The 144179-nt window shown below is 40.2% G+C and overlaps 3 protein-coding genes across 5 annotated transcripts; 2 read left to right on the forward strand and 1 right to left on the reverse strand.

The window, feature by feature from the left end:
- Positions 1 to 1572: 1572 nt before the first annotated feature.
- On the reverse strand, positions 1573 to 70778 carry LOC127571950 (protein mono-ADP-ribosyltransferase PARP14-like). Of its 2 annotated transcripts, XM_052018720.1 has the most exons (26): positions 70643 to 70778; positions 66907 to 67223; positions 60438 to 60646; positions 59558 to 59612; positions 59304 to 59456; positions 53098 to 53346; positions 52362 to 52598; positions 46192 to 47705; positions 43163 to 43214; positions 39828 to 39959; positions 38218 to 38280; positions 36680 to 36856; positions 36401 to 36585; positions 33907 to 33955; positions 33277 to 33411; positions 31903 to 31965; positions 30157 to 30333; positions 28325 to 28491; positions 26355 to 26478; positions 23533 to 23595; positions 18231 to 18407; positions 16395 to 16574; positions 14195 to 14815; positions 12880 to 13025; positions 8240 to 8414; positions 1573 to 5302 (listed from the first exon to the last, which is right to left on the reverse strand). In XM_052018720.1, exons 2-26 carry the CDS (start codon positions 67073 to 67075, stop codon positions 5001 to 5003), a joined length of 5574 nt encoding a protein of 1857 aa, XP_051874680.1. In that variant the 5' UTR covers positions 67076 to 67223; positions 70643 to 70778; the 3' UTR covers positions 1573 to 5000. The 2 variants fall into 2 exon arrangements, with proteins under 2 accessions (XP_051874680.1, XP_051874688.1); XM_052018728.1 differs by lacking the exon at positions 66907 to 67223 and having other exon boundaries at positions 70643 to 70770.
- Positions 70779 to 71029: 251 nt separating this feature from the next.
- nmi (N-myc (and STAT) interactor) lies at positions 71030 to 99134 on the forward strand. Its single transcript, XM_052018764.1, has 10 exons — positions 71030 to 71177; positions 71878 to 71936; positions 75197 to 75292; positions 80846 to 81004; positions 83060 to 83176; positions 86265 to 86439; positions 88748 to 88854; positions 89433 to 89619; positions 95419 to 95525; positions 97289 to 99134. Exons 2-10 carry the CDS (start codon positions 71880 to 71882, stop codon positions 97484 to 97486), a joined length of 1203 nt encoding a protein of 400 aa, XP_051874724.1. The 5' UTR covers positions 71030 to 71177; positions 71878 to 71879; the 3' UTR covers positions 97487 to 99134.
- Positions 99135 to 108525: 9391 nt separating this feature from the next.
- LOC127571962 (RNA-binding protein 43-like) lies at positions 108526 to 118495 on the forward strand. 2 transcript variants are annotated; one of them, XM_052018750.1, is made up of 4 exons: positions 108526 to 108703; positions 111647 to 111861; positions 114140 to 114234; positions 116063 to 118495. In XM_052018750.1, the coding sequence occupies exons 2-4, from the start codon at positions 111669 to 111671 to the stop codon at positions 117200 to 117202; spliced, it is 1428 nt and encodes a 475-aa protein (XP_051874710.1). In that variant the 5' UTR covers positions 108526 to 108703; positions 111647 to 111668; the 3' UTR covers positions 117203 to 118495. The 2 variants fall into 2 exon arrangements, with proteins under 2 accessions (XP_051874710.1, XP_051874703.1); XM_052018743.1 differs by lacking the exon at positions 108526 to 108703 and adding an exon at positions 108828 to 109047.
- Positions 118496 to 144179: the final 25684 nt, after the last annotated feature.

The following is a 144179-nucleotide window of genomic DNA, read 5'->3' on the forward strand; positions in this document are numbered from 1 at the left end:
CAGCAGGCCAGGCAGCATCTGTGTGATGCATCCACGGATGCTGCCTGGCCTGCTGAGTTCCTCCAGTGTCATAGTGCCAGAAAAGAAATTGTTAGCTAAAGTTGAAGCTCATGGGATTCAAGGCAATTTATTGACCTTACTAAGGAAACAGGAGTAAACAGGCAGATACTCAAAATGGATAGATGCAAACTTAAGCGATGTATCTTGGGCCCACAACCATTCACTATGTTTATAAATGATAAAGGAACTGGCACAAGATGATGGGCTGACTGCTTCTACTTGTACTTCAAGATTCCAGGATTTTTTTAATATGATATAGAACATAGAACAATACAGCACAGAACAGGCCCTTTGGCCCACAATGTTGTGCCACCATAGCTATTGCCTCCTACCTACAGAATGCCCATATCCCTCTATTTTCCTCTCATTCATGTGCCCATCCAAGCCCCTCTTAAAAGCCCCCAATGAATTTGCCTCCACCACCCTATCAAGCAACACATTCCAGGCATCGATCACTCTCTCAGTAAAAAACGTACCCCTCACTTCTGTTCTGAACCTACCCCCTCTCACCTTAAATGCATGCCCTCTGGTATTGGATCTCTCAATAATGGGAAAAAGATATTGCTTGTCCACCCTATCTATGCCCCTCATAATTTTATACACTTCCAACAGATTACCCCTCAGCCTCTACCGCTCCAGAGAAATGTTAAATAAAAGCTTGCCTGCTTGCTTGGGTGAATGTTAACTGTCTCATGGTACTACTTTGAAGAGAAGCAGGAGAGTTCTCCCCACTTTACTGGCCATGATTTGAAAAAATTTGTCACATTTCCTATCTTATTACTTTGTCCACTCTTCAAAAGCACATCAGTTGCTGTGAAGCACTTTGGGGACATTCTTCCATGCAGATACAAAAGTCATTGTTTAATTTCTCTGTCATCTCCTTATGTCCTATATTATTTCTCTTGTCAGCTATGGATGAATCACTCCTAGTAAAGCAATGTTGCTCATGTGAATCATTGTATTTCATAAGGGAAAGAACACCTTGTATGTTCATTTTAACATTTATAATTAACCCAAAAGTTAATGTTTTATCACTGCAATAAAAAAAATAATTGTTTCATGTCAGTTTTGGTGTTGCCTTGCATCTTTCACTGAGGCTGTGAAAAGTATCTTTAGTTCTGTAAAGAACCCAATCTCTCACATCACCTAAGAAACATCTTAAGATGCTTCTCTCAAATTGCTTTTTGGCATGTAGCTTGCTATATTGCTAAATGTGGCATTAAATTTACATGCACTGACTTCTCATTAACACGAAGTTAATCTTGAAAGAAGGTTGACCAAAACAATTACTTTTTTTGAAAACTAACACAGGATCTTTCTAGTATCCACTGGGTCCCATTGTTTACTCTCTTCACTCTGAGCCAGAAGGTTGTGGGTTTAATTGCAAATCCAGGTTGATGCTTTCATAACATTATTGAAACTGTACACCATTTTCAAATCAGATAGAAACCTAAGTCCTTGACACTCTGCATGGTAGACTGGTCCAGAAGGTTGAGGCATGTGATCCAAGGCAAGCTGGTGAATTGGATCCAAAATTGGCTTGGCATTAGGAGGCAGAGGCTGGTGATGCCGGGGTGCTTTTCTCATTAGAAGTTTGTGACCAGTGAAGTATCACAGGGATAGGTGCTGAGATCCTTGTTGGTGATGTACATTAACAACTTGGATGTGTGATTGTAGGAGGTATGATTAGTAGGTTTGTGGATGACACATAATTGGTGGTGTTGTGGATAGCAGGGAAGCTTGTCTAAAGCTTCAGCATGATAGAGATCAGATAGAAAGTTCAGTGGAGCATTTGCAGATGGAATTTAATCCTGACAAGTGAGAGGAGATGTATTTTGGGAAGCCAAATGGGGTAGACATATAGGAAAAATGGTAGGGTGCTGAGGGATGTTGATGAGCTGAGGGATGTTGATGAACAGAGGGACGTTGGAGTTCAAATTCACAAGTAGATAGGTTGGTGAAGGTGACATATGGCATGGTTGCCTTCATAGATTGAGGCATGGAATATAAAAGTTACAATATGTTGCAACCTTACAACAACTGGTTAGACCGCACTTGGAGTATGATGTGCACTTCTAGTTGCCACACAGTAGGGAGGATGTGGTTGGACTAGAGAATGCAGAGGCGATTCACCTGTCCTGATGCAGGGTCTCAACCCGAAACACTGATGTGTTTCCCACATCTCCCACAGATGCCACTTGACCTGCTGAGTTCCTCCAGCAGATAGTTTGTTTCACCTGGATTAGAGAACTTTAGATATGGGGAGAGATTGGATAGGCTGGGCTTGCTTTCCCTGGAGAGAACAAGGTTGAGGGCTGACTTGATAGAGGTATATAAAATTTTAAGAGGCATAGCTAGTGTAGATGGTCAGAATCTTTTTCCCATGCTAAGGGTATCAAAAACAAAAGGGCATAGCCTTAAGGTGAGAGGAAGGAACTTTAAAGGAGATTTGAGGGAAAAAATATTACACAGAGAGTGGTTGATATCTGGAAATCATTGCCAGAGGAGGCGGTGGAGTCAGATACAGTACACCCCCATATCATGGATTTGTATTCCTGGAAAAATGTCCTTATCACGATTTTCTGTAACACGAAGCCTTGACAAAAATTTACAAACTTTTACATTGAGTTCAGTTAGTTATCTTTTTCACATAAATTCTGTAAGAGCAATTTTTTATTGTTTATCTCAAATATTTTGGTAGTGAGTTGTGAATTCCATTAAGGCAAAAATACGTTACCCAAACTGCCCTAACACAAGGGTACACTGCATAGTCGCTGTATTTAAGAGGCATTCAGACAGGCACTTGAATAGACGAGGCATGGAATGATACACACTTATTGAAGGCAGGTGGAATTAGTGTAGATGGGTGAAAAAGTCAGCATAGAGATGTTAGACCAAAGGGCACACTTTTGTACCATACAAATCTATGACTTTTAAGTGGATGTAAACTATCCAAAATCAACAACTCCAAAAACAGTTTAACATCATTTATCCCATGCCACGTTGTAGAATTTCACTGTGGATATATTAGCTTCACTGTTTGCCTTCCAAACAATTACAATTACATTTCCAAAATAGGGCATTGGCTTTAAACCATATTGTGATGTCTTGAGGATAAACTAAGTACCCTTCCAAATTCATGCTTAACTGGCAGCTAGGGCTATATTTGAAAGTAAGCCAAAGGCCCCCTAAACTGCATTATATAATTAATTCTTATGTGAGCTTGATTCTAATTTCTTCTGATAGAGGCAGAACTGCAGTAATTCAGCCAAGTTTAATATACCAAATATATATTGATCCTCAGAACTACAAAAATATCCATGGAACATGATTTTCCAGATTGCTTGAAAATTAATGATCTCATTGGTAATTGCAAAGCTAAAGCCTCATTGCACAAAAAAATTGAAAACAATGTTATAGATATTCAGATATTGAATACTTCTACGTTTCTCACTCTTTTCAATAACCTTATTATGAAACGCAACACCAGAGGGTGATAAAGTACAAATCTTTGTGCCAGAATCTGTGCTGTCATTTGCAAGGAACGAAATTCTGTTCTTGCACATTGTAAATAATAGGCATGAAACAATTTGGCTTTGATAATGTCCGCCAAACTGACTTGCTGGTGGTCAGCAGATTGATGGTGAAAAGTTAATATCAAGTTCAATTCCCTACAGCATGGTTAGGCTGCTGTATTAAGGGAAGATACAAATATTAAATCAGTCCATCCCCAAAGGATGACAAAAGTTAAAGAGAACATCAGTGTACCTGTCATCTCCAAAACCATCTCCTTCAAAACCTTGGGGTGCAGGTGATCAGCTTCTAATTTTTTCAGTCCCATTAATTTCTTTATTACATTTTTTACTTGTGCTAACTTCCTTCAGCTCCTCAATCTCTCCAGACCTGTTTTTCTCCACTATTTCCAGGAGTTTTTTGTGTCTTCTTCCATGATGGCAAACACAAAATATTTGTGTAATTTTCCTGCCATTCCTTAGTCTCCAGTGTCATTTCTACTGTCTCAGTATGCAGGGGATCTGCAGTAATCTTTGCTAATTTTTTTGTGTAAATGTTACCAGAAGTACCAGTACAATATACAGATTTGTTTTATTTATGCTTTCAAAATGACTTAAAAATGTTCATAGTGGTGTATTCTTCATATTTCACAGCACCATAGCAAATTTCCAACACAGGAATCAGTCTGTGTTGGTTGAAAAACAGCTACCCAGCTTAATCTTGCATTCCAGCACTAGGATCATAGCCCAGCAAGTCACAGATCTTCAAGTACAGTATTGCTAAATATGTTGAGAGTTTCTGCCTCAAACGCCCTTTCAGAAAGTAAGTTTCAATCTCTATGACTCTCAGTAAAAATCTCAACTGCCCCTAATCAACTTATCTATTTCTTTAAATTTATACTCCACGTTATTTGACTCCTCTGCTATGGGACGTAGGATGAGTAGGAAGGATCTTTCTAGGTCACTCATAATTTTATTACATTCATTGCATTTTAGAATAACATGATTACTTGCAAATGATAGCCTTGGGTAGGAAATCAGTATTACAGAATGCTAGAAGTCAAAATTTCATACCTCAAAGGTTCAGGTAAATCCCCAATTGCTTTGTTTCTATCCCTGAGTTAGGATTGGGGCTTTAATTTAATTGGTAATAAATTTTCATTGCTTAATTTTATAATTAACATTTTAAAGATAATAGCATGTGATTATGAAAGGAAACAAGCTTTTTTCGTCTTCTGTGTTGATGTTAAAGACAGCTTAGTTTGGAAATAGTACATTGTACTTCATGAGGCTATACAGAACAAATCATTAATGGCGAGATTGCAATTTGTAGAATGCTGAAGAAACCTACAAGCAAAAAAACAAAGTTACAAGCAAAAAAATTACAACAGCTCTAATAAAGTGACAGTGAGGTAGGCTGTTTCTGTCTCATTCTGCCACTGTTTTAAAGGTTATCAAATATTCTGGATATGCCCCATCATCACAAAAAACAACAAAGATAGAAGGGTTATTTAAATCATTCACCGCACAGTCGCATAGGTCAGTTGGATCTCCATGTGCATTTACTGGTGTTGGCTCCAGCATATTTTGACATCCAGTACATTTATTCCCTGTGATCACACGTGCCTGATATATGAATTTACATTCATCATTGTCAGGGCTTGAGTACCTATTGTCACACGAATAAGAAGCATTCAAGGCGAAGTAAGTTCCTTTTCCATATGCAGTGGCTAGGAAATAATAAAAGGAAATTATTAGATTAAAGGTTACGTCATTGCTTGAATTGATAATCTAAGACACATGTGATTGAGAACAGGTAAAAATCAGAACAATTATGATAAATAGGAAATACAATATTATAATAGATTTATAACGTTTTTATCCCAGCCATGTTTTAATTTGGAATGCATTACATCAACATCCAACAACTAGCTCTCAGTGTTATATTACTGTTCCTTATCTCTTCAAGAGTTCAAGTATCTAGCTTTCCATGATTATGTTAATCTGTACCCTGAGATAATGGCCCTGATCGTGCTTCTCTCTATGTGGCAGTTTTGGAGAGAACTTTCGGCTGGTAGCATTGCATGAGTTAGCACATTCCTGACATCCATGCTTAGGCATTGCAGCATGGAAGTAACAAAGACATTGAAGATAGATGTTGGCGCATTTAAACTCCCACTCTTCCAAAGTCAGCACAGATTCCAGGGTCAGAGCTCTGTCAAGCTGAGCTGAGGGGATGGATACCAATGTCATATCATTAAGTAGAATGGGGTTACTGACCTGGGGGAAAAAGGTATGTGAAGGAAAGTGTTTATTTTTCATTATAGTTTTATATTTTTTATAGTTTATAGTTTTTTAATCAGTTATACATGCTTTTAAATACAGTTTTTTAAATTATTTTATAAAATAGTTCAAATCTATTTCAATAGTTTTCAAATGCCTCTTATCATTTGATCCCCAGCTCAATCGAACCCTCAAGGCTGCAAAAGTTTAGTGTATCTGCAGGGATTGTGTAGAATGCAAGCATACGGTACAGGCAACTGGCTAGGTTGAAAACAATCCAGCCCAATGGAACTGGATATAACAGCAGAATATGGAGAGATGGAAGATTAATATAAATCACCTTGAATCTAAACTGAAATGGAGTCAACCACAGTAACAACTTTGGAATGGCACAATGGTGCAGCTGCTGCTCAACAGCTCCAAAGATCTGAGTTTGACCCTGACCTTGGGTGCTGAAGAACGAATCAGCAGGAATGATAAGAAAATTGGTAACATTTGTAATATGATGAGCCTAAGTGCCATACAAACAGGAAAAGGATAATGGGAAATTAGGCCAATAGTGAAGATAGCTTAAAGGTCACGTTAGAAGAGGCAGTGCAGTGATTAGATTAGGCAAGTGCTGGAGCAAGGACAAAAATATGGAAGTTGGAATGCAGACCAAGTGCAGAGGAGCTGATCATAAGATAAACAGAGTCATATCAGGAAAGCAAAACCATAAATTAAAGCGCCCAATTACAGACAGCATGGGGGGAAGTGGCTGTTAGGCAGATATAGACAATTCCTGCAAAAATAACTAATGATCAAATACTACAAAGTAGGTTTCTGATAAATTATTGTGAAATTGTAAAATCCACATGTAACTATTGTAATGCGAATGCTTTAAATTGCTGGAAGTTTTTTGGGTCAGTGGAGTACCTTTGAGCTGTCACTCAAAGTGCTCCCCGGTGTACACTGTAACAGAACCCGACTAAATCACCTTGTTTGAGAAACTCACCACTGCTGTATGATATTTTTTCTCTGTGTTGTCCCAATCTGAGCCATAATTAAAAGTGTAACTGGGCCCTACAGGAAAGCCAGATTCAGGGTGCAGGCCAAACACACAAATCCCTCCGACAGGTGCTATCTGTGTTAAGTTTGCACATCTTCCCTATGACCTTTTGGGTGTCTCCCAGGTGCTGCAGTTTACTCACACATGCCAAAGACATGCTGGTGGGTGGATTGATTGGCTACTTTAATTGGCTAAATTGCCCTTACTGGAGATGAAGGGCAGGAGAACTAGACGTGGGGGGGAAGAGGATGGGGATGTGAGAGGAATACCGGGATTTGTGTACATGCGTGTTTGATGGTCAGTGCAGATGTGATTGGCTGAAGGACCTGTTCCTATGCTCTATGAACTTGTATTAATACAAAGCTCTTAATGTAATATAATGCCCCAAGTTACATCATGATTGTTATCAAACAAAATCTGACACTGAGCTGCCTGGATCTCTGGTAGCTGACGCTATCCGCCGATGTAAGAGTTGGGGATTACGCTAGCATACTCTAGAATATGGAGAGCCAACACTTGTTTACCTACCTTTTGATATAAGACAGAGAACAGTACAGCACAGGAACAGGCCCTTTGGCCCATGATGATATGCCAAACTAATTAAGCTAAAGACACCTAATTAAACTAATCCCTTCTGCCTGCACATGGTCCCTATTCCTCCATTCTCTGTATATTCATGTACCTATCTAAGAGCCTCTTAAACATCTCTATTGTATCTGCCACCCCTGCCAGTGCATTCAGGGCACCCACCACTCTCTGTGTAAACAAAAACTTGCCCCACACATCTCTTTTGAACTTTACCCCTCTCACCTTAAGTGCATGGCCTCTAGTATTATGAAAGCCCATAGGTTAAAAGAGTGACTGCTGTTGGGTCCTGGGAAGATTTGGTGCAATATTTGCTTTGGCTGAATGACTGTTGTGCTAATAGATACATTCTTTTTCTGATCTGGTGGTCTTGGTATATGTAAGAGATAACACAGGACAATTTGATGAAGGGTAGTGGACTTTCCTGATGCCATAGCCAAAATGCATCCCTAAACCACCATTAAAAACAGCAGACAAAACACTGGAAGAATTTAGTGGGTCAAGCAGCATCTGTAGGAGGCAAAAGGTGTTTCAGGTTGAGACCCTGCATTAGGACTGAGAGGGAACAGGAAAGATTGCCAGTATACAGCAGTATGGAGGGGGGTGGGATAGAGGCTGGGTCTCGATGGCAGAAGAAGCGCACCACCTCACAAACCACCCACATACCTGCTCCTTCTGGCATCTCCTACCCCATCTATGGAAGGTCTCACAGTGCATCTGAGTCACCACCCAAGAAGAAGTTGTATCTTACCATTTCTTCCACAAAAGCTCCTGTTGAAACCAGTCTTGTTCACTTTTTGGGTAATCTCCTTGGTAGTCCCATGATAAAGAATCTGCTCAACATTTGCCCCAGCAATCTTTCTTTCTACTGTCTGCTTTCTGACAGAATAACTTTGCCAAAGCTTGCGATTCTGGATCCTTTCAATCTAGATGAGGCATTTATACAGCATTAATTTCTAAAGTAGAAATAGATTAACTGTTGACACTAATAGTATTCAATCATTTCAAATAAATGCATCTTTATCAAGAATTCAAACATTGAAAAACAAAGCATTTTGAACCTGAAGTTCTAAATAGCAATTGAATTGATTCTTGAGATCAGAAGTGCACACTGGGTTAGAACCAAATTCTACTAGGATTCAACACTGTTAACAGAGTGGAACACAAGTGGAACACTTTTCAAGCAAATAAGAGATTTTCTCAGAGATTTGGTCTGGGACAGAAGTTTGATAAAATAGCATGTGAAAGCATATTAAGAAGGATCTGCTTTCACAGGACAGCATGCTATTCAGGAGGAGAGTATTGTTGAAATTTTTGGGAGATTGTGTTTGTAGCTGTAGGTTCATTCCATTCAACTTTACTTATTTAGTGACCCATCACTACCCTAGGGAAATGGTAAAAGGAAGGAAAGTCAAGCTAGAGGATTTGAAGAAAATGGCACCGGACAAAATGTAGTCTTAATGTGAAACACAATTAGTAAGTAGAGACCCAGAGAACTACTTCAGAGAAAATGTATTTCCACTGAGATATTAGGAGACTGTGCATCATAAATCTAGTCACCTTTGGGTGTTGAAAAGCACACCGAGTAGGGTAAAGCAAAAAAAAGAGAGGCTTATGCCCGATATTAATAGCTAAATAAGAAAACATACTGGAAGAGTAAATAAAATGCATAAGTGAGACTCAAAATGAAATTAGAACAGCAAAGGGACTGTGTGAAATAATACATCCTTTTCTAAAGACTATAGGCTAAAAAATCAGTAGCTGGTAAAAAGGTGCATTAAATTGGTGTTGAATGGTTGATTTTTATGCACACAGCATTTATTTGTGTCCTTTGGAGGCACTACAGCAATGTTTTTCCTTTTAGCATTTTGTAATGACTAAGTTCTTTGTGTAATGTGTGAGGATCTAAACAGATTCACAAACAAGAACACAGCACAGCATCTCTGTTTCTTTTCAAAGATGCTGCCTGCTGAGTAACTCCAGCACTTTCCATTTAATTTATTACAAAATAATATTACAAAATAAAATCAAATGGATATCCAGGTGAAGGTAAAAGCATATTAGAGACCAAAAAGCTAATCTGCATGTGGAGGTAGACAACGTGGGTATGCTTCTAAATGAATAGCAGTCTTCACAAATGATGGGAAAAGTATAGATATTGAAATTAAGAATAAAGTGTGAAAAATATTGGATATGGTGAAATAGAGAGAGGGGAAAATGTTTCCAGAAGAAAAACAAGGTATGAAATGCAGGAGCTCTGACCATCTTTTTCTTATCAAATCAGTCTGCAGGATAATTGAAAAGCTGCTAATGTAGTATTATTGTTTAAAAAGAAAGGCATAGACTGAATAATTATACACCTGTCAACCAGATCTTGGTGTTGGACAATTATTGTAAAAAATCTTGAAAGAAGGCATAAATCATCATTTAGAAAGGCATGAGCGATTCGGGGACAGTCATCATGGATTTGTTGAAGGGAAGATTGTGTCCAATTAAACATTGATTTTTTTTTGAGGGAATAACAAGGCCAATGAGGGTAATGTGTTTGACAGTCTACATGGATTTGATGAAGTCCAACAATGCAGACTGATCACAAAAGTAAAAACCCATGGGATCCAACGTGTTGCACCATGAAACCAGAGGAATTCAACTAGAAATGGCCACCTTCCATACTGTAAATGCCTATAATTCTGTGATTCTATGAAATTCAGCCTGTATTTAAAGTCCCACATTTTGTCCTTTTCATGTGTAATTTAGTTGTACACAACACTGAAAAGCCCAAAACTTGGAGTTGATGGGAGTACCGAGTTGAAAATACTGAATTTGAGATTACATAGGAATTCACGCTGAGAGATTTAAAACAAAATATATAGCTTAGAAATTGAATGGCTGTCATACCAAAATCAAGACAAAAAAAAACCTCTTCCAAAAATCTGAACTGCTATTTTCTTATTTCAAATCTCTAATATCCAATATAACAAACAAAAATGCTGGAAATACTCAGCAGATCAGGTAGCATGTATGTGGAAAGACTGGTTTCTGGTTGATGACCTTTCATCAGAACTAGAAAAGATTGTAGATAAACAGGTTTTAAGATGCAAAGAAAGGTGGGAGGGTAGGAGAAAATTTTAAAAGCACTCAGAAATTCATCCCAGTGACAGTGCTAAACATAGTATACAATAGCAACATTTCATTGTACTCTGCTTCCTAAATTTGGTATCATTGACTTTGAACAGCCCACATTTCAAAACCAGATTAGAATGAGAATTCCTACAGAAAGCATGGTAGAAAGAAGTATAATCAAGGTAGCTGTGGGAGTCAATAGATTTGTTGTGGATACTGATCACTGACCTATTCCAGAATTACAGATCAAGGGAAGGGGAGAGTTGGAGGTCTACATGTGAAGGTGAGATCAGTGTCCCAAATACTCTTTCCATTCTTGTAATGGACTGCCACATTGTAGACCTCATCTGAAACCTTGGGAGCTGAACTAATCACATCCTCTGGGGAGCTGACACATAATCTGCCCTTTTCCCTTGACCTAGCTATGGTCTGGCCATGCCTGATGATTTACCCTTTTGTATGCCATGCCGTGGTTTAAGCTGGTGGATATAAGTGATGAATGTGCTGACACAGAATCTACTTTTTCTGACTGACGGAGCTCTGCTAATGAAATCTGGCAAAGTAGTATTTTTTTATGGGTCTGAAATGGGAATGGGTATGGTCATGGTGAAATGAGTGGACTGCTAAAATGAGGATATTTGAACAATCTGGATCTTGTAAAGCAGAAGAGATTGGGATATGAGTGGGCACTGGAATATGAGACATTGGATTTGATTAGACAATAGTATTATCTTCAATGATCTGCAAAATACTGCTGGCCAATAGCTATGCGTTTACCTTCGCCATGACAGCAGCACTTCCCCCTTCAACTAAATGAGCCAATGGGTAGGATAGGGCCTTCTGCTCAGGCAGTCTGCAGTTGCAAATTACTTTGTTTGCACAAAGTATTAGTATTAGTAATGCTTATTCATGATATACTTGCCATGATTGAATGGCTGTCGGTATGTGTAGGGTTTAAGATGTGTGTGTAAGTGTTGGTGATATGATAAGTGTGTGCAGTAGATGAGATTTGATGTTGCTTTCACTGACCTTGATAGCAAGTCATTAAACTTCTTGCAACATTGGGACAAGTCCCTGGGGCAACATTTTTTGGAATTGATCTCTCTGGCCACCTCCCTCCCACTAGCAGCTCATTTCTGCTGTTGGAGCTTAAGTGTGTCAATTATCATTCTTGGTAACTATTCCAAACTTTGGTAGTAAAATGCCCTGTCTTCCTCAACTATACCTGTGCTGAGATTGTTAATGAGAGTGCTCCCTATGCTATCTTCAGACTTCCAATAATGCTTCAAGTCAGTGGTCACTGCTCCTTTAAGTGATATGATAAGGTAAGATAAGATACCTTTATTAGTCACATGTACATCGAAACACACAGTGAAATACATCTTTTGCGTAGAGTGTTCTGGGACCGTGTCGCTCCCAGATATGATGTTATCAGAAATGAAAGTAAGCTGTTAAAGGCTGGTATAATAGGGGAATGATGAGCTAATCCATGATTCCTAAAAATGGTTCAGTGGATATTTTTTGTAGATCATGAAGAAACTACAGAAAATATTGCACCAGAGGGTCCAAGTGAAATTCTGATCAATCGTGAAGAGAATGGCCGGTTGATATCCAAGGGAAGCACAAGTGAGACTCCAGAGGCACCAGCACCACTACAGAGCTCCAAGGGAGTGAGCAGACCTATGATAGCATTAAATCTATAATTGTATATAATGTTCTTTTAAAAAGGGGGGTAGTGTATTACAATTAGTTATGACTGTAAAATGGTGACTGTTGCTTTAAGGCTGCTATCTCATAAAACACACTGGCGTGTGATTGACTTTTCTCTTCATTTTAATAGTGGTAAAGGCACGCCAAACTAATTTGGAGAGGCCCTCAAAATAAACAGCCATGCTGGAAGCTAAGAGCAAACATTTGCATTTGCTGGAAATCTGAAATTAAATGGAAAGTGCTGGAGTTACTCAGCAGGCAGCATCTTTGAAAAGAGAAGCAGAGATGCTGTGCTCTGCTCTTGTTTGTGAATCTGTTTAGATCCTCACAAAGAACTTAGTCATTACAAAATTCTAATAGGAAACACATTGCTGTAGTGCCTCCAAAGGACACAAATAAATGGTGTGTGCTTAAAAATCAACCATTCAACACCAATTTAATGCACCTTTTTAATCAGTTACTGATTTTTTAGCCTGTAGTCTTTAGAAAACTATGTATTAGTTTATTTCTGAAGATAATACTTAGTAGAAAATATGAAATTAAAATTTATTGAAGTACCTTGATTATTTTCACCAACTGTTTTTGACAAAATTTCTTGAATCTTGCTGCCACCTCATTGTATTCCACTGTGCCATTTGGAAGATCCACCATTGCAAATTCTTGATTGTTCATGTCACTCCAAGTTGCTGGGAGTTCAAATATACCTGCAATATAAAACGTATCCAAGTTAATTAGGAATCCACATTCTAATTCGAGCTAAAATTTCAATTTTATGTTATAAATGTCTTTTCTTTGCCAGTCAGTTTTAGTTTAAATACCTGCTTCATTCTTATCATCAAAAAATAAAGCAACATAGGATGGTGAAGGCAGTTTAGTACTTCCTCTGTTCATCTTTTGGACATTGGCTATAACATGTAAGCTACCTTATAGTTCACACCAAGTGGTTATTTAACCCTGAGCAGTGTTACGATATTTGATCTTATCCTCACAGACAATTAATATCTGTGCTGGACATTTGATGTAGAACAGGGTGGACAAACAGAACTAGACCCTTGTATCTCTATGCAGCTAATTCTATGGTTTGTCACTTTGTCAGATCAATGGCCCCACTGCTCCTCTAACAGCTGAACCATAGAATTACATTTCACAATGAATTCCAGAACCTTATCAGTTTATCTTGTTGTTATGTTTTGTTTTTCTGGCTTTCAATTCTCAGTTGCAGATTTTCACAGAAGTCTATAACTTCCTGCATTTAATCAAGCAATAAGCGGTTTCCGTGTCTTCTATTTTTAGATAAGCTCAAAAGGGAAACCAAGGATCATTAAAAATGCAATCTAAATAAAAAATAGCAAGTGATATAAAATTAGTTTTATGGATGTTCACAACGTGCATATAGTAAAACACTATGATTCACTATCCAGTAATTTGCAAATCCTAATATTTTGGCATCTGGCTCACTGAGTGCTGATTCCCAAGTTCCCTTTTAACACCCTAGGGTCCCACTTTTCACACTCCTATTGACCTACTGGGGCTCCAGTTCCTGCATATCCTTTATCACACTAGGGCCTCAATTCCCACACTCCCTTTAACAGGTTCAGGCCCCCAGTTCTTGTGCTCCCTTAGAGTCACCAGAGCCCCATTCTTGTGCTCCTTTAAGACATTGTAAGATTTATTACACTACTGTGTAACATCTTAAAAGAAGTGAATTAAAAGTGTGTTGGAGTATTAATGGGGATAACATTTCAACAGTCTGGAAAATCTGCCAGTTCGGCACCACCAAACTCCTGAGCGTGCCAGATTAACAGAGTTTTACTGTACCAATTTCTCCATATTCTGCACATTATTATTGCAATAATCTTTTGTCTTAGCATACCTTCGAGAAGCCTCCTGCTAATGACAACCGCATTTCCTTTTGAATCTTCCACTTGCTTTTTCTTGAAGTTAATAGTGTATGCTTCCCCATTTTTCTTGTACTTCAAGGTTTCATTTTTCTCCTGGTAAGCTTTCTCTAGGTCACAGTTTAAAGACTGATCATAAGGTTGAAATTTTCCATTATCCATAAACTCCCACTGCACAAATGCCTTTATCTGAGCCTCTTCCTGCTTCCTGGTCATTTGTTCTTTGGCAGATTGAACCATAGAATTCAATTTCATAATGAATTCCAGAACTTCATCAATGTATCCATTTATTATTATGTTGTTTTGCTGGATTTCAACTCTCAGTTGTAACTTTTCACAGAAATCTGTAACTTCTTGCATTTGATTGAGAGAAAAACTGGACGTGCCATTATTGTCTACTATTTTGCATTTACAATGTTCCTTAATTAGATTTTCAATATCCTTTCGAACCTCATCAATATTTTTGTTTGATGTGCCATATATCTCAACTGTGCTGGTCAAATGCTTTTTTGCACTCAGAATGATAGGATAAACCCATTTGTCTGGTTTGACTTGTTCAGTTTGATGACCGAAATTCAATGGTGGAGTTTTTGGCTCTGAAAAAATAAAATTTATAATAACTAATATTATTTCTTTGCAGATTTCTTATCAATTTTTCCTGTTGTGAAGAAAATAATCTATAGTACAAATATAGACAACAAAGGCAGAAGGTCCTAGTCCAGTTATCTTCTCTCCAGTGATAGTGTTTCTTTCCCCAAAAGATCATACTTGGTCTGCTTTTCTAGGAAGAACACAAGAAAATGGGAGCAGGCTACACATCCCTCAAGCTTTATCCACCAGTCAACAGTAGGGAAATAAGATTTTCAAAAGATGCTTGAGAATGTGCCAAAACAAAGGAAGTTGTATTGTCCCTTTTCTAAAACACTAGTTTGTTTGGAACTAGAGTACAGCATCCACTTTTGGTCTATATTATAGATGTGAAGGATCTTGAGTGGGTGCTCAAAAGAAGTGATTCCAGTTTTTTTTTGCCAGTCGCTTTAAATCTATATCCTTTGGTTCTCAACCCTTCCAACAATGAAAACCATTCTTGTCTTTTGTTCACTCTGTATAAACCCTTCATTCGTAGAATGGTCTGGGGGACAAGGGACTTCATCAACACGGATACATGAATAGAATGGATAAACTGAGGTTGCTTTCCTAAAAGCAGAAAGGGCTGGGAAGTGATTTGAAGGTCTAAAAGAGTTAGGCAAAAGAACTAGGAGAAACACAATGAATATGTTTTTCAGGCAGTAAGCAGTCAATCTGGAGTGCACTCCTTGAAGTGGAAGCAAATTTAATTATCACTTTCAAAAGGAAACTGGATCGATACTTGAGGATAAAAAAACTTGCAGGGCTATGGAGAAAGTGAAGTGGACTAAATTACTTTTTCAGAGAGCCAACACAGATTCTTCAGTGCTGTAATAATTCTATGATTCTACAATGTGACTGTGATCTTTGGAAGCTGACAATGCTGAAGTAAGTAAACGGAACTGTGGTTCTAAGTAGCTTGAGAAACTTAACCAGTAGCTCTTCGAAGATCTCTTCAAATCAGTTTAATTATATATTGTCTACAATTCAACATGTACAGAAAAATAAAAATGCCTGCAAAGGAATTCACTTTTGAGCATTATAAATTTTAAAAGATACCCCATTCAGAATATATGAGAAATCATTTTAACCAAGAATATTAATGATCTTTAGTGAAAAAACTATAAATTTTTCAAACATCTTTATTTTAAAAGGAAATGTATGGCAAAATTGAGTTCAGACATGGTTTTGGCTTTTAAGTTAAACCTAGATGAGAATAATGAAGTAATATTCTATCTCTCTAGCACCAGTGGAAGTTTTGATTGCAATGTGTTTGGGCAGTCTCAATTCGAGATGAGTACAACCAATCAACAAAATTGACTACCACCTAGCAGTATATTGGCTGCTTCATTCCATGTGATGACAAGATTGCTTATTTAATAAAGCAATTGGGAATGTCACACTGGTCCTAAATGGTTATGAAACACAGTGGGGCTAGGTTGGATGAAACTGGCTTTCAGCAGCTTAAAGTTAACAATGCAAAATTGGAATAATTACTAAAATTCTTGCAGGATTATAACAGTGATTTCAACTAAAACAGTTCCTCACCATCATGCTGCCAAATCTTGAAACGTTGTTCTATACACTTGCGAAACAGATTTGCTGTTACTGGAGTGAACAATACTATTCTTATCATGGAGAGTGCAGGTGGAACATTGTCTGTCACATATTCACTTATTGCATCCAGAAGTGCATTTGCAATGACAGTGGGATTTAGTTTCCCAGCCCCTAAACAAAAAAATATTTAATGGTTAAGTGCAGTGCAATGAAGAGAATAAGCAAAGATAGTAAACTAATTAAATCAATAACATTCTTGACCACATTGCTTTGCTCTTTAGAGGCCTGGATCATTAATCCAGAAACATGAGTTTGCATCCCAGCTTGACGGTGAGGGAATTCAACTTCAAGTAATTAGTTAAATCTGGAATGAAACTCTTGCATCAGTAATAGTGATTGTGACACGATTGGATTGTTGTAAAAACCCTTCTGGCTCACAAATGTCCTCTAGGGAAGGAAATTTTTCACTTTTATCTGGTACTGCGTATACTTGACACCAACACACAGTTGACTGCTAAATGTTTAATTTAAAATGTTAATTTAAAAACAGCAAAAATAAAAATTGTTAGAAGAGTTTTAGTAGATAACATGTCCTAAGAAATCAATGGAATAAACTTCAGGTGCAAAGTACAACCTGCTGTCAGGAACAAATAACACAATTAGCACTACTCACTGGATTGAACTTCGAAGCATGAGTTTAAGAGAACTCACATAGCACCTCCTTCATTGTTAAATTTATGATCTTAAATTATGGCCTGTATTTACAAGTTTACTGACCAGAGAACTAGTTTTTTATTTCCTCATTACCTGATTTAAACCCTTTGTAATATTAAACATCAATCAAATATTATGCTTTAATGAAATGAAAAATGTATTTGATGAGCTGGTGAGATAGGTCACAGACAGATGATGGAATAATGTTGGAAAAGACTGGAATGCTGGCTGTACATAGGACAATGTCAGATTGTTGCTGACTAACCTGTGACGCAGCACCCAACTTCGGCACTGGCATTAAGATATAAATGCAGAGGAACTTTGAAGGGTTGACTGCTCTATCAATACCACTGTGGATTCCAATTCTCGTTGCTGGTCACAGTTGAGTTCTTAATCTTTTTCTATTCTTCTGGTCCTTTCTAGCAGTTTGATGGAGTTGAGTGGCTTTCTTGAGGGGATAACTGTAATGTTACTGTGCAGCTTGCGAAGCATATAAGCACAGACTGGTTATGAATGGTAAGTAACCTATCTTAAAAGACACTACCAAACCAGATGGCTTCTGAGGTTATTTGAAATCTTCATGGTCACTTCTAATGGTATGTGCTCCTTTTCTAATTTCAAATTTGTTTTGTTGAAACCAAAAGGATGAAAGTTTTTATAAGCTGAGTCTATCCCCTTTGAGATTTGCCTGTGCATTATCAATGTCACCATTAGTTGTGTGTTTTAATAATGCAGGGATATTGTATATCTTATTTCCTGGATTGTGTAGCAAAAAGAGGAAACTCACAATCAATAGGAGGTCTGAGTGTAAATGTCAGTGAAAAGTGTGTTTCAAGCTTGTGCTTTATAATTGGAACTGCAATAGTCTCAGGGTGAAGTTACCTGGCTCACATACTTTTTTGCCTTCTATAACATTTTTTTCATATAAAGGCACATGATGTAGAGAGAGATGTGTTACACGAAGAATCAATTTTCTGAAGAACTGTAAGAAGAATTGCTTATCCCCTTTTTGGACCTTTTAGTTATCAATGACTCTGTTATCTACTTAAATAGAAACCAGTATTCAATATAAAAGCATACAATTTATCACATGCAAATGGTATTTATACCTACCTGTTCCAATTGCTGGGAAAGACACAGAACTTATTTTGAGTCTTTCACATTCATCTAGAATCTTGTCAATAGATGCTTTAATGTCACTTGTTTCAGTCCATTCAATCAAATGTAATATATATTTCACATGAAGATTTCCTGCCCCTGTAGTCACCATGCTATCCACACTTTGGACTCCTATGGTGGGGGGAAAAAAAAGAGAAGTCTTACTGAATGAAATGCTTTCATTGTCATCAATTCAGTAATTTGTTTGTAGCACTTAGCGTACCTCCCTCTGTCTTTCCTAAAGCCAATGGACATTTATCTTGGGATGATGTGCCATCCATGTAGTGAGATGATAGGCTTGTGAATGAAGAAGTCCATTTTGACCATCTAATCTCATGAATTGAGAACAACCACAAAGTCCGTTCCAGGTTACAATATTACTTCCAAATTTCAGGAATTATGCCTTCACTGCAATATCAGCAGCCTTTTCCATTTGTGGTCAATTTTGCATGCACAAGAATTTGTTTTTACTATCAGTCCAAATTTACCTTTTAATTGTTTAATATTAAGTTGTATTATTAAATTATTATTTCAGTTCCCAAATTTTCCATAAGGTCATTCCCCAGAAGTCATCCCCCCAAGATGGAAAGAAAAATGCCTAGTTGTTTGGCTGCAAAGAGCAATGCTTTTGTGTGATGTGCAATGTAATTTTTTTTTTTAATCTGTTCATTAAACATGATAGGTTACATAGTGCATCATTACCACAGTTCTGTAGAGTCATATAGTTATACAGCATAGAAATGGGCCCTTCGGACCAACTGGTCCATGCCGACCAAGATTCCCATCTAAGCTAATCCTATTTGCCCGCGTTTGACCCATGTAAGTTAGACATGGGTTATGTCTGTAAATTAGACATAAGACTATAAGACATAGGAGCAGAATTAGGCCATTTGGCCCATCGAGTCTGTTCCGCCATTTGATCATGGCTGATTTATTTTTCCCTTACAATCTCATTCTCCTCCTCCTCCCTGTAACCTTTGACACCCTTACTAATCAAGAACCTACCAACCTCCACTTTAAATATACCACAAGAATTCCACAGATTCACCACCCTCTGGCTAAAGAAATTCCTCCTCATCTCTGTTCTAAAGGGATGTCCTTCTGTTCTGAGGCTGTGCCCTCTGATCCTAGACTCTCCCACGACTGGAAACATCCTCTCCACGTCCAGTCTATCCAGGCCTTTCAATATTCGGGAGGTTTCAATGGGATCCCCCCCCCCCCCCCCATCCTTCTAAACTCCAGCAAGTATAGGTCCAGAGCCATCAAACACTCCTCATGCATTAACCCTTTCATTCCCAGGATCATTCTCATAAACGTCCTCTGGACCCTCTCCAATGCCAGCACATCCTTCCATAGATATGGGGCCCAAAACTGCCCACAATACTCCAAATGTGGTCTGACCAACGCCTAATAAAGCCTCAACATTACATCCTTGCTTTTATATTCTAGTCCTCTTGAAATGAATGTTAACATTGTATTTGCCTTCCTTACTACTGACTCAGCCTGCAAGTAAACCTTTAGGGAATCCTGCACTAGGACTCCCAAGTCCCTTTGCACCTCTGATTTCTGAATTCACTACCTGTTTAGAAAATAGTTTATGCCTTTATTCCTTCTACCAAAGTGCTTGACCATACACTTCCCTACACTGTATTCCATCTGCCACTTCTTTGCCCATTCTCCCAACCTGTTCAAGTCCTTCTGCAGACTCCCTGCTTCCTCAACACTACCTGCCCCTCCACCTATCTTTGTATCATCCGCAAACTTGGCCACAAAGCCATCAATTCCATCATCTAGTTCATTAAGATATAAGGTGAAGAGTAACAGACCCAATAATGACCACTATGGAATACCATTAGTCACTGGCAGCCAACCAGAAAAGGTCCCCTTTATTCCCACTCTTTGCTTTCTTCCAGCCAGCCAATCTTCCATCCATGCTAGTACCTTTCCTGTAATACTATGGGTTCCTGTCTTGTTTCGCACCCTCACATGTGGCACCTTGTCAAAGACCTTAGGAAAATCCAAGTAAAGAACATCCACTGACTCCCCTTTGTCTATCCTGCCTGTTACTTCCTCAATGAATTCCAACAGATTTGTCAGGCAAGATTTCCCCTTAAGGAAACCATGTTGACTTCAGCCTATTTTATCATGTGCTTCCAAGTATCCCGAAACCCCATCCTTAATAATGGACTCCAACAACTTTCCAACCACTGAAGCCAGGCTAAATGGCCTATAATTTCCTGTCTTTTGCTTCTCTCCCTTTTGAGAGAGTGGAGTGACATTTGCGATTTTTCCATTCCTCCAGAACCATTCCTGAATCTAGTGATTGTTGAAAGATCACTACTAATGCCTCCACAATCTCTTCAGCTACCTCTTTCAGAACACTGGGGTGTAGTCCATCCAGTCCAAGGGACTTATCTACCTTCAGACCTTCAGCCTCCCAAGCACCTTCTCCTTAGTAATAGCAACTGCACTCACTTCTGCCCCCTGACTCTCTAAAATTTCTGGCATGTTGCTGGCGTCTTCCACAGTGAAGACTGACTCAAGATTCTTATTCAGGTCATTCGCCATTTCTTTGTGCCTCATGAATACTTCTCCAGCATCATTTTCCAGTGGTCCAATGTCCACTCTTGCCTCTCTTTTAATATTTCTGAAAAAAACCTTTGGTGTCCTCTTTTATATTATTGGCTAGCTTACCTTCATATTTTATCTTTTCTCCCCTTATTGCTTTTTTAGTTGCCTTCTGTTGGTCTTTAAAAGCTTCCCAATCCTCTAGCTTCTCACTAGTTTTTGCAAAATTGTATGCCCTCTCTTTTGCTTTTACGCTGTCTTTGATTTCCCTTGTCAGCTACAGTTTCCTCATCCTCCCTTTAGAATGCTTCTTCTTTGGGATGAACTGATCCTGCATCTTCTGAATTACTCCCAGAAACTCCTGCCATTGCTGCTTTACTGACATCCCTGCTAGGGTCCCCTTCCAATCAGCTTTGGCCAGCTCCTCTCTCAAGCCTCTATAGTTACCTCTCTTCAACTGTAATACCGATACATCTGATTTTAGCTTCTCCCTCTCAAACTGCAGAGTGAATTCTATCATGTTATGATCACTGCCTTGTAAGGGTTCCTTTACCTTAAGCTCCCTTATCAAATCTGGTTCATTGCCAGAATCCAGAATTGCCTTTTCCCTAGTGGGCTCGACCAAAAGCTGCTCTTAAAAAGCCATCTCGTAGGCATTCTACAAATTTCCTCTCTTGGGATCCAGTACCAACCTGATTTTCTCGATCTACCTACATATTGAAATTCCCCATGACCACCATAACATTGCCCTTTTTACATTCCTTTTCTATCTCCTTGTAATTTGTACCCCACATCCTGGCTACTATTCGGAGGCCGGTATATAACTCTCATCAGGGTCTTTTTACCCTTGCAGTTTCTTAACTCTACCCACAGGGATCCTACATCTTCTGATCCTATGTTATTTCTTGCTAAGGATTTGGTTTCATTTTATACCAGCAGAGCCACCCCACCCCCTCTGCCCACCTGCCTGTCTTTTCGAATAGGATGTGTATCCTTGGAATGTTCAGCTCCCGGCTGTGATCTTCTTTCAACCACGACTCTGTGATGCCCAAAATGTTGTACCTGCCAATTTCTAACTGCGCTGTAAGCTCATCTACCTTATTACATATACTGTGTGCATTCAAATATAACACCTTCAGTCTTGTATTCACCACCCTTCTTCTCAAATTTGTCTCCATGTTGCCTTAAGTAAATTCTTATCCCTTTCTAAACTTCTTGTCTTATTCTTTATTCTGGAGACTTCAGTAACCTCTCCTGCACTCTCCTTCCCTTTTATTTTATCCATACTTTTCCAATCTGTTGAACCCACCCCTTACTATTTAGTTTAAAGCCCTATCCTAGCTCTAGTTATGCAATTCACCAGGACCCTGGTCCCAGCATGGTTCAGGTGGAGCCCGTCCCATCGAAACAGCTCCCTCCTTCCCCAATACTGGTGCCAATGTCCCACAAATTCAGACCCACTTCTCCCACACCAATCTTTGAGCCACACATTTAACTCTCTGATCTTATTGACCCTGTGCCAATTTGCATGTGGCTCAGGTAGCAATCCAGAGATTATTACCTTCTTGGTTCTACTTTTTAATTTAGTCCCTAGCCGCTCAAATTCCCGCAGTAGAACCTCTTTCCTTGTTCTACCTACATTGTTGGTACCCACATGGACCACAACAACTGGATCTTTCCCCTCCTATTCTAAATTGCTCTGCGGGTCAGATGAGATGTCCTGAACCCGGGCACCAGGCAGGCAATGCAGCCTTCGGGACTCTTGATCTTTGCGACAGAGAACTGTGTCTATTCCCCTGACTATACTATCCCCAATTACAACTACATTTCTCTTCTCTTCCCCCCCTCTTGAATGGCTCCCTGAACCATGGTGCCATGGTTCAGATGCTCATCCTTCCTACAGGCCCCACTCTCATCTGTACAGGGAGCGAGAACGTCAGACCTGTTGGACAAGCTCAAGGACTGAGGCTCCTCCAGCGCTACCTCTTAGATCCCCCTACCTGCTTCACTCAGAGTCACACCCTCTTATCCTTTGGGTCCTCCTCAGATCTGTTGTCAGAACAGGAGGACATGGGGACTCCTCCAGGCAGTAAGACAGATGCCAAAGGCATCTGCACGGAGTTAGAGTCCATATTCAAAGCCTGGGAATGGAGCAGATCCTGCACACTGAAGCAAGCCTTTACGTGAAGGCTAAGCCCTGTTTCGAAGTTATTTACATGAGGCGACCTTATGTGAACTGCTGCTGGGAGGTTGAGGCTTCCATCTTGTTCTAGGTGGATTCTTTTATTAAGTTTGCCTCCTTGGTGATCATTTCCACTTTCCCTTCACAACTCCTGCTTTGCTGCTGATCTCCTCAGGGCCCTAATTGTCACCCTGATTCCAGTAGCCCACCAATCACCATGATCACTAGATGCCAGGCTGAGGCCAACCCCCAATTGACCACCACCAATCATCTTCCCCGCCCACCCGCCCTGCTCCCAGCAATCCTCCTCCAGCTTCAATGCACCATCTAACTCTATTGCCCTGTGATATCCGCTCTTGCCAATTCGCCCATCTTTTTAAGCAGAAATTAATTTCTCGGCCATTATTTTCTGATGGGTGGCTGCTGCCTGTTTTTTTACATTGATATATGGTTCACTCTGAACTTGCATTCACTGGATGAGGAAAGACATGAAATGTAATCACTCACCTAATTGCTTACATTCATCCACTAATGGTTGACCACCTGCTGTCAGAATAGCTTGAGAAACCCCTGCAATGCAAACAAATTAGTGATTGGCTACTTTTATGATGCTGTATCATGTTTTAATTTTCAACGATGATAGTATCTATTTTCTCCAATTGCTCTGATGGTAGTAATCCCTTTTTCTTGTCCAGAAGGAGAAAAAAATGATCAGCAATTCCAATCACAATTGGAAATGTAGAGTAGAAATGTACTGCAGCCCATCACATCCGTGCCAACCATTTTGCTCATCTGCACTAATCCCATTTGCTCACATTAGGTCCATAACCTGGGTGACTATCAAGTGAGAAGGCTGAATTTAGCCATGAACCCTTTTTTGTACAATAGCTTGCCAATGCTCAATTGACAAGATTTGCATGTAAGTAAGTAATCCAGAACTAAACCCTAGGAAAGAGTCAGAGACAGAGAGAAAAATTACAAATTGGCAGCTCGGGCAGTTGGCATAGACTCAATGGGCTGAATGAATTCCTTTAGCACTTTAACAATTCAATGATTCTATAAAAAAAATACAATGAATCAACTTTAAAATGTGCACACCATCCCATAGGAAGGATATCTGCAACAAAAAACAAAATTGCTGAAAACCCTCAGGTAGTATCTGTGAAAATCATTTTCATGAAAAATTATCGGCCTGAAACATAAACTTTATTTCTCTCTCCACAGATGTTGCCTGACCTACAGAACATTTCCAACATTTTCTGTTCATGTTTCAGATTTCCATATCTGTAGTATTTTGCTTTTGTACATTAGGAATTTGTTGGTTTATGTCACAGTTACAGCTTTGCAACACTAGCTTGACTATCAGTACTATCAGTGGCTCTGGGCATCACACGTTGGATGGATTGTAAAACCAACAATGAAGCCAATCAGAGTTCAAAAAGAAAATTTGCTCTTATAGGCTAAGGGAATGGCTAAGATACTAAATGAGTAGTTTACATTTATCTTCAACTTAGATGCTGTTGGAGTCTCAGCAAAGAAAGATATAGTTGAACTTTTGGATGAGCTAAAAATTTATGAAGAGGAGCTACTAGAAAGAGCAGCTGCAATTAAAGTGGATAAATTGTCTGGTCCAGACAGGCTGCATCCTCAGCTGCTGAGCAAAGTAAGGGAGGAAATTTCAGAGGCCCATGCTACAAATTTCCAAACATCTATAGATCAGGAATGGTGCCTGAGAATGAACCCAGTAACTACAGACCAGTCAGTTTACTCTTGGTGGTAGGGTAAGTTCTATAAACTATAATTAGGATCAGAATTAGCAGTCAATTGGACAGATGTGGATTTGTTAAAGACAAATTGTGGCTAAATTGTTTTGCTAGAAGTGAGTGATGTGGTTTAAGGAGGAAATCCAATTGATGTTGTATAAATTAACTTCTTAAAGGGCATTTGATAAGGTGCCACCTAATAGGAGTGTCACCAAGACTGTTCGTCATGGAGTAAAGGGGGTTGGAGCAGCATGGATGGACAAATGGCCACATAAGAGGAAGCAGCGAATAGTAGTGAAAAATGACTTTCGGACAAGAGGAAAGTGTACATAGAGAGCCATTGGGATTAGCATTAGGACGACTGTGTTTTTAAAAATATATATTTTTGACTTAAACTTCAGTGCACATGGCACATATTTGCAGGTGACACAAGATTTGGTGACATAGTTAATTCTGAATAGGATATTAATGGACTTCAAGGAGGTATGGAACAAGGCTGTGGAGTGGGCAGATAGGTAGCGGATGAGATTTAATACTGAGAAACGTGGTGTTACAGTTTCATAAGAATGAGAACCAATATAGAGCACAATTCTGAAAGAGGTACAATAATAGTTCTGACAGGATATGGGCACAGTTCATTGAAATTAATAGGGCAGGTTGAGGAAGTGTTTGAAAAGTGTATCATGAAACATTATCAAAACAAATAATGCACTGGTCCAAGAAGGCCATCACCAGAGTGTTAGGATCAGTAATCATAATTCCGACCTCACCATCACAGGGGACATTCCAAGAGTAAATGAAGATGTAAATGTGAGGTTAAATATAATGATGGGCAACATAGTTTCAGGTTTACCATTCCCCCCGTGTACATTTTGCAAACCTACCAGTCTACCTAGGTTCTCTCTCTCTTTGTTCACCATTTCCATCTCTCCCACCCACCCCCCACTGTTACCCAGACTCATCACCCTCCCCCACCTGTTCCATCTTCCCATTACCTGCATACTTATCTACTTTGGTTTCCTGTCTCCTGGCTCCACCTGCCTATTTTTTTCTTCTTTTCTTTCTATCTGTTGCCTACCGACCTTTGTCTCATCCCTCCCTCTCACGTCTACTAACTACCTTCCCTCTTCACTCATTGTCCTGATGCAAGGCCTCAACCCAAAACATTGACCATTCCCTTTGCCTGCATATACGTTGCTCGACCCACTGACTTCTTCCAATAATTTATTTTTTGCTGTAGTTTCAGGTTATACTTCAGGTACATAGATCAGAATCAAATCTATGTCAAATTTGTGAAAAAATATACTTTTATTGGGATGTGGCATTGCTGGCAATGCCCACATTTAGTATGCATTCCTAATTGTCCTTGAGATGGAGGTGGTGAGCCACTTTCTTGAACTGCTGCAGTCTTTCTGGTGAAGTTATCCCTACGGTACTGTTGGGTGTGGAGTTCCAAAATTTAGACCTAGCATCAAAATGAAGGAATGGCAATATATTTCCAAGTCAATTGTTTTAAAGAAATGAATATCTGAAAGAAGCAGAGATAAGCAAAACATTGCCACTCACCTGTGTTTAAGTTAAGGTGGACATTCGTACTGTTTACAATTGCATCAGTCCTTTCTTTTATAATGTCACCTGGGGCAACCAGCACTTTTAAATTGCCAATGTCTATTCCAAATGTTTGCATTTTCTGAAGGAAAAATGGTGAAGATAAACAACGTTACAATAGTTTGTATGACTGTTATATTGTTTTTGACTAGAGATTAGGGAGTGCTGCGCTGCAGGAGATTCAAGGGGATAAATATTCAGTCAGGTCTTCCAGATTCATTTATACAAAAATAGGACCTGATTCTATGTGTCAGCCACCAAACTGCATAAATGAACTATTTGGGAATGGTTGCTGATTTTAACAGCCAGAATTTGTGAGGTTACTGACTTCCTGACCAATGCAGCCATTAAAATGAGGTGGTGTTATGCTGTTGTCTGGATCCCAAGGAAACTTAGGTAGGGGAAAAGGATTTATCCAGGAACTGTATACATTTCTTTCACAACATTATCTCAAATTACTTAACATTGTACATTGAAAAAATATTAATTGTTGTAATGTAGAACATGTAGTTAATAATTTCTGTACAGCAATTACCCTGGGTCAGCAATTGTGATTGTATACAGCAGGAATAACTCCCCTGCTCCTCCAATAAATATAGGAAGGTGGGGAGGGGTAATTGATTGGGGCGAAAATGGGCTTGGAGGGAACAGTCAGGGAAGTGTTTGGGGGAACGGCCAAGGATTGGGTTATGGAGGGAATGTTGAAATTGAATGGGGGATCAGAGTGGGAAATGGGTAGGTTTCAAAGGGATCAATTGAGCCGTTGTTGAGAAAGAGAATTATGGAGGACTAATATTGCCAGTAAAGGGGATGGTGGGAGCAATCACTAGGAAAAGTTCTTAAAGGGAAACCTTCCTGGAAGAAGAGGTCTTGGATTTCTTGGCAGCAGACCAGGCAAGGGTGGGCCCCCTTTAACTAATGCTGAAGCAGTCCTCAGTCCTCTCACTGAGGCCCACTTCTGTTTATGGAGCCACATCACTCACAGGCCTCATTTACCATGAACCATTTCATGCAAGTGGTGTTAAAAATGTGAATTGCATGTCACTTAACATCAATGTACATATTTGGCCCCCTCAATGTTTGTGAGCATCATAAGCATGGAGTACTTGGAACAAAATTACAGAAATGCCCCACAAGCGTTCTAAGAGTTTGATTGTGTTCAGCAATCAGGTTTTTGGACAAAATGTCATTGCTCAGTGCATATGAACAGTGTGCTATGTGTCAAAATTTCTAGGCCACAGTCTTTTGTGTAGATGGAACAATGGTGCAGCTGACACAGCTGTTGCCTTATGGCTCCAGTGACTCGGACTCGATTCTGACCTCTGGTGCTGTCTGTCCAGGGTTTGCATGAACTCCCTGTGTCTGTGTAGGTTTCCTCTAGGTGCTCCGGTTTCTCACATCCCAAAGGCATGCAGCCTGGTAAGTTGTAAATTGCCTCCAGTGTGTGGGTGAGTGGTGGAATCTGGGGGGAGTGCATGGGGACCCATGGAGAGAATAAAATGGGATTAGTGTAAATGGGTCCTTGATAATCAGCAAGGACTCAGTGGGCCAGAGGGCATGTTTCCATGCTGTATGACTCTTTGAGATGCAACCTTCACTGTCCACATTGAGGAGCCTGGGACAGTGTTTCCCTGAAAGGTCCAGAGGAACTCAGATCCCCCTGCCCTATGATGAGCTTTCCTTAGGCCTCTTCTGGCCCTGCAGCTGTTCCCCAGACCTGCTTTGTGAGGAAGCCATTCCTGCTCTTCCCCTCAAGTTCCACCTTAAAATAGCAGACCAGACATGCGCTATAGGTTTGGACGTGTATAGGAATAGCAGAAAGGGGCATGAAAGTGAAGTGTACGTTTCCCACACTTCATTCTAAATGCCGTCTAGCTGCTTTTGTTATCAGGTTACAAAATGCAGAAGTTGATTTTAAACATTCTTACCTGCTGTGAATTTTGTTGCAAGATGTCACTAAAAACTTTATGCACACTAGGTTCTAAGGCAACTATATAAATGAACTTTATAGCTGATGATTGGTTTCGTATTAGATGATTTTCAAATCCGATCAACATGCTTTCAGCAGAGTCCTCTGGTTTGACTTTTCCCACACCTGCAGAAAGGACAATATTAACACTAAATATCTAATTGAAATCTTGTTATGACAAGTTAAATGATTACATTTGAAATTTTACAAAACAGACAGCAAATGCTATCAAATAGCACAATTTCTTATGTTTTACATTATAGAACCTTACTGAAAACCCAGTCTCAAGATTCAACCAGGTACTTTGTGCTCACATAATTTGCTTCATGATGGCACAATGGCATAACTGGTGTAGCTGCTGCCTCACAGCTCAAGCAATCCAGGTTCAATCTGACCTCCAGTGCTGTATGTGTGGAGCTTAGAAACACAGAAATCCTACAGCAAAATTCAGGTCCTTCGGCCCACAAAGCTGTACCGAACATGTCCCTACCTTAGAGATTACTAGGCTTACCCATAAGCCCTCTATTTTTCTCAGCTCCATGTAGCTATCCAAAAGTCTCTTAAAAGACCCTATCATATCTGCCTCCACTATTGTTGCCGGCAGCCCATTCCACACACTCGCCACTCTCCGAGTAAAAAAACTTACCCCTGACATCTCCTCTATACCTACTCCCCAGCACTTTAAACCTATGTCCTCTTGTGGCAACCATTTCAGCCCTGAGAAAAAGCCTCTGACTTTCCATACAATCAATGCCTCTTATCACCTTATATACCTCTATCAGGTCCCCCCTCATCCTCTGTCGCTCCAAGGAGAAAAGGCAGGCTTCACTCAACCTGCTTTCATAAGGCATGCTCCCCAATCCAGGCAGCATCCTTGTAAATCTCCTCTGCACCCTTTCTATGCCTTCCACATCCTTCCTGTAGTGAGGCGACCAGAACTGAGCACAGTACTCCAAGTGGGGTCTGACCAGGGTCCTATATAGCTGCAACATTACCTCTCGGCTCCTAAATTCAATTCCACGATTGATGAAAGACAACACACCGTATGCCTTCTTAACCACAGAGTCAACCTGTGCAGTTGCTTTGAGTGTCCTATGGACTCGGACCCCAAGATCCCTCTGATCCTCCACACTGCCAAGAGTCTTACTATATTCTGCCATCATATTTGACCTACCAAAATGAACCACTTCACACTTATCTGGGTTGAACTCCATCTGCCACTTCTCAGCCCAGTTTTGCATCCTATCTATGTCCCGCTGTAACCTCTGACAGCCCTCCAAACTATCCACAACACCTCCAACATTTGTGTCATCAGCAAACTTACTAACCCATCCCTCCACTTCCTCATCCAGGTCGTTTATAAAAAAAATCACAAAGAGTAAGGGTCCCAGAACAGATCCCTGAGGTACACCACTGGTCACCGACCTCCATGCAGAATATGACCCATCAACAACCACTCTTGCATGTTCTCCCTGTGACCACTGGGTTTCTCCTAGGTGCTTTGCTTTTCTTCCACATCCTAAAACTGTGCAGGTTGGTTAAGTTTCACGAAAAGTTGTAAAAGGTGCTGAAGGACATGGGCCAATGTGGGTAGACTGATATAGATAAGTTCAATAGCCAGTAGGGACATTGTGGGCCAATGGGCCTGTTTCTGATCGTACAACTCTATGACTGTGGCACTGAGGCTCACGTAGAATGATAGCCAACAGGTATCAACTTCTTCAGTAAAAGAAAGAAATGATTGGCAGGAAAATAATATTCATTAATATTTATTATCATGACTGTACTTACCTGTTCCCAGAGCAGGGAAAGATACCGTACTGATATTTTTCTTTTCACATTCCTCTAATACTTTTTCTACTGAGGCTGTAATCAGAGCTGGATCTGTTTGACCAACCATATGTACGATGTAATTGCAGGGAAGTTGTCCACTTCCAGTGACCACAACACCATTGTTAGGCTGAGGAACTAAAAAAGTTACAGGTGCAAGTAAGAGTCATATTTAATTTCTCTACATATGAATGCATTATATTTAATGGCAGCAATGCAATGGAATAGGTTTTACAACTCCAGCCTTAAGGAAATAATAGGACGTTGTTGAAAATAATTGGATGTTTCTTCTCTTCGAGGAAAAGGTGTTTCATTGTGGGTGCAGATTACTGTTGTTGGGATATGAGAAAGTCTGAGTTGTAACAGGAAATGAAATGGGATAAAATAGTTACAAAAACATAATGATAAGTTTCCAAGTCCCAACGTTACATTACGACAAGCAGCACAGTGGTGCAGCAGTTAATTTGCTGCCACACAGCTCTAGAGACTAAAGTTCAATCCTGAACTAAGATGCTTAGCACATTCTCTCTATGGCAACAAACAATCTGCTGGAGTAACTCAGCGGATTGAGCAGCATCTGTGGGGGGAGAAGAATTGTTGATGTTTCGGGTATTGCTCGACCTGCTGAGTTCCTCCAGTGGATTGTTTGTTGCTCCAGATTCCAGCATCTGTAGTCTCTTGTGTCTACATTCTACCTGTGACTGCTTGAGTTTCCTCTAGGTGCTCTGGGTTCGTCCCATATCCCTATGAACCTCTGGTTAGAAGGTTAACAGACTACTGTTAATTACCCCTTACTGTGGGTGGCAGGAGAATCAGGGGGAGTTGATGCGAAAGAAGTTACAGGGAAATAAGCAGTGGAACAGGAATGAAGGGAATCCTCTGAGAACCAGCACATACTCAGTGAGCTGAATAGCCTTGAAGTGGTTGGACTCAGGGATATAGCCTGAAGAGTTAACTTGCATGTTATATAAAACAGAGTGTGGCAAAAATATATTTCTATGGCACCTGGTCTGTGCAAAGGGGTATGAGATAAGAGATACCAGAAGGCCACTGGAGGAATGTAGGAATTGGAGATAACAGTCCTGCTTCTGTACCATCACCATGGTAACCAAGGCCTTAACTGAGCAAAAGGATTCTTAATGCATGAGACTGCCAGACTAGGGATTTACAAGCACAAGATGATCTTGCAAGGATGGTGATGTCAGAAATGACTGATCACACTTTTTCTCTTGACTGGTCAAGAAATGATAGCTGGAAAGTCTGTCTATTGATACAGATGGTTTACCTTATCTCTAAATGTGCATTAAAATTCAATGCATTGTCCAGAGAGAGAGTATGTTGGATTGCACCAGTAGGGCCTCTCTCTCCCATCTAGAGGTGAAAGATCAGTTGAATAAATATGTTTCTGTTTGATCTGAGAAAGAATTGTGTGAGTGATTCTCTTGATCCTCATGAAATATTATATGAAATATGGAAACATGAAGCCCATATCTATTGATCTGAGAATAATTTATCAAGTCATCATCAACATCACCAGAGAGACAAAAGAAACTTAATGAAGAAGATTGAAAGTTGATTCAACAAGATAAATCTCTGAAATATTAGAGATTGGTCATTTACAACGGAGATATAAATACTACATTCACAAATCACTTGTCCTATGGATATCTTGTTTTAATGTAATGCTTACCCATGTCTGTAACTTACCCAATTTCTGGCATTCATCAGTGACAGTCTGGCCACCTTTCGCTAATATTGCTTTAGAGACACCTTTAAAAAAAACACGTTTTTCAATGTCTAGTTCATTTTTAGGCAAGACAAGTGCCATCACCTAGCTTTCTCTCTATCTACTATCATTAACCAAAATGTACGGCCCTTTCATTTTTATGCCTATTGTTACTACTGAAGATACAGTAAAAATCCAATCTAGTTTGTTCAGGACTTGGGTAGTGCCAGACATTGCTGAACTATTGGATGTTATTTCTATTAGTAGCCCAACACACTTTTAATTAACTTTTTTTTAGATATTGTACAGTATTATAATAAAATTTCCAGTGAAAAAGGGAGTACAAAAACCAAGCTGCAATGAGCAGAAAGGAAGTGCAGAAACCGGCATTGCGGTGAGTTGAAAGGGAGTGCAGGAACCCTAGTCTGGTGACTTAAAAGGGAGTGCAGCAACCAGGGGCACAATGAGTGGAAAGAGAGCGCAGCAATTGTCACCAGGTAAGCCAGATGCCAAGCCATTGGGATTTTCAGTTAGTCATATGGAGCTTCACTGTGTAGTATTTATAATTTGAAAATACCACTGAATTTCCACGGTCAATCTGAACTGAATCTATGAACTCCCTGAAAATGAGGGAATATCAAATAATCTCCAGGAGTACCAAATATCTCCTATTATATTGAAGATGCATCTACCCTGGTAGATGGCTGTCTTGACACCCAGAAGAGGAACAGCATATATAAAAAGTAACAAAAGAGGAAATTACCATTAAGTTTTAAACAAAATGTGTAGATGGAAGAATTAGCCAGAAGGGATCTTTCTGAAAACTACACTTAGCTACACTATAGACAATTTTGAGCATGAAACTCAGTACAGTTGTTTTATGTAAATAAAATGCATCCATCTCTATAAACTAGACTCAAATTAATGGACATGCTTTAGTAATTTCAAAAGTGCAGTGGCAATAATTATCAAATTAAGCCAGCTTGTACTTTCCTACTACAATATTTCCAATTTATCTCAGAATACAGTCACAACCATAACCATCTGTTTGACACATGAAATTCTACTGAAACCCTGAAGTCAAAAAATATAGCAGCCATAACCTCAAACTGAAAGTGTTTGTTCTGATCAACTCTCAAAACCTGCAAAATCCAATTCTCATTTCTTTTCCCCTTTTTCAGATCCTGGAGTCTTAATGAACAATTAGAAATTCATAATTCCAGTTGTTATGTGCTTAACTGACTAATTCACACTATCTATCATATTGCAGGATTAATTATTTTATTGTAATTTTCAAAATCTAATAAATTAAATTCCTGTACCTGAAGGGTTGAATACAAACAAGGCTGGCTTACCAGAATTGAGATTCAGTGTAGTATTTGTAGAATTTACTATTGCTTCCACGCCTTCTTGGGTTATATCTCCCTCCTTCACCTCCACAATAACATTTTGGATTTGCAGCTGTGTAGGCAACAGGTCTTTTTGTTGAACTGCAGATGGACAAATAAATTTTTTCTCTCAATTAACATTACAAGTACAAACAATGCATTTTAGTAACTATCCAAAGATATGACCACAGACAGCCCATCAAAGTTGGTCACACATTTGCAAGTTACAGATCATAGAGATTCTTTCATAACGACTTAGAATTTAGGTTAAGAACTATTGTGTACCTGAATTACTTGCCTAAGTCAACAGAAGTTCAGTAAATATGTGAAAAATATAGTTGCAAACTGAACTGCAGTCTTAAAGTCTGGGCCATAGCCATTGTTGGTGTAGATCACTTAGTAAGAAATTTGTTAAAGTTCACATTGCTTGCTTTCTATGAGTCATACCACATGTACATATTCAACTAAACAAAATTTATGGAAAGTGAATATAAAACCTACAATGTACCTTTTTTTATAGAATTAGTTCAGAGGTTTGATTCATATTTCTATAATAAATCAATCTTTTTTACATGGAAGCTTGGAGTTAGTGATTACCTGGTAGTGTGAGACTAGGCTGTGAATTCACAGTGACTGGAGCTGTTCCCTGAGATGTTCAGATGAGAAAAAAAGGCTGTTTTAGTATCACGTCTTGATTTCACTAATTGAACAGAAATCTTTAAAATTCACTGCTATATAATATTGAATTAAACCAAGAGATATATTAATTTTTTTGAGATGTTAAGAATTCCAAAATATAACAATTTCAGAGACTGAAACCTATTTAGGATGAACAAACAATTTCTCAAAGTAAAAATGTGGCCACTAAAGATTTGTGCTTCAGGTACTTGACTGTGAAAAGTAATTTATTTCTAATCAAAAGAATTGTAAAACAAAATAGGCCTTATACATTCTCATGTACAATTGATGTTTTATTCTCTACTTTGACTCTCATCTTCAGCTAGTTATTACAATACATGGATATTAAGTAAAATTATACTTCCCGTGAGAAAATAGAACGAGTACAGTCTGATAATGTCCACCTCTTTATAATACTCATGACTCAGAACATTCAGTGTGCTGACAGTGACAGATTTGCCTTCTGTATAATTTATTTTTCGGTCTGTGCTTTATAAACTGAATGTTAACTGAAAGAATGAATATGGCAGAATGCAGATGCACAAAATCAGTAGCACTCATACGAGGCCATTGTCCCTGATACAGATGCAAGTTATATTGAAAATGCAACCTAAAACCCAAGTCAAAACCTAAATTAATAGTGCAAATGTCAGAATGGGCCTCAAATTTGCACTTAGAGGCAGGTTTAACATTGCAATCTGCTTCGGACATTAAATTTAGAAGGCCTTCTCTTCTTCTTATGTCCCAGAGATAAAAAAAGAATGGACTGTCGAATCAAGATGCTGGATCTTCAATCAATTTACCTATTCAAGAAGTACTGGCATTTTGTTTGTGATTCAAAGATTACAGCAACAATAACATGAAATAAAGACAAGCAGGCCTTAGGATCTCTTTTCAAGACCAAGAAGGACTGGCAGCAAGAAGAATAAGCCAGGTTCAAGTAAATATTTTTTCTTTGTGATTTTGAATGTCATCTTCAAGCTTGCAGGTAATTTTGACAACTGGTTTTCAACTGGTAGTTATTAGTGGTGTAGCAGCAATGATTGGAGGTCTAGGATTGTGTTTGCAGGTGCAGGTACCTTTCAAAGGTTAGGTCTACATTGAAAATTAATGGTCTGAATCTCTAAAACTGAATAAATGAAATTGAATTAATACAATATCCATATTAATTTTCTTTGAGCTTTTAAGAATTTCAAAATGTAACAATCTGAGAGACTGTAGATTGTTTGGGAAGAGCCAGCAATTTCTCACATCAAGTTGCGTGCACTTTAATTATATCCCCACCCGCCTGTGTCTCCCATTTTGTCTCATCCATGTGAATTAAGGTTGAATTTCTGGATTAAATTCAGTCATAATTTCAATAAATAAAATACTGAAATGGCTGAAGGAAGTTATCATATCAAGTGATCTATGCAGAGTTCTGGAAACAACATTTTACATAAATAGAAGCAAGAGTAGCCCATGTGGCCCACCAAGCCTCCTCTGCCATTCAGTAAGGTCATGACTGATCTTTTGCCTCCTCACCACTTTCCTGCACTAATCCCATATCCATTGATTCCATCAATGTCTAAAATCTATCAATTTCTGTTGTGAATAGACTTGGTGACTGAGCTTCGCAGTAAAGAATTCCAAAGATTCACTGCATTCTAGATGAAGAGACTTCAAACCGTAGTCCTGAATAGACGACCTCCTATTTTGAGTCCAGACATTCCACCAACCAAGATAAACATCATCCCTATATCTACTTGTTAACTTCTGTTGAAATTCTCTGTTTCAGTAATACTGCCTCTTGTCTAAACTTTAGGCCCTATCTGTTTAATCCTTCTTCAGATGATAAACTCGCCATCCCATGAATCCACCTGATGCACTTTCATTGCACTCTACCTACTGTATATATTTTTTCTAAGAAGGAATGCAGGAGAGTTTAGTCAGAATCTTATCAGTTACTGAGAGTTACATTTTTACACAAACCAGGCTTGCGTTCACTGGCTTACGGACTGTTATGGAGTAACTTGATTGAGACCTTTGAGAATTTCAATAGAATTGAATAGGTAGACAGACAAAAACCTTTCTGCTGGTAGGGAAGTCAAGGATATATCTTTAATATCAAAGCCAGTTAATTCACATAATAGAAATGTGGAACATTATCCCACCCAAAACAGAAAGTGATGGTTCAATTAGTTCTGGTATGAATAGATTTTTGCTAGCCAAGTGTACTAGGGGTATGCAGATTATTAGGATTCAAATTTGCATTGATCTCACTGAACACTTATGTGGCGACTACTCCTGTCCTAGATTGCTAAAATAACAAAAGTACAACATGGAAGCATTATGTAATTGGTTCCCCTTTTGTGTGTCATTCTAAAGAGAAATGTCTAGTGAAAATTGAAGTTTTGCACAATTTACGGATTACCGGTATGCCTGCACTGGAGTTCCATTTCTTTTTATCGAAAAAATCGGCAAAACAATCATATATACGTGGTTCAAAAGCAACAATGGAAATGGTTTTCATGTTAGATGATGTAACGTTCAAGAAATAATTCTCCAATCCATTGAATAATGCGTTGATGGCAGCTTCACCACTGACTGCACCTTTACCTGTATGAAATCCAAGCAGATATTAATGAATCTCTGAAGAATCATTAAATCACAGAATAAACTGACAAAACTTCTCAAAAGAAGGAGTGTTTACCTGTCCCTATGGCTGGGAATGCTGCACTCCTGACATTCAGCTGTTCACATTCTTTAAGGACCTTGCCTACAGATGCTGTGATGACAGCTGGGCTTTTCGCCCCTACCATGTGTATAATATGTTGGCACAGAAGCTGGCCACTGCTGGTCACTACAATACTGCCATCTGGTTGAGAACCTAAGAAAGAAATTGAAGAAATTCACCCCGATTAAGCCCAATCTACAGCATTATTGAGAATACACTTACATCTGGTGGTTGATTGAATGCTAGCAACTAAAGGTAGCTGTCTCTCACATATATTTACAGCTAAAAGTAGCAGGGAAACAACCTTGCCTCTCCTCTCATACAAAAGCTTCTGCAGATACTCTCCCATCTCACAGATATAAGATGCCTGGCACTTTCAGGGCATCTGATGGTAAGCCTTTGACATCAGATCTGGGTGAACCAACTTTTTAGCACTGATTAAAGATCTGCCACTAGAAAACACTTTTTTAATGAATCACAGCATGAACACAGCATGACATTATGAATTGTATTATTTCACAATCTTATCCAGTTCCTTTTAGTATTGTGCTGTCTTGTGTACATTGCTTCTTCTCATTCTTCCTATGGAGATATAACAGTTCATATTTCTCAGCATTAAATTTCATTTGCCACCTATCTGTCTATTCAACAAGCCTGGTGATATCTCTTTGGAAATTGTGTCCTATAAGCCCAAGTCTAAGTCATTAACTCATATTAAGGAAAACAGTGTTCCTAGCACTGAGCCCTGAAGAACACCACTCTGGTCTGAGGAGCTACCTTAATAACTGCTCTCTGTACCTTGTTAATATACAAGAGATTACAAGAAGAGAAGATTCAACAATGTGCTCAAAGCCTCCTTGAAAGAAATGCAACATCCTCACTGACTCCTGGGAATCTCTTGACCCATGACTGCTCAATGTGGAAAAGAAGCACTTGGGATGCTATTGAAAACCTCAAGTCCATGCATCAGGAGCACACAGAAGCTCTGCATGAGGGCAGAAGGAGAATACCACCTTATTCAAGACAAATTAATTTTATTGACTTTGAACTCATGTCCAATACAGAATAGAATCTACCTCATCCCAGGAATCAAATGCACCTCTAAGCAATTTGAGAGGACTTCTGGAATTGCCCTGGATATTCCCCCCACCCAGACATAATCTCACGCAGCTGACAGGTTGATAAGGCTTTTGGCAGAATTAGCCACCTATCTCCAATCTCTCATTAGTGCCATTTCTCTTAAATAAGATTCTTTTGTAGAGTAAGTCAAATACTTTGGAATACAGCTCTGACAGGTATAATAGTTGTATCACCTTTTCTCACATCTCCTTTGGAAGAAGAAAAGTGATATATTCTATTTATGTCTCCAATCTATCTCCATATTCTGTTTGGTCGACACTCATTGTAATCTTTTCCCTGATCAGTAAGTGGGAATTTTTTCCACTGTGAGAGGTTTTATACATTTACATCTTCAAGGAATACTTAGAAACACGTAACACTGAGAGCATCAGTACCTTGAGACGTGCATTCCTTCTGTACAGAACTACCTGCAGCTTTTAGTATTGCACCAGAGACACCTGCAGTTAAAACAAAAGTCAAGAATGAAACAAGACCTTTGTTATTTAGTAAATCATACTTTGATTATTTTTGTTTCTATGCTTCAACCACTCCAAATAGTTTAAGTCATGTGTATTTAATTATAAAGATACAGGACTATAATTATTTGGGGTGGTTCCAAGTACTTTAACAATTTTAACAATTAATGACAATAATATATAACCACTGAAAAGGAACTACATTTTTCTGGGGTGGTAAAGTGTGGGAGTACAATTTTAACCAGGTGTTGATGTACAACAATTGATAGTGAATTTGTTATTAAGTTACAGAAGACTAGACCAGGAGTCTTGGGTCTGTGTAGTGCAGTGCTTAAAACATGTATCTTTGCTTAACCTATTGGATATAAGATCTCTTTATTAGTTACATGTACATCGAAACACACAGTGAAATGCACCTTTTGCGTAGTGTTCTGGGGGCAGCCGTAAGTGTCGCCACGCTTCCAGTGCCAACATAGCATGCCCACAACTTCCTAACCTGTACGTCTTTGGAATGTGGGAGGAAACCGGAGCCCCCGGAGGAAACCCATACAGACACGGGGAGAATATACAAACTCCTTACAGACAGTGGCCGGATTTGAACCCTGGTTGCTGGCGCTGTAATAGCATTATGCTAACCGCTACACTACCATATATGGCTTACAGGGTTGTGAAACTTCCAGCATTTGTGTTACCTTTAAATAAAATGGTGAATCAAAATATAGGAGACACTTCCCACATTTGCAATCTCTACCAAGTGTAATCATTTTTGCTGTTTTGTTCATCATTGCTGTAATTAAATGAGCAATTTATAACAATGCTGTATATTCTCCATGGCCATAGGCTGCAAATTGCAAATTTGATTGTTATCAGATGCTTCCGAGTACTTAGGATTTTAACAATTAATAATAATTAACGATAACATATAACCAAGGGTGAGGAACTTAGCCTCTCTGGGGTGGTAAAAGGGGGGTGGGGGGGGGGAATGCAATTTTAACTGTGTTATGGTGTACAACTATTGCTACTAAAAAATGGTGTTAATTATACACACACTTGATTTCCATTAAGACTTTATGATTGATGGAGTTGCATTTGAGGGAAGTGGGCAGAAGACTGTGATAGAGAAGAATTTAAATTTTCCTCGAGGAACACGTTCAAGCACTCCTGACTCTCCTAGACCCACGTGGGAAGTCAGCAAATGTTAATACAACTTACTTTTTTCTGTACTTTTCTAATAGATTGACCTAGCAGGAAAGCCACAACATCATCCCCATGTTGCTTAGCTTCTGGTTAAAACAGCAGCCAGATTGTGACTTGCACTTTTAATAGAGCACTCCAGCAGTTTCTGATAAGTGTGCATCCTACCTGCTCAGATGAACGTTCAAAATCAGACCTTGTGATGAATGAATTGGACCCTGGGGAAAACATTTCATATACAGCCAAATTCCATTAAAGTTAAAATGACCCTATGTCATGGAAAGTTGACCATGTGGCTTGATATTACAATCCAGATGTTATTTTGTTCCACCTACCAGAATTTAATTTCAAATTGTTGTTTGTAGAATTCACTATGACATCTGTTCTTTCTTGAGTGATATCTCCTTCTTTCAGTTCCACTGTCACTCCACCTATTTGTACTGTTGGGCCTGTTCGTAGTTTAGACACTGCAGAGAGAACAAAATATAGGCTAGTGAGTCATACAATGGTACAGCACAGAAACAGGCCCTTCAGCCCAACTTGTCCATGAAAGCTGTGATGCCTATCAAAGGTAATCCTGTTTGCCCACATTAGTCCTGTGTCCCTCCACTCCTTTCCTATCCAAGTACCTGTTTAAATGCCTTTTAAATGATGTAATTGTATCTGAAACTAGTAATACATGATTTATATGGGTAATAGATTTAAACATTTTTGAAGCAATATCTTAGATGGCAGTGAATTACTAGTTTTATCACAATATTTACAATTGTTTCAAAAATTTGAAAAGTGGACCCATTTACAAACGTGTGTGTGTGTGTGTGTGTGCGCGTGCGTGCACGCGCGCAGTATCCATACTTAATTTAGATTCTACTATAATCTCATAGCAGGTTCTCAATGACCTGAATTGGACACCATCCCATTCAAATTATGACAGAATCTTACTTACATTATACAACATAGGAAGAGGGCCATTTGGCCCACTGATTCCATGCCAGCTCCCATCAATCCCATTCACAAGATCACAGGATCGCAAGATGAAGAAGCAGATGTAGGCTGTTCGGCCCATCAAGTCTGCTCCGCCACTTCACCAATGAACTAAACTATTCTCCCATCTAGCTCCAGTTCCCGGCCTTTTCCCTATATACCTTGATACCCTGACTAATTGGATACAGTACCTATCAATCTCTTCCTTAAACACCCCCAGTGATCGGGCCTCCACAGCTGTATGTGGCAAAGAATTCCCTCTGGTTAAAGAAATTTCTCCTCATCTCTGTTTTAAATGGGTACCCTCTAATTCTAAAACTGTGCCCTCTTGTCCTGGACTCACCCACCAGGGTAAACAACTTAGCCACATCTACTTTGTCCAATCCTTTCAACATTTGAAATGTTTCTATGAGGTCCCCTCTCATTCTTCTATACTCCAATGAATACAGTCCAAGAGCCGACAAATGCTCTTCGTATGTAAGCCGTTGCATTCCAGGAATCATCCTCGTAAATCTTCTCTGAACCCTCTCCAACATCAGCACATCCTTTCTAAGATAAGGGGCCCAAAACTGCACACAGTATTCCAAATGAAATCTCACCAGTGCCCCATAGAGCCTCACCCCCCATCTTTATTTTCTTGTAACCCCACAACTTATTCTCTCACATGCCCCTTGATTATTTTGCAACTTACCTACACTGAAGAGTGATTTACAATAGCCAATTAACCTTTAGGATGTGGGAGAGACCAAAGAAACCCAGCAGAAACCCACACAGTCCTGGGAAGAACATTTAAACTCCACACAGCGAAGGCCCAAGGTCAGGGTTGAACCCAGGTAGCTAGAGCTGTGAAGCAGCTGCATTAACTGTTCTGCTGCTAATCCAAGCCTATCAAGAGACATGACTGTTCAGTGAATATGCTTTCCTTTGAGGAGTTCCTATTTAGAGAGGCTCAAGAAATCAAATAACATGAATGGCATCCATGAAATTGCTCAGAGAAAAAAGAATTTTGCATCTTAACTGAGTAACATCTCTTTGGTCTCTATTACTCATATACATGCATCTCAAAAAGGCCAGTTAAACTACTCAGGAGCAGCATACAAGAAACTTGTGGAACTCAGCGAGTCAGACAGCATCTATGAAGGGAGATGGACAGTCAATGAAGAGTGTAGATGAAGGGTCTCGACCCAAAATGTCGACTGTACATCTCCCTCCATAGATGCTGTCTGACCCGCTGAGTTCTTCCAGCTTCTTGTGTGCTGCCCCAAATTCCAGCATCTGCAGTCTATTGTGTCTCTGAAGTATTCAGTTGTTTTTACCCAGAGGAAATAGACTTACTGCAAAGAATTCCCACTCCATTCCTATTTGGATTGTGGCCATGGTAATGATTTCCAGGACCTACTGTTGGGCATTGTGGCAGCTCCCCGTTTCAGATGACAGGTTCATTTAAAATAGTTAAGATTACAGCTGCTCTTTTTCTTCTGACATAGTGAAGCTTGTGACAAATGGAATTCAGTCCAGAGAAATGTGAGACAGTGCATTTGAGCAGGGCAAACAGGACAAGAGGATAGATACGAAAGGTAGAAGAAGCTCTTTGTCTCCATCTTGAATTATATTTAATTACAGAATTATTGTACAAAGGGTTAAGTGCACACATTCGGAAGGAAACAAGATTTTTGTTAAGGAGGAATGTGGGTTACCTGCCATTAATAGCTGATACAGGGAATTTAAGAGTAGAGATGTAGCGTGCGGAAGAAGAAGCAATTTCAGGTCTGGAACCCTTCATCAGAACCGGAAAACAGAGAAAGCAGGTTAGCTTGCAGTTAGAAAGAAGGTGTGGGAGAGATGGGCAGAACAAAGGAAATGTCTCTGATAGTGTGAAACCAAAGGAATGAATATAGCATTAGTAGTAACAGGATCAAATTATTCATCTGTCTGTGTAATGTGTTGCTAATACGCAAACAGAATCAGATATCTCTGCAATCTGACCCTGTTTAATTGTGCAGCGCTGAAATAAGTGATGCCATGAAGTTGAAATTCTACATCCATGGGAGTATTGTTAGCAATAAATTTGTATTTTGTGTAATATCCCAATCCTGACATCTTGTCTTAACATTATAATGAAGGTGGAGTTAGTAATGTCATTTTTCAGATTGTTCAGTTCACTATAATAGAGAAATTGTAAATGTAACAGTTACCAAACTGATCTGACTGGTACCAAGGACCAGCAGAGGGCTGAGTTTGTTTCATGCTGAATCTCTGCAGCCTGTGTTTAGGTCATGCCTATGAAGTAACTGCTGTACAGAAAGAAAACTTACAAAATATTCGTAGATTGTGAAAGAGGCATTAACCAAAAGTTCGAAATAGTGGACATCCAAGAAAAAGACAGACGCCTTGTATCAAAGAGCTCAGCCAATTCAGCCTTGAAGTTCTTTGCAATTTCTGGCAAGGTCCTCAGCCTCCATAAGTAGGATTACCTGAATAGGGGGAGCCATATTGCCTGGCAGAGAAGGCAGAACTTGAGATTAAGCTTGTGATGAGTGCAAGTTTAAGTCAGGTGGGAGGTAATATGGTTATTTTAGAAAACAGATGCAGACATGCCACCCAAACAGTATAATCACACAGTGTAAAGCATTATTGTTGGCTCATGTGCATACATATATAACTCCATATCTATGGCATATCTTACCTGGAGGCAAAAGTACGGGCAGCATAATGTCTTTGTCACCTTGTTTACTAACCTAATATTCAAAGAAAATTTGCATAAAAACAAACATAAATCTTTTTTATTAACAACAATGAAATATTTTGCTAGAAATTGTTCAATCTATTTAATTAATTAAAATATATCGTCATATTGTTGATTGTATAATGTAAACCTTGTAGTAATGTTAATGGGTCACAGTTATCCAGTTTTGTGTTATCAATCATCTATGCACAAAGACCAGTGCACACTCTAACAATTCATTCCTGTTTCCCTGGTTCTGATACTCAACCCTTGTTTGAGCCCTATTCCTCTCCCTTCTTGGATAAAATTCTGTTTCCCTCTCTACAGATGCTGTCTAACCTGTTGAGTATTTTCAGTATTTTATGTGTTATTTCTTTCCCCAATGAAACTGAGTCTTAAAGGAGCATAAAATTCTATATTAAGGGGGAAAGACAGAATTTATATTTATCCATACATTTAAGCCATGAATTTAATCACTTTCCAATTCTCAGACTCATATTCTCTGGATTACTTGTGTTACTAAATGACAGCATGTTTCTCTCTCTACAGATGCTGTCTGACCAGCTGAATATTTCCAGTATTTCATGTTAGTATTTCAGATTTCCAGCATCTGTAGTTTCTTGCTTTTCAATGTCAAAATATTGGATGAAAGGCATAGTGAGTTAGCATTTGACATTTATGCTTCTGAGGTCTTAATAAAATCCAGCCCAAATTAATCTTTGTATTCTGGTAGCAGTGGGGTTCACACATGAGCTGGGCCTGTACAGTCCTAATCGATTACCTAATCAACCTACCATCCTGCACACCTTTTGGGAAGCTGGTGGAAACCAGAGCAGCTGAAGAAACCCACACGTCCATATGGAGAGCATGCAAACTCTACACATGGAGCACTGGAAGTCAGGATTGAACATGGACCACTGGAGCTGTAAGGCCACAGCTGTACAAGCTGCACCACTGTTCTGCCTCAAGTTTATCTCTCACTCGGTCCACTTATTACCTCGTATGTCCTTCAGGTCTCAGCCAGCTTGATCTGTGGTGGTGCTACCAAGCCACTCTTGTTGATAAACACTGAAGTTCCCTATCGAGAGTACATCCTGCGCCCTTGTTACTTTTAGTGCTTCTTGCAAGTGTTATTCAATATGGAAGAGTAGTGACTCATCAGCTGAGGGAGGATAATAGTGTCTCACAGCACCAGAGACCAGGGCAGAATCCTGATCTCAAATTAATTCATTCTCTGACCCTGTGTATTTCCTCCAGCTGCTCTGGTTCCCTCCTACATCCCAAAGACATGAGTGTTGGCTGGTTAATTGGCTACTGTAAGTTTCCCACTATGCGTAGGTGAGTGGCAGAGCATGGGGGAAGTTGATGAGAAAGTTAATAAAATGGGATTAGTGTAGATGGTCAGCACAGATTCAATGGGCTGAAGGGCCTGTTGCTGTGCTGTTTTCCTCTGTGACTCTAATAGATTGACCTGATACCATCAAACTTTGTAGGGTCTAGAATCAATGCTAAGGACTCCAAGGGCTGTTCTCTCCCACCATTCCACCCCCTCTGGTTGGGACTGTAATGGAGAAGTCTGGCACATTGTCTGTGAAGAATGATTCTAGGAGTACAACTATGTCAGTAAGTTGGTTGACTGGTCTGAGGGACAACGTTCATAGTTTAGATACAAATCTTCAGATATTTGTGAGGAGGACTTGGCATGATCAGTGAGGCTGGGAGTGATTTTGCTGGGTTGGAATTTGATGCCTAGGCCAATACTGGGTGACCCATCCAGTTTTATTCTTTCTCTACTTGATAGAAGCTGTTTTGGTACAACTGAATGGCTCACAAGGTCACCTCAGAGGGAACTTAAGAGTCGACAAGTAGGGTGGTTGTGTGAGTCTGGAATTACCTGAAGGCTTAACCAGGTAGGATGATGTTTTTCAGCAGCAGATCATCTGAAGCAGGAACAGAGTCGGCCGACTGAACAGCATGTAAAATCAGCTTTCTTGGTGATTGCATAGATATGAATCTAAAACTCAAAATGGGGCCAAATACCGCAACAATGGGTAAAACAGCTTGATTTTGCTTGTCCCTGGACAGACTATGGGTACTAAACATCATCTGAATCTGTTTAATGATCGACAGATGATATCCATTTGATAAGTTGTGTAAACAACCTTTCCCTCACTGTCAACAAAACAAAAGAGCTGGTCATTGACTTCAGGAAAGGGGACGGTGTACATGCACCTGTCCACATCAACGGTGCGGAGGTCGAGAGGTTGAGGGCTTCAAGTTCCTGGGAGTGAACATCACCAATAGCCTGTCCTGGTCAATCATGTAGATGCCACGGCCAAGAAAGCTCACCAGCACTTTTACTTCCTCAGGAGGCTAAAGAAATTTGGTATGTCCCCTTTGACACTCACCAACTTTTATCAATGCGCCATAGAAAGCATCCTATCTGGATGCATCAAGGCTTGGTAGGGCAACTGCTCTGCCCAGGACCGCAAGAAACTGCAGAGAGTTGCGGACACAGCCCAGCGCATCATGGAAACCAGCCTCCTTGAATTCTGTCTTTACCTCTCTCTGCCTTGGTGAAGCAGCCAGCATAATCAAAGACCCCACCCACCCGGGTCATTCTCTCTTCTCTCCTCTTCCATCAGGCAGAAGATACAGGAACCTGAAGGCACGCACCACCAGGCTTAAGGACAGCTCCTGTCCCACTGTGATAAGACTATTGAACAGTTCCCTTATACGATGAGATGGACTCTGACCTCATGATCTACCTTGCTGTGACCTTGCACCTTATTGCACTGCACTTTCTCTGTAGCTGTGACACTTTACTCTGTACTGTTATTGTTTTTACCTGTACTACCTCAATGCACTCTGTACTAACTCAATGTAACTGCACTGTATAATGAATTGACCTGTACGATCGGTATGCAAGACAAGTTTTTCACTGTACCTCAGTACAAGTGACAATAATAAATTAGTACCAATAAACTTACATGCTGTGCAATGTTTGCTCCATTCCAGATTTCTTCTTTGGTTTTAATGAACAACATGCACTTATGATTTTTAGCTTTGGTTTGTAGAGTGCCTCTGTGCTTGATGAGGGCAGTGGTCTCTCCTGCGTTGCAGTAAGTGAAGGTTTGTTTACAAACTAGCGATAAATGATCTTTAATAGCAGAAATTGCCTCATCTATTAGTTCTGCTCTACCAATTACTTTAAAACCTGGACTAGGTGTTCTGATACATATAATGGTAACTCCTTTGCTTAGGCTTTCTTTGAGAATTGAAACATTTTCCATATAGTCTACTTGGACATCTTCTGCAGAAATGAACTTTGTGGTGATCTGCTTTTTATTCAAATAATTCTTCAGTATTTTTGCAGCATCTGAAACATTGTTTGAAAATCCTGCAATTATTATGGAAGGTGGATTCTTTGCCTCCACCATTCTACACCTGGATTTGTTTTTAGTTTTCAAATCATCAAGGAATCTTGTCCATTCTTCATCCATGGTGACTACGATTTGCTCTGGAGTGACGTTAACTGTCTCTTCTTGGAACAACTCTTCTATCTTATCTTCCACTTTCTTTACATCTGCCTTGACAGCCAAGAGTTCAACAGACTCTCTGATCATTAGGGTGGCCTTAAGATTATTTTGAGCAAAGTGAGTTTGCACAACTTTCTTGAGATCCATGGATTTTATAAAATCTTCCATGTGGGAAGACCAATTGAGAGGCTTCCTTTCCAGCTGGGAATGTAAGTGGCTGATGAGTTTTTGAGCTTGGTGAACTTTCACTTTCAATCCTTTCAGTTTTAAGACAGGAGGAGCAATGTTGGTGGATATGTTCACAAAGGAAACATCATCTTTTAACATAGTTTGCAGAAACTGCAACTCCTCAATGCTCTCGAATGGAATCTCATCTTCAACAGTATTTCTTTCATTTTCTAATTCCTCTTTTGCCTTTGTCAATATATCTTGTAACTTTCTGGAGGCATCTGAAACATTTCTTTCTTCCCCAACAACAACTAACTTGTTTTCTATTGGAAGGTGAAGGATATCTAAGCAAGGTAACTTTAGTTGTTTGCTTTTGCACGCTATCTTTTCCCATAAGTCTTGATCTATTAGAAAGTCTTTGAAATCAAATCTCTTCATAAATTTCTGAACAGCTTCTGTTGCAAGCTTCTTCCAATCATTAGCAATTTTGTACCACAACAATAGATTTACATCCAAAGAGGGTTTCAGATTTATTTGCTTTGAATTTGGAGAGTTTTCAAAGGTAATGACACAATAAACATCCTTTGAAATTTGTTCTAACTCCTGATTATAGTGATGCATATTAGTCTGTATGTAGTTTAGAAGTGAAGGATTGATACAAATGCTACACTGTTCAGGAAGTTTGACTTTTGGGCTATTAGCTCCATACAAAGACAGTTGCAGGTCACGGTAATAGCGACTAACAATCAGCCGAAAATCCTTCAAGGTATGTTCCCTTTCAGTGACTCTTCTTACCACTGTAAAAAAAAGAATATACTTGGAGGTCAGAATGTTTTAGTTAAAAGAGGTACACTTATTTTATGTATCGTTTTGGCCAAATATATGTGAAACTTTGCCAGATTACATTTTGTCAGTTACAGAGCAACTAAAGAGAAAGAGAGTAATCACATTGAATTATTGAACAGTGCCATGGGATAGGATCAAAGTAATTTCCTAAATTTTGTGGACTATATTCTGAGGAATGGTTGTTCATTCTGCAACTTTCCTCTTGGTTGAACGCAAGGAGGAAGGATATAACGGAGGTCATTTCAGTATTCACATATTTGCTTTATTTGAATCCAGGAGTGTGCCAACTAAATTCAAAGACAAAACATAGAACATAAAACACTACAGCACAGTACAGACCCTTTAGACCACAATGTTGTGCCAGCATTTTATCCTGCTCTAAAATATCTATCTAACCCTTCCCTCCCATTTCTCTATCATTCATGTGGCTAAGAGTCTCTTAAGTGTCCCTAATGTATCTGCCCCCACAACCTGTGCTGGCAGTGCGTTCCATGCACCCACCACTCTGTGTAAAAAAAACTTACCTCTGACATCCCCCTTACACCTTCCTCCAATCACCTTAAAATTATGCCCCCTCATGTTAGCCATTTTCACCCTGGGAAAAAATCTCTGACTGTCCACTCGATGTATGCCTCTTATCATCTTGTACACCTCTATCAAGTCACCTCTCACCCTCCTTCTCTCCAAAGAGAAAAGCCCTAGCTTACTCAACCTATCCTCATTAGACATGCTCTCCAATCCAGGCAGTATCCTGGTAAATTTCCTCTGCACCCTCTCTAAAGCTTCCACATCCTTTCTATAATGAGGTGAGGTGACCAGAACTGAACACAATACTCCAAGTTTGGTCTAACTAGAGTTCTATAGAACTGCAACATCACCTTGTGGCTCTTGAACTCAATACCCTAATGAAGGCCAACACACCATACGCCTTCTTAACAACCCTATTGACCTGTGTGGTGACCTTGAGGGATCTATGGACGTGGACCCCAAGATCCCAAACAAGTAAGATTAAAATGGTAAAGTTTAATATGATTAGTTGATAGAACTATGAAACAAGGTAGCAGAAGGGAGTTAAAATGTGTGGAGCTTGCATGCTCACCCTGTGACCATTTGGGTTCCCTTTGGGTTCTCTAGTTTCCTCCCACATCCCAAAGACAAGCTGATTGTTAGGTGGATTGGCTGCTGTAAATTGCCCCCAGTTAGGTGGCTGTGGTAGAACCAGAGGATGTTCATCAGCATGTGTAAGAGAACAGTTTACAGAGAATGGGTTACAGGAAAGGAATGGGATCGATAGGCTTGCTCTGGAAGCCAGCATGGACTCAATAGGTTGAATGGCCTCCTGCTATCTCATAAGAAAATATGAATACAAATAAAAATGTGGATATGAAAAGCCATTCAAGAATTAAAGAAAAAATTGAGTTAATGTGTGTTAATAAAAGGAGGTAATTTTTTTTGTTAATGCCCTTTTGAAAGGTCACTCACCTGATACATTAACTTTGTTTCTCTCTCTCCAAAACCCTAATTACTACAGTTTAGCAACACTATGACTACTTTGATCACTTTGCACTATAATGGACTGTTTTCATTTGTTCTAATTGTGTTCTTTCTTGTAAAAATTGTGTATAATTTGTGTATGTTTTTCTTGTGAATGCTGCTTATATGATGCTGTGTGCCTGTGATGCTGCTGTTTTTCATCGCACCTGTGCATACGTGTACTTGTGCATATGACAATAAACTCGACTTTGACATAAATGTTGCCCAATCTGCTGAGCATTCCCTGCATTTCTATTTTTATTTTAGATTTCCAGAATCTGTGTTAGTTTGCTTCCGTGTGTTGTCATCTTGTTGTGACCACCTCCAGGAATGTTATGGTCAATGTTTTCCACTTTTGGATCCTTACTGGAGGTCAAATGGTTGCCATGCAAGCTTTGATATCAAATCTGCACTCCACTGGAGAAGCTAATGTACAACTAGAGGGACTGTCAGATGCAAGGCAACTGACAAATTAATGACTTTCATGGCATCACATCTGTTGCATTTTGCCTGCCCATAGATCAATGTTGAGCCACATTCCCATGAGGGTGGCATTGGTCATTCAGGAGTGGCATTTATTGTCTCATTTTACCCCTAATTCCTGCTGCCCACTCTCCTGGTTCCAAACATGACAGTGAATTAGGTGGACTTGGTAGCAGCCAAAGTATTACAAACCCTCAGACATCAAGCTCACAGTGATCACCAGTCAAAAATCTTGAGGGTTCCCTAGACAAGGGAGTGCAGCTTTCCACCAGCTCTCTAAAACCATCATGGGAGTACCTCAGGGGAGCAGTAGGGTTAGTAAACCTTTGCTCCAATGTGCTTTCCATTGTTCCTTATGGTTCTAATTCTACCTTCGTTACTCGGGTGTCATAGGATTTATGGAGTCATACAGCATAGAAAAAGGCCTTTTGGCTCACTATGTCCATGCTGACTTTTATGTTCATCTGCACTAATCCCATTTGCCCACATTAGGTTCATATCCTTCTGAGGGTTGTGGATGGAGTCTTCAGCCACCTTTATTGACTGGGTGGAAAGTTGAGGGGAGGTGGGGAATGGATGAGTGTCACAGAATGGTGGACAGTGAAATTGGCACACACGTATTATTCTGCAATAAACACATACCAGTTTAAACTGCTGGCCTGTCTTCAGTCATAATGGAAGCTACTACTACTTCTGGTACTACTACTTCTTCTGGGAATCTACTACTACTATCTACTATTTCTGGGACATTTTGAAGGGTGGCCTTTGCTGTAAACCACCAGACCACCTCACCGGGTTATTAGCATCCATTAAGAAGTCAATATAATGGTTTGCTTTAGCAAGAAGACCATTGGCAACCTGCTGGATACGGCAGGCAACAAAATGTGGGTAGTATCCACTGAAGATGCCTGTAATTTAATGGTGATGATAACCTTGAGAGTTGATAGTAAAGGAAGATCCTGCAGCAACACCCAGGTGAAGCATTTGCAGTTCAGAATGATAAAGAAACTAACTACATTCCATGTGCCTTTAGACCTTGTGGATATTTTTATATTCTGCCCATTGAGTCTAAGCTAGCTCTCAAAGCATTCACATTACAGCTGTTCTCCCACTTATTTCCCTGTAATCTAATGTGACTCACATGACCATCAACTCCAACCTCCCCACTACCTGCGCTCCCCCCACCCCCGCCGATTCTTCTGCCCACACTAGGGACAACTTACAGTGGCTAACCAACTTACCTGCACTTTGAGATGAGAGAGGAAACCAGAGCGCTCAGGGAAACCAATGCAGTCAGAAGCACTAACTGCTGCCCAATTGTGCACCCATTGCATAAAAGTATTTATAAATATAGAATCATAGGTATTTCTAGAATTAATATAGATAAAAGGAGGCCATTTGGCTTATCAAGTCCATGCCAGCTCCAGTAGAACAATCCCCTTAGTCCTATTCCTACACTTCTGACTTCCTGGTACACCGTATAAAAGGTTAAATGAGCCAAGGTCAGGGAGTGGAACTCGAATTAACAACTTTTGAATTCAAGTAGGAGTGGTTATAACTAAGCAGTGAAGGACCTCTCACTCTAGTCCAGAAATTGCCATTCATTTAACTCAATTCATTTGGATGGCATGATTGATCTTCATGAAAAAGTTAAGTTTCGGTAAGTTTTGTATTTATTTTACTCTATTTTTCTGCATATTTATGTTTTAAATTAACAAAAGTTCTAATATTAATAGATCAGGAGACTATTCAGCCTGTCATTTCCATGTTGGTCAAAAATACAGTGATTAAGATATTGCCAAATTCCAACTCTCAGTTTGTGGCTTTGTAGCATATGACAGATCAATAAACAGTGAAATGTGCTCTAACCTTGAGCTACCATCCAAACCTCCCTGAACACCTTCTGGGGACAATACTTTTATTGTCTTCACTTATTATCTTCTAACATACCCACATATTGCTGGCCCTGGGTAAGGAGGGATCAGCTTCCTCCAACTATTCATCGATCCAAAGGAAAACAATAAAAATATTACTCATAAGTGTTGGGTGCTTAATCAGGGAAATTAAGGGGGAAAATAAATCAGACAAAAAACTTCAAAACAGCATTGAAAGTATACTATTCAAAATAGCAAATAGATTGTACAGAGCATAGTGCTGTCTGTGTTGCTGGAGAATGTCCTGGTTGAAGTTAGCTTCTAGTCACATCACTCAATTAGTGAAGCTAATCCCATTAACCTTCAATTGCGGTTTTACATTGGACTAGATGTCTGAGTAAACTGTGAAGTTAAAATGGCAGTCAGTAGGTTTCTGTGGTTATAAAGCCAATTTTCCTTATTTTAACTGGTCATCCACAGAATGTCTGACAGACAAGCTGAGTTAAAAATCAGGAAAATTTACTTTATATTCCTTTCCCACAGAAACCTACTGCCTGCAGTTTTAACTTCATAGTTCACGCAGATATTCAGCTCAAAGGCAGACACTATGAACATGAAATTTAGAACAATGTGCTGGATAACCAGTAAGGTATAGAATTAAATTTGCATATAAATTCTTGAAGTACAATGAAACTTTTCTGAAAAACTGTACCATACCATCAGGATCATGAAAACGTAGAATAGCTGTCCTTTCAGAGGCTTTCATCTGAATTTCTGCAATTTCTCCACCACCGCTGCGACCGGTATTTGAGAAGTACAAATCCAGCAAATCTTCATTTGCATTGGGATGAAGTCCTTCTATCCACACAGAATCTGTCTTCCTCAGGTGACAGGCAGTGATACTATTGCTTTCAAATGGTTTCTGACAACAATTCCGCACAAAAGAGTTACCATCTAAAGAAGCAAATATTGGTAATTAGTTATTGGTAATTGGCTTATTATTGTCACATGTACAGAGATAAAGTGAAAACTTTGTTTTGCATGCCACCTATACAGATCATTCCAAAATATTTGTACATTGAGGTAGTACAAAAGGAAAAGCAATAACAGAATGCAGAATATAGTGTTACAGTTACAGAGGAATGCAGTGCAGGTAGACAGATAAGGTGCAAGGACCATAACAAGGTAGAAAGAGATCAAGAGTTCATCTTTATTGTAGAAGAGGTCCGTTCAAGGGGGATAACAGCGGGATAGAGGCAGTCCTTGAGCCTGGTGGGGTGTGTTCCTTATTACTGGATCCAGAAGCATTAATCATATACTTCAACAGAGACTTCACGAAGATCATTTTATTCAATTTCACATGTTAATCAGCCCTGCACACTCCCAACTATGTAATAAACGAACTGTCATTAGTTAACAATAAATGAAAAGGGGTAAAATGTAAAGTACTAACCAATATCAGTTTTAAATGTAACCACCACTGTTGTACCATCTTGCAAAGGTTCAATATCATGCCTTGTGTTATTGCTGAGGCTATCAATGTAGAGTGAAATATGCTCTAGCCTCGAGAGTCCATCAAAACCCTTAAGAATAAACTTTCGGGATTCATACTTCTCCTCTTCTTTACGTTTATCATATAACTGCACATTCAGAGTATTGCCAGCAATAGTATATTGCTCTCGTGAAATAATTTTTTCTAGGTCTGTAATCATAAACAAAAATGACAAGACAGTCAGTCAAATGCAATCTACATATGATCATTGCAATCTTTATATTATTAAGAAATTGTGAAATTCAGCTGCTTGTACAAAATAGCTCAGTCTATAATCTGATGTAATAGCAATAAAGAATATATTGTTTAATAAAAAGCACACAAAGAGTTTTACAGTGTTGTCCATTTGGTGTGTGAGCAATCAATACTATATCACTAAGCTGAGGGAATGTGTTCATCATTTGAACTGTAAGTGGTTGCATTATATATCCAGGACTATTATGTATATTGCAAATAACAAACTAAAGATGGTTCAGCAACAACAACAAAAAAATTATATATTGCCTTCAAAAAAGTGCTGCATTGGAGCATCAAACAAGAAAAAACTGATGGCAAGAAACATATGCAAACAGGTTACGACAGTTGACCAAAATCTAATTCAAAGAGGTAGGTTTTAAAGAGGGTCTTAAAGAAGGGGAGACAGGTAGGCAGGTAGAAAGGTTTTAGGAGAAAATTTGGCATAGTAGGTGAGAGGAGGGGTGTAAAGGAATGGAGGTTCCATATGGAAAAGGAAGGGAATAGTATGTTTTTGTGATTTATTCATTGATAACTGTTTTTCATCTTTTGAACAATGGTCTAACAAATACAATTTGCCTAGATCACACTTTTTTCAATGTTTGCAGATTAGAAATTTTCCCACACCTTATAAAACTGACATTACGGAAAAAATTTTTGGTTTTAATCCTTGTCAGAAGGGCTTGATAGCAATAATTTATGATTTAATTATGAAAATGAGAACCACTGGACAAAATTAAGAATGAATGGGAAAGTGAACTCCAGACATCTACACCTACAGAGACTTGGAAGAAAATTCTTCATTTAGTTAATACATCTTCAATGTGTGCCAGGCATTCTTTGATACAGTTTAAGGTAGTTCACAGGACCCCTATGTCAAAAGATAAGCTAGCTCGTTTTTATCAACATATAAATCCTATATGTGACAGATGTAAATCGAAGGTGGCTTCTTTGACACATATGTTTTGGTCCTGTCCTCTTTTGGAAAAATATTGGAAAGATATTTTTAACATTATTTCAAATGTATTGAAGATTGATTTACAACCTCATCCTATCACTGCAATTTTTGGTTTACCAAGGATAGAATCTGGCCATCTATCTGCCTCCGCTAACCGTATGATTGCCTTTGTTACATTAATGGCCAAACGATCCATTTAGCTTAAATGGAAGGATCCAATACCCCCTACTACTTTTCAATGCTTATCTCAAACTACATCATGTTTAAACTTGGAAAAAATTAGGAGTGGTACTGTTGATCCTTTGCTTAAATTTGAAGAAGTTTGGAGTCCATTTATTCAATATTTTCACATGATATAGATCACCTTATGATAACCTTTCAATTTAGAAGAACAGAGTTGATGACATAATATTGCTCTGTTTCTATTGAGAAATTTTGGTCCAGTTTTTTTTTGTTTTTTTTTAATTTTTTTTTCTTTAGTTTAGTTTGATATATTGTTTATAATTTTTCTTATTGTTTTGTTTTTTTTTCTTTTTTTTATATTTTATAATAAATTTTTTTCTTTTATATTATATTAATTCACTAACAGATCACGGATCTACAGATTTTTTTATACTCTATTGTTCTTTATGATTATCCATGTCATGATTGTTCTCCTGATCTCTTTGTATTACATGTATAAACATTGATATATTAATCTGTATTAATTTGAAAACTAATAAAAAGATTGAAAAAGAAAGAAAGGAATGGAGGAGATTGTAGAGATAGGGAAGAGACAAGAACATGAGGTAATTTGGAAACAAAGATGAGATTGATGAGATTGGACACTCCCCCACCACCCCTGGCCTTCTGCTCACTCTGGATCTTTTCATCTCTCCACTCTCTGCACCAATCCCAACCTCACCATCAAACCCACAGACAAGGGCGGTGCTGCTGTCGTCTGTCAGACTGTCTTCTGTCTTGAAGAGGCCAGACAGCAGCTCTTGGACACCTCCTCTTACTTACCCCTGAATCAGGACCCCACAGAGAAGCATCAGGCCACTGTCTCCCGCGCCATCACCAATCTCATCACCTCTTGGAGATCTCTCCTTTACAGCCTCTAACCTTACTGTTCCCCAACCCTGCAATGCCCGTTTCTAACTCCTACCAAGATTCACAAACCAAACTGCCTCGGTAGGCCTATTATTTCTGCCTGGTCCTGCCCCACTGAACTCGTATCCCAACTCCATCTTGTCCCGCTTGGTTCAGTCCCTTCCCATCTACATTGGTGACACCTCACATGCTCTCCACCACTTTAATAACTTCCAGTTTCCTGGCCTTGACCACCTCATTTTCACCATAGATGTCCAGTCCCTGTATACTTCTATCCCCCATCAGGAAGGCTTCAGGGCTTTCTGTTTCTTTCTAGATAACAGACCCAACCAGTTCCCCTCCATCACTACCCTTCTCCGTCTGGCAGAACTGGTACTCACCCTCAGCAACTTCTCTTTTGGCTCCTCCGACTTTCTCCAGACCAAAGGTATAGCCATGGGCACTCGCATGGGCCCCAGTTGTGCCTGCCTTTTCACTGGCTACATGGAGCAATCCATGTTCCAAACCTACACCAGCAATGCTCCCCAAGTCTTTCTCCAATACACTGACGACTGCTTTGGTGACACTTCCTGCACCTGTGCAGAGCTCATCAGTTTCATCAACTTCGCTGTCAACTTCCACCCTGCCCTCAAATTTACTTGGTCCATCTGTGACACCTCTCTCCCCTTTCTTTATCTCTCTTTCTCCATCTCAGGAGACAGATTATTCACTGACATCTTCTACAAGCCTACTGATTCCCACAGTTACCTCAACTTCACCTCTTCGCACCCTGTCACTTGCAAGGATGCAATTCCCTTTTCCCAGTTCCTCCGTCTCCACTACATCTGTTCTCGTGATGAGGCATTCCACTCCAGGACATCCAAGATGTTATCCTTTTTCAGAAAATGGGATTTCCCCCCACTGCTATCAATGGAGCCCTTACCCACATCTCTTCTATTTCCCGTACATTTGCCCTCACCCTGTCTCCCCCCACCTACTCCAAGCATAACATGGATAGGACTCCCCTCGTCCTCACCAACCACCCCATGAACCCATGCATCCAACATATCATTCTCCGCAATTTCCGCCATCTCCAACAGGATCCCACCACCAGCATATCTTCCCCTCCCCTCTCCACTTTCCACAGGGATCGCTCTCTCTGTGTCTCCCTTGTCCGCTCGTTCCTCCCCACTGATTTCCTCCTGCAGGCACTTATCCCTCAACCACGCTAAGTGTTTTTTTTTTACACACAGAGTGGTGGGTGTGTGGAACGCACTGCCAACAGAGGTTTTGGGAGCAGATACATTAGGGACATTTAAGAGACTCTTAGATAGACACATGAATGACAGAGAAATGGAGGACTGTGTGGGAGGGAAGGGTCAGATAGATCTTAGAGCAGGATAAAGTGTCAGTACAACATTGTGGGCTGAAGGGCCTGTACTGTGCTGTAATGTTCTATGTTCATTTATTGCATCCGATGCTCTCGGTGTGGCCTCTACATCAGCGAGACCCAACGCAGTTTGGGAGATATCTTTGTCCAGCACTTTCGCTTCGTCCGTCATACCCGCCAGGATCTCCCGGTGGCCAGCCATTTTAATTCTACTTCCCATTCCCACACCGACATGTCTGTCCACGGCCGCCTCTACTGCCAAGTTGAGGCTAGACACAGATTAGAGGAACAGCACTTCATATTCTGCCTCGGTAGTCTCCAACCCAACAACATGAACATTGATTTTTCTAACTTCCGGTAACCACTTCCCTCTGTCCCCCCTCTTTTTCCCCTTATCCCACTAGCCCTCATCACCCCATCTCTTTCCCCTCCCCCTCCCTCTTTATCTGCCCATCACCCACACATTTCTCCCACTGGTTCCCCCCACCCCCCTCCCTTTGTTCCATGGTCCATTGTTCTCTGCTGTCAGCTTCCATCTTCTTCAGCCCTCTTGTCACTAACACCCATCACCTCCCAGCTTCTTACATCAATCCCGCTCTCCCCCATCCCTCACCTGCCCATCATCCCCCTCACCTGGATCCACCTATCACCCGCCAGCTTTTGCCCACCCCTTCCCCCCCCCTTTTTATACTGGCTATCTCCCCTCTTTCTTTCAAGTCTTGATGAAGGGTCTCAACCTGAAACGTTGACTGTCCATTTCTCTCCATAGATGCTGCCTGACCCACTGAGTTCCTCCAGCTTTTAGTGTGTTGCTTGAAAATTCTATAACTGAGGCAATGCTTAACTAGAAACTGTGTAAGTCAGCAAATACAGGCAATGACTGAATTGGATATGGTTTCAGCTAGAACACAGGCAGCAGAATTTTAGATAACTTCAAGTTTGTGGAAATCAAAAAAAAGACAGACCAGCTGATATGTTGGAATAGTCAGATTTGGAAGTATCAAAGGCACGGATAAGGGTTTCAGTAGTGGTTGAGCTGAAGCAAGCTTTGAATTGGGTGATTTATAGAGGTGGAGAGATGTGGCATTAAGTATAACACAGATATAAGATCCAAAGCTTGGTCAAATATAACATAAGATTGTGAAATGTCTGATTCAATTTCCTTAAGTTGGAGAGAAAAGTGAAGGAATTATTGTTAGGAAGCATTTTTTTTTAAGTGGGGAACAAGACAATGGCTTTAACCTTCTCAGCACTTAAATAGGGGAACTTTCTAAATTCTTGTTATCTGAAAAATAGGCTAACAGCTTAAAGTTTCCACGTAAGTTGTCAGTTCATTACCAATCTCTTTTACAGAGATTATAAAGTGTGTCCCTCTGCAATTTCAGCATTATATTACGTACATTATATACAAAGGTTCAGGTATCCTGGCGTCAGATATGGTTTCTACTGGTGTCAGATATGGTCGAAAGTTCCTCTCTCCACTCCAGTTCAAGATTGCAAAACACTCCTATAGGACCTTACGTTACACCATAGTATAAATAGATTTCAGGCATTACAGACACATTCTTCAATATAAGACTTTATTGAGGAAACTGGCATAGCTGTATGCAAAAGAGTATATGAGGGGCATAGATGGGGTGAACGCACAGTTTTTTTCCCCCCGGAGGGTTGGGGAATCAAGAACTAGAGAGCATAGGTTTAAAATGAGAGGGGAGAGATTTTATAGGGACCTGAGGGGCAACTTTTTCACCCAGACAGTGGTCAGTATATGGAATGAGCTGCTAGAGGAAGTGGTTGAGGCAGGTACATTAACAACATTTAAAAGGTACTTGGATAGATACATGGATAGGAAAAGCATCAAGGGATATGGAAAATGCAGGCAAATGGGACTAGTTTAGATGGGAATCTTGGTCAGCATAGACCCATTGGACAAAGGGCCTACTTCCATGCTGTGTGACTCAATATTAACATGTGAATCAGAGGATTGTCACAAATCACATTATTCTGCACTTCTCAAGAAACTTGTTAGGGTATTGGTGCTGAAGGGTTTTTGGATGACTACCTTCAAACCGCCCTCCCTCTCTCTGTTTTGCTCTCTGTTTCCCCTATTCTTTCTCTTTTAAGCAAGGAACTTACTGTTGAAAAAACAGTAGAGGGCTGCACTTTAAATATGCATCAGGCACCATTTAGAGTTTGTGTTACCAAAACCATAGGACATATTTCTGTATTTCTACAGTCTTCTTATTGAAAGCGTGTGAGACTTGTCTCATTTGCATCATTAAAGAAAGGATTTAGGAATTACATTACCACATGAATGCTCATCAATATGATGTATATTAGGTGAAGTGCATTCACAGAATCAGTCATGTCTGGGCTCTTCTTGTTTGCATTCCCATTATGCATCTTTCTCTCTGTTTCTCTCAAAATGCTACAGTAAATTATATGAATATTTACCTTTATGGTTGAGGCAGGTCAAAATCCAAGAGCATTCACTATTTACAGAAACTTCCACATCTGGTGAAATTCTTTCAAAAAACATTGCAACAATGTCTGTATCAACTGGCCTGTTGCTGCAAACCAGTAGCTGGTTAGAAGAGGATTCTGAAGCTGAAAGAGAAAAATGGATCTGTGAAGGACTGATTTTCTCAAGTATATATACTGAAAGTCATAGCCAGTTGTACTTTGAACTGCCTAAACAAAGCCAATACCTGACTCTTGATGTAGAAGTGGAGATTCTTGAATGTGGACTTCCTTTGGCAGGCTCTGCATATGGAAAGCAGAATAAAAATATTGCCAAAATTACCAAATTGTTCTAGACAATCTAGATGTAAATGAAATCAAACCAAATGCAAGAAAAATAAAAAATAATCATGTCACTTTTTAAAAAAATCTTTAATTTTCTCTCCATCTCCTTTGAATGAAGCGGCACCTGCTCATGTATGATTTGATCACAACCAATGTTGTACCACATACATCTGATTTGTAGAAATGAATGAATGAGCATACAATACAGTAGCAGCTGCTTCTTGACATCGAGAGCCGTCACAGGTGAGTTTACCAAACAGCCACATATTCACATTTTCCAGCAAGTTTCACTGAGTAACAATTAGAGATCAGAACCATCAATGTCTATGGAGGTGGGAAAGCCAATTCAGCAAATCTAACTGCTGCACAGCTGAAATTTACCAGGAAATGTCCAGAAATATTATGGTCTGTGTTAGACAAGTTATGAGACAAGTTAGGGCATTTTTCATTTTATCCAGAAAAAAAAAGGGAATCTCAGTATCATGTACAAGAATCCTTGTAGAACGAAGTGACTAAGCAGAAGATTGAATCAAAAGGCAGACAGTCTGCTTTCAGCTTTGACAACGTTTATACTTAAAATTTATCTTTAAATTCTGTGTATTCATTCCTTCGATAACAGAGTGGTAAAATTTCTGAGATCCACTTTATGTACAATCTGACATTTACATGTTTAGGTATGTTTCAAGCAAATAAGAAACATTTGCCTTAAAATTCATCTTCATTGTAAAACTCAGTCAGTGAAGAACAACGTTGCATGGTACACTTAAATAAGAGGTGAATTACCTGTTCACATTTACGCAGTTGGTCTGAAGTTGTCAGCAATTGACTTTGTTCTACTGCCGGCTCTGTGTTGGCACCAGATGTCACTCCAATGGACTTCACAGAACTTTCTCTATCATTGTCCTCCTTATAGATTGTAACCCGAAGCAGGACTGGCTCTGGATCTAAAAGCTGCACCATGTGGCACTCCTTACTGGCAACACTTTTCTGCACTGATAACACAGGATAAACAGGAATCATTTTTGTTCAGAATTTGGCAAGAATAACTTCCCTTTACTCTTTAACAATTGGCTTAATGCTTCCAGTGACAGCTGTTCAAATGCACTTTATCTGCTTTTTGTTGTGTTTAGCTATTAAAATCTTTGCAGAATTTTCGTAAGAGTTGCTTTATTTTCAGCAGGGCTACAATAAGACCCAAATCTAATCCAAGCCTCACCTACCAAGCAGAACTAACAATCCTGTCAGGAAATGGACACCTTAAAAAAGACCATACCCAGCATCTTTCTTTCACATGAACAGTAGTCCCATCACTAATTTCTTCAGCAACAACATCCTTGAAAAAAACCAGAGACTAATCATTTAATTGAAATGGTCACATCATATTCTTGAGAGCAAGCCAAAGGTGAGCAACTCTTCAATATATTTCTTAACATCTCAAAGAATCATCAACTTCTGAAGGCTTCAGAGAGGAATGTGATAGAATGCTCATGATTCCCTTGGTGCAGTAAATGCTCAAAAAGTTCATATCTGGCTCAGAGCAAGTTGACACCCTGTGCTTGAATTCATTGATAGGTAAGGCTGTCAGTGCTCCATATGTGCACATCGGACAGCAACATCTGGTAAATGCACATGAGCAGTTGAACAACAAATCTGGAACCACGCTGTAGGACATACTGTCCTCCTCCAAAGGCCTCTGGAAAATGATATCTCACTGACTTTCTCACCACGTAAGTTGTTGGATTAAAATTTAACTCCCCTATAACAGCATGACACGTCTCAATCATCATCTTTGTCACTGAAAATTTACCTTTACAAATATGGAGTCTCATTCCATCAGGTTTATGTACTATGACACAAAGGAGGCCATTAGCCTGTCCTGGTCAAATCATATAGATGCCACAGCGAAGAAAGCTCACCAGCGCCTCTACCTCCTCAGGAAGCCAAAGAGATTCCGTATGTCCCCTTTGACACTCACCAACTTTTATCGATGCACCATAGAAAGCATCCGATCTGGTACAGCAACAGCTCTGCCCAGGACCACAAGAAACTGCAGAGAGTTGTGGACACAGCCCAGTGCGTCACGGAAACCAGCCTCCCCACCTTGGACTCTGTCTTTACCTCTCGCTGCCTTGGCGAAGCAGCCAGCATAATCAAAGACCCCACCCACCCAGGTCATTCTCTCTTCTCTCCTCTTCCATCAGGTAGAAGAAACAGGAGCCTGAGGGCACGTACCACCAGGCTTAAAGACATCTTCTACCCCACTATGATAAGACTATTGAACGGTTTCCTTATACAATGAGATGGATTATAACCCTCACGATCTACCTTGCTGTGACCATGCACCCTATTGCACTGCACTTCCTCTGTAGCTATGACACTTTACTCTGTACTGTTATTGTTTTTACCTGTACTACCTCAATGCACTCTGTACTAACTCAATGTAACTGCACTGTGTAATGAATTGACCTGTACGATCGGTATGCAAGACAAGTTTTTCCACTGTACCTCGGTACAAGTGACAATAATAAACCAATACCAATTTGCCAGTTGGGTCTATGCCAGCTTTCAGCAGAACAATCTTACTTCCCTAGACTCCTTCAACTTGCTCCCTCCCCCTTGATTCTCCTGCTATCTACCTACATTAAGGAGTAATTTACAGTAGCTAAATAACCTATTTGAATGTCTTTGGGAACTAGGAGGAAACCAAGATTCCAGTAGAAATCTATGCAGACACAGAGAGAATGTATAATCACTGCACAGGTAGCACCCGGTCAGTATTGAACCTGGGTCCACGAAGCTGTGGGGACTAACTTTTGCATCACCATGACACCCATAATTGATTATTGACAGAAATTCTTCAGAAAAAATTATTTTCTTTATTTTTTTCTTTCAGCCTCTTTCATGCCACTCCCTCTCTCTCTCTATCTAGTTTCTTTTATTTTGCTCTTTGATTTTACATTAAAAATTCCATCTGTTCTTTCATGGTTCATCAGCTCTGTCCTGCGGAAGTCTGATTTCTTAAGGTTATGGCTGCTTTGTTTATACAGGTCTGACATGCACTGTGGACAACTCTGCACTTGGTGTTTGGCTGACAGGAACTTACTGTGCAAAAGGAAGTCAACTAGTAATAACAACATCCAGTGGCTGACAAAACAAAACCTGGGCCAACATCTACTCCCGTCAGTACCAGCATACTGTGGTAATGTGGCTATCTACAGATTGCAACACAACAACCTGCATCAAACTTGTTTTGCAGCAAATCAAAATCAGCAAGATCATTGGACCAACATCACTTTCTTTACTTAATTACAACACAGAAGCGGGTCAAGGGAGCGATCCCATCAATCCCATTCCCATCTTATTTCCCTTGAGCAACTCATTCTCTTTCACATGCCCCTTTGATTGTTTTTACCATTTATCTACACTAAAAGGGAATTTACAGTAACCAGTTAACCTACCAGCATGTTCTATTCCTTGCAAATACGCAAATGTACCCAAAGTCAGGATTGAACCCAGTTCACTGAAGCCATGACATAGCAGCTCGACATGTTGCATCACCATGCCACCTTTCATGGAACATTACAGCACAGTACAGGCCCTTCAGCCCATGATGTTGTGCTGACATTTTATCCTGCTCTAATATTTATCTAACCCTTCCCTCCCAAATGTTACCCCTTCCCTCCCATTTCTCTATCATTCATGTGGCGATCTAAGAGTCTCTTAAACGTCCCTAACGTATCTGCCTCCACCACCCTGCCAGCAGTGCGTTCCACGCACCCACCACTCTCTGTGTAAAAAAAAAACTTACTTCTGACATGCCCCCATACCTTCCTCCAATCACCTTAAAATTATGCCCACATGTGCCTATCTAAGAGTCTCTTAAAAGCCTCTATTGTATTTGCCTCCACTATCTCCCCTGGCAGTGCATTCCAAGCACCCACCATTCCCTTTGTAAAAAAACTTTCCCAGCCCATCTCCTTTGAATTTACCCTCTCTCATCTTAAATGCATGCTCTCCATTATTAGACATTTAGGTCCTGGGAAAAATATCCTCTTGCAATCTTTTGTTCCTAACATTTCAGATCAAACACCCAATCAAACACAATTGCAAGAGCTCCTGGAGCAGATGTACTGCAGTGATTCAGGAAGAAGTCCATTGCTACCTTACTGGAGTGTCTAGGAACATGTAATAAAATGTGTTTTAATGTTACACAAGAACAAATAGGTATTTTAAAAAAATAATTGAAGAGAAGGGTAATTTCAATGGAGTCACAAGAGAATGCAGATGCTGGGATCTGGATCAAAATCAAACTAATGGAATAACTCGGCGGATCAGGCAGCATCTGTGATGACAAGGAATAGTTGACGTCTCGTGCCAAGATCCTGCATCAGGGTAATTTCAATGCCTTTTTAATCTTTGATTTCTCATATGTGCCCTGTAGATCCAACAGTATTGCCTGCAACATGCTTTATGCAAACTATTTTCCACCTTCATAACAAAGCAGCACTATGCAAGCACATGCCTGCATGTTCTATATCATACATCAAGTTCATACTGCAGGATGGGTCACAAGTTTCCCTTTGGTAGGTATATATTTTTTAAGTTAACAATGCTTCAAGTCTCAAAGGCACCACTGCTTAACTTTATTTTCTGTATAACCAGGTTAAGTAATTGAGAAATCAGATTAAGGATGTGACAGTCAAAGCTGATAAAGATCTCTGCTAAATGAGGAATGGTGATGTCTAGTGTGGTGCCATTCATGGTGCTGTTGTCAATCTTCACCATGTGTAACATCAATAAACATCTTCTATCGCTGTAACCGGATCCTCGGTGCTTCTCTCCTGTTGTTGACCTCCTAAGCCACCTCCTACCATTTCACATCGTAATGCACCTTAATGTCTTCTTGAGCACTTGGGAGTGAAGAATCTCCCTCATCTGCCTGGATTAGAGAACACATTTTATGAGGAAAGGTTGAGTGAGCTAGACCTTTTCTTTTTGGAGCGACGCAGGATGAGTGTATAAGATTATGAGAGGCAGAGACAGGGTGGACAGCCAGCACCTTTTCCTCAGGGCGGCAATAGCCAATGCTGGAGAACATCAGTTTAAAGTCAGAAGATGAAAGTTTGGGGAAGATGTCAGAGGTAGGTTTTTTTTTACACAGTGCCTGGAACGCACTGCCGGGGGTGGTGGTAGAGGCTGATACAATAGGGATATTTAAAAGACTCTTAGATAGGCACATGGATGTAAGTAAAATGGAAGATTATGGGCTGTGTAGGAGGGAAGAGGTAGATTGATCAGGGAGAATGTGTTTATATAGGTCAGCACAACGTTGTGGGCTGAAGGGCCCTTACTGTGCTGTACTGTTCTATGTTCTATCAAAAGAGCCTTATAAATTTGGGATGCATATCCCCATCCCTAGTCTCCCTTTCCCAAACTGGGAATATGGGGAGGATAAATAAAAATGGGAATAATGCAGGATTAGTGTAAATGGGCAGCGAGGAATCGGTGGGCCACAGGGCTTGGTTCTTTGCTATACATCTTTGTGATTCTTATCACAGAATGATTGCAGCATGGAAGGAGGCATTCAGCCTGTTATCTATTCTTCTTCCATGTAACAGCAATCCAGCTCGTGCTACTTCCCCTGCATTCTCCACATCGCTATACAAATTATTTCCTTTCACATTCTTATCCAGCTCTTTTCTGAAGGTTACAGTTGAATCTCCCTCCATTACTGCTCCTGGAGTTGTATTCCATCCCCTAACCTCTCTTTCTGCTACTTTTGGTTCTTTTTCCAATCACCTTCATTCTATGTTTCTTGGCTCTGAACCCCTCCACCAATGGGAACAGTTTCTCTACATCTACTCCATCCACGTTCTTTGTGACTTCATATAGCTCCATTAGATCTCCTCGTCACCTCCTCTGTTCCAAGGAGAAAAACCCTAGCTTCTCCAATCTGTCCATGTAAATAAAATAACTCATCGCTGGAATCACTTCGGGTAATTTCTTCCACGCCCTCTCCAAAAGCCCAAAAATAGACATGATGAACCAGCTAAGGCTGAACCAATGTTTTACAAAGACTCATCTTTATCTCCTTGCTCGTGTACTCAATGGCTTTGTCTATAAAGCCCAATATCCCATTTGCTTTTTTTAACCATTTGCATAACCAGTCACTTTTAATGTTATATGCATTTACCGATGGTTCTCTCTGTTCCTGACATGTCCCAAGATATTTCAGTGTTGTGGCATTAAACATTAGTTTGATGCTGTGCCTTGTAAGGAGATATTAGGATAGGTGATCAATTGATTGGGCAAAAACGCAGGATTTAAGCATCAATTTAAAGGAAAACCGAGTGATTAAAAGGGATTCCAGGAGGGAGTTCGAGCGGCTTGGTCATCCAAGCTGAATGCGTAGCTAGTAATAATGGAGAAATTAATTATGGGAATGCACCAGAGAATAAGAAATGGAGGTGTACAGATACCTTGCTGGAGGAGGTTACTGAGAGGAGAAGCAAACGAAATGGGGAAACTTGAAAAAGATAAGAATTTTGAAATTGAGGTGTTGTTAACTGGTAGCCAATGTACGTCAGATAGATGGGTGATCAGGCTTATTGTGAGCTAAGGAATGGGCAGCAGAGTCACCTCAGGTTTACCAAGATTTGAACAAGAGAGACCAGCCAGAGGCACATTGGAAAAATTCAGCAAGGAGAGTCAGGTCATATTTGTAGCACAGATCTGAGATCTGAAACTCACCTTGGAACAATGCTTTTGAGGAAAAACTGGTTCATTTTTAGACAGTTGGCAGGACGAGGGGTGGACGCTGTGAGTAGAGACGAATTTTGTGATTGGCACCAAAGATGGCGGTCAGTGCCTTCCCGACATTTAGGTCCCCTGCAGCTCTGTGGTGAGTTGTGAACTCAGAATCTCCTGACTCAGAGGTGAGAGTCCAACTAACCTAGCCAAGTTTGATACTGTTGGAAATCCCCTCATAAACGAAGGCACCAGTATTCTAACTGTGTCTCATGGAATTCCAGAAAGGAAAAGATAATAACAAAGAAACTCCCAAGTATCAAAATTTCCCCTAAAGGTCATACAAACAGCATCAAAAGTAAACCACCAAATTACATTCAAAAGATTTAACCAGCATTGGTTCATCAAGTAGTAAATGGCTTTGTGGGTAAATAGATTTTCCATATTTGTACACCAGTAATAACATAATGCAGGTTGAATTGTCTTTACAGAAACAAATTCTTACCTTTTTCACTTTCAAAACACACCAGGAACTTTGTTCGATCTGGGAGAGCTTTAATCTCACATTCGCCGCCTCCAGATTTCCTCTTGCTTTGAAAATAAATGGCTAGTTTATTTTTAACTGAGTCAAGATTGACAAGCAGTCCTTCTACTAACACTGGAAATCCAGCCATACTTTAAATGAGAGCAATGTTTCAGCTCTGGCTCCACCAGATTTCAGTAAGTTTATTTTGGGAAGGTGAGTGTCCAACTGTGACTGTTCAACAGCTTGAAGACGATATTTGAAAGCTTCACTTGTACAAGAAGAGGTCTCCGTGTGTGCTGCAAAACCGAAAGTGAAAGAATAGAACAAGGCTGACTCATACTGAGAAATTCCAGCAGACTCTGTGTTGGAGTTACCAATCCATTTCAATATAATTCTTTACTCCCATTCTGCAGAGAGGTTTGATGCCTTATTTCAATCTGGCCAGTATCTAGTTGATTTAGTAAGGGTATAGGGCAGGAGTCTACCATTGCTCTCCACATTTACAATGGGTTGATAATGTTATCACCCTTGAGTGTGTAGAAGTTCAGGGAATAGAGGGATAGAACATAGAACACTACAGCACAGTAAGGCCCTTCAGCCCACAATGTTGTGCCGACATTTTATCCTGCTCTAAGATCTATCTAACACTTCCCTCCCACATAGCCCCTATTTTTCTATCATTCATGTGCCTATCTAAATGTCTCTTAAATGTCTCTAATGTATCTGCCCCCACAACCTCTGCTGGCAGTGTGTTCCATGCACCCACCACTCTGTGTAAAAAAAAAAAGTTACCACTGACATCCCCCTTATAGCTTCCTCTAATCACCTTCAAATTATGTCCCCTGGTGTCAACCATTGTCACCCTGGGAAAAAGTCTCTGACTGTCCACTCGATCTATGCCTTTTATCATCTTGTACACCTCTATCAAGTCACCTCTCATCCTCCTTCTCTCCAAAGAGAAAAGCCCTAGCTCACTCAACCTATCCTCATAAGACATGCTCTCCAATCCAGGCAACATGCTGGTAAATCTCCTCTGCACCCTCTCTAAAGCTTCCACATCCTTCCTAAAATGAGCTGACCAGAACTGAACACAATACTCCAAGTGTGGTCTGACCAGAGTTCTATAGAGCTGCAACATCACCTATGTTCTGTATTATTTACAAACTATTGTCTGAATGTGTTTCTGAAGTATCATTATATGCAATTTGTTTTGAATTGGCAATCTTGGTGTTCAACTGTTAAAATATTAAATGGTAAACACTTTTTTGTGTCACCCACACAGTGCAATCTAGATTTTATACTCTAGCTATATTGCAGCACTTCTATCCTGTGTTTGCCCAGATTAGGTTTTAGAATTTATGATTAGCATAGAGTAAGTAGCAAAAATATTATGTTAAGTGACTTCCATTTATAAAATGCCTTTTAGAATGCTTCCAAGTGTCAAGTGAAATAGTTCAGAAATGCAGTCAATGTTCTTCCTCAATGTGGTGTTTACATTCACCTAAGAGAGCAGATGGAGTTTTCATTTAATACCTCGTCTGAAAGACAGCACCTCCAGATGTTCAGCATTCTCTCAGTACTGCACAGGGAGAACTAAATGAGATGAGGCCAGGGTTGCTTTGAGGATGAGTTATGGGGTTGCATGATCATATGGATTAATGGAAGCAGGCAGGGAATGATAACAGAGACAAAAAAAGTGTAATGCATTGCTAACAGCAGGGCTGAGGAACATGCGTAGCAAGTCAGATTGTACTAATGGAGAGAGAAAATCTGAGACAATATCACAACCCTTGTCTCACCCTAACACAGATTTTCCTTTGTCCTATCCATTCCTCCCATCACCTTTTCTGTAACTTGCTCCTCTTGCCCAGATCTAATAAAGGTCCTGAATGTTAACTCTGTTTTCTCTTTCACAGACCTGTAAGGTGTTTCCAGCATTTGCTGTTTTTATTTCAGACAGTCAACATCAACAATTCTTCAAATTTTCATGTATTATTGAATAAGTCAAAAACTCTTCAGCCATTATGAGGCTGAGATTAGAACATAGGACATCAAACATAGAACAGGAACAACACAGGAACAGGCCCTTCAGCCCACAATGTCTGCACCAAACACGAGGCTGAAGTAAACCAAATCTCTTCTGCCCACACATCATTCATATCCCTCCATTCCATGTGTATTCATGCGTCTATCTGACAGCCTCTTAAATGCCACTGTTGTATCTGCTTCCACCACCACCCCGGCAGCCTGTTTTAGATACCTACCACTCTCTGTGTAAAAAACTTGCCCCGCACATCTCCTTTAAACTTTTCCCCACTCGCCTTAAATGCATGTCCTCTAGTACTTGACATTTCAACCCTGGGAAAAAGATTCTGACTGTCTACCCTATCTATGCCTCTCATAATTTTATAGACTTCTAGCAGGTCTCCCCTCAGCCTCCAGCACTCCAGAGAGAACAACACAAGTGTGTCCAAACTCTCCTTATGGTTTATACCCTCTAATCCAGGCAGCATCCTGATAATCCTCTTCTGTACCTTCTCCAAAGCCTCCACATCCTTCCTGTAATGGGGTGACCAGAATTGCTCCAAGTGAGACCTAACTGAAGTTTTATATAGCTGCAACATGACTTCCTTATATTCAACTTCTTTTATACTCAGTTACCCGACCAATGATGGCAAGCATGCCATATGCCTTCTTTACCACCCTATCTTCTTGTGTGGCTACTTTCAGGGAGCTATGGACTTGGACCCTGAGATCCCACTGTACATCAATGCTGGTGAGGGTCCTCCCAAAGTGCAACACATCACACTTTCCTGGATTGAACTCCATGAGATTAGTGAGTAATTAAGTAAAATTTGAAGAAGAAGAACACTACAGCACAGTACAGGCCCTTTGGTCCACAATGTTATGCTGACAGACATTTTATCCTGTTCTAAGATCTATCTAACACTTCCCTCCCACACAGCCCTCCATTTCTCTATCATTCATGTGTATATCTAAGAGTCTCTTAAATGTCCCTAATGTATCTGCCCCCACAACCTCTGCAGGCAGTGCATTCCACAGACCCACCACGCTCTGTGTAAAAAACTTACCCCTGACATCCCCCTTATACCTTCCTCCAATCACCTTAAAATTATGTCCCCTCACGTTAGCCATTGTCACCCTGGGAAAAAGTCTCGGACCGTCCACTCGATCTATGCCTCTTATCATCGAGTACACCTCTATCAAGTCACCTCTCATCCTCCTTCTCTCCAAAGAGAAAAGCCCTAGCTCACTCAACCTATCCTCATAAGACATGCTGTCCAATCCAGGCAACATCCTGGTAAGTCTCCTCTGCACCCTCTCCAAAGCTTCCACATCCTTTATATAATGAGGCGACCAGAAATGAACAGAGTAGCCCAAGTGTGGTCTGACCAGTGTTCTAAAGAGCTGCAACATCACCTTGCGGCTCTTGAACTCAATACCCCAACTAATGAAGGCAACGTGGCAGCCTTTTACAATTCACACATTTACAATCTTATTTGCGTGGATGCAATTGGTAAAGAATGCATCAGTGTTGGCTAACACTCCTGGATGGCCACCTTTAGGTCCAGAGGTTCAGCTTGTTTCGCTATTTCACCACATACACCTGCATTTTCCCCTCATCCCTTCATAACTTTTGCTAACAATCACATTAACAAAATCCATCAGTATCAGATTCCAAATTTCTACCAACCTCTGCATTTAGAAGTAGTTTCTTCCCAAAAGTACTCAAGGGCAGGCGGATGAAACTGGCGTCGGTGTTACCGAGAAGCCGACATTTCTGCACCCTTCCCACACAACGTACACAGGATGCTCTGAACACAGCCACTTCCTTAAAACAATTATTCGTGTGATGTCTTAGCACGAATAACAAGCTGCCCTCCCTTTCCTGATTTGATCGCTCATCTCAACGAGTATTGAAGTCAATACTCCATTTCACAGCAAAGATTTTTTTTTGGACTCACTTTATCTGGATTTGCTGGGTGTGTCACGGAAAAGTATGCACCTGCTCGTTTCCTTAAAAAAAAACTCAGTTCAACTAGATCAGGCGATTTCCAGTAAAGCATTATAGAAAGTGAAAGTAGTTTGATGGCTCTTGCAGACAGCAGGCAGCGGTGAAGAAACGCAGGCCTGCATTTCCTGCAACAGGGCGGCAAGAGTAAGGCAATAAACGGGACCAACTATTGCTCGAGTGTCTGAAACACTGGACGGGTTTACAGAGCCATAAGGTCATTATTTACGGATAGTATTAAACATTAGAATGTATGATTGTAATGGTTTTCAGCGTTTTGCATTTTAAGTATTAAATAACAGAAGAGTAACTTTCGGTTCAAACACCACGGCGCTTTCTATTCTATAACTAATGTTTTTTTGCAATTATTTAAGCACGCGTGTTTAAAAAAAAACCACATTTTAGCACTGTTTCCGGGTGATAAAATGGTTGAAGTTTAATAGTGTTTCGCCATGTCATTCAAGCTTGTCTATGTATGTGATGGGATGTATTGTCAAGTAATAAACATAGAGCTCGCTCACGTAACCAGAAGCTTGTGTTAGTTTTGGCCGGCAGTCCTGATAACGTTGGGGACATGGCAACCCAATGCAGACCTGGCCTTATTTGCGTCTGGACTGGTTTTCGGAGTCCACCTGAGGCCAAACATCTTTAGCAATTAATAGAGGACTGTCCAGACTGATTCCAAATTGATAGGTAGATTTAACCTTTCTAATGTAAGCAGTACCGCCTTCCAGTGTTGTACTCTTCTATGTTCCGTGTAATCCTCACACAATTTCAACTAACATCACATGAAAGGCATTATTTCCTGACCCACTTGTTCTCAGATGCACAATTATATCACACCGCACTTGCTTTTTTTAAACTATTTAGTTAATATATATGTATATGTTAATGTTATTATTTTTCTTTAAATCAAGGTATGGATCAATCTAGTGAACCCCAGCCACTATCTGATGATAATAGTAACTTAAGTTTTGTAAGTATGGAATTCAAAAAAGTATTGCATTAAATTTATTTTCATTAAACTTTAAACCAAAACCCAAAATCTTTGAAAATGTCCAGTTCACCATGCTTGAACATAACATAAAGAATTCAGAACTGGGTTAAAAATGTATAGATGCAGATGTACATGTAAATCATTGTACTAAACTATTCACGACCAAATGCAGTTGGTTTATTTTCCTTTCACTCACAGTTCTGTAACTATCTATGTATCTGAATTGCAGGAACTTGCCACTATAATGCCCCAGAGTTCTCTAATCAATCACTGATGGGTTTATGTTTCTAAACAGGGTAGCCATTCAGCACATAGCAAAGTCCACAAACAACAGAGACGAATGTTCGGTTTAAATAGATTTGGTAAAAACAGAAAATGCTGAAGTGAAAAGTGTTGCTTCTCTTTCCACAGATGCTGCCTGACCCGCTGATCCAACATATTCTGTTTTTATTTCGGATTTACAGCATCTACAGTTTTTTTGATTTCCATTAAATGTATATGGTGGTAGTGATGAGGATATGATATTGACCAGGCCACTTGGAACCTCTTACCCTTTTGTTAATAGTGATCCAAAATCTTTATTGTGACCAATTAAATTAAATCTCAATTTAAAACCTAATCTAGAGCACAGAATCTCAAACAATTCAGTATTTGCTCAGGGCAGTACTGAGATATCGGCCCAGATTATGTGCTGAAGTTCGGCAATGGGTCCTGAATTCTGATTCAGAGGCAAGAATGTTAGTAATTAAAAAACTAGTCTTACTATTATTAACTTTTTTTTTTGAACATCAGTTGTTAATATAGAAGAAAAACACTGCAAATGGTGGGACTCCAAAATTAAAACAGAAAACGCTGTAAATATCAGTGGGTCAGGCAGCATCTATTGGGAAAAACAGAATTAATATTTCAGGTAATTGGCTTTTCATAATAACTAGGAACAGTTAGCGATAACCACGTTTTAAATTACAGAGAATGGAGAAGGTGAGGTGAACAAAAAAGGTCTGTGATAGGGTGGACGCCAGGAGAAATTTAATGATAAAAGAGATTATAGTACAACATAACAAAAGTTTACAAATCACAGAATAATTATCTGAAATTACTAAAGGGTGGAAGAAAGAATGCAGGAAATCTGAAATGATTTGCTGGAAATATTCAACACTAGAAGTAGTTGAACTCATGGATGGCACAGTGGTGGGATTGGTGGAGCTGCTGCCTCACAGTGGCAGAAACCCAGCTTCAGTCCTGATCTTTGAGCTCTGACTGTGTGGAATTTGCACGTTCTCCCCGTGACTATGTGGATTTCTTCTGGTGCTTCGGTTTCCTTCCACATCCCAAAGATGTGTCAGTTAATAGGTTAATCGGCCTTCGTTAATTGCCCATAGTTTGTAGCTGAGTGGTAGAATATGGGGGGAGTTGATGAGAATGTGGAGAGGACAAAAATTGAGATTAGTATAGGATCAGTGTAAAAGGGTGGTTAATGGCCAGCATAGATTTAGTGGGTTGAAGGGCCTGTTTCCATGCTGTATCTCCATATGATTCCATAACCTGGTGTTGACTCTGGAAAATGAAATGCTATTCATTGAGCTTACCTTGGCCTCTGCTAGTATAGTGGAGAAAGTCAATGAGAGTGATGTCAGATTTAGAGAGAGACAAAGTGTAGGTCACAAAGTGTGGAGGTGTACAAGATGATAAGAGGCATAGCTCGAGTGGACAGTCAGAGACTTTTTCCCAGGGCAACAATGGCTAACATGAGGGGGCGTAATTTTAAGGTGATTGGAGGAAGGTATAAGGGGGATGTCAGAGGTAAGTTTTTACACTGAGAGTGGTGGGTGCGTGGAACGCACTGCCAGCAGAGGTTGTGGGGGCAGATACATTGGGGACATTTAGGAGACTCTTAGATAGACACATGAATGATAGAAAAATAGTGGGCTATGTTGGAGGGAAGTGTTAGATAGATCTTAGAGCAGGATAAAATGTCGGCCCAACATAGTGGGCCGAAGGGCCTGTACTGTGCTGTAGTGATCTATGTTCTAAAGTGTTAGGCAATTGGAAGTTCAGGGTCATGTTTGTGCACTGAGCAGAAGTTTTCTGCAAAGTTATCGCCGCATATTACAACATAAGCAACAAATAAGTGTACAAAATTGGAAGAAGTATTAGTAAGTTATTGCTTTTTTGGGGGAAAATCTTTGGGTGCTAGGCTCTGAGAAGAGGTTAAAGGCCAGATGTTACATCTCCTGTGGTTGCATAGGAAACTGTCATGAAAAGGAGAAGGGATATTGGTGGAGATGGAAGAAGGAACCAGGAAATAGTCCCTTTTGGAATGCTGAAAGTGGAGGAGAGATGAAAATGCATGCAGTGGTGACATCCTGAATTTGCAGAGGGTGATCCATTGAATATAAAGAATTGACAGGAGTGATGGATAGGAGATTTCTAACATGGGAATGGGGTGATAGAATGAAAATAAAAGTTTGGAAATGGTTAGAAGTACTTTTTTCTATGGTGATTACCCTTCTGATATTCAGTATAGAAGTCATACCATCTCCAGGTGTTCCAGGTAAAGAAACGAGAAAAAAGTGCAACAAATTCAGCATAGTTTATAGGTTTCCAACCATCATGAATCAGCAAATTAAATTGACATTGATTACTTTTTAAATCTGTAGTTGACACATATAGCCAGATAATATGATGCAATAAATAAAACCCTATTTAATATTGCTTAATGAGAGATTGAATAGTGAAGTATCTTACAATCAATGCAACTGTAAAAGAAAATCCTTTATGTGTGGACAGTCATCTCTAGTTGTTCAGTGGTTATCACCCATTAAGTTCTAGCAGATATCTTTTTTATTTTTAATTCATGTTTAAATTAGAACCAAAAAATATTAGTTGATCAATACTTAGAAGAGTATATTCATGATAAATAAAAAATATTGGAAATACTCATCATGTCAGGAGCCATCTATATGACATATATATAAAGAGAGAGAGAGAGACACAGACTGAATATTTCATCAGAACAAGGTAACGTTAAGAGAAATTTGTTTTAGGATACAGAGAAGAGGGGAAGAGAATGTTAAATTTTGTTTCATCTGTAACTTTTTTCAAAAGATTATTCACCCGAAATGTTACTTCTGTTGCTATATGGATGCTGCCTGATTTATTATCTGTCTTAATGTTTTGGGCCTAGCCATACATCAGAATTGGGTCTCTCACTATTGTTTCTTTTGTTGTCCTTGCAGGAAATTACTGATATTGAATGTGATAGTCAGAACAATGCCCATCACCTTGATTCAGAAGAAATTTACCAAGCAAGAGAAGAGTTAGAAAAATGGCAGGTACAGCATATGTTATCTGTTCCTATGATGTAATCATCTATCTAGACCTATCTTGGTGTGGATTTAGATTGATCAGCATACAAGAAAGTTCAGAACCATTGGCCAGAACTAAGAGCTGGAAGGGCACTTCAGAATAACAAGTATATGTTTGGTGTTCTCCAGTAGAACATTCAGTTACAATGCAGTATTTACGAAGCAGTAACACAATTGAGGCAGTTTACTGAACTAGATTCATTGACTGATTCACTGACCTTCCTCTTGACTTGTTAGGATTAACCAGAGCATTAAACCAGAGCTCTTGCTTATCCCACTCAGAAAGTCCTCATTTTCCATTTTTTTTTGGTTCCTCTGTGCTGTTTTTTGCTCATTTTTGACAATAGTTCTGCATGTCTCACAGCAAACCTTCACCCTGTTTATTTGAAATCTCAGTTCCTTTTGCTCTGTGTGGTTCAATATGGCCAAAGTGATCTCATGCTAAATATGTTCTGAAGAACGAGCTGTTCATTTGCAAACTTGCTTTAGCAGCTGCTGACTGCACGCCAACATTTATCAGAAAACTCTTGCGAATCCTTTGAAATCTACCCCATTGACAGAATTTCTTGTCAATGATAAACACACCCTTTTAATGTTCTTTACTATCAGCAGTTTACAGTCCCTATACTTCTTTATTTAGATAACATACCTTATATTGCAGCTCATCTCTCTCTCTCTCTCTCTCTCTCTCTCTCTCTCTCTCTCACTGTAACATACATTATATCACCATTTTGTGGCCTAAGTACTTCTACATTTTCAAAGTGAATATGTGTTCCTCAACACTATTTACTGAGCCATGCATTATTGTCTTTGCTTATTCAATCACTTCAATGTTATATGATTGCAGGTATCGACTACGCTACATTCTCAGCTTAACACTGATCCTGAATTGTCCACCAACATAGAACATTACAACACAGTACAGGTCCTTTGGCCCTCAATGTGTGCCGACATTTTATCCTGCTCTAAGTTCTATCTAACTCTTCCCACCCACATAGCCCTCCATTTCTCTATCATTCACGTGTCTATCTAAGTCTCTTAAATGTCCCTGCCAAAATGTATTCCCCCACAACCTCTACCGGCAGTGCGTTCCACGCACCCACCACTCTCTGTGTAAAAAAACGTACCCCTGACATCCCCCTTATATTTTCCTCAAATCACTTGAACATCATGTCCCCTCGTGTTAGCCATTGTTGCCCTGGGAAAAAGTCTCTGACTGTCCACTCAATCTATGCCTCTTATCATCTTGTACACCTCTATCAAATCACCTCTCATCCTCCTTCTCTCTAAAGAGAAAAGCCCTAGCTCACTCAACCTATCCTCATAAGACATGCTCTCCAATCCAGGCAGCATCCTGGTAAATCTCCTCTGCACCCTCTCTAAAGCTTCCACATCCTTCCTATAATATATTTTTGGCAGCAACACACTTCTAAAGAAAAAAGGCATGTTCTAAGTTCCTCAACATGGATCAGGGAAACTTTGAGAGATTTTGTTCACTTATTGTGATCTTGTTTTCACATTGATTATACACGAATGAATTACTTCTTTTTTCTGATCACTTTGAGTGTAAAATTGTGAATTTTTCTATGAATTCAGTTGACTATCCACAATTTAATGTTCATATGAATAGTACAATTTAATGTATGCAATTTAAAACTTTAATTTCCAATATCAAGTACTTGAACTGTGTTGAATTTTGAGATATAATTAACATGTTTCCCTTTAGCATAGCCATGGACAAAGATAGGAGCAGACATTATGGGAAAGTATTTAATTGGAGGAGGGAAAATTACAATGGTATTAAACAAGAACTTGGGAGTGTAAACTGGGAACAGAAGTTTTCTGGTAAATGTACCGCAGAAATGTGGAGGCTGTTTAAGGACCACTTACATGGGGTTCTAGATAGGTTTGTCCCACTGAGACAAGGAAAGGATGGTAGGGTGAAGGAACAATGGTTAACGAGAGGTGGAAGGTTTAGTCAAGAGGAAGAAGGAAGCATATTTAAAGTTTAGGAAGCAAAAATCAGAAAGGGTTCTTGACAGTTATAAGGTAGCCAGGAAGGAGCTTAAGAAGGGACTTAGGAGAACTAGAAGTGGACATGAGAAGACCTTGCCAAGTAGGGTTAAGGAAAACCCTAAGGCATTCTACACATATGTGAGGAACAAGCGGATGACTAGGCTGAGGGTAAGACCGCTCAGGGATAAGGGTGGAAAAATGTGTTTAGAGGTGAAGGAAGTAGGGGAGGTCCTAAATGAATATTTTGCTTCGGTGTTCACCAGGGAGATGGACTTAGACGATTGTGAGGTTAGCGTAGAACAGGCAAATGTGTTGGAGCATGTCGAGGTTAGGAAAGAAGCAGTGTGGAGCTACTAAAAAGCATTAGGATAGATAAGTCCCCAGGGTCAGACAGGATATACCCCTGGGTACTATGGGAAGCGAGGGAAGAGATTGCTGGAGCATTAACAATGATCTTTGAGTCATCCCTGGCAACAGGAGGATTGGATGGCAAATTTTGTTCCATTGTTGAAGAAAGGTAAAAGGGATAATCCCAGGAATTATAGACCAGTGAGTCTTACATCAGTGGTGGGCAAACTATTGGAGAGGATTCTTGGGGATGGGATTTATGAGCATTTGGAGAAGCGTAGTCAACATGGCTTTGTGAAAGGCAGGTCGTGCCTCACGAGCTTAATAGAGTTTTTTGGGAAAGTGACAAGACAAATTGATGAAGGTAGTGCAGTAGATGTGGTATATATGGATTTTAGCAAGGCGTTTGACACGGTTCCTCATGGTAGGGTCATTCAGAAAGTCATGAGATTTGGGATCCATGGAAAATTTAATGTATGGTTTCGAAATTGTCTTGCCCACAGAAGGCAGAGGGTGGTTGTAGAAGGGGAGTATTCGACCTCCAGGTTGGTGACTAGTGGTGTTCCACAGAGATCTGTTCTGGGACCCCTGGTCTTTGTGATTTTTATAAATGATTTGGTTGAGAAAATGGAAGGATGGGTTGGTAAGTTTCCAGATGACACGAAGGTTGGTGATGTAGTGAATAGTGAAGAAAGTTGTCGTAGGTTGCAACGGGATTTGGACAGGATGTAGAGCTGGGCAGAGAAGAGGCAGATGGAGTTCAATCTGGAGAAGTGTGAAGTGATACACGTTGGAAGAATGAACTTGAAGGCAGAGTACATAGCTTATGGCAGGATTCTTAGCAGTGTGGAGGAATAGAGAGATCTTTAGGTCCGAGTACATAGATCCCTGAAAGTGGTCTCACAAGTGGACAGGGCAGTTAAGAAGATGTATGGTGTGCTGGCCTTCATTAGCCAGGGGATTGAGTTCAAGAGCTGAGAGGTAATTTTGCAGCTCTATAAGACTCTGGTCAGACCACACTTGGAATATTGTGTTCAGTTCTGGTCACCACATTAAAGGAAGGATGTAGAAGCTTTGGAGAGGGTGCAGGGGAGATTTACAAGGATGCAACCTGCGTTGGAGAGCATGTCTTATGAGGAGAGGTTGAGCGAGTTAGGGCTTTACTCTTTGGAGTGACGGAGGATGAGAGGAGTCTTGATATAGGTATGTAAGATTATGAGAGGCATAGACAGAGTGGACAGCCAGCATCTTTTCCCCAGAGTGGCAATGGTCAATACTTGAGGTCACCTGTTTAAGGTGCATGGAGGAAAGTTCAGGGGAGATGTCAGAGGTAAGTTTTTTATACAGAGAGTGGTGGGGGCCTGGAATCCACTGCCAGGGGTGGTGGTAGTGGCCGATACAATAGGGTCATTTAAGACACTATTAGATAGGCACATGGATGAAAGAAAAATAGAGGGTTATGGGAAGTGAAGTAAAGAGGGGGATAGATTGAATGGGGATAAGGTTTATATAGGTCGGCACAGCATCGTGGGCCGAAGGGCCTGTACTGTGCTGTACTGTTTTATGTTCTATGTTTACAATCTGTTACTTTCAAATTCTGTTTCAAATTCAAACAATTCTGTTCATATTGTAATACATTAATTACCAAGATCTCACAAAATTTAGAATTGGTTAACATTAAACCCGTTCAGCCTTTTCTGGGAACCAATTAGTTCCACTGCACTGTTCTTTCCACATTGCTTTGAAAATTATTCATTCATATACCCAATTCTTTTTGTTAAAAAAAGATAATTATCTTGTGTTCTACTTCAGTAACTTTTTTTTTGCATTTTGTCTTCTATCCAATTCTTCTGGGCCACTTTATCACGTCACATCAGTAGCATTTATGAGGAGCTACATACAACCATGACTTCAGACTCAAAATAAGAGTTAATCCATTGTCATCAAACACTGGAGAATATGTTACTTTCTAACGGCTTTTTTTTTACCAAGGTCAAATTACTCTCGATAGTTCTCATGCCACCTGTAAACTAATTGATTTCAGTGGGTCCTGTCTATAGCTCATTATAACAGTGATGTCAATGAACAATCTAGTAAAGAGTCCTGTATTAAATTTACATAATAATAATGTAAGTTTATACAAAAAAAAGTCAGTGAACATAAATGCAGTAGTATTTTGTATAAATGAATTTCATTCAAAGATACTCCATTCACATTCTCATTAAATTCTACAAATACTTCAGATTTGAGCAAGGTACTCAGTGGGTTTCCTCTTTAAAATGTGGCAGTTTTGCTTGACGTTGGAAGTCATGACATCCACAAGTATAAGGGCTCATGCTGGCTTCTTGTTTACGTAATGGACCAGGATATTCCTCTCCAAAGAAATATGGATGAAGCATGACCTGAAGACAAAAACATGTATAGATTTTTCCAAGTAAAGGCCTTTTATGTTTGCACAGAGAGAGGATTTTCAATTGTTATTGGACAGGTGGATAGACATTCTCTCATGTATTGTCACACTATGATAAGTATCTCCCTTTTACATGATCATCATGTCTTTTAAGCCCACTGGATGGAAGGAGAAAAAAATGGATTTCAGAAGGGAAAAAAAACTATCAGAAACTGTGGAGGTGAGGAAGGAACAAATTACATTCTTGTGCTTTCCAGACAACAATTTACTTTTCCTTTCCACGGGGATATAGGAGTCAAAGCATAATTCTGGACACATTGGAGAACAACCTATAATAGATGCTGGTTTTCTCTGGTCTTGCTGGGAAGAAGTCCTGGAAGAAATTATGGAGATCCCATTTGCAAATTTCAGAAAAGCTCCAGTTCAGTCAACCTCTTTGTCAGATTATTTTGTCTTTATAGTCACCAGAAGCATCCTCTGCTGGGTGTCTCCCACACTTCTAGTCCGCATTTGAAATAACAATAGTCCAGGTGTTGATCGTGTACTCGCTTCATCCAACCTATATGATGGGATGAACTATTCTTCAGTTAATGACTTCAGAGGGAAACAATTGGGTATAAAGATTATTTTCTGTAATTCAATGGGTCATTTGTCTTTGAAGTTTGTAAAAATGTGTTTCAACGCATACTTCTGAAATAATTGCAATAGATTTAGTAGGTGCTTTCCATTGTGTCTTGTCTTTTTAGAACAAAATAGACAAACTGGAAAAGGAAAAGTCAGACCTAATTTGTGAAAAGTTGGATGCAGATGCGAAGAAAAAGGAGGCTGGCAATCTGCTTACCAAGTTGAATAATGAACAGGAAACTTACAAAAGCAACCTTCAGAAGGCAGAGCAGTCCTTCAATGTAAGTAGAATAGAATGTTTTTTTTCAGCATACCCTAGAGGTAAAAAATGAGAACTTGTATACATCAAGGTTTGAATTTTCTCCTAGGGTGTGTTAGCCACCACAGGAAAATTCTTCACTCTCAGGAATTATTCCAAGCAGGTGAAGATGGTTGTGGTTACTGGAGGTCAAGCATCATATTGTGTAGTTCTTTAACCAGTGTCCTGGGCCAAATCATCTTCAGTTGCTTCATCATTAATGTGCATCCATTATAAGGGCAGAAGTGGGGATCTTTATAATTGCACAAAGTTCTGGTCACCTAACTATAGGAAGGATATCAGTAAGATTGAAAGAGTGCAGAGGAGATTTACTAGAATGTTGCCGGGTCTTCAGGAGTTGAGTTACAGGGAAAGATTGAACAGGTTAGGACTTTATTCCTTGGAGCGTAGAAGAATGAGGGGAGATTTGATAGAGGTTTACAAAATTATGAGGGGCATAGACAGAGTTAATGCAAGTAGGCTCTTTCCACCTAGATTAGGAGAGATAAGTACGAGAGGACATGGTTTTAGGGTGAAAGGTTTAGGGGGAACATTAGGGGGAACTTCTTCACTCAGAGAGTGATGAGAGTGTGGGACGGGCTGCCATCTGATGTAGTAAATGCGGGCTCACTCTTGAGTTTTAAGAATAAATTGGATAGATACATGGATGGGAGAGGTCTGGAGGGTTATGGATAGGGTGCAGGTAAGTGGGACTAGCGGAATAACGTTTACAGACTAGAAGGGTTGAATGGCCTGTTTTCTGTGCTGTAGTGTTCTATGGTTCAATTCTATCTTAACTCCTCAGATAATGAAGCAGATATTGCCTGCAAACACAAAGGGCTGGGAAACTGATATCCAAATTGAGTAAAGCCAGAGATTGAAAAGATCATTCACACAGAAACATATATTTTCAGCCAGCAATCCATATCTCTCTATTATAATCCCTGATAACATCTACATCTGGTCCCACCATTGGGTTAGACACAGCAGAGATGGTGGCAGAGTGTTGGTTCGACAAGAAATACTGACCTTGGGACTCTCCAACACTGACTGTGGATCTCATGAAGTTTTGGGCCATCAGAACAAGCACAGGCAAGGAAACCTTCCAGTAATTACCAATCCTCAGATAATAAATCAGAATTCTTCCATGTTAAAAAAAACACTCAAAGGAAACACAGGTCCAAGGAAGGGCATAAAATGTACTCTGATTGCAGGAGTTTAATGACCACCACCATAAGTGTCTCGCTGCTGACCAAGCTGGCTGAGTTCTGAAGGACATAGCTACCTGATTAGGATAATTTTAATAAGATAAGATATCTTTATGGAAGACTCCCATGCTTGGGGCAGGGAGAAGAAGGATCAATCGTTTGGCCAACGGGAGAGCCCCTATTTTGGTGTCATAAGTGAGAGAAGTAGTTTGGGTGAGTACTGGTCCAAAAGGAACAATAGAATTCAGAAATTGTTGACCCAGGGTCAACATAACTTAGGTGGATATTTGCATTGCTATAGTAAAGTTGATAAAGTTGCAAGTTTGAATTAATTAGGTTTGTATGTTCACTTAATTGACCAAGGTAAGGATCAACAAACCAAAAGTCAACTCATGTGAAACTTGATGTGTTATGTATAAAATTGCTGTACTTGGGACACTCTCAAATGACATAGAAGTTCATTATTTGCTCTTTAGTCCCCTAACCAAAATGTTGCAGCAACATGTAGGCCATTTCTTTCCCCCGCAGAGGCAGCACTCTGAATAAGAAGGCAATAAATCCATTCCTAATTCAGGCCTAATATTAGGAAAGTTAAAATGAGAGAGCATTGCATGGTAGCCAGGGATCCAAAAGCGGAAACATCTCAGAAAGACAACTGGCAAACTTGGGGACCATCAACTTTTAAATAGGTGATTTTAATCGATTTTAAATAGGCAAGGAATTTTTTAATTGCGGATGTTGCACCTATAAATCAATATTATACTGAGTCATTTGAAAAGAGATTTACTTGCAAAGCATATGTCATTACTCAAAGCCTTTTCTTTTGACAGGAGAAGCTCCATGATAAAAAGCAAAATTATGTCAAACTAAAAGATCAACTAGTTCAACTTGAAAATGACCTCCAACGTAAGCAAGATCTCTGTGACTCTCTTTGCAATAAGTTCAAGGTAAATTAACATTTCTATCAATGGGGAAAGGAAACTGACATCATCACTCTTCAATAAATTCTGATTGTTTAAGAACATTGTAATCTTGTAGTTGTCAGTCCAAAATTTATGTGGTCTGGGAACTGTGAAACTAAAGAAAGACCTCCATTTATACAGTATCTTTCAACATCCCTCTCAAGTATTCCAAAGTGCTTTGAAGCTAATGAAGTACTTTTTAAATATAGGTCTTGTTGCAATATAAAAAACAGTTACCAATTTGGGCTTCACAGGTAGTTATGTGATAATGACCATGGAGTTCTGTTTTTGTACAAAATGAAATCCTGATCACAGCTAATCCAAGCATAGCCCATGGCTGGGAGCTTGGATTTCCTTTTTCATTTCTGACCCAAAGTCACATCCATGTAGTCTACATGAACTTTAGTAAGTCCTTTGTCAAGGTTCCACATGGAAGGCTGGTCCAAAAGGGTTAAGCCCATGTAATCCAAGGTAAGTTGGCCAAATAGCTGGCTTGGTAATAGGTGACAGAGGGGAGTGGTAGAGGGTTGCTTTTGTGGTTGGAAACCTGTGACCAGTGGAGTAGCATAGGGATCGGTGCTGGGACTCTTACTATTTGTTATACACATTAATCATTTGGATATGAATGCAGGATGTATGATGAGTAAGTTTGGATATGACATGGAAATTGATATTGTTGTTACTGAGGAGGATACTCTCAGGTCACAGAACAATATTGATCAGCTGGTAAGTTGGGTGGAACAATGGCAGATGGAGTTTAATCCAGAAAAGTATGTGGTAATGCGTTTTGGGAGGTCTAACAAGGGAAGGACATATAGCATCAGTGGTAGGGCTTAGAGAGTATTGAGGAACAAAGGGACTTTAGTGTACAAGTCCATCAATTTCTAAAGATGGCAGACAGGTAGATAAGGTGGTGAAGAAGGGGCATGGGATGTTGGCCTTCATAAGCCAGAGTATAGAATGTAAGAGAATGGAGGTCATGGTGCAACTTTATAAAACTTTGTTTAGGCCACAGCTGGAGTATTGTGTGCAGTTCTCTTTTCACTGGAGAGGAAACAGAAGTGATTAAGCAGGATGCTGCCTGGAATGGAATATTTCTGTTGTGAAGAGAGACTTGATAGGCTGAGTTTGTTCTCTCTGGAGCACAGGAGGTTGAGGGTGGACCTGACAGAGTTGTACAACATTCTGAGGGGCATAGGTGGAGTGGATAGAGAGAAACTGGTTAATTTGGGGTTTAAAATGGGCGGCGCGGACTCGTTGGGCCGAAAGGGCCTGTTACCACGCTGTAAATAAAATTTAAAAAAACTTCAGAAACCAGAGGTCATAGGTTGATAGTGAAGGATAAGATGGTTAGAGGGGATCTGAGGATTTGTTTTTCACTTGGAGGGTGGTTGCAGTCTGGAACTCACTGCCTGGGAAGGTGGTGGAGGCAGGCACTCTCACAAGATTGATAAATTATATGGACAAGCTCTTGAAATACTAACACACAGCAGGCTATGAACCAAGTGGGATTAGAGTGGATGCACGTGGTGGGCCAAAGGGCCTGTCTCTGCACTGTGTAACTCTATGTCAGAAATTCCAGGGAGAGGAAGGAAAACTAATTTGTTTTCTCTCTTTCCCAGTGCTGACAAAAGGTGTTTGATCTGAAACATTAACTCGGTATCTCTTTCCACAGATGCTGCCTGACCTGCTGAGTGTTCTCTTTTTATTATATATATTTGGGCTCGGGTTAGGTAGCTAGGGTCTACTGTGAATACATATATTTAGAGAGAAGATCTGCTTCCTCTTCTACTCTACTCTTCCGTCTATTTTCAGGCAGTCAACTCTATCATATCTCTCAGTCCTGAGCCTTAGTGTATTTATTTATAAAGAGATTGCCTGGTTCAATCCAACTTGAGCCTGAGGACATAACTTTTCTCATATCCAATGGGAGCCAACACAGATAGTTCCATTAATCTCTAAATGACTATATAATCTGTTTTTGAGACACCAAAAATAATTCCCGTGCCCTTCTTTAAAATAGGGCAATGGGATCTTTTACTCCCACTTGAGAGAGCAAATGGGATTTGGGTTCAGATGAAAGACAACATTACCAATAGTGTAGCACTCCCTCTGTACTGTCCCAGATTTTTTTGTATTGTGGAGTGTGACATGAACCCATATTGTTCTGACAGAGAAGAGTACAGGCTATCAATGGCACCTATGGTTAAACTATCACTAGAAGCTGGTTATTATCCTAATTGGAAGTCTTTTACTGCCATTAGTGAACACATTTTTTTCTCTCTGAGGGAATCTCTGTAACATTTTTATTCTCACCCAGTTATTGAACATCATGTTACAGGAGGTTATCTGACCCATTATCTCTATACTGTCTAAGAATGGACTTGGGTTAATCCCACTTCCCAGCTCTTGGCTGAAACCCCTACAGGTTATGACTCTTCAACTACACTTCCAGGTACCCCACCATTCATTCTGTTCAGTTCCCCTTTTACCTGGAAAATGACCTTTTAGTGAAAGAAGATAAGTCCTTACTGTTTGCCCTGCCTAGGCCTCTCAAAATTTTGTACATCTTAATTAAATCATCCCTGGGTTTCCTTTGTTCTAAGGAAAGCAACATCAGCCTAACCATAACTATAATTCTCCAGCTAGTGTTTTCCTTCTAATATCTCACTCAATAATCAAACAATGAGGAGTAAGAGTAAACTAACAACCAAATTTAAATCTATTCTCAAATGACACCAGAAATGCTGTGGACCTGGGCCAATCATTCCTGCTTGTCCTGGCTTTGTGTTACCAGCTCATCTATGATGATAGCCCTCACTAGGCCCCAAGTGGTAAGCCTGCCATTAGGATATTCAAGGATACTATTGCCTGTTTTGGATGGTTGCAAGCAAAATGGTGTAACCAATGTCTGATCTTGTTGCTGTTTTACTGCAATGAGATTAAGTTCCTAACTGTGAATGAGAGTATTATCTATTATTATATATGAACAAAACTGGTTTTAGGAATGCTGGAGATCTTTCTTTCGCTCGCTAGGATTTTCACTTTTCAAACTGGTCTTTGCTGTCCACAGATTAAGATCAAGTTACCGGAGAAGAACATTAAGTTTGTCAAGTCTGAACAAAGTGTGCCAGTAGATCAAGAGGGGGATGAGTTCCTGAATATAAAAGGCATCTATACCATCCTTCCGAAAATGCCAGTGCTCCTTCAGAATGGACAGGCCTTGATCACTTTTGAAGAAGAGCAAGGTAAAACTGGAATCCTACAATTCTACAGGCACAATTTCTTGCAAAACAGAAACCATTTTCTAAAAGGTTCTGGTTGCCATTTTATTGTGAGGAGAAATGCATTTTTTTAAATATGTTTTTGCATTTCTGACACAAACTTGTTCTTTGTTCCTTTATTGCTTTTTCATTCTACTAGTTGCTACTTTTTGAGCCTGCACATTTACTTGGCTGTGTCACACTGTTTTGTTCAGTGCTCCAACCTTTTTGGTTAGATTTCTGTCAATAGTTTCAATATTGTTGCCAAATGGAGTTAATGAAAGGCAAAACCATTGAATAGAACATAGAACAGTACCACACAGGAACAGGGCCTTTGGTCCACAACGTTGTGACAAGCTAATTAAACTAGTAATTAAATGCCTAATTAAATTAATCCCTTCTGCCTACACAATGTCCATATCCCTCCATTCTCTGCACATCCATGTGCCGATCTAAGAGCCTCTTAAATATCTCTATCGTATTTGCCTCCACTACCACCCCTGGCAGCGCATTCCAGGCACCCACCACACTGTGTAAACAAAAAACACTTGCCCCGCATATGGCCTTTGAACTTAGCCCTTCTCACTTTAAATGCATGCCCTCCAATTTAAACATTTTGACCCTGGGGAAAAGACGCTGGCTGTTTACTCTATCTATGCCTCTCATAATCTTGTAAACTTCTGTCAGATCTTCCCTCAGCCTCCACCGCTCCAAAGAAAACAAGCCAGGTTTGTCCAACCTCTCTTCATAGCACATGCCCTCTAATCCAGGCAGCATCTTGGTAAACCTCTTCAGCACCCTCTCCAAAGCCTCCAAGTCCTTCATTTAATGGGGCAACCAGAGGACTGTCAAAAGGAAGTGGTCTAGCACTTGTTTGATTGGGCAGCTGTTGGTCTGGTCACATCGTGGCCTGTTTGACTCAAGAGAAGAGCGGGTTCTTTACAAAGTTCAATTGCTTCCATTTCCTCAAAGGAGCATGAGTGAACTGACTGTATTCTTTTGGGTGATGGTTGGGGGAACTATTCCCTGATCTTGACCTTGGACACTCAAGATGGCCTCTTTCATGGTTAACCATCCAAGATATACCTTGCACGTTAAAGACACTCTCAAATGGGCTCCAATTTGGTGAAATGTTTCCTTCACTGCATTGCATTCACTTTGGTTACTGATGATGTTTCTTCCTTGATATTCAGCAATTGCTGGGTTTTATTAATGGATGTAATTAATTGCAGGCATTACAGGCCACAAGAAATTTGTCTTTTCTCATCTGTGATTATTTATTACGTGTGGCTTTTTTCCTTCTCGAATAAACTTCAAATTAAGCTATGTGCCTCAGAATTGCCTGTAGGAAGTGATGTTGGCAGTTATGTCAAGATTCTGCTTGTTTAATCCCTTGCACCACTGGCCTTGTATGTTGGGTAGTAGGAAAGACTTCATTGGCACTTCAGCTGCTGACTGTGTACCCATTACCCCATAAAGATAGAAAACCTTACCACTTCTTGCCATCTTCCCCCCCCCCCCCCGCACCCCCCCCCCCCCAAAGTGTCTTTCTTATGCATCTCATTTACTAGACATCCTAGCCTCTACAGTTCAGAGAGTTCCACGGAATGAAGTGGAATGTACATCACAGACATTCAGCCCACTCAATCCATACCAGGTGAGCAACCCGTGATCTTTCCATATCTATATTGATCCTCACAGTCCTTTGGTCCCTCCTGTGCACATCCAGTCTCACATTAAATCTTTCCATAACTATAATATACTACTCAGCCCTTTCCTGTAGACCTGTACTAGCAAGGTTTATATTCTCACCTCTCTATGTAAAGCAGTTTCCTTATTTGATGCTCTCATGGCCTCTAGTTTTCCTTATCTCCATAAATGGAAATACTCTGGCCTTACCAAAATCTTCCACAATTTTAAAGACCCTCTGTTAGTTCAGCTCTCAGTTCAGGAGAAGTACGATTGTGTTTTACTTTTCCTAATAGGTCTAACCTAGTCTTTCTGGTGTCACTGAAGCCAGTGTAATGGAAAATCCTGGTATTGATATGTAGTGAATATTGAATATTCTTCACTCCATCCACAGGTTCCAATTTTTAATTTCAATGGCAGGAAAATTATAGATGCAGAGGTGGTATTGGCCAATATGGAGTAATGAATGAACAAGTCATTCAGCCATTGTTTCAATCTTTGAATGATGCTTTACTTCTCTACTTAGTTCTGATCTTTAGATTGTTGTTTGCCATTGCTCAGGAGATATTTTTTAAAGTAATTCCCATTTTTATTTTTTTTAAAGTTGCTCATAGGATTCTAAAAATAGCCAAACATCAGATAGACCTCCAGTCTGAGAAAATACGAGTGGAAGCGCATCCAATCACACTGGATACAACACAACAATTTGAGGTAAATGCTAGGAATCAGTCATAGAATATTGAGAATGGTGATGTAATGTAAAATCCTGACCAATAAGGGCTTTTGCATGACATTTTGCATAAATTCAGTCTGTCACACTTGTCTGATCTGAGGTCAGCTCTCTGTTCAAGGTTTATTTGAACTTTCCTTTCTGGTTCTTGTTGACTATCAGCCCTGTGCCAGTACTTTGTCTCAGATGAAGTTTATTAGTTGGTGTGGGCTGCATTCGCAAGCAAACCACATCCAAGAAGACTGCATCTGGATGAGGGATTGGTATCAGCTTCACATCATCCACAGGCTAGGTCTTGAAAATAAGGACCTGGGATCATGGACATCAGAGAAGGAATGAACTCTTCCATAATTCACATTTCTCCATAACTTGCGCTGGAATCTGTACTCCTCTCTCTCTTTCTCTCTCCCCCTTGCCCCCATAATATTTATCTAACTCAGCTATAACAAGCAAAATCAAATACAAATCATTGATTTGTCATCCATCAATATTAAGGACAGCTACTTTAACCATCTATGCCTTACAATTTAATGCAGAATGTCTTTATTAATATTTTTAGATACATCTTGATATCTCCAGGAAGAAGGTCAGGGTTTCTGATATTCCGGAAATTCTTCCAGAAGAACAGATGATGGATAAGTTGGAAATAAGCTTTTCAAAGCCAAGTCTAGGTGGCGGAGAGGTGGAGAATATTGAATACTCTATCTCTTCTGGAACTGCCATGGTCACGTTTGCAGAGAAAGGGGGTAAGTGAAACATTTTCATCTTCACCTGCCTGTGGAAATTAAAGTGGCCTTCAGGAATTCCAAGCTTAAGCAACAGAATATTCACTTTATAGACATATATATGGAGAGGGGTGAACATAGGTATGGAAGATTTGTTTTTGCTGTTAACATTTCTCAATAGTTGAAAAGTTGTTCATGCTATGAATCTAATCTTTTTAAATTATAGGTGCTATCTGAAGCATCTGACTGCAAACAATTTTTCAGAAATCACATTGAGACATAACAAGAGATACAAGACATAACAACATTTCAGTGTTTTAAAAGGGATGGGGGGGGGGGGAGAAGAGGAGGAGGGGTGGTGTCACTGGTCAGGGATACTATTAAAGCTGCAGAAAAGGTGGATAATGTAGTGGGATCATCTCTAGAGTCAGTATGGGTGGAAGTTAGGATCAAGAAAGGAGCAGTTACTCTACTGGGAGTATTCTATAGGCCCTCTGGTAGCAGCAAGGATACTGAGGAGCAGATCGGGAGGCAGATTTTGGAAAGGTGCAAAAATAACGAGGTTGTTATCATGGGAGACTTCAACTTCCCAAATATTGATTGGCACCTGCTTAGTTCCAAAGGTTTAGATGGGGCAGAGTTTGTTAAGTGCATTTGGGGGACAGTGACCACTGCTCCCTAACCTTAGGCATTGTCATTGTCAAGGATAGGAGCAAAGAGGACAGGAAAATATTTAACTGGGGAAAGGCAAATTATGAGGCTATAAGGTAGACATCGCGAGTGTGAATTGGGATGACATTTTTGAAGGCAAATTAACTATGGAGATGTGGTCGTTGTCAGGGATCTCTTGCAGGATGTTAGGGATAAATTTGTCCCGGTGAGGCAGAGAAAGAATGGCAGGGTGAAGGAACCATGGTTGACAAGAGAGGTGAAACATCTAGTTAGGAGGAAGAAGGCAGCATACATGAGGTTTAGGCAGCAAGGATTAGACGGGCCTCTTGAGGAATATAGGGTAGCAAGGAAGGAACTTAAGAATGGGCTGAGGAGAGCAAGAAGGGGACATGAAAAGGCTTTGGCGTGTAGGGTTAAGGAAAACCCCAAGACATTTTTAACGTGTGAAGAGCAGAAGGATGATGGGAGTAAAGGTAGGACTTATTAGGGATAAAGGTGGGAAGATATGCCTGGAAGCTGTGGAAGAGGATGAGGTCCTCAATGAATACTTCTCTTCAGTATTCACCAAGGAGAGCGGCCTTGATGATGCTGAGGACAGTGTTGGTAAGGTTAATGTTCTAGAGCATGTTGATATCAAGAGAGGATGTGTTGGAGCTGTTAGAAAATATTAGGACAGATATCAGGCCCCCGGGGCCTGACGAAATGTTCCCCAGGCTGCTCCACGAGGCGAGGGAGGAGACTGCTGAACTGTTGGCTAGGATCTTTGAGTCCTCGTTGTCCACGGGAACGGTACTGGAGGATTGGAGGGTGGCAAATGTTGTCCCCCTATTCAATAAAGGTAGTAGGGATAGTCCAGGGAATTATAGACCAGTGAGCCTTGCATCTGTGGTGGGCAAGCTGTTGGAAAGGATTGTTAGAGATAGGATCTATGAGCATTTAGAGAATCATGGTCTGATCAGGGACAGCAGGCATGGCTTTGTGAAGGGCAGATCATGTCTCACAAGCCTGATATTGTTCTTTGAGGAGGTGACCAGACAGATTGATGAGGGTAGTGCAGTAGATGTGGTCTACATGGATTTTAGTAAGGCATTTGACAATGTTCCACATGGTAGGCTTCTTCAGAAGGTCAGAGGGCTTGGGATCCATGGAAGCTTGGCCATGTGGATTCAGAATTGGCTTGCCTGTAGAAAGCAGAGGGTTGTGGTGGAGGTGGTGTATTGAGATTGGAGGGCTGTGACTAGCGGTGTCCCACAAGGATCGATTCTGGGACCTCTGCTTTTCATGATTTTTATTAATGACTTGGATGAAGGGGCAGAAGGGTGGGTTGGCAAGTTTGCAGACGACACAAAGGTTGGTGGTGTTGTGGATAGTGTGGAGGATTGTCAAAGATTGCAGAGGGATATTGATAGGATGCAGAGCTGGGCTGAGAAGTGGCAGATGGAGTTCAATCCGGAGAAGTGTGAGGTGGTACACTTTGGAAGGACAAACTCCAAGGCAGAGTACAAAGTTAATGGCAGGATTCTGGGTAGTGTGGAGGAGCAGAGGGATCTGGGGGTCCATATCCACAGATCACTGAAAGTTGCCTCACTGGTGGATAGGGTAGTTAAGAAAGCTTATGGGGTGTTAGCTTTCATAAGTCGAGGGACCGAGTTTAAGAGCTGAGAAGTAATGATGCAGCTCTATAAAACTCTGGTTAGACCACACTTAGAGTACTGTGTCCTGTTCTGGTTGCCTCATTATAGGAAGGGTGTGGAAGCGTTGGAAAGGATGCAGAGGAGATTTACCAGGATGCTGCCTGGTTTAGAGAGTATGCATTATGAGTAGGGACTAAGGGAGCTAGGGCTTTACTCTTTGGAGAGAAGGAGGATGAGGGGAGACATGATAGTGGTGTACAAAATATTAAGAGGAATAGATAGAGTGGACAGCCAGCGCCTCTTTCCCAGGGCACCAATGCTTAATACAAGAGGGCATGGCTTTAAAGTAATGGGTGGGAAGTTCAAAGGAGATATCAGAGGAGGAAGGTTTTTTACCCAGAGAGTGGTTGGGGCATGGAATGTGCTGCCTGGGGCGGTAGTGGAGGCAGGTACATCGGTCAAATTCAAGAGCTTACTAGATAAGCATATGGAGGAATTTAAAATAGAGGAATATGTGGGAGGAAGGGGTTAGATAGTCTTGGGTGAGGTTTAAAGGTTGGCACAATATGGTGGGCCGAAGGGCCTGTATTTTGCCGTACTGTTCTATGTAATACCTAGACAACTAAGGAGTTAGTTCCTAAGAATGCATGATGACACAAGATAAGTTGTGAAAAGGACATAAGGAGCCCAGAAAGAGATACAGAAAGATTGAGTGAGTGGGCAAAGATCTGGCAAATGGAGTATAACGTAAGAAAATGTGAAATTATCCATTTTGGCCTTTATCTAAAAGGTGAGAGATTGCAGCACTCTGAGATGCAGAGGGATTTGACTGTACTAGTGCATGATTCATATGTGAGTAGACAAGTAGGTAGCAATAAGAAAAGCCAACAGAATATTATTGATTATTGTAAGTGAACTGAATATAAAAGTAGGGATGTTATGTTTCAGTTATATAGGGCCTTGGTGAGCCACACCTGGAATACTGGTCTCCTTATTTCAGGAAGGATGTTAATGCATCAATTCAGAGAAGATGTACTAAACAAATAAGTGGAATGGATGGGTTGTATTATGAAGAATGGTTGGACAGACTAGACTTGCATCCCCTGGAATTTAAAAGAGTAAGAGATGCCTAGATTGAAACATATAAGATCCTGAAGGACCTTGACAGAGTGCATGTGTAGAGGATATTTTCTGTTATGGGAGAATAAGGCGTTGTCCATTTAGGGCAGAAATTAGATTTTTTTCTCTCCCAGAGGAATATAGAACAGTACAGCACAGAACAGGCCCTTGGGCCCACAATGTAGTGCCAACATAGCTATTCCCTCCTACCTACAGAATGCCCGTATTTTCCTCTCATTCATGTGCCCATCCAAGCCCCTCTTAAAAGCTCCCAATGAGTTTTCCTCCACCACCCTATCAGGTAACGCATTCCAGGCATCCACCACTCTCTCAGTAAAACACCTAATCCTCACATCTGTTCTGAACCTACTCCCTCTCACCTTAAATGCATGCCCTCTGGTATTGGATCGCTCAATAATGGGAAAAAGATATTGCTTGTCCACCCTATTTATGTCCCTCATAATTTTATACACCTCCAACAGATCACCCCTCAGCCTCTGCCGTTCCAGAGAAAAGAGCCCAAGTTTGTCCAGCCTCTCCTGATAGCACATGCCCTCTAATCCAGGTAGCATCCTAGTAAACCTCCTCTGCACCCTCTCTAAAGCCTTGACATCCTTCCTGTAGTCAGGTGACCAGAATTGCATGCAATACTCTAAATGTGGCCTAACCAGAATTCTGTAGAGTCTTTGGAAGTCTCTTCCACAAAGGACAGTAGAAGCAGAATATTCGAATATTTTTAAAACCGAGGGAGATAGTTACTTGATAAGCAAGAGTGTGTAAGCAAGATAGTTTACCATTGGTAGGTAGGAATGCAGAGTTGGTTACAATCATATTAGCCGTGATATTATTAAATGGTGGAGCAGACTCAAGAGGCTGGGTGGCCTACTCCTGCTCCTAGTTCATATGTTCATCTGTTTGTAAATAGGAATAATGCATAATACCCCTCAATTCTAGTCCACTACTCAGTAAGGTTATAGCTGACCAGTTTCATTGGCTTCAACACTTTCCTGTACAATTCCTATAAGGCCTGATTCTCTTCCAGTCCAAAAGTTATCTATCTCAGCACTGAATATATTCAATAAGCTCTATGGGGAGAAGAATTTTAAGAACCTGTCCCCTAATTCTAGATCCGTCCCACAGAGGGAAACATCCTCACACATCTACCCTGTGAAGCCCTCTCAAAATTTTAAATCCATAAGATCACCTCGCCTTCTAAACTCCAGATAGTATAGGCCCATTCTACATTTCTCTACCAATTACCTGTAACTGTGTGCTAAGTTTTTCTGTTTCATTCTATGAGAACACGTCAGTATTTGTCAGTCTCACTATTTATCAGTCCCAATACTAATCCCATCGTTACTCCACTAGTTATCGTTCTCAGCTTGAAAATGATCAATATATCCCTCCTCTATACTCTGTCAATTAACCAATCCATTAATCATGTTGGCACATTATCCTCCATACCAAGAGCCCTTACCTTTAGTGACCTTTTTTTATGTGATATGTTCATGCAAATAGAGAGTCACATTGCGCCTGGTGTATATGACAATAAACTAAACTAACTTTTATGATGGCTCACAGCTCCAGTAACCTGGGCTTGATCCTGACCTCTGGTGCTGTCTGTATGGACCCTTCATTAGAACTGGACATGTCATTTGTATGAGGAGTTTGCTCAAAGATGCAATATAAATGCACCCGGGTCATTCTCTCTTCTCTCCTCTTCCATCGGGTAGAAGATACAGGAGCCTGAGGGCACATACCACCAGACTTAAGGACAGCTTTATTGAACAGTTCCCATATACAGTGAGATGGACTATGACCTCACAATCTGCCTTGTTGTGACCTTGCACTTTATTGCACTGCACTTTCTCTGTAGCTGTGACACTTTACTCTGTACTGTTATTGATTTTACCTGTACTACATCAATGCACTCTGTACTAACCCAACGTAACTGCATTGTGTAATGAATTGACCTGTGCGATTGGTTTGTAAGACAAGCTTTTCACTGTACCTCGGTACAAGTGACAATAATAAACCAATATCAATACCAATCAGTGTTTGATTGGGATTGAAGACTGAGTAGACCAGATTTGCTGAACCGTTTCTGATGACGGATCTAGGACCTGCAAATTAACTGTCTCTCTTTCTACAGATGTTGCTTGACCTATTTTAATGGAATATAACTTGCTAGAAGCACAGACTAATAAAGGTGTAGTGAGTGCATCTTGGGCCTTAGTGAATGAAAAGACCAAAAGTCTTTCTACTGCTGAGAAAGAAACTAAGTTAATGTTTCATGTTCCTGAACATGCACCTGAGCTGGAAGTGTGGTTGTGGTAACACTAATACCAAAGGTAGATGATGAAAAACTTCTCATATTGTGAATTTTACTTTGCAGTTGCTCAGCGTGTTGCAGAACAGCAGAAATACCCACTTGTAATAAATGGGCAAAACTTTTGGCTGACTGTTGAATCTGTAATGACAAGTTACTTGCAGAAATTTCAGGTGAGAATGATAGATATTGTCCTTTGTGTGTGGAGTTCACTCAAAGTTGCAGTGTAATTGATGGTTAATTAGAATTGCATGGACCAGATTTGCTGAACCAGGATATGTCATGATATGTCCCATTGGTTAGGTGTATCCTGGTACTTTTCAGTTTGATATTTTATGGAACGTAACTTGCTGGAAGTACAGATCAATAAGGGTGTAAGTGAGGGCATCTTGGGCTTTAGTGAATGACAAGACCCAGAGTCTATCTACTTGATAAGATTGCAGGAGCAAGAAAGAAAGACAAATAAAGAAGAAGGTGGGTGCATTAGAGACAAATTCAAATTGTTTATAGAAAGAAATAGAGACGCAAAATAAGATGCGTAAGTGAAGAAAAGAATCAAAAAGAAAAAGTAAGAAAAATATAAATATTTTAAATTTAACATTTCTGCGTTTACAAAGTACCTGCAATTGATTAGCACTTAATGTACTCTTAGTTGCCATTCTTGACCTTGTGATGAATTTAATGGGCTATTAATGTCTACGTCTGACACATTCTAAAAACAAACAAGAAGGTTAATAGTGTCCTGCAGTCTGTCTAAAAGAAATGTGAGAATAATATAAATCAGGCAACAATTTTTGGAGATGTGCATATTCCTTTGTCCCTGAACTTACAATTAGTGGCATGTTTATTAACATGTTGTTAATTTTCCAACAAGATCTACCCCAAGCCTACTACTTAATTTTTAGTTTTTAGCAGATTATCTGGTCGAAACTAAATCTTTGCTTTATCCATGTTCCTTAACTCAAAAAGTCCATTCTAAAACCAGTGTTAATACAGCATTGGAAATGCGTATCAGAGAGGTGCATTTTGGTTTGCACCTGGCCCCACCTGACCATGAAACCCCTTTCCACCATTACGATCACCATCATCATTACCATCCAGCCTTTATCCCATACAAAAGACATCTAAAGCCAAATTATCTTTGTGGTGAAAGAAAGCTTCTGAAAAGAAGCTGTGTATTGGCAAATGGTGACATCTTCTAAATGAATAGCAAGTGCAAATGACTTTAATGAAAGAAAAATATATACATTTTCATCATAAAAGTGATACATTGCATCTGCTTCTTGTCATAAGCGTCACATTTACTGAATTGCAATTGGCATGGACTAATTCTTACAAATAATTGGTTAATATTCAAAATCATTAATATTTCTTCAGTTCCATTCAGTTTTTCACAGATAGCCTTACTTTTAAAGTCAGTTAATTAAATGAAAAATGATAGCAGTGGTGTCCACGAAAATACAATATTGTAAAACTTCATTTGGTTGAATGACACCCTTTAGGAAAGAAACCCTTTTGTATCCTTATGTGGTTTGGCCTGTATGTGTCTTCAAACCCATTGTAAATGCTCTCTGAAATAGCCCAGTAATCCTCTAGTTCAAGAGTAATTAGGGCCTAATAAGTGTTAGGTTTTATTTCCAGTGACATCTGCCATGCAATATAAAACAAACATCCCTTGGCATCCCATCCCATGACAGTGTTAACATTTCATTTTATACATCTCATGTATAAAAATAGCACATAACTTCCTGCTTGATTGCCATGCTGTAGCAGTGCATTTAATCATTGTGTAACTTTGAAGGAAATTTAACTGAAATAGTAATTGTAAAAACAGAATTGATTTACAGTCTGGATTTCACTGAAATTACTTTAAGTATTACACTACATCTTCTGTAACAACTGTTGCTCTCTACTGTTTTCTCGGAACCTCTTTCAGATATTTAATGGTATTTGCAAGAGAACTCTGCTGCTATCTGACATTAAGAGCGCAATGGAAGAAGAAGAATTACAGGACAAGCTTAAGATCCATTTTCAGAAACCAAGCAGACAGGGTGGTGAAGTTGAGGATATAAAATACATCCCAAAAGATAAACATCTCTTGGTGTACTTCAAAGAGGACTCTGCTGAAAACTAGTATTCCAGTTTTTATCAGTTGCACTGGTCTTTTGAAATACCTATTATGTCTCTTTTATTGCAGCTTTTTTTTGCCATTTATATAGCAAAACATTTTCTTTGGGTCCTACTGTTAGCCTTGACGAGTTGTCTTTCTGTTTTGTTTTTTCTGAGATGTAGTCATGTTCTTTACATATAATTGCTATAATATATTTATCTTATGTAAATGCACATGTGTGAGTGTGTTATATGTCAATACATTAAAAAAAAACACTCTGGAATACTGTTTAACCTGTTTTACATGTGGATAAATAATTTAATACTCATGTTCTTTAACATTAACCAAGCTAGTCAATTTGCAGCAGAAAATGATTAAAAGGAGGTATGTAAAACTTGTTTCTTAAACACAGGAGTGACATATTCTTACATGTCTTTATATTGCTATATCAACCCTTGGCCAATAAATATAGCATATTTTAATTTGGTTTAATTCAGCATTAGTTGTGGTTAAATTTTTGAACTATATTGCTGATTTTCTTCTGATTTTCAGATTGTAAGTTCTACACAAACTTTAGTTAACAAAAAAGTTGAAGCTGCCTAACCTCCTGTACATCAAACAAACTCAGGTTCTGTCTCTGCATATAGTTAAAATTATCCTCTTTGATTGTAGGCAGTAAAACATTCAATTTATAAAAATATCAGTTATTATGTGCACTCAGAATGATTGCTGTAAAAGAAAATCATAATGCTTTACAGCGCCAGTGACCTGGGTTCAATTCCAGTCACTGTCTGTAAGGAGTTTGTATGTTCTCCCCATGTCTGCGTGGGTTTCCTCCGGGTGCTCCGGTTTCCTCCCACATTCCAAAAGGCATACAGGTTAGAAAGTTGTGGGCATGCTATGTTGGTGCCAGAAGAGTGGCTACACTTGTGGGCTGCCCCCAGAACACTATGCAAAAGATGCATTTCAACTGTGTGTTTTGATGTACATGTGACTAATTGTTACGAGGCAAGTTACTACTTGGTGAGTGTCTCTTTAAGGCACCTGAACGGTTGTGTGTGTGGTTTTGTCTGATTGCTGGGAGTGGGAGCGAAAAGCTTCTATAACTGGACTGATACAAGTGTCTGAAAGCGGATTCACTGAAGCACTGGTAACTGCGGACACGGACAGGAGAGAGAGAGAGAGAGAGACGTGAGAGTTGGTAGCACTGACTGCCAGCCTCTGTATTTGCGGGTGAAGCACAATCATTGTGACTGTCACTTTACAATCCATCCATGGATTTCTGGAGCAATCTGTGGAGTCCACTTTGTCATTAACCTGTACCAGGAATCAGGTATATCTGTGGACGACCACGTACGGAGTGCCCTCGGTGTGGCAGATACTTTGGAACAAAGTAACGAAGATCTTTGGCGGTTGGGGTGTCATATTGGTTCCATCGTGGAACTTGTGGAATTCGTAAACACATTCTCTCTACATTCTACTCTACATTCTAACATGGGTTTCAGAAGCTTTTGCTCATCATCTTGCTTCGTGACTGACGAAATTGAACTTTGCGAACTGTTCCTAGACTTGGGGTTTGGGAATTAGCCACACACACGCTTTGGTTTATTTTGATCAATGTCTGATATCTAACGTTTTTATTTTTCTTATAAAAAATCATTAATAAATAGATTCTAACATTTAAACATGGCTCATTGTGTTTCTATTGTTGCTGGTACGTAACACTAATAAAGATATTAGTTTCCACCAATGGCAATTAGAATCAGAGAATCTTAGAGAACTTATGACACAAAAGGAGGCTATATTATCCAACATTTTGGCACAGAAGGAATCTAATAGCCCCTATCACCCCATCTCTTTCCCCTCTCCCACCCTCTCGATCTGCCCATCGTCCACACATTCCTCCCTCCTGTTCCCCTTCTCAGCTTCTTCCCTCTATTCCATGGTCCACTGTCCTCTCCTATCAGATTCCACCTTCTTCATCCCTTTGTCACTTCCACCGATCACCTCCCAGCTTCTTACGTCATTCCCACTGTCTCGTCCCTCACCTACCCAGATCCACCTATCACCCACCAGCTCTTGCTCCACTCCTTCCCTGCCCACCAGCCCCCCCACCCCCCATCTTTTTATACTGGCTATCTCCCCTCTTTCCAGTCCTGACAAAGGGTCTCGGCCTGAAATATCAACTGTCCATTTCCTTCCATAGATGCTGCCTGACCTGTTGAGTTCCTCCAGCATTTTGAGTGATACTCCAGACTTCCAAAAGCTTCAGTCTCTCTTGTGTCTCCAAAGGAAAAACTTGTTATTTTTTGTCAAAAGATTGGCTTTATAAAAATAAATTAAGATCTGGAGGATTCAGAGTCCATGTGTAACAATTAATTTTCAAAGGGAGTGCATAACTTCAGTTTATACTTCTTAGATAATTGAGGATGAGTTCTTCAACTCCGATTTTGCAGGCTAATGACACCAGCATGGAAACTGTAGACTCGTCCACAAATCAGCCAGGAGGTGCCTGATGAGTGGGTAGTTTGTGAAGTGGTGTGCTCCTTAAGCAGACCTGTGTGTATTTGATGCCTGGACTTGAGATTCTCAAATACTATCTCAAATGCTCCTTCACTATTTTGAGCATTCGTAGGCCAAGGGTTCCCTGGAGTCAGTGGACATCTTGCATTTCTTCAAGGATACCATGAGCACATCCTTGAATCTTTTTCTCAGGAGTGACTGTAGAACACCCTCCTCAAATTTGGCAAATTGTTCCATTGACAGCGACTACGCTCCAGAACCAAATTCGGAGTCAGAATCAGATGTATTATCACTGTCTTATATGACATGAAATTTGTTGTTTTGCGGCAGCAATACAGTGCAAAGACATAACCTGAATCTTGATGGTCGAGCTGCAGTATGCAGAGAATGTTTGTGTCTGTGCATGAGCTCCAAACTTGGTTGACTTGGTCACTGAAGCATATGAGAGCATAGGCCCTAGTCTTTACATCTACAAGACAAATGTCTTCCATCAACCTGCCCCTGTTGCACCACACTGCCCTCTGACAATAAAGGTTTAAGGCAAGACCCTAGAAAATGAGGACCACCTCCCATATCTCAGGAGTCATCTCTTAATCTTCAATGCAGCAGCATTGCCTTTGGGCAATTAAGGAAAAGAGTGTTTGGAGTTCAAGACTAAATTCCTGGCACAAAATTCATGGTCTACCGGTCCGCAGTGGTCTCTGCCTTCCAATCTGCTACTGAGTTGTGGACTACTTCCAGCAGGGTCTTGACAGATACCTGGACTACCTGCAGCAGGTACCAGCAATGCTGTCTCCTCAAAATTATCCAAATTTAATGAAACAGTAAGTGTCCTATCAGTGTCTTCTCCATGCCAACATCTCCAGCATTCTGTCCCTACCAATGCTCAATTGACAACATTGGGTAGGCCACATTGTTGTCATGCCCGGCACCAGCCTCCCAAAGCAGACTCTCTATCTGAGCTCTGTCATGGGATGAGATTACCAGCTGGACAGAGGAAATGTTTACACTTACCGCATTGTTAAAAGTGCTCTTGACATCTCAGTATCGATATATCTGATACTCAACAAGATAACACGTTATTCTTACAAAAGAAAAGTGCCACTGTACTGCATTTTAATTCATTTGCCAGAAATTGAGATGTGGTTTTCAGAAAGCTAATAGCAAAGCTTAAAACACCACAATTGATGTACATGGATTGTCCACTGGGGTGTATGGAATATACACTGAAGGATGTGGAAGAATAGATGTCTGCAGTGATTAAGTATTAAGATAAGCCATAAATGTTTGGATAACATGAGACAAATAATTCAATTACAAAGGAAGTAGAAAATTGTGCATAAGTCCAACTACAGAAAGTAAATAATGAAAATGTTCTGTGTTAAAGAGCCTGCTTCCACATGTCCTTTTGTCAACACATTTTCCTTCATAGATGCTGTTTGACCTGCTGAGTTCCTCTAGCGTTTTGTGTGATGCTCCAGGTTCCAGCAACTGCAGTCTCTTCTGTCTCCGTCCTTTTATGCCACCCTGTTCTTTGATTCTATGGAAGTCACAAGTTCACAAGGCTCGCTCTGTGCTATTCCCAATTCACAGAATTGAGAGAAGAAACCAAAGTGCTCTGGATATCTCCACATCTGACTGAAAAAGATAACATGTTGTTCTTACAAAAGAAAAGTACTGCAGATGTGGGAATTCTAGAAGAAAGACACAGAAGCTGATGGAAATATTCGGCAGCATATGTGGGAAGAGAAACAGAAAGAAATGTGACCATATGTGCCAATAACCTGAAACGTTAACTCTGTTTTCTCTTTCTACAAATTCTGCCTGGATTGGTGAGTATTTCAAACAACATTTGGTATATTGTGTTCAGTTTTGGTCACTCTGCTATAGGAAAGCTGCCATTAAGCTGGAAAGAGTGCAGAGGAGATTTATGAGGATGTTGTCAGAACTCAAGGAAATGAGTTATGGAGAGAAGTTGAGCAGGTTGGGACTTTTTTTATTGGAGCATAGGGGAATTGGAGGGGGATTGATCTTGCAGAGGAGTATAAAATCATGAGGGGGCATAGGCAGGGTGAATGCGCAGTCTTTTTCCCAGGGTTGGGGAATCAAGAACTAGAGGGCATAGATTTAAGGTGAAAGGGGGGAGATTTAATAGGAACCTGAGGGGCAACTTTTTCACCCAGAGGGTGGTCAGTACATGGAATGAGCTGCCAGAGTAAGTGGTTGAGGCAGGTATATTAACAACATTTAAAAGGCACTTGGACAGGTACATGGATAGGAAAGGTTTAGAGGGACATGGGCCAAACGCAGGTAAATGGGACTAGCTTACATGGGAATCTTGGTTGGTGTGGATCATTTGGGCCAAAGGGCTTGTTTCCGTGTTGTATGAGTTTAAGAACACTGAAAAGCTTTGGATTCTCATCCTTGATTGGGAGCTACCATCATAATTTTATGGTACAATGCATTAAAGCATTTAAAACCATTCATAAAAGCCTTCAATAGGCCTGGATGAGATCAATTAACATGGCACAAGCCTGGCACTAAACCCAGTCTCTTCCTAGTTTACACAGCACTGAAAGTAAGCACTGCTCTATTTGTTATGATACCTTGCTGTTATCATACCTACATAATGTCATTTTAAACTGGCATGATGACTTGTTTTCATAAAATGTTGGCTTTATTGAATTCCCTATAGCCATCCATAAGAAGAGCGATACCATAATAAAGCATTGAACAATAACACACAGTAGCCTCTGGCCTGAGACAGTAAATACATCCACTTGTACAGTATTTAGGTGTTGGCCTGATATGGTAGATCAATGTAAGAATATTTTTATGGAAAATCTTCAGTATTTCCACCTAAGCTTTTCTGAGTTAATAAGATAAAAATTGAGATGTAATCAGTCACACTCCTCTTTTAATATAAATCTGATCCTCTGTGGGAAGCTGGGGAAAAAAAAAACTGCAGGAGGTCTGGCAGAGATACTTGCATCACCTTTAGCCACAGGCAAGGTACCAGAAGACTGGAGGGTGGGTAATGTTGTGCCTTTATTTAAGAAGGGATGTAAGGACAAGCCAGGGACTACAGTCCAGTGAGCCTAACATCAGTGATGGGAAAGTTACTGGAAGGGATTCTGAGCGTAAGGATCTACCTGCATTTGGAAAGGCAAGGACTGATTAGGGACAGTCAGCAGGGCTTTGTGCATGGGAAATAGTGTCTCATAAATTTGATTAAGTATTTTGAAGAGGTGACAAAGAAAATCAATGAGGACTGCAAAATTTGTGGTAGTGGGGGACTGCGTTCATGCTCTCCCCTGACATTCAATATAAAGATAGATTTTAGTACACACTGGCACAGATGTGCTGCTGAATTGCTGTGTGCCCTGTATGTCCTTTTGTGTTTCTTCTTCACCTATGTATTATCGGTTGTTTAATGAATCTTACAACCTACCCTCTCGTCAGTCAGTATTTTATTATTACAACATACTGGCAGGACTAGACCATTTGGTATTGGTTTTTTTATTGTCACTTGTACCGGGGTATAGTGAAAAACTTGTCTTGCATACTGTTCATACAGATCAATACATTAAACAGTGCAGTGAAGTAGTACAGGGTAAAAACAATAACAGAATAGAGAGTAAAGTGTCACAGCTACAGGGAAGTGTATTGCAGGTAGACAATAAGTTCTTCTGGGTGCTCCGGTTTCCTCCCACCTTCCAAAGACGTACCGGTTAGGAAGTTGTGAGCATGCTATGTTGGCGCTGGAAGAGTGGCGACACTTGCGGGCTGCCCCCAGAACACTCTACGCAAAAGATGCATTTCACTGTGTGTTTCGATGTACATATGACTAATAGAGATGTCGTCTTGTCTTGGTAGATATTGTCTACCTGGACCTTAGCCAGGCCTTTGACAAGATCCCGCAAGGTAGACCAATCTGGAGGTTAGATCACATGGGATCCATGGTGATATAGACAAATGGATGCAAAATTGGCTTAGTGGAAGGAGTCAGAGAGCGGTAGTGGAGGGTTGTTATTCGGACTGGAGGCCTGTGACCAGGAGGATGCCACAGAGATGGGTGCTGGGTCCACTGTTACTTGCCATCTATACTAATGTTGTTAACATGGTTAGTAAGTTTGCAGATGACACCAAAATTGGTGGTGTAGTGGACAGCAAAGTGGGTTATCTAAGATTACAACAGATCTAGAATGAACTGGGGAAGTGGGCCATGGAACGGTCGATGGAATTTAACTCAGACAAGCATGAGGCATTGCATTTTGCCCAGTTAAACCAGGGCAGGACTTACACAGCAAATGGAGAGTGTTGTTGATTAGAGAGAACTAGGGATACAGGTACATACAGTAGTTCCCTGAAAGTGGCTATACAAGTAGACAGGATGGTGAAGAAGGCATTTGGTATACTTGCTTTCATCAGTCAGGGCAATGAGTACAGGAGTTGGGACATTATGTTGCAACTGTACAAGCCGGTGAGACCACACTTGGAGTATTGTGTGCAGTTCTGGTCACCCAGCTATAGGAAGGATATTATTAAGCTGGAAAGGGTGCAGAAAAGATTCACAAGGATGCTACTGGGACTGGAGGGCTTGAGTTATAAGGAGAGGCTGGATAGGCTCGGACATTTTTCCCTGGGGTATAGGGGGTTGAGGGATGACCTCATGAAGGTATATAAAATAGTCAGGGGCATAGATAAGGTGGATTGTCACCGTCTTTTTCCCAGGACAGCGGAGTCTAAAACTTGAGGGCATAGATCTAAGGTGAGAGGGGAAAGATTTAAAAGGGATCTGAGGGGAAACTTTTTCACACAGAGGGTGGTGGGTATATGAAAGAGGCTGTCAGAGGAATCTGTAGAGATGGATGCAATTACAATGTTTATAAGACATTTGGACAGCTACATGGATAGAAGGGGCCTGGAGGGATAGGGGCCAAATGCAAGAAAATGGGACTAGCTCAGATGGACATCTTGGTCGGTATGGACGAGTTGGGCCAAAGGGCCAGTTTCCGTGCTGTATAACTGTATGCTGTTTGATTTAATGTGGCCTGGTTGTTTAAAATCAAAATTAATAGCACATAACAACAACAATAATTAGGGTGGCACAGTAGCCTAGTGGTTACAGCGCCAGCGATTGGGTTTCAATTCCCGCAGCTGTTTGTAAGGAGTTTGTACATTCTCCCTGTGACTACATGGGTTTCCTCCGGGTGCTCCGGTTTCCTCCCACGTTCCTAAGACGTATGGGTTAATAGGTTAACGTGTGTAATTGGGCGGTGTGGGCTCAGTAAGCCGGAAGGGCCTGTTACCGTGCTGTATAAGTAAAGTTTTAAAAGTTTTAATGTTTTAACATACACTAAGCACTTACAATTTTTTGAAAGGATTCATATTTAGGAAATCCCATCCCTAAATTCCAAGGAACAGACAGACAGCCAAACATAACTACTATTATGGCATAAAAATATCTATCTACAGGAAGGGATCAGTGGACTGGTTCTGTAGGCAAGCGGCAAATGTAATTCACCCTAGAGAATGAGGGAGTGAGGGATGAAAGGGAGTACAACATAAATAATAGGTTATTCAGAATTACAAAGAAGCAGAGAGACCCAGGAAATCTGTGAGAGTAGCTGGGTATACAGATAATATGGTCAAGAAAGCATATTGTGTATTCTCCTTCATTGGTCTAAGCATAGAAAGTCATGACCAGGAGGTCACGTAAGAGCTGTATAAAACAACAGCTCAGTCAAAGTTAGACTACTTGGTGGATGAAGGATGATGTAGATTGAGAGAGTTCCTTACAGAAGTACAAGGATAGAGAATTTATGAGGAAGGATTGGCTTGGCTGGGGTTCTTCTCCCTTCTCTTTGTGGGGAAAGGGGGAGAAGAGATGTTGCGGGATGGGGGAAAGGGTGTGCATAGAATTATAAGGAACCTACATATGGGAATAGGAAAGTTCTATTCCTCTCAATAGAATAATTAGTAACTAGAGGATTTAAGAAAATAAGTAAAATGATTGGAGAGAAATTTATGAAAATTTTTTCATTAAGAACATGAGAAGCAGGATTAGGAATAAACCAATCGGCCCATCTCCCATCCACCCACTTCATGACTGATCCTGTCTTGGCCTCAACACCAATTTCCAGTTCTCTCCCTACATCCCTTGACTACTTGATAGGTTCAATGTCCGTCCATCTTCACCTCGAATGTATTCAACGACTCTGCCTCTGCAGTTCTGCAGGGTAGAGAATTCTAAAGGGTCATGACCCTCTGAGGGAAGAAATTCTTTCTCAACACCAATTTAAATAAGCAGCTCCTTATTCTGAAATTGCCCCAATACACTTACCTTAAAGCTAGAATGGCACAGAAGGAGGTCATTTGAGCCATCACATCCTTACCCAGGAGAGTAATCCCATTGGTCCCACTGCCCCCCTCACATTATTTCCCTGTATCCCTGCAACTTATTCTCTCTCACACATGCCCATCAACTAACCTTTGATTTTTTGTTGCCATTAACCTACCTACACTAAAGGGTAACTTAGCGTGTCCAATTAACCTACCACCTGCTGGAAATCCAATTCCTGGAGAGAATGCCCGCACTCCACACAGACAACACTGACGATCAGGATCTAACCCAGGTCCCCGCACTATGGAGCAACAGCTGGAGTGCCACTGCATCTCCCTAGGGAAACATCCTATCAGCATCTCTCCCAGAATCATAAATGTTTCAATAAAATCACCTCTCTTGTCTTCTAAACTCCAATCTGTGAAGCCAACCTTCTCAAGCCTTCTTCACGCACCAATACCTTAATTCCAGGAATCAACCTAACAAAAGAACAAAGAACAGCCCAGCACAGAATAGGCCCGTCGGCCCACAATGTTGTGCCGACTTAGCTATTCCCTCCTGCCTACAGGATGCCCATATCCCTCTATTTTCCTCTTATTCATGTGCCCATCTAAGCCCTTCTTAAAAGTCCCCAATGAGTTTGCCTAGTGAACTATTTCTGCACTGACTCCAATGCAAGTGTATCAATCCTTAAACAGGGAGATCAAAACTTTACACAGGACTCCAGGAGTGATCTCACTGGCATCGTGTAAAGATTCATCAAAATGTCTCTACTTTCATAACCCATACCACTTGCAAAAATGATCAAAACACTCCTAATTACTCCTCGTATCGTCATGCCAAACTCTGTGTTTTATGCACCAGAACCCCAAGATCCCTTCGTACCGCAACATTTTGTAGTCTCACTCAACTTAAATTTGTTTTTTTTTCATTTTCTCTTTCACCAAAGTGAAATTAAGATAAGATAAGATATCTTCATTAGTCACATGTACATCAAAACACACAGTGAAATGCATCTTTTGTTCTGGGGGCAGCCCGCAAGTGTCGCCATGCTTCCAGTGCCAACATAGCATGCCCACAATTTCCTAACCCGTATATCTTTAGAATGTGGAAGGAAACCGGAGCACCCAGAGGAAACCCACGCAGACATGGGGAGAATGTACAAGCTCCTTACAGACAGTGGCCGGAATTGAACCTGGTTCGCTGGCGCTGTAAAGCATTATGCTAACTGCTACACTACCGACACACATTACAGTCCTCCTGCCAACCCACTTCACCCATCCTTGTGCAGCTTCTTCTTGTCCTTCTCACAACTTGCTAACCTGCCTTTTTTGTACCATCAGCAAATATGCCAACAGTGTATTTGGTCCTTTCATTCTATTATTGATTGTAAAAAGCCCCCCAGCACTGATCCAAATGATACCCCACATATTACTGTTCTCTGATAGCTAATCCTCCATCCGTGGTAATAAATTATCTGACTCCTTTCCCCTCTCATGTTCTCTCAGCATCCCTCTCAGAATCACAAATGTTTCAATAAAATCACTTCGCTGTCTTCTAAACTCTAATCTGTGAAGCCAACCATCTCAACCCTTCTTCACGCACCAATACCTTCATTCCAGGAATCAACCTAGTGAACCATTTCTGCACTGACTCCAATGCAAGTGTATCAATCAACATTTATGTGGGAACTTATTGGATGCTTTCTAGAAATCCACTTTGATCACTTTGCACTAAAATAGACTTTTTTTGTTCTAGTTGTGTTCTTCCTTGTAAAAAGTGTATAATTTATGTTTAATTTATGTTTTTCTTGTGAATGCTGCTGAAATGATGCTATGTGCCTGTGATGTTGCTGCAAGTAAGATTTTTATTGCACCTGTGCATGCATGTACTGACAATAAACTTGACTTTGAAATCCAAATACACTACCTCTGCTAGTCCTGCGTTATTCACAGTTTGCTACACCTTCAATGAATTCTAGAAAACTTGTCAAACGTGATTTCCCTTTCACAAAAACTTGTTGACTCTGCTTGGTTATCCTGTGATTTTCCAAATGTCTGGCTATTACCTCCTGGATAATGCACCCCATCATTTTCCTAATGAGAGATATTAGTCCAACGGACCAACAGTTTTCTGCTTTTTATCTCCCTCTAGTGGTGTTATATTTTTGTGTTTTTCTCCCCCCAGGATCTCTCCAGAATCCAGGGAATTTTGGTAGATTACAAGCAATACCAACGCTAAATCTGCAGCCACTTTTTTTAAAGACCCTCTGAATGAACGCTGGGGGTCCTGCTCACTGCAGTATAGATTGGTTAAGTCAGGAACTTTTATCACTTCACTGAAAATAATTTGGTATACTGCAAGCAAGTCAAGTAAGTGATGTTTGTCTCAGAAACACTTCTGTGGTTGGCATGGAGATAATGGGCCGAATGACCTCCTTCCGATGATTCAATGCTATTCGGGAAATAATTGCAGCCCAGCCTCGCGATATGAACAAAACTAAAGCACTGTAGTTGCTGGCAGCTTGTTGCATTTTTAATTCGGGTTCGCACCCTCTGCACGGCGCTGTTTCTCCCAGCGAGAGCACCGCAGGGCGCAGGAGCGGGGCTCGGCCGGTGACTGCGGGTGGAGTTACCGTGTGTCTGCGCTGGGTCCAGGGGGTTTGGGTGCAAGTTCAGCCGAGTCCGACTACTGGCGGTGACCGCAGCCGCGCTGGGTGAGTGGGGCAGTCGTGAACGGACGGGACAATGCATCGAGCGCCAGGCAAAACTTCAAAACAAAGCATGCATTTTTTAAAAAAAGGAATTATTTTGTGTTGTACGATTCCTTTATAACCTTTGATGAGTTAGGCATAGTTTGCATCGTGGTTTTGTGAAGGTAGTTTTTATTCTTTCAACTCAACCGTCGAAATATGTTTTACTTTCAGTTTCTTTCTCTAGCGCTAGTAGGTCAGTAGTGCATGCAAACGCAGAAACTTGGGGAGGGGTCCATTCGATCCTTTCTCCTGTGCTGGCCCTGTGAAAGCTCTTCCAGCAGACTCGGGCTGTAAAGTTCATTCCTCCTTCAACTGTTTATCTCTGTTGAGATCCAAATGACACTACGTGCTCACACTTGAAGAGCAACGCTTATGTAAACAAACCTAGCAGGCCAAAAGGAATAACGTGTAGATGCTGGGAATCTAAAATAACAACAGAAAATGGTGGGGGAAATTTTCTGCGGGTCAGGCAGTGCCTGTGGAAGGAGAAACAGAATTAGCGTTTCAGTTAGATAGCAGTAACAGAAAAGCTGGAAGAACTCAGCTAGATTCACAGTGAACAGCAGGGCCCTGGGCAGTGTTGTAGAACAGAGGGACTTTGGAGTTCAAGTACATGGTTCCATAAAGTGGAGTTATAGGTAGACAGTGGTGAAGAGGCCTTTTGGCACGCTGGCCTTCGTCACTCAGGACAAGAAGTATAAAAGTTAGGAGGTCATGGTACAGTTGTACCGGAGGCTGGTGAGGCTGCACTTGGAGTATTGTGGTCACCCTGCTGCAGGAACAATGTTATTAAACTGGAGAGCGTGCTGTGGGCATGCTGTGTTGGCGCCAGAAGCGTGGCGACACTTGCGGGCTGCCCCCAGCACATTCTACGCAAAAGATGCATTTCACTGTGTGTTTCAATGTACATGTGAATAAAGATATCTTAGAAAAGATTTACAAGGAGGTTGCCAGGACTTGAGTGAGAGGGAGAGGTTGGGCAGGCTAGGACTTTATTGCTTGGAGTGTAGGAGACTGATAAGTGGTCTTATAGAGGTGTATAAAATCATGATGGGCATAGATATAGTGAATGCATTCAGTCTTTTTTCCCAAGGTAGGGCAATCAACTAGAGGGCATAGATTTAAGGTGAGGAAAGATTTAATAGGACCCTGAGGGACAACTTTTTTACACAAAGGATGGTATATGTGTGGAATGAGCTGCCAGAGGAAGTGGTTGAGGCAGGTACAATAAGAACCTTTTAAAGACTGTTGGACAGGTATATGGATTGGAAAGGGTTAGAAGGATATGGGCTAAATGATGGTAAATGGGACTGGCTTGGATGGGCAGCTTGGTTGGTATAGGTCAGTTGGGCCGAAGGGCCTGTTTCCGTGCTGTATGACTCTATGCTCTATAGTCAAGCAGCATCTGTGGAAAGAGAAACCAGTCAACGCTTTGGGTCAGCAACTCTTCCTCAGAACTGAGGGGATGTTGGAGGGGTGGAGATATAAGAGACTGCAGATGCTGGAATCTGGAGCAACAACCAATGTGCTGGAGGAACTCAGCGGCTCGAACAGTATCTATTGGGGGAAGAGGAGTTGTTGATGTTTCGGTTCAAAATCCTGCATCGGGGAAGAGTGAGGTGTAAGACATCAGACCATGTGCAGAAAGTTGCTGGAAATCTGAACCAAAGCAGAATGCTGGAAAGTTCAGTCAGGCAGCATCTGTGGATAGAAAATCTAATGTTGCAAGTTGATGACCTTGCATCAGAACAGATCAGAGACTGACAAACAAAAATCTACAGAGGATCGAAATCTGAAACAAAAGCAAGAAATCTGAAGCAGTCAACAGGCCAGGTCGTATCCATGGTGAGAGAAACACAACAGGCCATCGAGCCTCCTTGGCCCTACCCTCTGCCTCAGGATTGGTGTTTTGGGCCAATGACCTCACGTGATTGGATGGCAGGCTGAGCGGGCATTGGTTTGGGGTGTTAGCTCTGTTTCCCTCTCCTGATGCAGCCTGACCTCCAGCAACTGCTTTATTGTGTGTCTGTGGTTCCAGCAGATTTTTTTCTGCTCTTCCTCTATTCATTCCTTCTGCAGACAGATTAGCTCCCATTAACAAGCCTCCAACACCCTCTCCTAGTTGGCACCAATCTATGTCTCCATCTTCTTGGCTTTTGCCCTTTAGTAGACGTTCTCTTTTATTTTTGTAACTTATAGTAATTTTTATGTCTTTATGTCTTGTAGTGTACTACTGCCGCAAAACAACAAATTTCACGACATATCTCAATGATAGTAAAACCTGATTCTGATTGCCTTTGTTTCCCATCCCTCTCCCTTCTCTACAAGTTTAAACATGCTGAGTTTCTCAATTTTCCTAGTTCTGAAGAAGAGTCATCAAATGAGAAGTGATGAATGATAAAGTGCCATCGATGTTAACTCTGTTTCTCTTTCCACAGATAGTTCCTGATCTGCTAAATGTTTCCAGTATTTTCCATTTTTTTATTTCAGGTTTCCAGCATCTGGAGTTTATTTGATTGCTAAATATCACAGTGACATGTGGTTTCTTGTACCTTTGCAGGTGCTCCAGGCCTCTCAAGAAAATGGAATCAGACTGGGCAGAGAGGACCATTGTTGTGTCGGGTTTTCCTAAGGACGTTTTTCCCATCACTGTCATGATTGATAAACTCACCATTCACTTTTTAAGGCCAAAGAATGGAGGTGGTGAGGTGGAAAATGTCGTCTATCCAACTGATATCGCTGGTGTTGCTTATGTCACATTTGAAAAGAAAGAAGGTGAGTTGATAGAGCCATGAACTTAAGGAAAGACCAGTGTGTGGTAACCTCTGCCCCATAAATGCATCTCAAAATATCAATGGATTTTCTGTGGTGTTTCCCACACAAACCCAAGGCAAGGTGAATTTTCCTCGGGCAATGCCGTCAGCGTAGATACGGTAAACTGGTGCTGTTTGGTGTTAGTGAATGAGAACGTCACAGTAAGGGTGAAGAAAGACTGTAGGTTTAAGCTTGAAATGTGCCTTGTTGTTCTGGCACAACATTTGGGAATTACTGTATTCATCTTTGTTTCTCATCCTAATGGTCTCTCAAGATCTTAATCTTAAAAATATATTTTTAAGGTAGTCTTTTGTGGTCCTTTCTTTCTGTTTTCCTTGGGGTCAATGACACAGACCACCGTTTTTAAGTGACCTACAGTAGACCTTCTTACCTGCTCAATCTAGCTACTTTATCTAGCTGGCTTGCCCAGTGGTTTTAAACAGATTACTTAAAACCACTTAAAACAGTGGTTTTAAACTTCTTCACCACATTTTGGCTTGCTGGCAATAGCATGGACCTTTGCATTGCACTCTTTATCTGTGGGGCATATCGGGTGACTTTTTTTTAATCATTTATAGGATTTGGAAGTCACATGTCAAGCCATTTTTGTTGCCCATCTTTAATTACCCTTGAGAGGGCAGTAGAACTGCCCTCTCGAATTGCTACAGTCTTTCTGGTGAAGGTGCTTCCATTTCCATGTTGGGTTGGAGGGTTTTCAGGATTTAGACCCAGCAATGATAAAGAAACAATGTTATTTCCCTAATTAGGATGGTGTGTGGCCCTTCGGCCCAATGACGTTGTAGTTGGTTCACACTGCCAATGGTGGAGGAAGTGGGTGGGTGCCAGTCAAGTAGACTGTTCTGTCCTAGATGCTGCCAAGTTTTATTAGGTATTGTTGGAGCCACAGGCAAGAGGAGAGTATGCCATCATATTCCTGACTTATGCCTTGCAGATGGTGGAAAGGCTGTTGGAGTCGGGACATGAGTCACTAGCCACATGATATCCATTCTCTGGCAGCTCTTGCAGCCTCAGTACTTTGTGGTAGGTACAGTTACGTTTCCAGTTGAAGGTGACAACCTCACCTCAGGATAGTAAAGAAGGCATTTAGCATGCTGGCCTTCAGTCAGGGCATTGAGTGTAGGAGTTGGCACATTATGTTGCAGTTGTACAAGACATTGGTGAAGCCACACCTGGAGTATTGTGTACAGTTTTGGTCACCCTGTTACTAGGAAAGATGTCATTACATTGGAAAGAATGCAGAAAAGATTTACGAGGACATTGCTGGGGCTTGAGGGACTGAGTTATAGGGAGAGGTTGGGCAAGTTAGGACTGTATTCCTTGGAGTTTAGGAGACTGAAGGGTGACCTTATGGAGGTGTGTAATATCATGAAGGGCATTGTACAGTGAATGCACACAGTCATTTTCCCAGGGAAGTGGAATCAAAAACTAGAGGACATAGATTTCAGGTGAGAGGTGCAAGATTTAAAAGGGACCCGAGGGGCAACTTCTTCACACAGAAGGTGGTGCATATGTGGAACAAGCTGCCAGAGAAAGTGGTTGAGGCAGATACAATAACAACATTTAAAAAATCATTTGGACAGATACATGGATAGGAGAGGTTTAGAGGGCTATGGGCTAAACACAGGCAAATGGGACTGGCTTAGATGGCATCTTGGTCGGCATGGATGGGTTGAGCCAAATGTCCTGTTTCTGTGCTGTGTAACTCTATGGTAATGGCAGGGCCTCCGGAACAGTCGTGTGATTAATGTCAAAGCCGGATAGTTAGGCTCTCTCTTGGAGATGGCCATTGTATGATATGAATGGTAGCTTTTGCCTGAATGTAGTTTGAGCTTTACTGAATACAGGCATGGACTGTTTCATTACCTAGTATGAATGGAATTGAACAGTGTAAAATCATCAGCGAGCATCCAATCAAAAGTGGGGAAGCAGAGCACTGAAACATTCTGGGACTGCTTGATCCATGTCAATGTTGATATCTTCCATTTAGTTCTTCTAATCCCTTATGAAATAACATCATATGGCTGCTTTGGTATCTTTTAAATTACTCATATGTACGTCAAGTTCCCTCTCCCACCTGCACTCCTCCATATCAATGGAACAGCTGATGATGACTCTGTATTCCAAAAGCTCTTGGACCCTATCATCTTCCAATCCATTAAAACAACATTGCATTTTCAAAGGACTTTTTGTTTATCATCAAATGCATTTTTTTTTAAAGTTGTGAATAGCGTCCTGCGACAGGATCGGCAAGTGTTTGAAGACAAACAGCTCCCAGAGAAATATCCATTGAAAATTTCACAGAACAATCTGGATGTAAGTGCCTGCAACCGAATCTGCTCTTTGATCTATTCTTGCTCCTGGTTCACCAGTATCTCCGTTTAAATTTCTCATTCTTGCATTTAAATTCTTCTGTAGCCTTGGCTCTCCCTGCACCTATAACCTCCCCAGCACTACAAGCTGCCTGCAACTTTGTTCCTCCAATTCTGGCATCTTGCGCATGCTCCACTGTTTTCACCCCACCTTTGTCTTCAATTAGATAGTGTCTAGGCTCTGCAAATCCCTTCTCAATCCACTGTGTATTGTCCAACGCTCTTTAACTTTATTTCTTTGCGTGAGCTTTTAGTCCATCCATTTTAATTTTATTGTACGGTATATGGATTGTTGAGAGATTCTTGTGTATTTATGTTTTAAGTAAAAGCAAGTTGTTGTGAATACTAAACATCATAAAGAAAAATAGTATTTTTGTTGAAGTACACAGAGAGCATAAAATAAGTAAAGTTTAAATTTGCATAGGAATTTGAGAATTTGTTAAATTGTGCGAAATTCGGCAAGTGTTGATGTTCAATGATCTTAGGTATGCTTGTGGTCTAGTCCCTGAAGGCCAACATGCATGTGCAAGAAATGATTTAAAGGCCAAATGGTATGTCAAGCCTTAATATGAGAGGATTTGAATAACAGTCTTCTTGTTATTGAAGATGAAAAACATGATGATGCTGGAGGAACTCAGTAGGCCAGGCAGCATCCGTGAAGAAAAGCAGGCAGTCAACGTTTCGGGTAACCCATAACATTGACCGCCTGCTTTTCTCCACTGATGCTGCCTGGCCTGCTGAGTTCCTCCAGCATCATCGTGTTTTTCATCTAGATTCCAGCATCTGCCATCCTTTGTTTCTTTAGACTTCTTGTTGTTATTATATAGAGCCTGGGTGTGATTGTGTCTGTACAGTAATAGTTTCCTTACCCAAGAAAGAACATAGTTCTTACAGGGGGAGTGCAGCAAAGATTCACTGGACTGGGTCCAGAGATGGCGGGTTCCCTTATGAAGAGAGATTGAGTAAACCGGGACTGCATTCTTTAGGGTGTAGAAGAATGAGAGGAGATTGCATCTTAAAGGGCATACTCCAGGGAAGATGTTTCCTCTGTATGAGGAATCCAGAACCAGAGGGCTCAATATGGCACAAACTGATAAGGATTGAGATAAGGAGTGATTTCTTCACTTAAAGGCTGTGGAGGCTATCCTAAACACCAATCCAACATATTATATGGAGAATGGGCCTGAGGTAGAAGATTAGCTATGATCTCAGAAGGCTGCATGGCTTGTATCTGCTCCTATTTCATAAGTCATGAGCTTATAAGCCAAAAGAAACATCTTCCAGGACCAAAGAGATAACATTCAGGTTATTAGTAAGATTTATTTGACTAATTTTCTTTTCACAGACTAAAACATTCCTGTGCATCTACCAGCACAGGAATGCATGATGATAGACTTCCTTGCACAATGGACTTCACTCAGATTCTACCACTCAATTTACTGTAGCCAAATAACCTACCAACCCGCATGTCTTTGGGATGTGGGAGGGAACTAGGGCATCTGGGGGAAACCCTGTGCAGTCACAGGAAGATCACTATGCCCCCCCACAAAGTTTTTTTCCTACTCCCCAGCTTTTGGTCCATGTAGATTATAGCCTTTCAAGTGGTCATCCGGGTACTTTTTAAATATGTTTCTGCCTCCACTCCACTATCAAGCAGAAGGGGCATAGTTTTCAGTAGCCCTATGAAGTTTAGCTTTACACGGCCTCGTTCATATTGCAATGCAATTCATGCTACATCATAAATAATAGTTAAAATGTTGTGCTTTTCACAGGTCTTTTCAGCTGTCTCGGTTGACCTGGACTGCTCAAGATTTGAAAACAGTCTGGAGATAAGAAGCATTCTTAGAGAATTTGAAAGCAACAATAAATTCTTACAATTTTCTATGAGACATAATGGAAGGCTCCATATTATTGGTTCTTTCCCTGCATTGAAAGAACTTAGGAAGGAACTTCATAAAAAAATAAGTGAACTTCAAGGAATTAATGTTCAAGATTCAGCAATGAAATCTGGAATAAGTGACTCAGAAGGGAAGTCTGTAAAGTCGCTACATAATCATGCAACATGCATGATTGATCCTCAAAGGTTTACAGCACCACCAAGTTATGGAGACAAGGATGTGTTGGATCCTGGTGTATTCCAGGAGGAATCGACCATTATTCTGGACGCAGATATTTTTTTATACATTGTTGAGATTTGTAAAACAACATACGAAGGCATACTCAGGAATCATCATGTAACTGCTAAGCCAATAAACAACAATAATATAATTTTTCTCCAGCTGTTTGAAACTAGTGAATCGAGGAAACCATCTGAGCTAAAACTGGCAAAATATGAAATGCAAATGTTCATCAGCCAAATGCAGAATCATTTAGTTATTGACAGAATTAGATTGGATGGAGACAGACTGAAGGACAAAACATTAAGGATATGTAAAACTATTATGCAGCATTTCAATGTTCTTGTTCGCTTTGGTGATGATTGTGTGACACTTATAGGCGGCCAAGATGATTGCAAATGGTTCATGAGACAAGTGGAAGAGACCATGCAGACAGATTTCTATCCAGCATCTGGTGGATGCCCAAGTAGTCTAAGGCTAACTGAGGGCATGCATCAGTTTGCGCAGAGTATGGGTTCAGACACTGCACATACATTGCATATGCCCAGCCCCACTGAGAACACCCTGAAGAGCAACTGTGATGGATATACGATGAGTCAGATTGACAGGTGCCCACCTTATAGCTCAAGTGATTCACATGGGAAGCAGGGAAGTTCGCCTGATTGTGTAGGTGCATTAGTTAGTGGGCTGTGGTCTTTACCACCTTTACCCCATGCCAGCTTGAATGTCACAGAAGAGAGAGAGTCAAAAACATTTCCAAGGTCTGATAGACCTCCAAGCCGCATGCAGTACTGAATGGAGACAATCATTTTTGATTGGATAAATTGCTGGTTAATTTGGTGTTTGTGGGGGGTACAATTTTTCTAAAATACATTAAAAAAAAATTCGTTTACAACTGGTATTTTCTGGGGCAGGTGTCTGCTGGTGCCAATTCCAGTACGTGTATTGTAAAATAATATTTGTATCCAAAAATGGGTTAGGCAGCTGAAACGTCTGTAACAGAAGCTGTGCTGTTTGTAGACAACTGACAATCTTACATCTGCTATCTCATGTCCCTTGTATAAATGGACCATTATCAGGCATGGAGTTACTGTGAATGTATTTTATCTTAAGTTGCTTAGTGTATACTGTATATATAATGGGTACCACTGTAGGGCCTGGACAGACTGATTTCTGAATCATAGTGAGATTATAATAGTAAAAATAGAAAATCTTTTGCAATCTGCACTTTTAACAAAAAGTTGTAAATATTGTTTCTAGATTCAGAGTGCTGGTTATTATTTTAAAATATTCATAACCTTTTATTTTGCTTGCCTTCACATTTTGTAATTGGTAAAACTCAAGCATAGTAGCAAAAGAGTTCTTTTGATTCATAATTTATTTTTAAGGTTGAAGCTCCTAAATTGAAGCCAGACCAATGAGGATAATTTGTTATGATGTAAGTTTTCTCATACGGCAGTGTTTGTGCAGCGATAGGCTTGTATTTTTAGAAAGGATATATATATGTATATACGTATGTATGAAACTACTTATGTTTTGATCAACTTTGTTTGAACAACTTCCCTAAAAAGAAAAATAATACTTATGGCAGATGGTCATATTAAAAGACATTCATTATAATGCTGGTGGTGTGAAATGAAGAATCTGTTTGCAATCTAATGTACCTTAAAAATATAATATAAAGATTTCCTAATACTCAGCTTTGTGTGTTTAATTGTGCCAGATCATACAAAATTAATAGTAGATAAATTGATATATCTATGAATAAATAACAATTGTGCACTTGTTATAATGTCCAAATATATGTCTAGAAACCACTACTAGCAAATATAGGAGTCATTTGGTAAATTTAAAGATGGCATAACTATCAGACTGAGTGAGAATGTGAAAATGCTCCCGTAAGATCAGTGGTTGTCTTTTTATTGTGGTGTTTAACATGTGTTTGGTAACCTCTCCCTCAACTATTTTGCTTAGTTTCTGGATGTCAAGGTACCCTGGAATAATTAGTATCCAGCACCATGCAACCATGGCCCTAGAAATGATGATTAGTTCAAATCAATTCGTCTCCTTTAGTGCCATTAATCTTGTTATAATCAGTTTGCACATTCAAATAAAGTTCTTTTTATTTTAATTTCTTTCTTTTGCGCCTTGATATGAATGTGGAGATGCACTATTGCCACAATAGTTGCTGTCATCTTATTACACTCGATGTTCTGTAGCCTTGAGTTTTCGCTCCAAAATTTAAAATTTTCACCTTGTCTAGACCACCACCCCCCAATCCCCATATACATTCTTTTTAGCTGAAAACACATAGACAGCTTTGGTTATACAATTTGTTCATCGCCTTAGCTCCATTTAATAGAATTGCTGAGCTATAAATAAGTTACATGTTTGATTGAGTACCTTTGATTGGATACATAAATACTTTTAAATTATTCATGTACATGTATCTAATTGGATCTGATAAATCCATCAGTGCACAAGGTTGCAGTTGCATTTGCAAAACAAAAATCTATTGATGTACACACCTACATTATTACATTTACAAATGTTAATGGCTATGAATCATCCGCCATAGATTAGAACTCTTAACTTTCCAAATAACTTGATGTAGGAGATTCCAAAGGGTCTAAACCTGAATGGTCTGTAGTGAATGTATTTCATTAATAGATTAAAAAGAGCACATAGCAGTCATTGTGGCCTGGATGCTGAATTTGGGCATCCATCCCAATTGGTCTTCCAAAGTCATCCTCACAAATACCTGGGGAATGCTGTCTAGAGTGGGAGAATTGTCCTACAGATTAATGAAACAACAGCCTGATACGGTTGTACTCACAGAATCATAACTTACAGACAATGTGCCAGACATCTCACGACAGTCCTTGGGAAGTTTTATTGCACTAGCAGGACAGACCTGGCAGAGTGGTTTAAGGCAGCCATTGGAGTTCTCAACAACAACACCAGACCCCATGAAGAGTCATGACATTTGTTGTAGGGTTATTCATGTGATGAAACAGATGATGCAGATGTCTCCTGTGGAGCATAAGTAGCAACATGGAATAATCAGACCAAATGGAGCAATTAGCAGCTGCTGGAGGAACTCAGTGGATCGAGCAGCAACTGTGGAGCAGAGGGTTAGTCGACATTTCGGGTCGAGACCCTGCATCAGGACTGAGAGTAAAGGGGAGATAGCCTGTATAAAATATTGGGGGGGGGGGGGGGGTGGGACAGGAACTGGCAAGCGATGGCTTGATCCAGGTGAGGGGGGTTTGATGGGCAGCTGGAACCAGGTGGGGAAGGGAAGGTGCCTGTCTTTTTGCTGTAAATTCTTTGTAATTCATATATCTGTGCAGATTTTTACTGCAGGTGCCAAAGGTGGTTTGGTGTAAATTTCAATTTGCTCAACAAATATTTGTGCATTAATAATCACTCCAGCTAATTCCATAGTTGCAATTCTGGTAATTAATATATACAAACTTAATGAAACATCCCGCTAGCCAAGCAAGGTGGCCATATGGAGAAAAGTAACTGCACTTACAACATCATGGATATTATTTGAGCAAGACATATGACAGGACTCTCATAAACACCCTTTATTTTTTAATGTAATATCTCATTAATATTAAATATGGGCGACTTTTAACTGCCTCCTTAGTTTCGGGGCATCTTGGGATGGACAATAAGCGCTGGAGTTAACCACATTATGTGTACAACCAAAGGGCCTGTATTGTGCTGTATTGTTCTATGGTTCTATGGATCTGTGTTGCTAATAATTCAGGTATTGCCAGGGCAATGGTAAATTACGTGATTTTGTGGCCTCTATTGCCATCTGCTGGAAATCTGAAAGTAAAATAGAAATGAGACAATTGCAATTAAAAATGTTGAAATTTTGACATAGCCAGATGAAAGAATTTGACTGTGACCATTAGTTGAGATTCTTTTGTTATCTACAGCTCCAAGGTGTAACTATCATTGTCTGGTAAACATTTTTTTGGGCCAGGTTCAATCTGATGCATCTGTGCCATATGAGTTTTAAAGTGGATATATTTTCACTGTCAATTTATAACAGGCTCTCACATATTCTGAACATTCTGTTTGGAGATGCATATATAGTTGTATCTGCAGCTGCATTACAGCTGGAGACATCTGGAATGCAATATTTTTAATAGATTTTCCTATTAATATGACAACCAGTAGTACAGGAACCACCCCAGTTATTAAGTGATTTAATTAATCATTACCCCAGCCGTCCCAGTTCAGACATCGTTGTGATTTCAGGGAAGGTAAGCTTTTAAATGATGGTTCTTGTTGAACTTTTTGTATCTTTAATCTTTTTCAAGCTTTTGTTCACTTCTGGATGTCATTGATTTTACTTTCATCAGTTGGATTTCTGTCACCGTCACAAAGTACAATGATCAGACACCAGCTTTTGCTTTGGAGACAATTTTTTTTACTTGTACACATAATGTGGTTAACTCCAGCACTTATTGTCCATCCCAAGATGCCCCGAAACTAAGGAGGCAGTTAAAAGTCGCCCATATTTAATATTAATGAGATATTACATTAAAAAAATAAAGGGTGTTTATGAGAGTCCTGTCATATGTCTTGCTCAAATAATATCCATGATGCTGTAAGTGCAGTTACTTTTCTCCATAAGGCCACCTTGCTTGGCTAGCAGGATGTTCCATTAAGTTTGTATATATTTCTATCATAGAAACATGGAAAAAAACTACAGCACAGTTCAGGGCCTTCAGCCCACAAAGCTGTGCCGAACATGTCCCTACCCTAGAAATTACTAGGCTTACCCATAGCCCTCTTGTTTTATTCAGCTCCATGTACCTACCTAACAGTCTCTTGAAAGACCCTATCGTATCCGCCTCCACTACCGTTTCTGGCAGCCCATTCCACGCACTCACCACTCTCTGAGTAAAAAACTTACCCCTGACATCTCCTCTATATCTACTCCCCAGCACCTTAAACCTATGTCCTCTTGTGGCCACCATTTCAACCCTGGGGAAAAGCCTCTGACTATCTACCCGATCAATACCTCTCATCGTCTTATACACCTCTATCAGGTCCCCCCTCATCCTCCGTCTCTCCAAGGAGAAAAGGCCAAGTTCCCTCAGCCTGCTTTCATAAGGCATGCTCCGCATTCCAGGCAGCATCCTTGTAAATGTCCTCTGTACCCGCTGTATGGCTTCCACATCTTTCCTGTAGTGAGGTGACCAGAACTGAGCACAATACTCCAAGTGGGGTCTGACCAGGGACCTATATAGCTGCAACAATACCTCACGGCTCCTAAATTCAATTCCCCGATTGATGAAGGACAATACACCATATGCCTTCTTAACCACAGAGTCAACCTGTGCAGCCACTTTGAGCGTCCTATGGACTCGGACCCCAAGATCCCTCTGATCCTCCACACTGCCAAGAGTCCTACCATTAATACTATATTCCGCCAACATATTTGACCTATCACTGTCTATCTCCTATTAAGCCGCTCTTTGAATTTGAGTTTCATTCAGCTAGTGATTGAACTGCAATCCATGAAATTGGCCAAACCAGAGCAAAGGCTGAGGAAATTTAACCATAGAACCATAGAACCATAGAACAATACAGTATAATACAGGCCTTTCGGCCCACCATGTTGTGCCGACCTTCAAACCACTCCTAAGACTATCTAACCCCTTTCTCCCACATATCCCTCTATCTTAAATTCCTCCATATACTTATCTAACAATCTCTTGAACTTGACCACCACCACCCTAGGCAGCGCATTCCATGCACCAACCACTCTCTGGGTCGAAAACCTCCCTCTGACGTCTCCTTTGAACTTAGCCCCATTACCTTAAAGCCATGCCCTCTTGTATTGAGCATTGGTGCCCTGGGAAAGAGGCACTGGCTCTCCACTCTATCTATTCCTCTTAATATTTTGTATACTTCTATCATGTCTCCCCTCATCCTCCTTCTCTCCAATGACTAAAGCCCTAGCTCCTGTAGTCTCTCCTCTTAATCCATACTCTCTAATCCAGGCAGCATCCTGGTAAATCTCCTCTGCACCCTTTCCAAGGCCTCCACATCCTTCCTATAATGAGGCGACCAGAACTGGACACAGTATTCTAAGTGTGGTCTAACTAGAGTTTTGTAAAGCTGCATCATTACTTCGCGGCTCTTAAACTCTATCCCACGACTTGTGAAAGCTAACACCCCATAAGCTTTCTTAACTACCCTATCCACCTGTGTGGCAACTTTCAGTGATCTGTGGATATGAACCCCTAGATCCCTCTGCTCCTCTACACTGCCCAGAATCCTGCCATTTACCTTGTACTCCGCCTTGGAGTTTGTCCTTCCAAAGTGCACCACCTCATATTTCTCCGGATTGAACTCCTCTGCCACTGAATGCCACTGCCACTTTAAGCACGAGTTTTACATCTAAATTCACATACTTTGGTGTTTACTGTGACCTTTTATATCTAGTTTGACCAAATCAATCCCTGGTTGTAAAACTGACCAAGCACCAGGATTAAATAGATGTTTTTTCCCTACCACACTGATTTGGGAGAGTTCTTCCAACAACCACTAGAAGGCATGTTTTAAAAGTTTGTTCATATTAAAAGAAATTAAACTACAATTAATGAATAAACCAGTACAGATTGTTTCAAGCATTTTCAAGCATTTTTTCAAGCTGATAGTATATCAGGTTATTTACAGCTAGAAGAATGATTACCCTTATTGACAATGTTTATTAAACTTTTGTTGGTGATCTGTCAGGTTACTCACAGTTAGAGGACTGGGCACCTTCATTGACAATGTTTAGCAGATATTCCTATCTGCAACTGAACTAACAAAACTGATCAGATTTCCACTTTGATATTTCAAGGAATGCTTCATAGAGGTATGAGAACAGTTGTTGCATTCTATTACACCACCTGATTGTAGCTACTTAAGGAAAACTTTATATTTGTGTTTTTGGATTATGGACGTGCTGTTTATCCTTTTGTGACCACTCATCAAGGTCATATGTCTTTCCATTGCTGGGTGCATAGAGAAGCTGGCAAGTAAGCCTTAGCAAGGTCCAGGACCGTACCTGGCCCATCCTCAAGCAGTGAGAAGACTATAGTCTGCCTCTGACCGCAATCATTGGTCTCGCCTATTGATCATAGTTACATTTCAATATAGATCCAAAAGGCCAAGGACTTGAAGTGTTAATTCCTTCTCTTTTCACAGATGCTAACTGACTCAGTGTTTCCAGCATTTTCTGTTTTTATGGCCCATTTTATCATGTCTCTCTTGACTTGATAACATGGGCACAACCTGTTTGTGGTTGTATAAATTAATTCTGATGGAAATTTGAACTTTCACCTAAGAAGCACAATATCAAGGTTATTTTGTGTGCAATTTTCTCATTGCAAGTAAATGGAAACTCTACCTATGTATGCCTGGTACAACTGCCACCTTCATTGTTATGTTGCTCTATTTAAATTCCTGACCTTCTACAGATGTTAACGTCTCGTGGTTTCAGATGAAAGGTTATTGACCCGAAAGGCTAACTCTCTCTCCCTGGACTTACTTAGTATTTCCAGGAAGTTCTGTTTTTATGTTTGACTCTCCACCCTACTGATCTGGTGTTTCATTGACAGTCCAGGTCTTTATCACTGTAGGCCCATGTTTTCCATTCATCTAAAGGAGATAGTTCTGTATTAATACAGTGAACTGCTGTCAATAAATCTCTGATTCCAAGAAATGCCTCAAAATAAAAATCTTCTGACAGATTCCAATGAGCACTCTCAAAAAAAGTTTTGTTTATCAGTCTGGCTGATAATTTTAGCCTGATAATTATATATTTGTTCATCCCTGCTGATTCTCCCCTTTTCTTTGAGAGGCTGTTAGATAGGCGCATGGATACTGCAGGGAATGGAGAGGTATTGATCGTGTACAGGCAGAAGAGATTTAATTTAATTTGGCATTGTGTTCGGCTCAGAGATTGTGGGCTGAAGGGCCTGTTCCTGTGCTGTATGTTCTGTGTTCTGTGTATTCCCATCTCTATCCTGTTTAGGCAGAATGTTTCCTACCCCCATTCTCACCCCCTCCTATCTCTTTTCCCTTGCACTAACAGATGACCCTCTTTGTTTCCATCCACCTCCAACTTTTGTCTCATTAATCTCTCCCCCTTCCTCTATTCTCCCATTTCACTTCCCTACCTCACCTTTTTACCTTTTGTGTTCTGTCTCCATCACCATCTTTACCTATCCTAATCCTCACATTTTCTTTCCTCTCCATCCTTTCCTTTTTCTCACTTTTCTCCTCCCTACTTTCCCCTTTCACAACATCCCCCTCTTTCCTACATCATTGTTTTCCTTTCCCCTTCTCTTCCTGCATTTACCATACACGTGTGATGAAGGAGCAGTGCCGCAACCCTCTGCACACCCCACACCTCACCCCACCATTCTCTCTGTTTCCCGAGCTCAACCTTCTCCCTCTTCACCTGGCCTTCCTCCAGCTTCTCCTCAGCCTCCAGTTTCTCTCACTTGCTCCTTCCCCCATTTCCAGCCATAACACCCTCCCAGTCTTCATTATTCGTATTGTTAATTCTCAATTCCCCCCTCCCACCCCACCTTATAGCCCCTTGACCTCCATCTCCTTATAAGCCCTTACAAGGCTCTTAAATCTCTTGGTCATTTGCCCTCCACCTCTCTGCCCTCGACATGCTCTGCATTTTCCTTGCCACGCAACCTCTAATTGCGCCCTTCACATTCCAGTTCTGGGTCTCAACCGCACAGGGTCACATATGGCCTCCAGCTTTGCAGTTCTCCCTTGATCCTGGTTCAATTCTCCTGCATTGGCCTTGTGAACTAAATACTTTCCCTCAAATCCCTTTGCGAATTGTCATTGAAGGTCAACCAGTATTCGTTAAAGTTTAAGTGAACATCTGGAAAATAAAAGTTCCCATGTTTAGTACCTTTTGTGGCCTTTTACATAGTATTTATAACAAGCTTTCGCAATGAAGTGTTGTCACATTCAGAACCATGGTTTTTCCTGCTTTGGGAAGCAAAATGATGTGTGTACAAATTTCAATAACTTAGAATTTGCCTTTATTATCTGAAGTATACAAGCATAAAAAATGTCTTGCTTTAGACAGACTTACACCAGCTACAAGTCAAGGTTATGCTATAGCTATACATATCTCTGGTTGGACCATTTCTGGAGTGCTTTGAGCAGCTGGTACACTTTGGGTAGGACTTACTGTTCTTGGAGCAATTGTAGTGTAGATTACCAGAATGATACCTGGTTTCCTAGGTTAAACAAGTGAGCATCAGTTAAACAAACTAGGGAATCCTTGGAATTTGTAATTAGAATTTTGATAATTTTTTTAAGATATTAAAGGGAAAAGATAAGATAAGATTTCTTTATTAGTCACATGTACATTGAAACGCACAGTGAAATGCACCTTTTGTGTAGAGTGTTCTGGGGGGCAGCCCACAAGTGTTACCATGCTTCTGGCACCAACACAGCATGCCCACAACTCCTAACCAGTAGGTCTTTGGAATGTGGGAGGAAACCAGAGCATCCAGAGGAAACCCATGCAGACATGGGGAGAACGTACAATCTCCTTACAGACAGTGGCTGGAATTGAACCTGTGTCACTGACGCTACATTAGGTAAGAAGGAAAGAAACTACTTTATTTGACTGGGGAATTTAGCTCTAGAGGGCAAAGTATAAAAGTTAGAATCTGATTTCAGGAACGTTGTTAGGAAAACCTCCGACATGCAGGCAGTAGTAAAAATTTGGAAATCTTCTATTAACAGAATTTGTTCATTGTTAACACTGAGATTGATAGATTTTTGTTAAACAAAATTATTCAGGGAGATGCAGAAAAATCAGGTCACAGATTAGCATGAATTTACTGATTAGCTGGAGAGGTTTAATGGCCTTGACCTGGCTCTGTTTTTTCCACTGTTCTCGGGTGCCTTTACTCAGTTTGGTCGAAGATTATGTCTGTAAACCAGGAGAATGATGAGATCCAGTAGCTGTTGTTGGAAGCATGAAACTGAAATGAAGACTGTAAATTCTCGCAGCTTAGCCTTCCAGTAGCATGAAATGGTGTCCACCATGTGGCTTTTTCATAGCCTTGCACTGCTCAAAACTATACACTGCGTGCTTATAAGGCAAGTATATAATGTTCTTAAAGCAGCTAAAGTAGAACAGCCATGATCTTGGTGAACAGTGGAACAGACTCAGATGGCTTAATCCTTCTGAACAAGTCCTGAAGAAGGGTCCTGACCCGAAACATTGACCACCTGCTTTTCTCCACGGATGCTGCCTGGCCTGCTGAGTTCCTCCAGCATTACTGTGTTTTTCATCTAGATTCCGGCATCTGCAGTCCTTTATTTCTTTAATCCTTCTCATGTGCTCTTATGTTTCTTATGTGAAGTGGACAAAATAACAATAATAATGTAACAATGGTATAATATTAATGTTTTAAAGTTTATTTGAGAGATGCAAGTTTGATAGATTATTCCTGAGAATCGTCAGGTTTGAGGCTATAGAATCACTTGTGAAGGTGAAGATAGATAAGATCCTAGACCTGGGACTCAACACCTCCCTCTGCAACTGGATCCTTGGCTTCCTGACCAACAGACTGCAGTCAGTGAGGATAGACAGCAGCACCTCAGCCACGATTGTTCTCAAAACTGGTGCCCCGCAAGGCTGCGTCCTCAGCCCTCTACTCCACTCCCTATATACTCACAACCATGTGGCCAGATTCCACTCTAACTCCATCTACAAGTTTGCAGATGATACCACCGTAGTGGGCTGTATCTCAAATAATGATGAGTCGGAGTACAGGAAGAAGATTAGAGAGCTTAGTGACATGGTGTCATGACAACAACCTTTCCCTCAATGTCAGCAAAACAAAAGAGCTAGTCATTGACTTCAGGAAGGAGGTGACGCACATGCTCCTGTTTACGTCAGTGGTGCTGAGGCCGAGAGGGTTGAGAACTTCAAGTTCCTAGGATTGAACATCACTAATAGTCTCTCCTGGTCCAACCATGTAGACACCATGGCCAAGAAAGCTCATCAGTGCTTCTACTTCCTCAGGAGGCTAAAGAAATTTGGCATGTCCCCTTTGACCCTCACCATTTTTTATCAATGCACCATAGAAAACATCTGGATGCATCACAGCTTGGTATGGTAACTGCTCTGCCTGAGACCACAAGAAACTGCAGAGAGTTGTAGACACAGCTCAGCACATCATGTAAACCAGCCTCCCCTCCACAGACTCTGTCTACACTTCTTGCTGCCTCAGCAAAGCAACCAGCATAATCAAAGACTCCACCCAGACATTCTCTCTTCTCCCACTCCCATCAGGCAGAAGGTACACAAGCCTGCAAGCACCTACCACCAGGCTCAAGGACAGCAGCTATCCCATTGTTATAAGATTATTGGACAGTCTCCTAGTACTCTAAGATGGATTCTTGACCTCACAATCTACCTTGTTATGGCCTTGAACCTTATTATCTACCTGCACTGCACTTTCTCTGTAACTGTAACACTTCATTCTGTATTCTCTTATTGCTTTACCCTGTACTACCTCAATGCACTGTTGTAATGAAATGACCTGTATGGATGTTTTTCACTGTACCTCAGTATATGTGACAATAATAAACTGATGTACCAAAATGTACCAATCTACCTACCAAGATGATTCCAGGAATAAGAAGGTACAACTGTTCCAGGGATAAAAAGGTACAACTGTCCTAGGGATAAGTTGGTACAATTGTCCCAGGGATAAGACGATACAACTGTTGGAAAATACGGAAAGGGGTGTTGCTCTTTTCTCCAGAAGGCAAAATCTGAAGAATGACATAATGGTTGTCAAGATGAAGGAATTTGATTGTGGAGATGTAGCAAAGGTGTTTCTATTTGTGGATAAGTCTAAAACTAAAGGCCTTAAATATAAACTCCAAAGCAATCAGGAAACTTCGTTACTAAAGGTGAGAATGCTATTATATGGAGTAGTTGAAGCAGCCTGGTCACTCATTGCCTGGAATATCTCTTGCCAACAAGTCAGGGCACTAACCCTAAGTCAATGGTGGAACAGGCTAGTAACAACATTGGGTATCCCCTAAAGTGAGGTGCCAGCTGAGCACCAGGAAGCTACCACAGAGGAGTATGATGGATTTAATATTCTCAAAGTCTAAGTCGAGTTTATTATCATATGCACAAGCACATGTATGCACAAGTGCAATGAAAAACTTACTTGCAGCAAGTCCACAGGCACATACATCAGATTAGCAGCATTCACAAGTAAAGCATAAATTAAACATAAAATTACATATTCCTCACTCATCTGGATGATTATAATTCCAGAAACACCCAATATCAGTACCCCATCCAAAGATAATAAATATTTACTTTTTCCACTACTGAACACTATGGTTGTGGTGGGTGTTAGCGGGGAGATGCCCTGCAGTAGCTTACTGAGGTATCTGGGACAGCACCACTCAAACCTGTGACTTTTACCATCTCTAAGCACATGGACTTCACATGCATGAAAATCAACACGTGGCAGCTTACGTTGAAACCGCACATCATCCTGAATTGGATATGTATTCATGTCTCCCTCAATGTTGTGAGGGCAACGTCCTGGAATTCTCCACCCAACAGCACTGTGGGAGTACCTTCACCACAAGGGCTGCAGTAGTTCAAGGCAATTCGCCACCACCTTGTAAGGACACTTAAGGATGGGCAATAGCTGCTTGCCTTGCTGGTGATGCTCACAGCCTGGGAATGTAGTTTCAGAGACTGAAATTTACTCATGGAGGCAGAGGGCATGGCTGAGGTACTAAATGAAAATTTTATATCAGTCTTCACCAAGGGAGGTGCTGTTGCTGGAGTCTCAGCAAAGAAAATGCAACTGAGATTATGGATGAGTTATAAATTGAAACAGAAGGGAAACAGATAGCTGAACATAAAGTGGATAAATCATCTGACCCAGATGGGATACATTTTAGACTGTTGAGGAAGGTAAGGGAGGAAATCGCCAAGGCCCTGGTTATAATTTTCCAAACACCGTCAGCTTCAGTGGTGGTGCTTGAGGAGTGGGAAATTGCATCTGTTATCCAAAAAGCATGTAGGGATGAAGTCAATAACTATAGGGAAGCCAGTTTAATCTTGGTTTTGGGCACAGCTCTGGAAACAATAATCAGGGACAGAGTTAGCAGTCACTGGGGGAAGATTGATTAGCAAAGGCCATTATGAATTTGTAATCTTTTCTACCTAACTTCAGAGAACATTTAGATGAAGTTGCTGAGAAGGATGAAGAGGGAAATCAGCTTGACGTGGTATATATGGACTTACAAAACTATGCGATAGGCTTGTCATCAAGATGGCATGCCATGCAGTAAAATGGGCTGTAGCAACATGGATAGGAAAGTGGCCAGGTAACAGGAAATTGATAAGATATCTTCATTAGTCACATGTACATCAAAACACATAGTGAAATGCATCTTTTGCATAGAGTGTTCAGCAGGTAGCCCGCAAGTGGCGCCACATTTCTGGTGCCAACATAGCATGCCCACAACTTCCTAACCTGTAGGTCTTTGGAATATGTGAGGAAATCGGAGCACCCAGAGGAAACCCACGCAGACACAGGGAGAACGTATGAACTCCTTACGGACAGTGGCCAGAATTGAACCTGGGTCGCTGGCACTGTAATAGCGTTATGCTAACATAGTAGCGAAATGTTGTTTTCCACACCAGAGAGAGGCGTACAGTAGAATTCCTCAGGGATGAATACTAGGACCACTCTTTTTCCAGGTAGATATTTGGACTGGGTGTACACAGATAATTGCAAATGACATAAAACATGATGAACTGTGTGGCTGGTAATAGACTTCAAGGAGATATAGAGAGGCTAGGGGAATGGGCAGATAAGGTAGCAGACAAAATTTAATGCGAAGAAATGTGAAATGTCACATTTTGATAGGAAGAATGAAAAGTAACAATATAAACCAGAGGGAGCAATCCTATGAGGGGTACATGAATAGAGATCTGGGGTATATATTAAGGGCAGGCTGAGAAAAAGCATGAAGGATTTTGGGCTTTTTAAACACGTGGAGTGCAAGAGCAAGGAAGTCATGTTGAACTTCTATAAAACACTGGTTTGGCCACAACATGTGTACTGCGACAGGTTTATGATGCCTCATTTTAGGAAAAATGTGAAGGCTTTGGAGACGATGAAGAAATTACTAAAATGATGCCAGAATTTAAGTACTTTAGTTTGTGGATATGCTGGAGAAGCTGGAATTGATCTCCTTGGAACACTGGAGGTTATAAGAATCACAAAAGCTATAGACAGATGGAGAAAAATTCTTCCCAAGTGCTGGACCGGTCATGAAACAAGGGATGGTGAATGAAGGTCATTGGCAATTTTGAAAAACCTTTATCCACGGTGAGTGTCAAGGATCTGGAATACATTCCCAGGAGGGAGATTCAACTGTAGCATTAAAAGGAGCTGATGGTTAAGCATGTGAAAGGAAAGAATATGTAGGACCATGAGAAGAGGACAGAGACAGTCTAACACAGAGCCACTACAGATTCAAGGGCCTAAGCAGCTTTCCATGCCTTAACCATTCTCTGACTCTGTGAACAGAAGGATAGATTGATAGGTTAGATGAAGGTGAGCTCTTGATGAGAAAAGGCATGGTAGGCTGAGATAGTTAAATAAATGTGCCATATTGACTATAAATTTCTATTTGCAATCTGATATTGAGTCAGTTTCATGCTGTGAGCTTCAATGGAGAATATCTGGTGTCTGTACCTGTGTGGAAGAGATTGCAGCAATAATAAGGACCAATGTAAAAAGGATAGGTGGTGTGTATCTGCTAATGTGCAAACATACCCTACAACAAGTGATCCATATGCCCTGGTACACTGGCGCTCCACATTTCCTCTATAGAACATAGAACATTACAGCACAGCACAGGCCCTTTGGCCCACAATGTTGTGCCAACATTTTATCCTGCTATAAGATCTATCTAACCCTTCCATCCCACATAGCCCCTCATTTCTCTATCATTCATGTGTTTATCTAAAAGTCTCTTAAATGTCCCTAATGTATCTGCCCCCACAACCTCTGCAGGCAGTGTGTTCCATGCAACCACCACTCTTTGTGTAAAAAACTTATCCCTGACATCTCCCTTATATCCTCCTCCAACCACCTTAAAATTATGTCCCCTCGTGTTAGCCATTGTTGCCCTGAGAAAAAGTCTCTGACTGTCCATATAATGGATGTCTATATAATGGATGTAGTGAATATATGGAATTAGGTACTAATCTGAGGTTTTAGGACTTGAATTTTGTGTAGATCCAATATAAACAGGCCTAATTAGTGAATAACTACTGTCTCCACTGCAATGAAAATTCATACAGGATGATAGCCATCAACTATTACTGCTAAGCCAATTTGTAAAGTTCACTAAAGAATGAAAGATATATGTAAAAAAGCAAACAATGATTTTTTGCATTCAGTAATGAAAAGGACCTCCTTCCTGGTACCTGAATCTTTTAATGTAATTTCCAATAATAGTTATAATAAGATTAATTTCCTGAATCTTCAAATCTTGATACTCTTGAAATCTCCCTAACTCAACAATTGCTGAGGGACATTATTGAATTTTCTTGACAGTCAACTGCATTATGTTGAACAACAAACAATCTGCTGGAAGATCTCATCGGGTTGAGCAGCACCTGTGGGAGGAAAGGAATTGTCAGCATCTTGGATTGAAAACCTGCATCAGGACTGAGACCAGAGAGGCAAGAGTGGCCAGGATAAAGAGGAGGACTAACAAGAAGGGATTCTGAGGCGATTGGTGGACTGAGGACGGGTATGAGATGACAGGCAGGTAATGCCAGGTAGGGGAGGTGAGTAGGGGTGGAGTTGGAAGACAGTGGCAGGTGAATGATAGATGAAGGCAGATAGAGAGAGGAAAAAAGGGGAAATTAAACAGTGCTAGATTTGGATAAGCAAAGGAGGTGAATGCGTTATGTTGAACAACAAACAATCTGCTGGAAGAACTCAGCGGGTCAAGCAGCATCTGTGGAGGAAAGGAGTTGTCAACATGTTGGGTTGAAACCCTGCGTCACGACTGATGCAGGCAGTCGGAACCAAATGAAGGGGACCTGTGTGTGAAGTGGGTGGATGGAACCAGGAGGGGGGGAGATGAAGATCGGTGAAGGGGCACTAGGATCCAGGCCAGGATCTCAGGTACGTGCATTCAATTCACCACACATGTCCTACAATCCGCCATCTCTGCCATGCATTGGTACCTTCTGCCCCTCTCAAATTTACATTGGGGAGAATGCTGTAGAATTTCTATTATGTATTATGTATTTGGCTATGTTTGTAAAATGTCAAGGTAGGAATCTCTTCCACTTCTCTTTAAACAGTTGCCTAGTGTATCACCTGAACAAGTAGACAAGGCTTAACATCTCATGTCAAAGACAGTATCAGAGTGGATTGCATACCGAGCCCCTGGACTTGGGTTTGAACCCACAATTTAGGACAAGAGGGCTTCCAACTGAGTCAAGCTGACACTTAGATAGTAAACTAACTAGAAAAAGTCAGATTCTGTTGCCTTTCTGAAGAGCATGTACTAAATATTATATCCCGAAGGAAGCTATGACCTGTTTTTTATTCTGTTATAATGAATCAAGGTCTCAAATTTAGTGAACAATTGTGGTTTTGAAACTCTTCATACTCTCTCTTCCATTCCACAAGTAGAATTGAGTGGTTTATTAATGCTAATTGCAGTTTCTTGAAAGGAGTCATAATCCTGGTTCATCTGACTGAGTGAACTAGAGGCTCCGATTAGGCAATTCTCCCTGTATTAATCAATAGAATAGCGAGAGTATGAAAATAGTCACCCTTTGAATATTTAGGTCTGCTCCCTTATTTCTTAATATATACCCAGAAATAAACCAGCAACCTACTTTCTATAAACTATACAGTAATAAATGTTGCAGTATCTTTTTTTTAAACAAGGACAGAAATTATCTACTAATAAAAATGGAATTCTTCTCAAAGGACAAGGGAGCGCTAATAGATTGAATTGAATTAATAGAGAATGAAATGTAATTCACTCCACTTGCACCATCAATGCATCTCACAGGCAATTGCCTACCTGAGGAAAATATTGTTAATGATTCCACCATTTCAAAGGCATGGCTTATAATGCAAGAAGTAGGCTGGCTTCTGGGAGCTTCATCAATAATTATGCTATGCTTTCCCATTTAAGATGCTCTGCTGATTTCAGCCAGTCAAACCTTCAAGCAGTTTCAAGCAGCACATTATTAAATTAGGATTATCTTAATGTTGAGTTTCTGGACAAAATGCTCAGAGATACATAGGGCAATTACTAACTGGAGAATCTTGTTATTTACAAGCATACCAGTTATATTACTCTGTTTTCTCAGTCACCGCATGCAGTGTGCATGTTATTAGCTTTGGATACTGCCCTAAATTAAGTAGGAATTATGCTAACTTTCAATTCCAGGGCAAGCAAAGAGGTTAAATGTCCTCACCTCCCATTGGCATTAAGAGTCAGATTTGAAATATCCTTGGCATGTCATAAGTTGGTATCGCACTCTACTTCCAGCATCAGTTGAAGCTCAGTTAAGGACTTTTGCTTCTGAAGCAGAAGGTTCCAGAAGAACTTGGACACAAAAATCTAGGTTAACACTCTGCAGCAGTATTAGGAGACTGCTGCACTGCCAGCGATGATCCTAAACCGAGGACTCATCTGTTCCCTCAGGTGACTAAAGAAGATCCATTTGGACGAATGATAGGGAACTTATCACTGAATCAAACTTACTGAGGCAAATCAATTGGCGGTTGCTATATTGCTGCATGTGAGAGCTTGGTTTGAACAGATTTTTCCCAAAGTCTGCACTTGAGGTGCTGTATGCAGTTATGGTCACCACGCTATAGGAAGGATGTGGTCGTGCTCAAGAGAGTGCAGAGGAGATTCACCAGGTTGTTGCCTGGATTGGAAGACTTTAGTTATGGGGAGAGATTGGATAGGCAGGGTTTGTTTTTCCTGGAATGAAGGAGGTTGAGGAGTGACCTAATATATAATATTATAAAAGGGATATATAGGGCAGATAGTCAGAATCATGATAGGGGTATCAAAAACAAGAGGACACATGTTTAAGATGAGAGGAAGGAGTTTTAAAGGGGATTTGAGGGGAAAGTTTTTTTACACAGCATGTGTTTGATATCTGGAATTCACTACCGGAGGAGGTGATGGAATCAGAAGATATTTGAAGATATCAGAAGATATCAGAGGATATGAGAGATATTTAGACTGGCACTTAAATAGGCAAGGCATAGAAAGATACAGACTTAATGCAGGCATATGGGATTCATGTGGATGGCCAAATGGTCAGAATGGATGTGGTGGGATGAAGGACCTGTTTCTGTGCTGTACAGCTCTATGACTCTGAAATGGCTGCCACATTTCCTACACTAGTATACTTCAAGAAGTACTTCATTGTTGTAAAGCATTTGGAACATCCTGAAAAGGATATAAAAGGCGCTGTAGAAATGCAAGTTTTTCTTCCACAAGATGGTTTCAGCACAGAAGGATGCTATTTGGCCTATCAAGTTTGTACTGGCTCTGTGGAAGAATAATCCATCTAGTCCCACTTACACATCCTCTCCCTCCAAATTGTTTCCTTTCATCCATTTATCCAGCTCCCTTTTGAACGTTAGAATTGAATCTGCTGCCCCTACTCCTAGAAGGGCATTTCAGACCCAAACCACTTGCTGTATAAAAAAAATCCTCACGCAACTTTTGGTTCTTTTATCAATCTCATTCATACCATCTCCCCTAGTTCTTGACCCCTTTGCCAAAGTGAATAACTTCTCTCTAATATACTCAGCATCTACCCTTCATTATTTTAAATACCTTTTTACTTCTATACTATGTAGTGACATTGATTAAGAGAGCAAGAATGTATAAGACATTAAATATCATCCCATTGAATGAAGGAATGTAAAAGGAATTGCATTCTGTGGAAAGCTAACCTAATATTAAAATGAGAGCTAATCTACATAATACCAAGTATCCTTAAAAGGTATTTTACAGTAACGAATTTTACCAATTACCAACAGTGACAGGCATTGTGATCTAATACATTCCTCTAAATAGTTAATCACTTTCTATTTCTTATCTATGTGCTGCCCCTCGCTACATCTTAAAGGAGAGCATTAGTTTCCAGTTGTAATTCAAAAGCAGAAAAAAGCAGATTCTGAAATAAAAAATACTTAAGGCCAGGAAGTATCTGTGGGAAAAAAATAATTGTTAACGCTTTACAGAGCCAGTGGCCTCGGTTCAATTCCGGCTACTGTCTGTAAGGAGTTTGTACGTTCTCCCCGTGTCTGTGTGGGTTTCTACCAGGTGCTCCGGTTTCCTCCCAAATTCCAAAGACGTACAGGTTAGGAAGTTGTGGGCATGCTATGTTGGCGCCGGAAACATGGCAACACTTGAGGGCTGCCCCCAGCACACTCTACGCAAAAGATGCATTTCACTGTGTGTTTTGATGTACACATGACTAATGGAGTGAAAGAGGCCAAAGAAAGAGAGGTCAGAGTGTGAATGGGATAAAGAACTAAAGTGACAGGCAACTGGAAACCCAGGGTCATGCTTACAGACTGAACAGAGGTGTTCTGCTAAGTCGTCACTCAATCTGCATTTGCTTTCTTCAATGTAGAGGAGACCACATTGTGTTCACAGCACACAATTTGGGGTTTGGAGCTTAGTGTTCAAAATGCAGAAGGTGTTAAAGTTGATGTTGTTGTGTTTTAGGTTCTATTCTATGTAAGAAATAACAGTTATAGTGGTAGAGTTCTGAGGATTGGGTTTGAACAGAACCTATGTTCCTCTTATTGAGAGTATTGGTCAAAGTTCATATTTAATGTTAAGAATGGTTGTAAGTCATTTATGAGATATAAAGCACTGGCCAAATCAACTGGTATGACATTCAACAACACATTGCCCAGGAGATGTAAGCTGATCTGGAAATTCTGACGAATTATATTCATTTCCTGTTATCGATTGGTCTGAAATACACATTGATAATGTGCAATGTTTAAATTTTACAATGACAATTCTACTAACCTTTGCAAAATAACCTTTCTACCTAGGAAGCACATTTAACACAAGGGGGAGCCAGAAGCATTTTCACTGGTGCTTTCAGTTTGTACGAAATGCAAACAAAGCAGATGTTACTTAAATGTGTAGTTTAACAGCACAGCACATAAATTAAGTTGCTTTCCATATAAATGTTTTTATACCACAGTTGAGATTTCTAGTTTTGCAATTCAGTCAGGGCCATTGTCTCAATCAAATCTCATTCCTAGATTTAGCCATACTTATGACTCCCTGTTAGTAGGATGCAGGGTGCAGACAAAAGGGTTGTGTTATCCTCCAAAATATTCACTTTAATTAGCAGTGGTGTGGAGTAAATTGGGCACTGAGGTCTTTACCACCTCATTGCACTATTTGGAACTTTACTCCCCCAGCTCCAACTAAGAATATTGCAGGTTCTTCTCATTCACTGCCTCCTCTTCCTCCAATAAATCATCTGGTTGAGACCCTCAGTCAATATGCTGTCCCATTCTTTAGCACAGTAACAGGCAGGGACTATCATTGCACTGTGGCACTGCCTAAAATATTTTAAATTCTACCAAGAGTTTACTTTAATTATGTAATTGAAAACATATAAAACCGCACATGCTGGAATCTAAATGTTGTTAGTTATGTAATTAATTGATTTAGGAAATGAGTTGGGCTTCTGGCAATCTATTATGGAAGTTAAATGGCCCATTCATTTGCTGTCATGATTGACCTAGGAAAATCCAACTCTTGAATAGTTTAAAATGTTTACAGGAAAGTAGTAAAGATAGGTACTTAATGGTCAGCATTGAAATGATGGGCCAATGTGCCTGTATGACTCTATGAGTCTTTGGACACAGATCCAAAGTCACCGTTATATTCCTCCCAAATGTCATGATGCAAATCGTTTACATTCTGTATCACAAAATATTATTTCAGAAGGAATTCTATCTTATTTGCATTTGAATGGTTCAATACAAAGTTGTGCAATCATCTGTTCAGGGATTCTGTTTCATAGACTGAGCAGCTGCTCACTGAAATATAATTTTCACTGATAAGCCTTGAAATAATTCACCTTCAGATGGAGGCTATGTCCCAATTAAAGCTTCTAATTATTTAGTGGTTTGATATTATGGACCTGTCAGGAAAATCAGTTTTCATAATTTTCTATTAACTATTAACAGTTGAGTGTTAAGATCAGGACTCTAAATAGCTAGGCTATCAACCAGCCTGTGTATCTTGACGAAAACTTAAACAATTGAATGAGAGTGTTTTGTACAAAAGTAAAACACCTTAAGAGCTGGTTTTCTATGTTACCCTTACAGTGGAAAATATCTGCTGCCAGGTGTACACATAAGGAACACAGAGCTGGATTTACACACAGTACAGTTACCCAAGTATCAAATTAACCGGCCAAGAAATCCTGCATAACATGCACTCAAATTTCTAATCTGTACTGATGGTGGACATCACTGGAAGAATTGTGTGGAAACATTTCCCTAATTGGTTCATTCTTTTTAAACACGTGTTTTTATTTTCAATAAGAAAACCAAGGTTTAATTCATAATCCGAGTCTCACCGTGAGCTGTGCTTATTGGGAGCACGTGTGAAGAATCATCCCCCGGCCATGATAATAAAGTGATGGAACCACTGAAGAGTAGTATTTCTGTTTTGAAGTACTTATATTAAATAACATTTTCACCACTCAAGTGCGAGGCCGTGGCTATCTCCAACAAGAAAGCATCTAGCCACCTACCTTTGAAATTTAATGGTATTATCACCATCAATCCCTTCACCATTATTATCTACATTATCAACCAGAAATGTAACTGGGACAGCTATATAATTTCTACACAAAAGCAACTAGAGGTTGGTATTATGTGCCGAGTGACTCACTTACTGACTCCCTGCAGCCTTTCCACCATTTGCAAGGTCACTTACCTTAAAAAGTGAAGCCCCAACAACACCCAAGAAGCTTGACAATGTACAGGACCAAGCAACCCATGTGAATATTATTTTATGCACCACCATTCTCTCCACTACTGCTGCACCATAGTGCAGTGAGTACTATCTTCAAAATGTACTGTAGTAACTTAATAAGGCTTCTTCAACAGCATTTCCCCAAACCCTCATCTCTACTATCCATCAGGTAGGAGGTACAGAAGCCTAAAGCCCCACACCATCAGGTTCAAGAATAGTTACTTCCCTTCAACCATTTGGTTCTTGAACCAACCTGCACAACCCTAATCACTACCTCAGTATAGCAACACCAGGACCATTTTGATAATTTTGCACTACAATGGACTTTTTTTTGTTCTAATTGTGTTCTTTCTTATATAATTTTGTATAATTCATGCTTAATTTATGTTTCTCTTGTGAACGTTGCGTCTCTAATGCTACATGCCTGTGATGCTGCTGCAAGTAAGTTTTGCATCACACCTGTGCATACATGTAATTGTGCATATGACAATAAACTCGATTTTGACTTTGACAGCAGTTAAATGGGTATACTGCCACCTTTGATCCCCCCTCCATCACAAATCATCCTGATTTGGAAACATATCACATCTCTTTCATCTTCACAGAGCGTAAATCGTGAACTCCCTACCCAACAGCACTACAGGAGTGTCTTCCGAAGGACTGCAGGGGTTCAAGAATGCAGCCAACTCGAGCACTGCTGGGGAAGGACAAAAATTACTGGTCATGCCAATGATATCTGCAGCCTGTAACAAAATTACAAAAGATGGCACTTCTGACAGTGAGCATACCTTCAGCATTCAACTGAGGCATCAGCCTAGATTTTGGTACACAGATCTCTGTAGTGGGAATTGAACCTACAGCCAAGAACACAGAGACACAACTACCTATGAAATGAGCCAGGGAATGATATTGATGAGCAAAATTTGCAACATTGCATTAAACAGGACATAGAGAATCAAACCAAGCATTGTTGCATCTGCCAGCCATTGTACTGTATTTAATTCCATTGACTTCAACTCAGCTGGGTAGCAGTGGCACTTCCAGAGAACTTTGTAGCCAACTTTGTTCCCCTCACACATTTAAATTTTACCCCCAGATATTTTTATGGGTTTTGAATTAATTTATTACATGAAATGCAGTAATAAACTTAATAGTTTAAAATGGTGTGTGCATGGATATCACTCAGTTAAAAAGATATCTACCCGCAGTGTCTAACAGCCTAATAGATCAAGTTCAACAGATAGCAAACATCTTTATATATAAATGTTAGGTTGCATATTTTGTTGTTAGCAGTGCTGTGCACTAACAGACTGCTGAAGGTGTATTTTTAGCTGCAGCATGTTTACAAGAAAACCATATTTTCAGCTGTCACAAAAGCAAGCAGCAAGTTATCCTAATGAGTCATCTAACACATTATTAACACAGTAATTAGCTGGTATTTCAAACTTTAAAAAAAACGACAAGCAATTTTCCATAAGTAAGCTGTATTTTAACACATTGCTGCCTCAAATTTTGCAGAACTTCATCACCTTGTAAAATAGCAGCTATGAAAATGTTGTAGATTTGGTAACACAGAGTAACGCCAACAATCCCACTTGATAAAAGCAGACAAATCAGGAAGGAAGGGAGACTTGAGGCACAGCCGACCATCCCCACTCTCACAGCTGAATGTGCAGACTGAAGAGAACATGAATTATTCAGCTGCAAGGGAGGTACAGCATTTCAGGCACTTTTCGCTTGGTTGAGAAGCCATACATGACATATGTCAAGATGTGCAGAATGACCTGGAATTACAATGTACATTAAGGAAAACCTTGCCAGCAGCAGCAAAAATGATGGCATCAATCCTTTTTGTTCACCTGCATTGTCATGTATCACTGATATCAATGCATATATCAGAACTAGAAACATATTTTGAGAATTATACTGAATAAGGTCAGGCTATTGATGTGGTAGACTAAGATATAAAATCAAAATCACAAATGTTAATTGTCTACTGGAAAATAACTCCATTATTCATACAAGTAAAAAGCAAAAAGGGGGTACAAAGATGATACGGTTTTTAAGGTACCAGATTGGTGAACCAAAGGACTGGACTAATAATCAAGAGACCTGATTTCAAATCCCACCATGGCAACTTCAGAATTTAAGTTCAATAAATACTTCAAACAAAAAATTACTAGTTTGATTTATATACCCGTCAAGGGAGGGAATCTGCTATCCTTAGCTGGTCTGGCTTGTATGTGACTCCCTACCTACACAATGTGGTTGAATTTTAAATTGCCTAGCAAGTTGCTCATCTATATGATGCCTGCTATGTTAAAGCTGAAAAAGAATAGGACTGTTTGGACCAAACGGCATAGGTGCTGAATTTCAATGTGGAGAAGTTGCTCCCAGTTGACATTACAACCATAAAGTACCCTGGCATGTAAGTTCAAAAGACAGGCATTTGCAACCAAGTTCAAGCATAAATGCTGAGTGGTTGATCCTTCTTGGTTTCCTCCTGAGATCCCCACCATATCAGCAGCCAGAGTCCAGTCCATTCAGTGCTAAAAAGGAGCAGCTGAGAGAAATGGACAGAGTTAAAACCTTGTGGCCAAACCAAATCCCAACCGTAGTACTGAAGAATTGTACACTAGAACTACTTGCATCTCTAGCCAAGTGGATTCAGTTCAGTTACAACACCGACTTCTACTCAGTAATGTAGAAAATACCCAAGAATGTTTTCTTCACAAAAGCATGGGAACAACTCTACTTGCATGTTCCCCTTCATTTCACATATCATTAAAACTTGGAAATATTTGCCATTCCTTCATTGTCACTGAGCCTAAATCCTGGAACTCCTTCCTTAACAGTACTGTGGGAATACCCTCACCAAATGGATGCAGCACTTCAAGTGGTTAACCACCACCTTCTCAAGGGCCATTATGGAAAGGCAATAAATGCTAGCCTTGTCAGTGATATCTAGTATCTGAAAATAAATAAAAAGCCTTACTTAATCGAGTAGAATTTTCCAGCCATGATGTATATAATTCCTTCAAATCTGACGGCAGCTCCAGCAACAATAATCATTTTTATTTGCTGTTGCTTGATTTCCAAAGGGTCCTGATACCATTATCCATACACACAGAAAGATATATGTAAGTTTTCTTAATGAGACCACTCAGCACAATAAAAAGGCACAACATTCAAAGACTAGCCTGATAGCTTTGGACAATTGCATCAATATATAGGCAGCACTAAGACCCTGCAAATAAATTTAATATCACAAAGAGCTTTTAAGTCAGTATAATAAATTTTTTGGAATACGGGATATTAGTGGTTAAAAGGTAGTTTAAAATTCAATTACATACAATGACAGGAGATTTTTAAAAAAAGATGATCTTTGAGAGGACAGAGTAAATTACTTTTTTGTTTTCTTTTTTATATAGTCTTATAATGCCTTTGATCTCAAGTGGTAGAAGATAGCTAGTTTTAGGTAATAAATATTTTAAGGATCTATCATTTTGCTAGCATTGTTAAACAAGAACATAAGAGCAGAAGAATATCGGAGCCGGAGTGGACCATTTGGTCCCTCAAGCCTACCCCACCATTCAATATGATCATGGCTGATCTGCTTCAGGCCTCATTTTCTCTTCTATGTCAATTCCCACAGCCCTCAATTTACTGCGCTTTCAAAATTTTATCTACTTCCTCTTTAAATACTCCCAGTGATTTATACTTTTGAAAACAGATGATAAAATGGCTCTGTAAAATCTATTTTCCTTAACTCAGATGGCAGCATTTTAGTTTTGAGTAAGCCCCAGTTTTAGGATAATGTTTATGCCAATATTCACATGTCCTATTGTTGAAAGAAACCTTCTCTGGATGCAATGTCAAACGAAAACCAGCTCTGGCTGACATTAAGAATTTGTTGTGTTGTTCCAAGAAGCAAAAAACTCGTCTAAGTCAGATGATTTTCCCTCAATTAACATTGCCAAAAATCTGATTAACTGAACCAATGAAGTTAACTTGTGAAATCATACCGGGTGTTGAAGTGGTTTCTGTGTTTGCCACAAGTAATCCAATGCATATAGAGCACTTGGAAATGCTTCTGAGAGATTTGATATAGAGCCAAGTGCATGAGATCTCCCTTTCACTTTAAAGATTTATTACTTAGTAAAGGAGTTGTTTGGTTGTGATTACATTTTTTGGGCTAATAAAATGGAAAATATATTTAAGAAATGTACATTTAATAAAGTATATTAGAAGCCTTAATGTTGTAATGCACTTTTTAAAATTTCTCTCTAGAATGGAATACACAGATTTCCCACTGTGTTCTGCTACCTCAACCCACTTCAATCCATTCGCTCCTTCACTTCCAAGAAAGGGGTTCAGACATTGTTCATGTGGGCCAATTGGATGATGCTAGTTATGATGCTGATATGTCACAATGATTCAGGGGATAGGAGGGAACCAGGAGAAGAGGCCTTTTTGTTTTCATTTATTTTATACTCCTATAATGCCTTTGATTTCAAATGGTAGAAGATAGCTGGTTTTAGGTCATAACTGTTTCAAGGATCTATCATTTTGCTAGCATTGTTAAACAAGGACAGAAGAGAATGAGACTATAGGAGCAGGAATGAGTCAATTAGTCCCTCAAGCCTACCTCGGGGTAGGGGAAAATCAAAAACTGCAGGTCCTGGAAATCTGAAATAAAAGCAGAATATGCTGGAAATTGGGTCAGGCAGCACCTGCAGTAAGAGAAAGGCAGAATTATTGTTTCAGGACAAAAACCCATCATCAGAAATGGACAATGGGTAAGGATGTGTTGCTTTAAGGTATGACTCTTGAATGCACAGCCGTTCTATGTGGTAACATCAAAAGAGCATTTGTGTCTTGTTGGAAACAATGGTTATGTGGCAGTTGCTTTGTAACGTGCAACAGATTTCCACCTAGTTAGAAATCAGGGACCATTTGATATCTGCGCTTGTACCAAATCATATACTGCACTGCTGTTTGGAAGCATTGGAGAAGGGAGCAGAGAGTAGCTTGTGGCATGGCTTAAGATTAGAGTGGTCGCGGTGCATGCTGCTATCTTACATTGCATTCAGGATTTGAAATGCACTATTAAACCAACAATTGGTGGCCACTTAGGGATTAAAATACTCAATTATAGAGTCATAGAATCATTAGAGATACAGTGCAGAAACAGGCCCTTCACCCCACTGAGCCCATGCCGAATATTAACCACCATTTACACTAATCCTACATTAATTCCATGTTTTATCCTTCCCTTATTTTCATCAGCCCTCCCCTGATTCTTACCACTCACCTACAACTAGGGGCAATTTACAGTAACCAATTAACCTGGGTCTCTGGTTCTGTGAGGCAGCAGCTCTACCAGCTGCACCATTGTGCTCCCCACATTTCGTACAAAGTACAAGCTGACCAAAGCATGAGAAAGTCCCAGTGTATTTTCAGGTAAAGGATATCGGATAACAAGCCAGTCAGTAAAGATTGAGAATTTTTGTTTGCTTAGGCGATGTGGATAGGGATGACAAGAGCAGGAATTATAGATCGTAGCTAAATATCTTTGAGAAGATGGTGGTGAGCTGTCTTCTTAAACTTCAGC

Source organism: Pristis pectinata, chromosome 1 (genome assembly GCF_009764475.1).
Source record: "Pristis pectinata isolate sPriPec2 chromosome 1, sPriPec2.1.pri, whole genome shotgun sequence".
Lineage (NCBI taxonomy): Eukaryota > Metazoa > Chordata > Chondrichthyes > Rhinopristiformes > Pristidae > Pristis > Pristis pectinata.

Coding starts and splice junctions, on each gene's coding strand:
- nmi (XM_052018764.1), top strand. CDS start 71,880: ATGGATCAATCTAGTGAACCCCAGCCACTATCTGATGATAATAGTAAC. Junction 75,293..80,845: donor AAGAGTTAGAAAAATGGCAG/GTACAGCATATG, acceptor TTGTCTTTTTAG/AACAAAATAGACAAACTGGA. Junction 81,005..83,059: donor AGGCAGAGCAGTCCTTCAAT/GTAAGTAGAATA, acceptor TTCTTTTGACAG/GAGAAGCTCCATGATAAAAA.
- LOC127571950 (XM_052018720.1), bottom strand. CDS start 67,075: ATGGCTGGATTTCCAGTGTTAGTAGAAGGACTGCTTGTCAATCTTGAC. Junction 38,281..39,827: donor CAATTTGAAATTAAATTCTG/GTAGGTGGAACA, acceptor TTTTAACTGCAG/GTGTCTCTGGTGCAATACTA. Junction 26,479..28,324: donor TGCAACAAAATTCACAGCAG/GTAAGAATGTTT, acceptor TTTTTCCTTCAG/AAAATGCAAACATTTGGAAT.
- LOC127571962 (XM_052018750.1), top strand. CDS start 111,669: ATGGAATCAGACTGGGCAGAGAGGACCATTGTTGTGTCGGGTTTTCCT. Junction 111,862..114,139: donor CACATTTGAAAAGAAAGAAG/GTGAGTTGATAG, acceptor TTTTTTTTAAAG/TTGTGAATAGCGTCCTGCGA. Junction 114,235..116,062: donor TTTCACAGAACAATCTGGAT/GTAAGTGCCTGC, acceptor TGCTTTTCACAG/GTCTTTTCAGCTGTCTCGGT.